This window comes from Zootoca vivipara, chromosome 16 (genome assembly GCF_963506605.1).
Source record: "Zootoca vivipara chromosome 16, rZooViv1.1, whole genome shotgun sequence".
Lineage (NCBI taxonomy): Eukaryota > Metazoa > Chordata > Lepidosauria > Squamata > Lacertidae > Zootoca > Zootoca vivipara.
This window is the reverse complement of record NC_083291.1, coordinates 28757373-28879268: the sequence shown is the minus strand read 5'-3', so window position 1 is coordinate 28879268 and position 121896 is coordinate 28757373. Positions and strand designations below refer to the sequence as shown.

The 121896-nt window shown below is 44.2% G+C and overlaps 7 protein-coding genes, 1 long non-coding RNA gene and 1 pseudogene across 8 annotated transcripts; 5 read left to right on the top strand and 4 right to left on the bottom strand.

The window, feature by feature from the left end:
- Positions 1-3191: 3191 nt before the first annotated feature.
- SPICE1 (spindle and centriole associated protein 1) lies at positions 3192-24469 on the top strand. The gene is made up of 17 exons (XM_035097306.2): positions 3192-3465; positions 5262-5309; positions 5881-6027; positions 7050-7152; positions 8123-8244; positions 9181-9269; positions 10146-10279; positions 10898-11029; positions 13510-13775; positions 15399-15530; positions 16170-16293; positions 18338-18532; positions 19434-19816; positions 20647-20839; positions 21056-21161; positions 22529-22616; positions 23435-24469. The coding sequence occupies exons 1-17, from the start codon at positions 3376-3378 to the stop codon at positions 23486-23488; spliced, it is 2406 nt and encodes an 801-aa protein (XP_034953197.2). The 5' UTR covers positions 3192-3375; the 3' UTR covers positions 23489-24469.
- A 2988-nt stretch (positions 24470-27457) lies between these two features.
- LOC118097530 (butyrophilin subfamily 2 member A2-like) lies at positions 27458-30129 on the bottom strand. The gene is made up of 3 exons (XM_035140452.2): positions 29859-30129; positions 28655-29062; positions 27458-27835 (listed from the first exon to the last, which is right to left on the bottom strand). The coding sequence occupies exons 1-3, from the start codon at positions 29917-29919 to the stop codon at positions 27546-27548; spliced, it is 759 nt and encodes a 252-aa protein (XP_034996343.2). The 5' UTR covers positions 29920-30129; the 3' UTR covers positions 27458-27545.
- A 1049-nt stretch (positions 30130-31178) lies between these two features.
- TRIM45 (tripartite motif containing 45) lies at positions 31179-47307 on the top strand. Its single transcript, XM_035097339.2, has 7 exons — positions 31179-31435; positions 33131-33621; positions 35356-36089; positions 38480-38609; positions 41443-41557; positions 43634-43760; positions 44981-47307. The coding sequence occupies exons 2-7, from the start codon at positions 33131-33133 to the stop codon at positions 45130-45132; spliced, it is 1749 nt and encodes a 582-aa protein (XP_034953230.1). The 5' UTR covers positions 31179-31435; the 3' UTR covers positions 45133-47307.
- On the bottom strand, positions 36501-36950 carry LOC118075393 (large ribosomal subunit protein uL15-like; annotated as a pseudogene).
- Positions 47308-60244: 12937 nt separating the features above from the next.
- On the top strand, positions 60245-68084 carry LOC118075388 (cystatin-B). The gene is made up of 3 exons (XM_035097335.2): positions 60245-60426; positions 63939-64040; positions 67324-68084. Exons 1-3 carry the CDS (start codon positions 60358-60360, stop codon positions 67450-67452), a joined length of 300 nt encoding a protein of 99 aa, XP_034953226.1. The 5' UTR covers positions 60245-60357; the 3' UTR covers positions 67453-68084.
- Positions 64062-65965, top strand: LOC132591280 (uncharacterized). Its single transcript, XR_009556894.1, has 3 exons — positions 64062-64457; positions 64701-64939; positions 65284-65965. It is a non-coding gene; the product is annotated as an uncharacterized LOC132591280 (long non-coding RNA).
- Positions 68085-81461: 13377 nt separating the features above from the next.
- Positions 81462-84527, bottom strand: LOC118075447 (cystatin-A1). The gene is made up of 3 exons (XM_035097425.2): positions 84301-84527; positions 83212-83313; positions 81462-81696 (listed from the first exon to the last, which is right to left on the bottom strand). Exons 1-3 carry the CDS (start codon positions 84364-84366, stop codon positions 81568-81570), a joined length of 297 nt encoding a protein of 98 aa, XP_034953316.2. The 5' UTR covers positions 84367-84527; the 3' UTR covers positions 81462-81567.
- A 5195-nt stretch (positions 84528-89722) lies between these two features.
- Positions 89723-100871, bottom strand: MIX23 (mitochondrial matrix import factor 23). Its single transcript, XM_035141094.2, has 5 exons — positions 100792-100871; positions 97379-97504; positions 95462-95608; positions 94439-94498; positions 89723-91400 (listed from the first exon to the last, which is right to left on the bottom strand). The coding sequence occupies exons 1-5, from the start codon at positions 100840-100842 to the stop codon at positions 91350-91352; spliced, it is 435 nt and encodes a 144-aa protein (XP_034996985.2). The 5' UTR covers positions 100843-100871; the 3' UTR covers positions 89723-91349.
- A 7746-nt stretch (positions 100872-108617) lies between these two features.
- Positions 108618-118295, top strand: FAM162A (family with sequence similarity 162 member A). The gene is made up of 5 exons (XM_035141093.2): positions 108618-108771; positions 109464-109601; positions 111683-111785; positions 116437-116545; positions 117676-118295. The coding sequence occupies exons 1-5, from the start codon at positions 108744-108746 to the stop codon at positions 117769-117771; spliced, it is 474 nt and encodes a 157-aa protein (XP_034996984.1). The 5' UTR covers positions 108618-108743; the 3' UTR covers positions 117772-118295.
- Positions 118296-121896: the final 3601 nt, after the last annotated feature.

The window sequence follows — 121896 nt, the reverse complement described above, 5'->3', positions numbered from 1 at the left end:
GGTAAACAAAAGAGGTTTAAAGACTGTCTCAAGGCAAATCTTTAAAAATGTAGTATAAACACTGACAACTGGGAAACACTGGCCTGCGAGCGCTCCAGTTTGAGAACAGCCTTTAGAATATAATAGTAATTTATCTTAGAATAGAATAGTAATTTATTCGCCAAGTGCTTACATACTTGGAATTTGCTTTGGCTATTTTTACAATGTAAACGTACTTTATACAAAATACCTGTTAAATATCTGTGTGAGGATCGGAGTTTGCAGAACACTATTTAATGCAAAGAGGAGCCACTCCGACTACGCCTAGAGCTTTTGCCTTCTGTCCCTATAGTGACTTCAGAACAGGTTGAGGTGGTTGTTGGTGCCTCTGGCGCCGAGTGAATTGCTCTAGTACAGGGGTGTCAAACTCAAATTCATCGGGGGCCGCATCAGCAGTTTGGTCACCCTCAAAGGGCCGGTTGTATCCGTAGGACTATGTGTCCACTCTTTATTATCATAAATTATTGTCACTGCATTCAATTATTACTGTTTTTTGTAATAATGTAAGTAATAACTAGCTCTGAAAGCAGAAACATAGTCAGAATAATGGCAAGTAGATAGTTAAATGTACAATTATTGTACAATTTATTGAAAAATGATTTTTGGTAACTGCACTGGGTGGTGGAGGCTCGCTAGGGTTTCATGCAGGACCTTTGCAGAGCTACTAGTACCTGGAGATGCTGGGGTCCTTCTGCATGCAGGACAGATGTTCTGCCAGTGAGCCACCACCCTTCACCAAAGGGACTGGCTGAGGTTGACTCACTGGAGCTGCTCTCCTGGCTCCAGGGTTTAAGGGCCAGAAGTATAAAGCAGCATCCTATGTTTCTGAGGAGAGGGAGAGGGAGGGGAGGGGAGGGAGGGAGGAAGGAAGGAAGGAAGAAAAGAGGGAGTGGGAGGGAGAGGGGAAGGAAGGAAGGAAAGAGGGGAGAGAAAGAAGAGTGGGAAATATGGAAGGGAATAAAGAAGGAAAGAAAAAGAAAAAGGGAGAGAAGACGGAAAGGGAGAAAGAAGGAAGGAAGTAGAGGGAAAGAAAGAATAAGAATGAGGGAGAGGGAGAAAGATGGGAAGGACGGAAGGAAGAAAGGAAGGAAGTAAGGAAGGAAGAAAGGAAGAAAAGAGGGAGCAGGAGGGAGAGAGGAAGGAAAGAGGTGAGAGAAAGAAGAGTAGGAAAGAAGGAATAAAGAAGGAAAGAAAAAGAAAGAGGGAGAGAAGACAGAGATAAAGAAGGAAGGAAGGAGAGGGAAAGAAAGAATAAGAACGAGAGAGAGGAAAAAAGAAAGGGAAGGGGGGGGTCGCCGCCTTGATTCAGCGCCAGAAAAGAGCACGAAGGGACCCAGGGGCAAAAAGCATTTCCCGTGCAGCGTGAGGCAGCGGGTGTCCGTTTTAGGAGAAGTGCGTAAAGCCTCAGAGTTGCACGTTCGTGAGGCTGAGCCGCTGCTGAGCTCATGTTCATGAGGCTGAGCCGCGGCAGGAGGAGGAGGAGGTGAGGCAAGAGGAGGAGGAGGCGGCGGCTACCCGGGTCAGTGCCCGGCAGCGCCGTGCGGAGAGTCCCGAGCCTCTGGGATGCAGCAGTACTCTGTAGCACTTTGAATCCTCCTCCTCCTCCATGCGGCGCTGCTGGGTGCTTTGTCTGTGTTTCAGCAGCAGCAGCAGCCGTTTCCAGGCGCCGAACCATGGCAGGAGGAGGAGGATTCAAAGTGCTACAGAGCACTGCTGCGTCGCAGAGGCTCGGGACTCTCCGTGCAGCGTTGCCGGGCGCTGACCCGGCAAGCTGCCTCCTCCTTCTCCTGCTGTGGCTCGGGGCGCTCCACGCAGCGCTGCTCCGGCCGCCTTTCTACCCCCCCGGCCCCAGCTGTTTGTCGGCGCTTTGTCGGCGCGGCGCTTCAGCGGCAAGGTCCCGCTGCTGGGTCCCACTGGCTGGGGCACTCAGCGGGCCACATGACGAGGTCTGGCGGGCCGGATTTGGCCCCCGGGCCTTGTGTTTGACACCCGTGCTCTAGTAGTTGATAATGCTTGCCTTTGCTATAAAACTGATTCAGGTCGTTTGCCAATTTTTGACTCTCCAGAGCAGAAGAATATGTTCTCTTATATTAAGGAAAAGAAGATGTTCTCTTATATTCAGAAATGTTCTGTAAATTCTTCCAAAGAGTAGCCGAGACATGTTTGAGAATTGAGTCCGAATCATAGGTTCGTTTTGCCACTATAATCTATTTCGTCAGCGCGCTCCTAGCTTGGTTGTAAAAATTTCTGTCTCCTTTCCTCGAACCCTCCTCTTTAGCATATTGGAGTTTGCTTGAGTTTTCTTGATTAATAAGGTGCAGATTATTGTCAAGTGTGTGAAGATTTGAGAGGTATATAGATGGTAAAGCCGATCTCATTCCTCGCCTTTGTAGCTTAATCAAAGCGCTAGCACTTTTTTGACGTCGTATCCAGATCCTGCAAGGAGCTACAACCAAAGGTGTCATGGGCTTTGAAGAAACTCGATCTCAGGACGCAAGGGAGAAACGTGCTAAGAGGAAGGCATGCTTGGCAAATGCACACCGTGATCAATTCCCGCCTGGTAACCAATGCCCCCACTGTGGAAGGACCTGAGGATCCAGAATTGGCCTCCACAGTCACTTACAGATCCATTGTTAAAATTGTGTTTATGGAAGACAATCGTACTCGGCTACAAGTGATCGCCAAAGAAGAAGAAGAAGAAGTACTATACTATACTATAATGTTTAAACCGTTGACAGTCCTTGAATCGCCTCCCCACACTTGCCATCCTCTTCTGCCACATCAGTAGGGGCAGGCCACACCATATGAGAACCACTGCTTTAGCTGTTCTTATTTTTATCTGTAAGCCGCCTTGAGGCCCTGGCAGGAAAAAAGGCGGGGTAATAATAATAATAATAATAATAATAATAATAAAAATAATAAAAATAAAATTATTTCATTCGCCTATTTTGGGCAGGCGGGGGGAGCGGTTAGAGCGTGATTCCTTACAGCGGGATGCACTGCAGTTGTCGGGTGTGTTGCAAACTTTCAGGGCTCTCTCTTTAAGGAAAGAAGTCCGTCCTCGCCTTCGTTTCACGGCCGAAAACGGTCTCCACAGCGCCGCCTTCCAGCGAGAGCCGGGCGGGGGTTGCCGTGGCAACCGGCGCGAGGCCTGCTCTCCTCGACGCGACCCGCATAAATTTGTGCGAAGCGGCCGACGGTTCTTTCTCCGTCGCCCCGCAACGGAAGCGGAGCGTTTAGAGCGCCTTGCTCGGAGCCCCACACCTGTTCAAGCCATCGCCGCTTTACCGCTGCTTCGGGTGCCGCGGTTATAACTTGGGGGCTGCAGTTATTATTATGTCCCTGCTGAGGGCGAGTCGCTTGCCGGCATCCGGAGCCAAAAGGAAGCCTCCCAAGAAGGCGAGGAGGAAGAAGCAGGAATGGGACGTGAGTACGAGCGGGTGGGGAAAGCGAAGCTGTGAAAAACACGCGGAATAATAATAATAATAACAATAACCATTTTCCTTTTTAGTCGCAAGAGTTGTAGATCTGATTTGTAAAAGCATTCACGCTTTATAAATGCTTTATGACAGATTCCATTTGTTTTTTTAAAAAAGAAGAGTCAACCAAAAGCTTTACTTTTCTAGTTTATCACAACAGTTATTAACACTGGTCTTCAGCAAAGCAAATAATTTAATTAGACAGCGCCTGTATGACATCGAGCAACAGAATAATCTGGCCACAATAAGGAAATTTTATCCGTGGTTTGATTACTTTCCACCTAGTCGTCTTGACACGACCCAAAATACAGACGTGCTTTCACTTTCGCAAGTTTGAATATACCGCCTTCGGCTGTGCTTGAGAGTCGATTTCAAAAAAAAAATGCTCTGGAAAAAACGGTTATGTGCCTGTGGAGATGGCAGTATTGAGTCAGTGGCTCATGTGCTTCTGGCCTGCACTCTTTATAAAGATTTGAGGAGTGAGGTTATTACCCCTCTATTACTGTCCATGCCAGGTCGCTCTACCATTGCTACTGTGTCCTTTCTTTTAGCAAATCAAGATGATCAGGTGATAGCAAAAACTGCAAGGTTTTTAGTGGGGACAATTAGAATAATATCTATTATTTGATTATTGATGTAAACCCCCCAAATGTATTTTATATAGTTAAGTTTTTACCTCTATCTTCAGTATATTTTATTTTATTGCTATGGCTAGTGGCTGATGCAAATAAAGATTCTTCTGAGTTGGAGAAGAAGGCTGGTTTTGCCAAGCGAGTTTGGAATCAAAACCTGAAAGGAACCAAACCCAATAAAATTTAGTGTGTAAGCTTTTGACTTTACCAACACTACTATTCAGGCTGGATATATATAGAGAGGGGGGGAGCGCAATGCTTCCCAAACTCTTTTTGACCATGCCCCGCCTAAGTATCTCTAAATTCCTGATGCACCCACCCCAAGTGATATATAATTCTTATTATTCAAAAAGTGAACTCCTATTCATGTGAAGGAAGTCTAAAAGGCCATTAACTTGGTGTAACTCATTCTCGAATGGCTCCCCTTAAAAATCAGATTGCCCCCCATGGGGGTGGGCCCCTACATTGGGAACCACGGGGGGCAGGAGGGGGGGGAAGAAGGTATTAGCGGTGTAAAAGCTGCTGTTTGTGGAAGCCTCCTTTGTGGTCATGCAGGAATTGCTGCCCCAAAGGGATACGGAGAGATTTGCGAGGTGTGGAAGATCTCAGGTGGTACACTACTTCATGGTTTTTTTGTTAGCCTCCCTCCTCTATGGAGGAATGGAGGAATTAATTCTGGAACTTTATAAAACCATTTTAAAAAATGTTTACTTGGAAATATTGAGCTATTATTTCCTTTGGTGTATGTGCACAGGCATAATATTGCAGTAGTGCCATACTCAGTTTTCTTCTTCTTTCAGTAGTGCAGTTCTTCTTGTCAGTAGCTTACTCGCTTGGCAAAAGATTCCTGCATTGCAGGGGCTTGGATTAGATGACCCTCATGGTCCCTTCCAACTCTTATGATTATAAGACTTTGCTCAACTGAGGAGGCCGCTGTGCTCATTCCACTGTATTGTATAGCCCTGCCCTCTAGGTTCTTGAGTGTGCTAAAATGGGGTGGGATGATTATAACTGACTTATCTGTAGATAGAATAACTTGGTGAACATATGTTATTAATTTGATGTACTTGGTTTCATGTTCTAACCTTACATTTGGTATGCTTTGTTGCAGAACACTGTTCATGATCTCACTGTGCATCGTGCAACTCCTGAAGATCTCGTAAGCTGGAAATTTGTCTTTCTTGACATACTAGGGAGGCACTTAGGGAGGGTTGTCTTAAGACATAAAATTAGACATGTAAACCACAGACTTGCTCTTTTTAATTCAGGATGTGTCGCAGTCATGTATAATGTGGAGGCTGGGGTCCAGTGCTGGATTTTGGATGAAGAGAAAATTGACTATGGAGAGGGGTTACAAACTGTAATGATGGAAGTGCAAAGGCTGTGTGCAGTTAGCATCCTGTATCCCTATATGCTCCCTTCTGCTGCTGATAGTGTAGGTCTCCACTACATTTTAGGGCTTCTCCATTGGCCATCCCTTACCCATCCCTTCCATGTTTCTCTGTTGCTTGTTCTTCTCTCTCTCTCTGACACGCTCACAGTCCATTGGAAAGCTTGTATTAGGTGAACCATCCCCAAGTGTTTAGCTTGTGCTTTTGTAACTGATGTCTAGTTTTGCCCAGTGTATAGAAGTGTAAAGATAGAAAGCCTTCTAGTTGTTTTGTACGGTCACTATCATCTCCTTCATTTGTTCCTTGGCTTTGGTTTAAGGAAAATCTCTTCCTTTCCAGGTACGACGCCATGAGATGCACAAGTCAAAGAACAAAGGCATTGTACACTTTGAACTGCAAGAAAAAGCACTGAAGAGCAAATGGAAGAAGCAGAGACCAAGAGTTCCAGAATCTCTGGAAAAAAAGAAACTGGCCTTGATGAGAGAGGTAAGAAATGGTTGTAGAGTTTCCTTGTGGCTGATATAGTAAGCTAGTCATCAGCTGTGGTTCAACTAGGGGCGGGGGAAGAGAGCTATCTGCATGGTGGCATGCAGAGTTCTTTCATCCCAACTACTTGAGATCCAGCTTACTTTTCATGTTTGCTGCTGTGCAAGGCTTCCTGGTGAACTAGTCGTTCATTATGTGTCTGGAGTTCTCTAATCTGGAGAGGGCACACTCAGCCTCATAGTGTGCTTCAACCTTGTAAAGTGAATAAGATCACAAAAGTATGTTTATGCTGGTTAAAAGGGAGTCGGAAGCCACATCCTCTGCGACCAGGCTGCTGGGTTTTTTTAAACCCTTCTACCAGGTGTCCTTGTAGAAAGGGGATGGAATGATCCATAATTTTTCCACCAGCCCAGTGAATTTGTTTGTTTGTTCATAAGATCTCAGAGCAGGTTACAACAATACAATTATACTTTTATAAAACCAAGTAAAGCAAGTAAAATAGTTTCAGACAAAAACAGAACAGTATAGATTAAACAAAACCTGGATCCCTTTTTAAAAATTGGTGCTACATTGGCTACTTCCCAGCCTTCAGAAGATCTTATGGACAAGTTATATATTTTTGTTATCATTTTGTTAGCTATAATGTCTTCATTAAGGCGGTCATAAAATATCACTTTCAAAGAAGCATTTAGTATTTTAGACAATGCTGTACAAATAAGCCTAAGATGAGTGCTAAAGAGTGACTGCCATAGCCTGCCTTGGTCATGCCTCAAAATAAGGAATTTCAAATAATATTTGCCACATGTAGATGTATTTTTAAATGTGTTACTTATTGAATTAATCATGCCCATCTATTGGTCCTAATAAAAGGTAGCATTTCATGGATGATATAGGCAGCAGTATTAATAATTTATATGATTAATAGTGGCATGTAACCTGTTTTGAAGAGTGGGTAGGGCATGTGAAAGGAAAGAGAAGTATGATGTATAAAATGTGTGTGTTCTGTGCTTTCATTTTTTTAGATTCTTTCTGATCAGTACCAGTTACAGGAAGTCCTGGAGAGATCTGATCAGGCCATGGCTGTGGTGAAGGATCTATTTGGAGATGCCCCTCGCAGGCATTTAGGTGAAGTTTTAATGAGTGAGATATAGTTTTGTTTAGCAGACCCAAGGAAACCCAAAATGAAAGCTGTTTACTGGAAATGATAGCTTCATGTTTCCTAGTGTGATAATAACATAGAAATATGTTCTTTGACGACAGCCACAACCATGCCTCCAAATTTTCCTTGTAGCATACAGGCAACCCCCCATTTACGGGTGTTCACATCTATATATGCATTGTGCCAACCCCAGAAGTAACCTGGAAATGTCATAAAATATGTCGCTAAAAGGGTCGGTCGGGGCTGACTGGGGTGTTTGCAGGCTTTTTCAATTACACACAATTTTACAGAAGTGCTTGATGATCCGGAAACCAAGCCCTGCGCAAATCGGGGCTTGCCTGTATAAGCAAGTGATCTATTTAAAATGAATTCTGTTGGTTTTCTAAGAGAGTGATAGCTGGGTCTTGATTAGTGCTCCAGAGAGTTACACAGTGTAAATTGCCAGTGTGGAAACCATATTTTCTCCCTTTGCATCTACAGATGTTTCACCTACAGCAGCATATGCACGTCCATCCCAGCACTTAAGTGCAAGTAATGGAAATGTATAGCCAATATTTATTTGGCCTGATAAATTCCACCACATACAGTCCTTTCCTCTGCATTTGTTACTCAGTTGGCAAACTATGAGCTGTATCACATTTCCTATGAGGAAAGGGTACAGGTTTATAAAGTGAGACATATATTGTGGAGTAAGTGGATAAAATACCCTTCTCTCTCTTTCTGGCCCACAGAAGTGTATCGTGCAATAAAAACTGTTTAAGAGCTTATGGTGCCACACAATGTTCTATTGTTTTTCTACAACAAACTAACGGTATCTAGAATATAAGATAGTGTCTCCATGGAAGGCAACAAAGGATTGCAACGTTTATGCGGTAGGCTCAACATCTAATCTTGGGCCTAATGAATGGAAGTCTTTATTTCTTTTCTACCCTCTAGGTTTCCCAAATGTGACTGTGGCTCCTGATTATGATGTAGAATCCTCTCAAGGTCCCATCGTACAAAAATGTGATCCCCCCACACAGCTCTCTCTTCTTAGTGATTCTGTCATGGATCCACAGGTGGTGTATTTTCCATGTAAACTTTGTCACTAAATAAATAGAATAGGCCAAGGAATGTGTCTTTCGCATTTGATACATAGACATGCCTTTGCAAATTATACCAGTGTTAGTCATTCTGTGGTGTGAAATGAAATGGCAAGCACATGCTAGTTAAGAGAAGATGTCTGCAGTAGAATTGTTGAGGATAAGTCTGGTGTAAACTTTCACAGATCAGGGGTAGGCTGGGTGGCGTGGGGCGCCGGGTCGGCAGGGGGGCGCTGCACGCTGCGCCCGCCCACCAGCCGTGGGAAGAAGCGGGGCGGGGGCACCGGCGCGATCCGCGCACCACGGCGCCCGACCCGCTTAAGACGGCCCTGTCACAGATCCATAGTTGCAGCAGTGACTCTTAAGACATAACAGAAGAGGCACTTGAAATAACTCTTAAGACTGCAATCGTTTGCATATTTATGTGGGATTAAGTACCATTGAACTTAGTGGGATTTACTTCTGAGTAGACATGCATAGGGTTGTGCTGCAAATACAAAATTGAATGCAGAAAAAAACGTTTGTACTTGTTTTATTTTAGCAAATTACTTACTGACAGTAGTGGGTACAAATAATGTTTATTGAAACCTGAACACTTCAGTTTTGACTTTAATGAAATCAAGGCAACATAGATTGAAAGCAATAGTGTGTTTGCACTAGTTGTTTTAAAATGCTGTAGCATTACAGTAAGTTTTCCTTTTCCACTTCTGGGCAATTGGGAATTGTCTTTCTGTCCTCTGTTGGTGTGAAATTAAATTTCTTGGGACACAAAACTCTGTGTTTCCTCTAGCTGGGCTTGCAGCAGTTGTGATTTCTGGCTATTGGCTCGTTGTGTTTTGTCAGCCTATGAAATATGCCAGTTTAAATTTCTCCCATGCAAATGTTTGAGATGTTATATCTGTATCCTGAAAGGCTCTCAATGAAGAAAATTATTTGATGTGCAAGACAAACAGTGAGAATGATACGTATTTGAGCTTCAGATCTGACACTGATACAGAGAGGTAAGTGTGTATCTCTTGTCTACCTTCATAGTTTTCTATACCCGGCATAAGCACAAATAGTTTATTGCTTGATACATGATCTACTAATCCACCTGTTCAGCTCTGCTATTATCTCTCATGTATATGATCTTCTAAATGTTGCTATAATGCTTAAATAAAATCAAACTTTTTCTTTTTAAAATTTATATTAAAAACAATATCACAATAAACCAGAACAAGATATAGTACATATCCTTTACATATTTGTAACATCACTGGGAGATATCATTTAAATATCCAGATACAGGCATGTAACAATGAAGGTTAAGCTAAGACACACTGTGGCTATAAATATTTCCAAAATGTCTTCTTAAACTTAGACAATATTATATTAGCATCTTGTCTAGTTAAAAATGTTGTGAAAGGCCTCCATATTGCTATGAAGTTATCATGACTTGCAGCTCCTTTGAGGACTCTACTTTGCTTCCCAGCTACCACAATAAACCACATTTTGCCTGCCAGCGTTAAATTGTAAATGGTGATGAGTGAAGGCAGTGCTGGGCTATTTCTATTCATGGTGCTGCTAGCAAAAATATAATCAACTCTTTATAAAAGAGCTCTTGTATGGCTTCTGGAATCACTGCAGAAAGGGCTAGTGCTGGATTTATTACAATCATTTTTTCCCACCATAGCTGATATTTACCAAAATACACTTTGTCAAAATAAGTATAGTATGCGGCACTGTTAGCTATCTAGCTCTAAGGTAGGAATGATGCTGTAAACTAAGTACAGCGTAGGATACCAGTCCATAGTGGCTAAAATAATGTTTCTGTTACGGGCATGGCGATAGAATTGTAATCTTCCTAAAGTTGTTCTGCACCTCTGCTCTTCACTTAGGATGCTTCACCTTCCGAAAGACGGAAACTCTGTGGCCGGTGGCCAGCAAGAGGTTTCTAAGCAACAAATATCATCACAGGAAGTATATGTGCTTTCAACCCCAACAACAAATGTTCAGCCATTGGGATCCACAGGTTCGTTTTACTCTCTTTTTAAACAACAAACCAGTCAGAAATGAAACAGTAGATGCTGTGTCTTCCTGTAAGGAAGCATGGGGAACCTGCAGCCCTCCAGACATCACACACCATCATCTCCTCTTAGCCCCAGCCAGCATGGCCACGGATGATGGGAAATGTAGTTCAGCAATATCTGGAGGATCACAAGTTCCCCACCTTGCTGTAGGCCATGGGTGGAGAACAGCAGGCTCAGGAGCCAGATGTGGCCTCTAGATCTCTCTGCCTGGCCCTCAGGCCACAGCCAACGCTGGCCTTGTTCCATGCCCTCCTTATCCTGGCTGAAATGTAGCCAAGAGTCTTGGCTGGATGGAGGAATGAAGGAGGTGTTGGTGCATAGAAAGCACTTTGCATAGATGGAACGTAGCCTAGTGTAGAAAGGTAAAAGTCCCATTCATTTCTCTGCTCACTTTTGCCCCTGGCCTCATCCGTCACTGGCATACAGTCCCCGGAAATTTCCCCATGAGTAAATGCAGCCCTCAGACTGAAAAAGGTTCCCCAACCCTTCTGTAGGGGAAGGTATGTTTTAGATTATTTTAGACTAATTAAAACACTGCATGCTTTTTAAAATTCATTTAGCCCTTAATGCTACTAATGTAGTCAAGAAAGTCCACTCAAAACTTCGGTATGAAGAGCAGACTCCGGATGCCACATACATTGTGCAGCAAGTACTGAATGCCAATGTAAGGAAGCAAAAGCAAACCACAAAAGGTATGTCTTAGTGTACCTTTTCTCGCATATATTTCTCAGTCTCTGTTCGGTTGCAGCCTCCCTTGTGCCCATCTGTGGAACAATTTGTCTTTTGGAAGCAGTGAATTAACCTTTTTAAAATGAGAGTTTACTAAATATACGCAGTGTGAAGATTATGTGAAACAATCTGCACCCTTGGAAAATAATAATTCCTATGTATAATGTGTATGTATATAGCACTCGTATCCAAGATGTGTTTTTACACCTAGAGCAGTGGTTCCCAACAGGTGGTCCGGGGACCCCCAGGGGTCCGCGAGCTATGCCAGAGGGGTCCTCAAGATGCTATTAGATGCCAAGCCTCTGGCCCGGCGGAACTGCCGCCGGCGGTGCGCGGGCGCCAAGCGACCCCGGTGGATCAACCGGGGAGCCGCTGAAGGCCCCCCCGGCGACCCCACCGGACCGAGGCAGAGTGCGCCTGGCCGGAGACTCGGCGGAACCCCTGGGCCTAGAGGCCCGAAACCGCTTTCCAGGTCGCGGACCCCGCGGCGATCGCGTGGGCGTCGGAAACGTCCAGCGGAGCAAGTGAGGAGCTGCTGAGGCACCCCGCAGGCCCGCCGGGCCGAAGCCGAGGGCGCCCGGCCGACGGCCGAGCGGAGCTCCGTGGCCCGAGACCTCCCACCGCGCAATGATCCTGGGGGGCCTGCCTCGCGACTGCAGTTGCCATCACCCCTAGCTGCCCAAGAGGGGGAAGGAGCCCCCCCCCAAGCGAAGGCCCCCAATCCCGCAGCTCCTGCGCGCCACACGGGGAGCCTCGTGGGGACCCGAAGAACAAAGGCCGCACCGAACCTGCTGGCGCTGCTACCGCCGCAAATACAGCCACCCCCAGAGGAGGAGAAAAGAAGAGGGGACGACAGGGAAGAGAGGGCCCCACCACCATCCTCAACCCAGGTGAAAGGGTAGAAACCTCCCCCCCTCCAGAGGGAAACCCCCCGACCCCCAGACGGCCATCACACCGCCGCCACCACAGCCACCACCACACCAACGCCCCCCAAGAAGGATAAAGAAAAGAGGAAAACAACTGAAAAATAAATAAAACCACTTTTTAATTTTAGGATTAGGAATTAATGGGGGTCCTTGTCACAATAGCGGCTCGATGAGGGGTCCTCGAGAAAATTTTGTTGGGAACCCCTGACCTAGAGGGTGCTGCTATCTCCAGGAAAGGAGCCAACAAGTCCCTCATTTCTTGTGAATTGCTGCTAGCCTTCTATTGCTCTTTAATCTAGTTTGGAGTTTAATCTAGTTTATGTATAATACTGTTCTGTGAATTTCATAAATATGCCAGAGAGAATTACAAAAGCAGTAAAAGAAAGAGTTTAGATTCAATAAGAAAATAAGTGCTGCATACATTCCAGCATATTACCCAAAATTATTTTTTCTCCTTCACATCCCCCCACCCCACAATGCTCCCCCATCCATGGCCTAACTATATAAGTTTTATTTTGTGCTGTTTTGCAGGTATCTGCAGTAAGGTAATAGTTCAGCATTCACAATTGGATCACCTTGTTGGTCTGGCTCTTACTATTTTGTAATTAGTATACCCTTGAAAATCTTTTCTGAGCAGATTTGTTCTTGGAGCTTCCTTTAATTTAGAATGTGTGGGATATACACTGTGTGTGAACCAGACATTGGAAATAATAATAATAATAATAATAATAATAATAATAATAATAATAATAGATAAAACATCAAACATTAAAAACTTTCCAAAACAGGGCTGCCTTCAGATGTCTTCTAAAAGTCAGATAGTTGCTTATTTCCTTGACTTCTGATGGGAGGGCGTTCCACAGGGCGGGCGCCACCATCGAGAAGGCCCTCTGCCTGGTTTCCTGTAGCTTCACTTCTCGCAGTGAGGAATCGCCAGAAGGCCCTTGGAGCTGGACCTCAGTGTCTGGGCTGATCTATGGGGGTGGAGACGCTCCTTCAGGTCTACTGGGCCGAGGCCGTTTAGGGCTTTAAAGGTCAGCACCAACACTTTGAATTGTACTTGGAAACGTACTGGGAGCCAATGTAGGTCTTTCAGGACCGATGTTATATGGTGTCAGCAGCCACTCCCAGTGCCCAATCTAGCTGCCACGTTCTGGATTAGTTGTAGTTTCCGGGTCACCTTCAATGGTAGCTTCACATAGAACACATTGCTGTAGTCCAATCGGGAGATAACTAGAGCATGCACCACTCTGACGAGACAGTCCATCAGCAGGTAAGGTCTCAAGACATATACATATGAACATGCATATAATTGCTGTCTAAAGCTTGAGTTGTTGTGCAAGGATTTAAAATTTCTAAACCTTCATCAAACTTTAGCAAAGTGGTGGGAACCTTTGTAAGCACCTTAATTCCCTTCAGCTAAAGCCCCCCACCCTCGCTTTCATTTGTGTCAGAGCACTCTGTTTAAGTGCTAACTTCTGCATTGCTATGGACAACATGCTTCCTTATCTTCTCAGTGAAGAAGAAGCAAAGTGTACAGACCCCAGAAGCACAGAAGAGGAGTAACTTGAGCATTGCTGCAGCTTCCCTTGACCTCCCCATTGGCAACAAACCCAGCCTAGAGGTCTTGAACCAAATGGTGCACGATATGGAGAATGAAATGGAAGAATATGAGAGATGGATGGGCCATGAAGTCCAGCAAGCCCACAGTAGCCAAGGTCTCTCTGGATTTACCCGCTCGCTAGTGAATGCTCTATGTCGGGTGCTGCGCTATTTGAAGGAGGTGGGAAGATACTGCAAACTGCTGCTTGTAGCCACTGTAATATTTTGAGCAATGTTGACTGTGCTTTTTCAGTATTTTGGTGCTGTTTGTTTTAGGTTGTTTCCCATTGATTTCAAAGAAAGTAGTATTTGGTTTGGATTTATGTCCATTCTATTGCACCAGCCTCAGAACAGCTATTTTGAATATATAGTCAGATGATTGATGAACAAATGTAAACTTTTATATATATATAAAAACCACACGAACTCTCGTATACCTCTCCCTCTAATAGTGAACTCATGTGGTGGATGCCAAAGCAGGGCCACTGAGAAACGAGAGGGAGTGGCGAGCTAAAACCTTTAAAAACCATAAACTTAAGACCCCTGTTAGAATTGAGTATGGTCACTAGCAAAGTAATATTGAGTGTTAATTGGAAAATAGGTACTAATGGGGTTGAACTATCATGACTTGGCTGCCTGGATTAAATCCTTTAAAATAACATGTTGCCATATGGAAAGTTACATTACATAATTTTGTGGCAAGTTCCATTTGCGTATTTATAGTAGTGTTTCCAAAATTCCAGTTCAAGGTGCCAGTTACTGGTTTTATGCCCCTCAAAGGTTTAGGCCCAGCTGTCCATCTTGGGGAACACCATGCATCATTCCTTTTTCTTTAGGCCCATATATTATGGAATGACACCTCACTTTGTTAACTCAAGGAATATTTGAACTGTGGCCACCGTGTTATGGTATGCTCTTCAAAGGAGACTCACCAGTTACTGCGGTGTGCTGTGCTTTGCCAGGTACAATTGCTGCCTTTTGATACATTTAATAATTATAATTGTTTTATGGGTGTTAGGTTGGATTTAGTAGGTCAGACTTTATGTTTAAATTGCTAGTGTTGTACTGCTGCATTGTTTTTCTTGTTGCAAAAAAGCATATGGGGATTATACCTGAATTTATTATTATTTGAAAACATTTATTCTTTGAGTGGGAGGGAGGAAAAGGCACACCATGATCCCTGCATTCCATCAATTTACCTGGGATGAAAGTATATTTAGGATGAGCCAAACTTCATTACTGATGACATAGAGGCCCTCATTCTGATAATCCGCAAGCATAGTTGGGGAAAATTGAGGGTGTCTCTGTACAGAGGATGTTATTCAATGCCACTCAGATTACACCCATATGTATGATTAATTGTATGATTAATTTAGGTTCATTGATTTTAATTGGTCTACCCTCAGTAGGACTTACCATAGTTGAATACCACCCGCTGTATTTAATCCTGGTTAATGCCGCAAAGGCAAAGCAAACAACACCAATACAACCTCTGCCTTATAATTAAAGCTGGTAATAAGATCAGTTTCTGATCTATGTCCTGCAAGGAGAAGCTGCATTGAACATTCAGCTGGTGTAACATACTGTACATCCTTTTCCTACTCCCCACCCCCACCCTTTATGCCCTAGTATTTTGGCTTCGGCTTCGAAGGTGCAGGAGGGAAAGCTTCGCCTTTCACTTTGAAGTCTGACCTTCATTCAAATGCTGCTGAACCTTGATAACTCATGCTTTCACAACGAATACTTCAGCTGTCACTTTATGGTGTCTGATTCCTCCCTCTCCCTCTTTCCCTGTCCCCAAAAGACTGAGACAAGGCTACGTCAAGAAAAGCTGAACAGGCAGCAACTTGAAGGAGAGCTAAGTGAACATAGGGCCCTCATTGATGCTCTAACTGCTGAAGTCCTCCTGGCGAGAGAAGAAAATATTGCTATGCAGGTACTACCCAGAATCACTGTTAAGCTATGTAACCTAGGCATGCAATCGGAATTTAATGCCAGCATATATTCCCTTCGCTTGGTGATGTGATGTATTTCCAGACACAATACTTTGAATGCATTGGCAGAGCAGCAAGGGGCTAAATCTTAGTAGCTTAACTTTCACCATGGTTTTCTGAGCAAGAGATGGACTTGTATCCCTTGTCATCTTATCTCTATGGGGATTCAAGTCTGTATCCCCATGACACATTTGCTGTGTTCTCCTTGTTCTCACCTAGTATTGTTGCTTCCGTTGTGAGGGCATATCTGACCTTTTGGTTCCAACTTCAGAATTCATGTGATAAACACTTTAATAGCACTCAGTTATTATTTATGTTATATATCTATTGCATTAGTACCGTAGCTGTCAGGTTTACCCTTTTCTCACGAGGAAGCCTATTCAGCATAAGGGAATTTCCCTTTAAAAAAGGGAGAACTTGACAGCTATGATTAGTACAGTAGAGAGCAAATATGTGCTAATGGAACTACCAGGGGTGAGGGCAAATGCTTGGAAATAACCCATTATGCTTCATGTTTGCCTGTTGCAAGTGAAGCAGAATGGTGATTTTGGTGCATTTCTTGCTCCCTTTTTGTCTTCTAGAATAAGTTTCAGCACTACACGGTGGTAACAGAGGAACAACTGATTTCACTCACACGTGCATTTAAAGGGCTTCCCATTACAGATTCTGGAGAACTTTCAGTCAGGAGTCCAGAGGCAGCTCAAGGTAAAAGTCTTCACCAGGGAAACCTCAATAATCGGAGTGACACGACAGATTCAAAACTTAGAGTTTTAACTACAGCTGGACTGCTGCATGATAGCTGTCTGATTTATTCTGGTGGTGACTGGTTCTGAATGTGTAGATACCTACACATTGTGTTAATTGTGGTTTTTAAGGCATTTGCCCAATACAGTGGAACCTTGATTCTCAAACTTAATCCGTTCCAGAAGTCCCTTCGACTCCCAAAAGTGTTCAAAAACCAAGACCTCAAGCGGAAGCTGTGTCAGATGTTCAGCTTCTGAAAAATGTTCGAAAACCAGAACACTTCCAGGTTTTTGGCATTCGGGAGCCGATTTGTTCATCAACTAAGCCATTCACGAACCAAGGTTTGACTGTACTATCAAACATGGAAGAGGAAATAGCTGTTAAGGTCCCCATTCCAACACTGCACTGCTTTCCCACTGAAATCCTTCCAGTTGGTCTCTGAAGGTGATACTTGAAGTCAACAGCAATTCTGGGGGAAATGGCAGTCACTGTCCATTTTTCCTTTAAAATGAAAAGCACCAAGCACATTTTTTAAAAGCATAGTTAACATAACATTTAGTTGGCCCTAAACTTCACTGTTAGATTTGATTAACTGTTGCATTTAAGTGTTTCAGGTTTTCCTCTGTCTAAAGGGTTCTGTAATTTCCTATTGCTTAGAATGTGGTTTGGTTGTTTTCTCACAAAATATCAGAGGAGCAGTAGTTATCTCTGCAGCTATGAGAAACTAGGCTAGTGGTTGCCCATTGAGGGATGTAGGATGAGGGTGATGAACCAAACCCTGCATGTGCGACTCTATGGGGTCTTTCTCAAAATTCCATTAAACCTTATCTTAGTTAATACATTTTCATAACAATGACATGTTTTCTCTTTTATCCTTAATTTACTTACATTGTACTGGATTATCATTTTGAGCATCTAAAACAGGAGTTGCCAATCTTTTTGAGCTTATGGGCACATTTGTAAGCCAGAAAAATGGTTGGGGCAGCATGTACACACTATATAACTACAACCACATGCACTCATGGCAACCACAAACAGGACCCTCCCCTGCCAGCAGTTATATTTGAAAAAAACGTTGTTTTTGCAAGCCAAATATGGGAGGCTGGGGGAGGGAGCTCATCTTTCTGAAGAGTGCATCTAGGGAGGCAAGAATTGACCACCTGCAATATCCAGGAAAAACGCACTCCTACCCCCAACCACCACAATAAGACTTGAAAGGAGCTTCTATTTGACCTAATGTAAGGTTTCTTTTAAAAGCCTAACTGCAATGGGAGAGGACCTATTCTTTGGGGTTGCAACTGGGGAAGTAATGGTTAATACTTACGCCCTTGCTGCAATTAGGCTTGAATAAAGATTTCTAATAGCACCAGCTACCGGTAGGGAGAAATATGGTACTCCCCAGTTGCAGTCCCCCATCACTACCCTCCCTGTTGTCATTAAGGTTTAAATAAGCTTTCTATTGTAGCCAACACAAGAACTTTTTCAAACCTAATTGCAGAATGGGTGTGTATGTGTGCACAGCTGAAGAGGGAAGAGGTACCTCTCCTCCAGCTGTAGCCCTCTCTGAAATCGTCCCCCTGCTGCAATTAGCTTATTTCAAGCTTAGTTTTGGAGGAGGCTGCAAGCACTGGGGAAGGTGGCTGCAGGCACTTGTATGTTCATGGGTACTGTGTTGGTAACCCACGATAAAGGGGTTCAGCAGCTTATGGTAAGCAACCCCCCTCCCAGCAAAATAAGCTCTGGCTCTTCTCTTGAGATAAGAGCTATGGACATTTCTCCTAAATATCTCGCCCTGTGGTCAGCATGATTTTAGAGATAAGACTACCCCCTTTGTGGGAGGGCAGTTTTTGGCAGGAGCAAATATTCAGCTACCGCTACCAAGAGTGCCCCCAAAGTATAGTTTGCCTCACAGCAGGTATTAGACAGGAATATTTTGGGTAGCATGTATTAGTTGCTGCATTGTTGTTTCTAATATAATACATTGTCCTCTTTATTCTGTTGTCAGAAAAATGCCTCTCAAACTACGTTGGGCCAAAGAGAAATACACAAGTTGATATTCTCAATAAAACCCCAGCATTGCCAAATCCTTTGGATAAAACGCATCCAACCCCAACTTTACCAGCTTGTTTATTCCAACCAGCTGTTTTGTTATCTCCACCACAACAGAAGAGTAGTCAGGCATTGCCTCTTCTTCAGAATGGTAAGAGGGTCATTTTGACTGCATGACAGCTTCCTGACTTTTGTTTCCGTAATCAACCCACCCTCAGTCACATTGTAGACAAGTCCTTTTATGTCTTCTAATCTAGCGTAGTATCTAGTCCTAAAAACATTGGTGACTGTGGCTATTGTTCAGTTATACAATGTCAGGTCTTTGGTCTCATGCCTAGGAAACACAATCTGAATTTATAGCAGGACACTCCTTGCTTTAAACCAGCAAGCAGTTGCGACACCTTGTACTTTTCCTTTTTCTCAGCTGGTTGGAGGCATCTTGTTAAATTTTGCCACCTTGAGGACAAGATAGTGCTTCCCCTGGGAGCCCCATTGCTTAAGATGGATCTACTTCGAAGAAAACTAAGGGCCATCAGAGTTGTGGAAGAAGTGATTAATATCATACCATATATATTAATATATATTCTCCCCAGTCAGAAAATCGTCACAGCACAGATCTAATGAAACAGTACCAGATATTTAGGCAAGATTGCTTTTAAATTGCAGGGCACAAGCATTTGAGTTTCACCTCACTTGAAGGTCAACTCTGTAGGTGAACATTTCCAGGTAATAATCTGTGATCTTGAATATAAAATAAATGCACCTCCTGAAGTCTAAAAAGCCTCTAAGCCCATGGCATTGACATTAGATTGCTTTGAACATTTTGAACTGCTTCATTTAGACTTGGGAGCAGGTATGTTTCTTTTGTATTCAGATATCCATCCTTGAGTGTTAAATTAAAAAATGAGAACTGACGCTCCAATTGGCATTATAACCAGCCTTCGCCTCTCTTTGGAACAAAGCCTTTTCACTCCCATTTTTTTATTAGTCTAGGAATAGGATTTAATATAGTCATACAGATTTATTTGGTCTCCTGTGTTGTCTTTCCCTAGATTCCACTGGGAGAGAATCAGAAGGAGAGCAAAAGTCCTCTCCGTCGAACAAGCCACTGACGGTGGAAGAGGATGGCAGTTCATTCACCCAGAAAGGTGCTGGTCCTTTGCAGAGTTCTGTACCGTCAGATGGCCAGCCATTAGTAAGCGCCTTCTCTGCAGTGCCAAGCCAAAGCTCTGACTGCTTTTCAGAGAGGCCTAATTCTGATGTGACCATGATGCTTACCCAGACTGATGATCTGCAGGGACAAATAGCTGAGCTAACACTCCAGAACACTGTCCTTAAAGCTCAGCTGAGCAAATTCAGGCATTGCCCTCAGGAGGCATGGGATATTTTGCAGCAGCCATTTTCGGTGCAGAATGGATCAGTGCTAGAGGGGCAGGTAAGAATGTAAGAGAGAGTTGGATCGTGACATTCTCAATAAACATTGATACTTTGAGATTATGCTTTGTGACTTGTGGAAAGGGAAGCATGGGTGTGTATGCGCATATACACACACTTGTCAACTTTGTAAGAATTACAGTCATCAACCATCCGTTCATGGCATTTGTGTGCCTGTGGGGCATCTTATTGGTGACCCATGTACTGAGTAGCCACTGAGCCTCTTGGGCTTGCCAATCAGAAGGTTGGCAGTTCGAATCCCTGTGATAGGGTGAGCTCCCGTTGCTCTGTCCCAGCTCATGCCTACTTAGCAGTTCGAAAGCATGCCAGTGCAAGTAGATAGGTACCACTGTGGCAGGAAGGTAAACGGTGTTTCTGTGTGCTCTGGTTTCCATCACCAGAAGCGGTTTCGTCATACTGGCCACATGACCTGGAAAGCTGTGGACTATCGCCGGCTCCCTCGGCCTGAAAGCAAGATGAGCACCGGAACCCCATAGTTACCTTTGACTGGACTTACCTTCCAGAGGTCCTTTACCTTTTTACCTTTTACCAAGTTTTCTGAAGCCTAAATAGTTATAGAATCATACGACTGGATGGGCTGTTGGACCTCATCTGGTCCAACCCCCAGCTCAGCGCAGGGTCTTGAATGCAGGGTTTGCAAGCATCCCTAACAGATCGCCATCCATCCTCTGCTTAAATACCTCTTGCAAAGGAAAGCTCACCACCACCTCAAGGCAGTTCTGCCACTATTGAATGGCTCTTATCAATAAAGTTTATCTTAATGAAAAGTATGAAAATGACTTTTAACTACCCTCTTGAATACTCGTTTAGGGACATGGTGATGCCATAAGCAGCTTGAAAGAATTACCAAGGAGCTTGGATGAACGAATAGCTGAACTGAACCGCCAGAGTGCAGAAGCACGCAGCAAACTGGTGCAGCTGACCAATCAGCAAACATTACCGACATTTGTCTCTGTGTCTCCGCCAGTTTCACCAATTCCATCACCACCTGTAAATTTGCTTGGTATGTTACTCACTATTTAAAAGCTTTTCTTACATCAGTGTTGGCAATATGGGTTGGTGTACTCTGATGATGGCAGCTGTCTTCACTTGACAATCTTTTTTCTTTTTTTGAAAACATTCTATCTGTTTCTCTGTTTAGTAATTGCTTGATGTGGTTCCTCGTTACTAGAACACCTGAACACCTAATAATTCACTAATCAGATACTGTCTTTTCTAGAAAACAGAAAGAGAAGAACAATTGAGGTGTCTGTTCCAGTTGCAGAAATTCTGGATAGTTCTAAAGAAAATAGTCCTTCTCCTGCCAGTGGAACCAGTACAAAGAGGTCAGCTGCTTAGCTGTTCTATTTTTACAGGCAGGGAAGGGGAGCAGGATCTTGACAGCAGGCTAGATCCTGAGCTCTTTTGCCCTTCTGTATGAAGTGAGGTTTACCCCAAACTGACTCGTGGGCCATTCTCAGCAGCCTGGATCTAATTGGGTCCACAGGCCAGATGTTCTCCACCCCATGCTAACTTAGAGTCTGAAGACGTGGCTGTGATTTCCAGTGAATCGTTACAGATTTTGGCTCTAGAAACAGAAGGTGTCTAGCAGACAGCTTTCTTCACTTGAAATGCCTTGCTAAGCAAATACAGTCGTACCTCAGAAGTCAAACGCCTTGTGAGTCAAACATTTTGGCTCCTGAATGCCACAAACCTGGAAGTGAGTGTTCTGCTTTGCGAATGTTCTTTGGAACCTGAATGGCCTATGTGGGTTCCTGCAGCCAATCGGAAGCCGCGCCTTGGTTTCCAAATATTTTGGAAGTTGACCGAGGTACGACTGTACCTGGTTTTTCTCTCAAATAATATCTGCATCCTAATTCTGTTACACATATAATGGAAAGTCAAATGTACATTAGAGCCTTGTTGAGGCACATCAGAGGTCTGATGTGTTTCCATTAGCAGTCATCTATGGACTCAGATGGTTAAATATAAATGTATATTTCCATTCCTTTCTTACCTGTTTAGGTCTTACTTGATTTAGCTATCCAATTCCATCAGCGTGCATGCCTTTTTACTGAGTGACAGAGCAGCAGGCAGGTAATACACAGGCTTAGTTAAAACATGCACACACACACACACACACACACACACACAGAAAGAAAGGGAAAGTTATGGGGATGACCCAGCCTCTGTTTTCCCTAATTTTAGTCAATTCATGGGCCCCACTGGAGCCTTCTATAAAAAGTGCCTGAGGGACCAGCCACCAAAGTAAGGAGGGCATAACCCTTTCTGACCCTCCTACAATTCAGACACTTATATCAAATTGTTTCTGAAACTGAATGACTAAATCATCTACATCCTGGTTGTTGTTGTTGTTGTTGTTGTTGTTGTTGTTATGATGATAATTATAACTGACATGGCCAAACATGGCCCTCCAGATGTTTTGGGACTACAATTCCCATCATCCCTGACCACTAGTCCTTTTAGCTAAGGATGGTGGGAGCTGTAGTCCCAAAACATCTGGAGGGCCAAGTTTGGCCGTGCCTGTTAGCAGCACCCGCACTCTATAAGAGTTAAATTTAAGAGAAGACCATCTCTGCCTACATGTTTATAATATAAAGATACAAGGCAATTAAGAAACACGACAGTGCACTCAGAACCTGTAATTCTATACACTTCGTGTTTCCTAGCTCTCTATTATTTATGCCTACAGATCTGCAGATGTGTCTAGCCAGGTGTGCTTACCACTAAATACCTCACTGGGAAATGTACAGTTGACTTATGACAGTCATAGAATAAAGGTAAGTCATTTTTAGACAGCCATACTTCCACCTTTTGGCAATGTTCAGGGTGAGTGTCAAGCCTTAGATAGTCTAAACAATCATATAAACAAGGAATATTTGGTGTTATGTTGGAGGAGATGCCAGGAAACCAGAACTTATGTTCACATGTGGTGGGGGTATAAATATGTACAGGGTTTTTTGGCAAAGGGTGTTTAAGGAGAAAACATAAATCACTGCGTTAAAACTGACTGAAAGTCCAGAGGTAGTATTGTTATCAATTTACAATGAGGTGGAAGGTTTGCAGGCTAGGAAGGACTTGCTCACAAGTTTATTGACAGCTGCACGAGTTATTATGGCTAGGAAGTGGAAGGGGCAAGCAGAATATAAAATGGAAGAATGGTATAAAGAGGTGTGGGAGATATAGCTATTAATGATAGATTAAGATGTGCTATTAAGGCAAGATGGGGAATATGCAGGAGAAATTATTTTGAGGAGCTATGGAAGGTATTTGTAGAATTTGTACAGTTAAAAGGGAAGGGGGTCAAACCATCGCAAGAGGTGCTGAAATTTTGGGAGGTTGGATAGTTACAATTGAATGATCTCGGGGATGGGGTACACATTTTTATTTATGTATTATTACTTTGTTAAAATTATAAATAAATAAATAATACTCAATAATAGAAAAAGATAGTCAAAACAGAGCCCCAAGATTGCAGAAATAAAATACTTTTTTGAAGGGGAGAACTGAAGAGGGGGTAAGGAATTAACTAACTGACAGTGTTAGTTAATTCCAAGGAATGTAACACTTCACTTTTTCTCTCTCTCCATTCCTGTAGCCTAAAAAGCAAGGAGAAGATGGCTGGTTTGCCTTGTCAACACATATTGGTTAGCCCCAAGCCCAGATGTTGTTTTAAGTGTGTTTTAACCATTATAAAGTTCTAGAACAGGGGTGGTAACTCGTGAACCTCCAGATGTTGCATTGGCCATGACAGGAGTTGGGACGTTTGGGGGCCGCCCCTGTTCTAGAGCCTTTTCTGCCAGGCCATGGACAAGGTCAGTCCTGCTGGTTATGCTGAGGTCTTTCCACATCTGTGGCTATGTACATCTCGTCCATATTACAGTTGAACATGTTCTTGGACTTGTGTCATGGGTGCAGTCCGGAGTACGGTAGGCACTTGAAACAAGCACAGTGTTGCAAAGGCAGCTATGTGCAGCAGAATTGTGTGGACAACTGCTCGTGTCGTTCCTTTGGCGTGAACCACACAAGGATGGAGTTGCTCACATAGACAACTTGCTGTGCGGCTGCCTCCATGCTATTGTGTTTCCACATTGCTGGCCTCAGCATCCATTGGAAACCAGGGTGGCTCCAGGATTTGTCCCTTGTTCTTTGATACTCATATCTGAAACATTTGGTGTTGTATGAAAGAGGAAATTGTAATTGATGTATGCAGTTAATATAAGAACATTGAGGTAATGTTTTAATCCTGTTAATGCTGCTGAGCAAATACTTTCTGGAACTTAAGCATTTTTTAAATGGTTGCAATAGTGATAGGCTTTATATCACATAAAGCAAATCCCTGGACTGGAATGTATAACTTTTGGGGTCTAGTTAATTGTTTACTGTGCCCATACCTGTCTTCATTTGCCGGGCAAATTTATCCTGGCATTAAGTCTTATAGTCCATGTGCCGCTATTAAGAATTCGCCTTTGCAAAACCACAGAAGGCAGCTATTTCCTGTTCCATGCAGTGTCTTAAATTTCCCCCCAAAAAAGTGGTGCTGTTACTACTGGCTCTGCAGAAGAAATACAAGCGTAGTATTTGTCTGTTCCATTACTGCAGTGGGAAAATGTATTAAAGTTATTTTGAAGGATAGGATTTTACTGTGTTACTTTACATTTATATTTTGCTCTTCTGGTGCAAATACAACAAAAATCTGTCAGAATAAAACTGTACTGTATTTAGCAACTGACAAAAGACACTGAGGGGAAGGGACCAGTTGTACTTCATGGAACAAGGTGTTCTAATCTAGGTGCAGCCACTGAGGAGACCTCTCTCATCCCACTCAAACCTCCTTCCACCCTAGGTGGGATGCAGAAAAGGGACTCTCCTGATCTTTGGGAGCAGAATATACGGAAGGAATGGCCATGTGAGTACTGTCCTCCTTCCATCAATAGGTATTCGTCCCTTGGTTCCCAACAGCTTGGGGTGCCTTTATGTTACTATCATTTCAGAGAGCTGATCTGAGAAGGTATGCCAGCACAACTGTAGCTGAACAAACCTGAAACAAAAAATAAGCACGTGAATCTGAAAGTTTGACAGGTTCATTCGTGAATGGAAAAATCTGCCGTTGGGCAACATCGGAAGTTCCAATCAGGACCCGCAATAATTTAATAGCTGAGCTTGAAGAATTATCCTGTCAGAGATGCTCAGATTTCATAGCAGGCTGCTAAAAGTAACAACTGTATTGAAACATGATTTCCATTCTTCAAGTATATTAATAAGGAGGTGAGCATATTTCAGGCGCACAAGCTTCTTCTCTGGAAGATCTTCTGCAACTGAAGCTCTTAATAACTTTCACATGTGTAGTGGAGATAGATGTGTTACACCTTACCTTGTTGCAGGAAGACATATATATATATATAATTCTTTTTTCTCAATTGTTGGAAGATTTACTCTGATTAAAATTCAATAAAAAACTATATTTTACAAATGGTACGTATGTATAAAAGACAGAATTCTTTCCTGTGCTTCATTCACTTTATTGTTCAGAGGTTTTGAAGGCTCTTTCTGTGCCTAAGAATATATAATGTGAACTTGGCCATCTCATGTGATTTGTTGCCCTGTTTGAAGTATGCATGTCGAGAAGCAGCATGAAAACAGCCGAATTTCCATAGACATTTTTACTGTCCTATTGTCTAGTCTAGTTTTCCTCTTCTTTCTGCTGCATCCGAGAACTGTACAAAGCTGAAGAATTCATCTGCTGAAAGCAGTAAGGGCTTCTCTTTGCAAATAGCTTGAGACCAGCTGCTAACCTTCTAATAGTGATTGTACATATTATGGTATTTCCTCTCTGGAAAAAAAAGAGAGAAAAAAGAAGTGTTGTGCAAGCTATCCCTCAAATGGTGCAATCCTATCTATCTATCTATCTATCTATGCAGAAGCAAGTCCCATTGAGTTCATTGGGGCTTACTCCCAAGTAAGTGAATATCAAATTGTAGCCAGCATTAGATTTTGACTACTCCACCCACTCTCACATAATTAATTCATACTACAGGCAAGCAGATACAAATAAACTGTAAAGGACTGTAATGTAGGCAATTTCTGATTAACTTGGGTGTCCCAAAAGCACATTTCTCATACGGGAATATGACAGTCGGTTGTGCTCCAGCCTAGGATAGGCTGCATCAGTAGCAACTATCATAATTAAACAACTCTCCTTACTGCTGACATCTTTCTTTTTGTGAAAGAGATGGGAAGAAAGATTGGACACATTGTAAATTTAAGTGGGTTGGGGTCAAAAATTAATCCGTTTTTGAAAAGGCTGAAATAGTAGCTTGTGTCAGGCAGGACAAACACCGTATAATCATGCATAAGTTTATTTATGTATTTTAAAGCATTGTTACTTTAAAGATGCATTTTAGGCATTCTTACTGGAAACTGAATCCCAATGAATTCAATAAAATCACCTTCTAAATATAGGTTTATAATTTAGTGCTAATCTGCATTAAAGAAAGAGAGGGCAATTTTGTGCCTTGATATTTTTGGCATCCTTACATCTTTTAGGCAAGTAAGAGGGAAATGTAGTAGGCTGTTGCTTCTGATTTATCAACAGCCTCATGGGCATAGCCAGGGGGGGCAGGGAGGGGCAGCTGCCCCCCCCCCCGAATCAATAAAAATTAAAAATACATAGCAAACAGGTTCTGCCCCCCCCCCAAATTCTGGCTATACCCATGAACAGCCTCTTAATAATGATTACCGGTATATATGGATGTTCTTCTGCACTACTGGAGAACTAGATTATAATTTACCTGTTAAGTGCCCAATAATTTGATAGGCAAGCACTCTCCTCTTCCATGGGAAGATGTGTGACCAGAGGGACACTCACACAGAGCTGGTCTGTATTAGAGAAGTGCTTCCCTCTTGTCCTGCTCTATCCCTCAAAATGCAGACAATTTACTGAAGGGCTCTAGTCCCTGCATGTTCCTGAAAGGAAGAGTATAATGCAAGAAAGGAATGCTGTACTGCAAGCAAACTGAGTTTTAAGGATCTGAGTATTCGGGTAGAAGGTGTTCGCTAACACGATCCAGAAGGAATGCTGGCATGCATTAAGAAGCGCAATATAAAGGAAACCCAAAAGAAATTTGTATTCTGACAAGTATGTCAATAATAATAATAATAATTATTATTATTATTTATTAATACCCTGCCCATCTGGCTGGGTTTCCCCAGCCACTCGTGAGTGGCTCCCATCATCATCATCAAAGTAGTAATAAAGTTCCCTAAACAGTGCTGCCTTCAGATGTCTTCTAAAAGTCAGATAGTTGTTTATTTCCTTGACATCTGATGGGAGGGCGTTCCACAGGGCAGGCGCCACTACCAAGAAGGCCCTCTGCCTGGTTCCCTGTAGCTTCACTTATCGCAGTGAGGGAACCGCCAGAAGGCCTCCTCGGTGGTGGCACCTGCCTTGTGGAACGCCCTCCCATCAGATGTCAAGGAAATAAACAACTATCTGACTTTCCGAATACATCTGAAGGCAGCCCTGTCAAACCTGCTCAGAGTATGAAGCCCAGGGTCTCCTCTTATCCTGCACCTTTCCCATTACACCAAGAGGCCTTCAATTTGTCCTTGAGAGGGCAGGTATGAAAGGAGCATGTCCTCTCTTGACCACAGGTCTGATGTCATGTTGCATCAGACCTTCAAGATCCAAGGGGAGAGCAGCAGAAACACTAACTTGGGACTTTGTGGATGGATCGAACAGGCCTGTTGAGCACGTCGTCTTCTTCAATATGGCAAGTGTAGATCTCATGGAGCAATACAGGGTAGTTCAAGACAGATACCACCCTGTGGGACCCATCCTGCTTCTCTTCCAGGATGTCTGATGTGGCGTAGCTGGAAATGTCCTCTTCCTTTCGGTTCCGCCAAGTTACCTTTGGCATGTGATACCAGCCTGCGGAGATGCACTTGGCCACAAGTGTATCGTTGACGGTGCTGAACTGCACCTGTGGCTCTTCAGCATCTAATTGTTATGGAAGGAAAAACAAAACAATTAGTGGCTTAGCTAATTGCAGCTTTGTTAATAATTGCTTTGGGGTCTCTGAAGAAAGAGGCAATTTTGGAAAGAAAAAATCTTGTTAGAATGACTATTTCCTTAAGATTAACGTACAGAAAGACCAGAGTAAGTTTTTCTAAGACAGCTCCATGACCCTACCCTAATCTTAAATACCAAGTTTCTGAAGGAGAAAAATAAGAGAACTTAACACGAGTCTAGACTGTGGGAGGGGATAAATTGTAAGTGTTTTTATTCAGGCATTTGCCATTTTGTAAAACTCTTCCTGAAATTGCCTCATTCACTCTTATGGCCCATTTCTACTCAGCATTTATATTCACGATCTTATCTTTTACTCTGTCCATTTTCACTTCTGCTTCTCTGAAACTTGACTATATCCCCTTGTTCTTTTGTGGATGGCCAGGGTTGTATGGTTTTTTTTTGGGGGGGTGACCTATCCCCAATTCATCCCATTTTATCCCTTACTCTTCCCAATCCACATTCATCTCATTCTTTTGTCCTCTTTCCTCACACAGCCACCCAACATACCACCATTGTAAAATATTTAAATGGTGGCTATACCCAGCCCTAGTGTGGCTGCTATTGCCTGTTTCCAAGGGATGGAGAAGTCTGCCAACCAAAGACCACTGTGTATTGCATTTCCTCAAACCTGGAGTCAGTCCTTAAGAGGGACTTTATGCAGCACTCTCTGTGATAATAGGGATATCAGACGTACACACATTCCTATTTTCACCTGTGCAATATTAAAGTGTATTTAAATGTTCTTACCTTGCACAAGGAGCTTCACTTTTCTTTGCCCCCTGCCCCTTGAATTGTGTGCCTTACATATGTATATCGCCTCATCAGAAAACTGTACTTGCTCCAACATGAGTGCCAGGCTGCCATCGGAGATCTCCTCCTCATCTACCCAGACTCTCCCCTCATATAGCGAATTCCGCTCCTCTAGCTGTTCCTGGTTGTTGCTAAAGCTGTATATCAGCTTTGGGTAAAACTGGTAAAAATCGTGCAGCCCGACAAAAAATTTGTAAAATTCTTTATCTTCCACTTCATGTTCTTCCTTAATATCTTCCCTCTCCCACGTAAATGACAAGCCATCTATGCCGTCCACAAAGGAGAACTGACAGGGAAGAGAAATATTGTCGAAGGGACGTACTTTGAATTCTGTCATTGCTGCATCTATGGAATGGAACAGTTAGTACTCTGCTAGCTCAACTGCTCTGCTGATGAAATCCATCCATCCATCCATCCATTGATTATCAATCAAGCCACTGGTTTCTTGATCAATCACCCACCTTTTGGGGTTGTTCTAAGTCCATCAACAGAACATATGAAGCATTCTGAATATTCAACACACACGAAAACACCCTATATGAATGCTGAATCTTGCTATTGTGCCTAGTCCTATAACTAAACCCTTGCCTTCCAAATTTAGCTCTCCTGCTTTCTGAACGGTGAACCAAAATAACATGCTGCCCATTTAACCAAACTCATTTTCCCACTTGGCACTAAAGCTTAGAATGAGTAACACATTGTTCTCCCAACATTTGTTCTCTTGCCTTCGTCGACTTAAATTACTAGAAGTTTTTTTTTAAGGGTGCAAGATGCTTTACATTCACTAGTATTTTAGCTAGTAGAATTGCGTTGAGATTGTTTTAAAAAAATCTTTCTTCTTTATTTAAAAACATATTTGGAGGATGCTGCAGTCTTGTCAAAGTTCCATGCTTGGGCAGATATATTTCTTGGTGTGTGTAGCAATTGTGGTTAAGTGAGATTCATTAAAAAAAAAATTTTTAGGTAAATACTTAAATGGCAAAAGGCCAGAAACTGTTATAACCCCAGAAAGACACTTGCAGCTCTCAAAAGCTTGAAAGTGCATACATGTGAAGTTTCAACCCCTCTCCAAAAGGGAACATTTCATTCCACACTGACCACAAACATACCACTTGCCTTCCTGACATTTTGAGCCACTTACCAACATGATACATAAGCAACGTGAGCAGGAAGGGATAGATGAGGGTCAAAAGGGAAGCCATCCTTCCACAAAGTGAGAGGTGCAGAGCTTTGGATCAGACTTCCTGCCCCCTTCCAAGCTCCAGGGCTCCACGCAGGTGGGTGCCACCTCCTGCCACCGAAGAACGACTTCTCAGCAAGCAACTGCTCCTAACAACCGCATCACTGAGCTTCTTTGCCTCTGTGCTCATCCAACACCATGTGTCTTAATTCCAGGAGGAGAAGTAATGAGCTTACACATCACAGGAGCAGAACTCAAATGGAGGGGGTTGTTGTTGTTTTTCCCCTATTTCAGTTCATGCACGTTCTTACATTGATTACTTTGGTCTAGCTCTGTCGGCCTTTAAAACTGGTAAGGAGTGGTGTCTCCCTGGTCGAGGGCTTTCCTGCCCATTTGTCCTGAAAAGTGTTCGTAAGCACATGGTTTCAATGCAAATAAACTATTAGGTATGCTGTGGGTGACCATCTTCCTGGTCAGTTGGCAACAATATGTTAACTTTGCCCTGTGGTGCAAGCAGACATAAGGAAGATAGGTAAAGGTGCCCCTGACCATTAGGTCCCGACTCTGGGGTTGCGGCACTCATCTCGCTCTACAGGCCGAGGGAGCCGGCGTTTGTCCGCAGACAGCTTGCCGGCGTACAGCTTCCAGGTCATGTGGCCAGCATGACTAAGCCGCTTCTGGCGAACCAGAGCAGCACACGGAAACACCATTTACCTTCCCGCCGGAGCGGTCCCTATTTATCTACTTGCACTTTGACTTGCTTTCGAACTGCTAAGTGGACAGGAGCTGGGACCGAACAAAGGGAGCTCACCCCATTGCAGGGATTTGAACCTCCGACCTTCTGATCAGCAAGCCCTGGACTCTGATCAGCAAGCCCTGTGAAACGCCCTCCCATCAGATGTGAAGGAAATAAACAACTACCTTTTAGAAGACATCTGAAGGCAACCCTTTTCAGGGAAGTTTTTAATGTTTGGTCTTTTATCGTGTTTTTAATATCCTGTTGGAAGCCATCCAGAGTGGCTGGGGAGGCCTGGCCAGATGGGCGGAGTATTATTATTATTATTATTATTATTATTATTATTATTATTATTATTATTATTGATTAGGCTACCAAAATTAGGTTCCAGCCGTTCAGCCTTGCTTCGCCCACCCAGTCTTTGTGTAACCTGATGCGCCCCACCAGAGAACTGCTGGCGACGGGCCTTCTCGCCCTTATCCCTCCGCTAAATCCGAGCCCCCGCCCCAGTTTTCCTACCCAGCCAGCCATGTGTTTCGTCGCTGGCGCCGCCACCCGCTCCCACATTCTCCAGAGATCTCTAGAGATCCCCAGATCGGCGGCGGCGCCGCGTTGCCAAGGCGCGCCTTGCCGTGCGTAAAGCAGGGCGCAGCTGCTCCAGCCCAGCGCGCTCCGTGTGTAACCAAGTGAACGGTTTCTCTTTCTAGAGGAGGGAAGCAAGGAAAGAAGGGAAGGAAAGGAAAGGAAAACGGGCAGCTGACGGGCCTGAAACCTCTCTGAGAAGCCCACGCCACTTTTCGAGGTAAGTCGGGAACGGAGGGTGGAGGAGGAACAGCTCTCTAGGGTGGGAGCGAAGCGGAGAGAAACTCCGCCTCGAGAATCTGTTCCTGCCACTTGGCGACACCCAAGAAATGGGGAACGAAGCTCGTTTACGGGCGAGGGAGAAGTGAAATGCCACTCTATTTCGGGCGGAGAGGAGGGGAGCCAAAGGCGAGCGAGGGGAACGGGCTGATTCGCTCCAGCCGGGAGAGGGCAGGGCACTGAGTTTGTGGAGGCAGGGCCGGGCCTGCGTTTCATCGGTTTAGGTGGTCGGCCCTCGCTGACTTTGTCCAGGGTCAGGATGGAATGGAGTCCTCGCTCTGTGCCCTCGGGTCTTCTGCAATTGAAAGGACAAATCACAATTAGAGACAGGGCCGGGGAAATTCTGCTCTGTACGCTTATGAAATGGTTAAAATAAAGCGAAGACAACGTTTTGTGGCTTCTTAAGGGCAGTATGTCATGAGCATTCGCGGGCTAGAGCCCATTCTAAGTGAGAGACAATTTGGCCAACTCATGGCTTTCCCTCTGCAGCTCCCTAAAACAGTAACTGGGCAGTATGGGGTGGGGATAAGAGACTCGATCCCTTCTGACTCCCAGTGGTGTAACCAAAGCTCTTGTGACATAAGGGGGCATTCAGTTTTGTTCAATGGGGTCTTCAGATTTGCAGAATTATTATAACACACACACACACCCTGACATACACCCAGCTTTATTCTGAACACAAATACATCAATTTGAACTTAATACAGCAAGAACATTTCTGGAGCGGTTCAAATACTGTTAGAGAGTTATAGAATCTGCTGTTGCTGTAGAGACCGATATGGGAGGGACATGTTTTGTTGCAGCTGGGGCAGATGCAACATGGCATTTCTCTCTGTGTGCTTCTCCCAAGCACTCATTCCTCCTCTGGTCACTGCTGTGGATATACTGTACAATCTGACTATCTGCCTCCAGGCACTGAGGTTGTCTGCAAGGGATTTCCATACAGCAGGTTTGATGTCGCCAGCCTTCATGTGACATTTGCAGACATCTTTGTGTAACAAGAATTGGTCTGCCATCAGGCCTGGTGCCTGAAGCCAGCTTTTTTCATGAATATTTTGGGTGAAGCATACTTTGCTGTAAATAGAGTGGAATAACTTGGGACTTTGAGGGCTTCTTCCTTTTGTAGGGTGGGGGAATACTTTATTTGTATTTCCTCCTCCTGTTTTTAAAGAGCAATAATGATTTTCTGATCATATTGTGTATTAATTCCTATTATTATAGGAATACAGTGGTACCTCGGGTTAAGAACTTAATTCGTTCTGGAGGTCCGTTCTTAACCTGAAAGTGTTCTTAACCTGAGGTACCACTTTAGTTAATGGGGCCTCCCGCTCCCGCCACACGATTTCTGTTCTCATCCTGAAGCAAAGTTCTTTACCTGAGGTACTATTTCTGGGTTAGTGGAGTCTGTAACCTGAAGCATCTGTAACCTGAAGTGTCTGTAACCCGAGGTACCACTGTATTGGATTGTTGTTTTTTATTTTTATCATCTATTTTGTGGTTTTATATCTTGTTTTTATTCTGTGAACCGCCCTGAGACCCCCAGGTATAAGGTGGTATATAAATTCAATTAATAATAATAATAATAATAATGGTTGTTGTTACCATATTAAAAAGTTATTGTTCTTTGTTTTTCCAGATGTCTAACACTCAGGGGTTACAAGAGGAGATGACTAGCGTGCAGAAAGCCCTTCCTGAGGCAAAGGAATGTTCTAGAAGCAAGTGCCCACTTTGCGCTCAGCTCTTCTCTGCCCCTAAAATACTGCCTTGTTTACACACCTTCTGCACAGCTTGCCTGGAGCTATTGGAGCCCTTTTCAGATCTGGGCTTGCCAGGTGAAGACTCAGACTCTAGTTCAGAAGGCCCTTGTCTCCAGAGCTTCCGGCAGCCGCAGCCACCATCGCCGCTGCTCAGCATCCTCTGTCCTGTCTGTGATGCTGAGGTGGATTTGCCACCAGGAGGGATCAAAGACCTGACCACCGATCACATGGCTCGGAAAGAGGTGCTGTTGGAGACCTTGCAGGGCGAAGGCCTTGGCTTAGCATGTGACCTCTGCATGGATGGAGAAGCTGTGAAGCACTGCCAGGCCTGCCGGGTCTGCCTTTGCCAGTTTTGCTGCCAAGCTCACAAGTACGTGCCCTGCCCAGCATAGCTGCCAAGTACCCCGTTTTCCCCGGGAAACCCCCATTTTTACTTACCTTTTCCCAGTGGTCCCCCGTATCACTTTGTCTCCTGTTTTTCTCCGTTATTTTCTCCTGCCGGCGGCCATTTTTTTCCCTGATTTGCCCTTCTATGGGCACAAAAAATGGCCGCCGCCGGCTTCAAAAGTCGCATCTACGCATGACCGGAAGTGCATAGGCGTGCCTTCCGGTGTCACACGGCTGCCGGTCCCGGATTCTGCAGTCCGGGACTTGGAAGGTAAGCTGCCCAGACAGTGCTATAGAGTCACCCTACATAATTTTGTGGTACCTTCCTGCATTTTATGCCCATTTTACAATCACATTGAATAACATGAAGGAGACTTGGACAGCCCCCCCCCCCACACTTTTATCCTTTAAACTGAACAACAGAATTAGAAGGCAGTGAAAAGGCTACAGAAGTGGGGTAGAGGCTCCTGGCCCTTTGCTCCCTGCCATTTTGCTACTTCAGCTGCTTTCCCACCTGCAGGTAAAATGATACAGTATCCTTTATTTCTTTTATACTGCAGATGCAGTTTAGGGCTATAAAGGTTAGCACCAACACTTTGAATTGTGCTCAGAAATGTACTGAGAGCCAATGTAGGTCTTTCAGGACCAGTGGGCCCAGCGGCCACTCCCAGTCACCTGTCTGGCAATCGCATTCTGGATTAGTTGTAGTTCGCAAGTCACCTTCAAAGATAGTCCCATGTAGAGCGTGTTGCAGTTGTCCAAGCAGGAGATAACTAGAGCATGCACCACTCTGGCGAGACAGTCTGCAGGCAGGTAGGGTCTCAGCCTGCATACCAGATGGAGCTGGTAGGCAGCTGCCCTGGACACAGAACTGACCTGCGGCTCCATGGAGAGCTGTGAGTCCCAGGCTGTGCACCTGGTCCTTCAGGGGAACAGTTACTCCATTCAGGACCAGGGAGTCCTCCACACCTGCCCACCCCCTGCCCCCCCAAACAGTAATCAGTACAATGGTACCTCAGTTTACAAACACAATTGGTTCTGGACGTCTGTACTTAACCTGAAGCGTACTTAACCTGAAGCGAACTTTCCCATTGAAAGTAATGGAAAGTGGATTAATCAATTCCAGATAGTCCGTGGAGTACTTAAACTGAAGCGTACTTAACCTGAAGCAAACTTTCCCATTGAAAGTAATGGAAAGTGGATTAATCCGTTCCAGATGGGTCTGTGGAGTACTTAAACTGAAAATACTCAAACCGAGGTGTACTTAAACCAAGGTACAGTGGAACCTAGGTTTATGAACACCTCAGTTTACGAATTTTCGGTTTACGAACGTCCCGGACCCATCTGGAACGGATTAATTCACTTTCCATTACTTTCAATGGGAAAGTTCGCTTCAGTTTATGAACAGACTTCCGGAACCAATTACACCCATGCTTTGGGTTAAGTACGCTTCAGGTTGAGTACTCCGTGGACCGTCTGGAACAGATTAATCCACTTTCCATTACTTTCAATGGGAAAGTTCGCTTCAGTTTATGAACGCTTCAGTTTATGAACAGACTTCCGGAACCAATTGTGTTCATAAACCGAGGTACCACTGTATGACTGTAATCAGGATTACTGTTCCCAGTGTGTGAATAGGAATGGTTTTTCTTGTGCCTTGCGGATGTTGTTTTCTGGTGATGCATAGACGGCTGAACTTTACACCTTACACTTCTAGGAGGCAGAAGAAAACCGCTTCCCACCCTGTTGTGGAGCTGCAGGACTTGAAGGGCTACACCCACATTGAGAAGCCCATCCAGTGCCTTTTGCACCCTTCAGAGGAGCTGACGCTCTTCTGTGAGCAGTGCGACATGTCTGTGTGCCAGGAGTGTGTGGTGGGTAAACACCGGCTGCATCCCTACAATTTCACCAGCAACGTTATCCATAAGCACGGAGACGCCATTCGGGAGCTCTTGAAGATCACTCAGCTGAACATGAGAACTCTGGAAGGCGCGCTCAGCCGTATTGAAGAGGTGGGCAGCGCCCTTAGCAGCCACGTAGAAGGCGTGGCTCGAGAGATCTGCGCTTTTGCAGATGGGTACGTGAAAGCCGTCGAAGAGCACCGAGACCGGCTGCTCAAGTCTCTGAATGAGCTGAAGGTGCAAAAGGAGAGCCTGCTGCATTTGCAGAAAGCCCAGCTGCTCCAGCTGTTCCTGGATATGCAGACAGGAGTGGAGTTTACCGAGCACCTGCTCACCAACGGCTCAGACGTTGAGATCCTCCTTACCAAAGGGGTGGTGGAGAACCGGCTGAGCAAGCTAACCAACATGGACTGCAATACCCACCCTGTTGCAGACGACAGAATCCACTTCTCTCCTCAAAAGAAGGCCGGCGTATACCATGGCTATGAAATCTTTGGGGCCGTTCTCAACAAAGCAGCTCATCCAGCCAAGTGTGTCCTTCAAGGAGCAGGTAAGGAGATGGCTTGTAGCAGCATAAAAACATCGTTAGAGCCTTTTTCAAAATTTTATTTATAATTTTCAGGTTTATACATTTCAATAATTTTACAGCCATTTTAACATTTCAAAACTTGACTTCCTTCCACCTCTTTCTGCAGTTCCTCAAATTTATTGTAAATACCTCCTGCATATCCAAATTAACTTAATCTGTTCATTTATTCATCTACTTTATAAATATATACTCTGATGAAACGGCAGGTTATTACAATAATTCTGCCAATGTTTCTGCCAATCTGTTTACAATTTATCTGTAAACATTCAATAAACCATTTCCATTCTTTTATAAAAAGTTTGCTTTATGAAAAAAAGTTGTTGGTTTTAGCTGAAATAATGTTTATTTAAATCCAAGCACATAGAAAAGTGCTTATGCTACAAGCACACAAGCTCCACCAACTTTTTATTTTTTCTTCTGCTGGAGAACTTTGCTTTTACAATTACTGTACAGGCTGTTTGGGCAGTTTGCCCTTGCCTAGGACTTTATAATAACCTGAGTGCACAACGTCAATTACAGGTGATAATCCGGCCTGATTTTTTGGCATACTTGAGCCTTGTCTGCCCACTAACTAGTGTCCACAGTTTATCCAGGTTGACTGTTGGACAGAAGTGCTGTTTTCCCCCCCAAATGGTAATTCCACCTCATACCAACCTTTCCAAAATAACCGGGATGGTATTCATCAAAGTTAATTCTGTGGTGGCGCAGGCCTCCAGCATTACCACGTCCTCCAGGATACTTTCTATGCTTACCAATACGACCATGGCTGTGGCTGACATGACCTTGCAGTTTCCTGGTCTTCCTCAGTCTTGAAGGCATCTTGCCAGCTCCCAGAAGGAAAGGCAAAAAGTTTGTTTAAAAAAAAAGAACATAGGAAGAGCGTGCTGGATCAGGCAAATGGCCCCTCTAATCCAGCATCCTGTTCTCACAGGGGCCAAACAGTTGCCTGTGGGAAACCGGCAAGCAGGATTTGAACACAAGAGCAGTCTCTCGTCCTGTGGCTTCCAGAAATTGGTGTGCAGAAGCATTGCTGCCTCCAGTTGTGGAGGCAGAGCACAGCCATCGTGGCTAGTAGCCATCAGTAGCCAATCCATGAATTTGTCTTATCTTCTTTTAAAGAGATCCTAGTTGGTGGCTATCCCTGCCACTGTAGGGAGGCTGTTAACCTGAGAATGTCGTCCTTTTTTAAATAATATTTTTTTTTAGTTTTCAATTACAACAATCAAATAATAGCTTCATTATAACAGGATGGCCAAATTATAATACAATTAATAATACCCACCATTGAGATGCCAAATTATACAATTTAGGTGGCCCCCCGCATGCTAGAATTAATGAATCATAGAATCATAGAGTTGGAAGAGACCACAAGGGCCATCCAGTCCAACCCCCTGCCAAGCAGGAAACACCATCAAAGCATTCTTGACATGTGCCTGTCAAGCCTCTGCTTAAAGACCTCCAAAGAAGGAGACTCCACCGCACTCCTTGGTAGCAAATTCCACTGCCGAACAGCTCTTACTGTCAGGAAGTTCTTCCTAATGTTTAGGTGGAATCTTCTTTCTTGTAGTTTGAATCCATTGCTCCATGTCCGCTTCTCTGGAGCAGCAGAAAACAACCTTTCACCCTCTTCTATATGACATCCTTTTAGATATTTGAACATGGCTATCATATCACCCCTTAACCTTCTCTTCTCCAGGCTAAACATACCCAGCTCCCTAAGCCGTTCCTCATAAGGCATCGTTTCCAGGCCTTTGACCATTTGGGTTGCCCTCCTCTGGACACGTTCCAGTTTGTCAGTATCCTTCTTGAACTAATGGTTTGATGATTTTCTTTATTTCTGTGTTCCAAGATCTTATCAATTTCAATCACGCTCCAGTCCAAATCCCAACCCCTTATATCGCAGCTGCAGTTTTAATGACTTCCATTCGTATTGACACATTGAATGATTTCTACGCTTACAGCGGAAGCATTCAAACTCTCATTCCTGTGTGTGGCAATTATTCTGTCCATAGTGTTTCTTCTTGTCCTTGTGATATATTATATCTATCTTTTGTCAGTTGTTGCTGTTCTCCAGCATGCCTTGGGTGGTGCTAGTGTCCCCTTGTTGTTTCAGAAGATCTCTCACCTGAGAATGTCTTTACACGTCTGTTTAAATGCAGCATTGGAGCTCCGTGGCAGAGCACATGTTTTGCATGCACAGAACAGCACCTGAAGTTCAGTCCCCAGGTACATCATCTTGGGTAGAAGCTTGCCGGAAGCCTTGGACAGTAGTGAGGAAGAAAGGGCAGAGTCATTTAAGGGAGGACGACTCTTCGCATTTTCTTCCCAATTGCTCTGCTCTGCTTTTTCAGATCTCGGCAGCACTCATCAGAACAAGCCTGCCGGCTTCACTCTGGTCTGCAAGGACGCTTCCGATGAGCCGATGGACAGAGGAGGGGAGCCCGTCCAGGTGTCCATTTTCCATAAAGACAGGAAGGATTGGTTGGTAGCTATTCTGCAAAGTGTTGTCCGCTTCGGTCTGTTTCACGTTTCCTTTTAAGAGTCCCTCCACAGGTACGTTCATGAGCACGAAAAGGGTAAGGAGGTGAATTGCCAGAATCAGAACGTTGGCGGAAGAATCGTACCCGAGAGCACAGGTGAAGGGATGCATGCAGATTTGCGGCAGCCTGCATTAATTTAGGAGTATACGGGCATTTGAATAGTGAATAAACAGGAAGACATGAGCATCAGCCAATGAGGAGCGACTTGCATCTGGTGGTTGCAGCAGCCATTTCCAGGTCAAGATATTCAGCTGCATAGTGGCAACTGGAACACCTGAAAACTAGAAATGTTTAGGGCATAGCTGCCAAGTTATCCCTTTTTTTAAGGGATTTTCCCTTATGCTCAATAGGCTTCCTCGCGAGAAAAGGGAAAACTTGGCAGCTATGGTTTAGGGGTACTCTCATTTCCCTACTCATATTGAAATACTGCCCCTCAATGAGGCCAAACTCAGATTCACAAAATGTTTAGGGGTATGCGCCCCCCTGCGTTCTCCCAGAAAAAAACCCACTGCCTTTGCCCCATCTTAGCCTCTCTTGCCTATTTTATTTTACTTTAAATATGTTGTAAACTGCCTCAAGATAATGGTTAGTAGTAGTAGTAATAATAATAAGTTATTTATACCCCACCCATCTGGCTGGGTTTCCCCAGCCACTCTGGGCGGCTTCCAACAAAAATTAAAAATACATTAAATAAGTAGGAAAGGCATAAAGACTCCAAATTAATATATACAGTGGTACCTCTACTTACGAATAACTCTACTTAGGAATGTTTCTACTTACGAATGGAGCTCCATCCGCCATCTTTGATGTGGTTTAGATAGGATTTTTTCTACTTACGAATTTTTAGATAGGGTTGATTCTACTTACGAATTTTTTCTCCCAATGCATTCCTATGGGATTCGACTTACAATTTTTTTTGACTTACAAATGTGCCTTCGGAACGCATTAAATTCGTAAGTAGAGGTACCACTGTATTAGGCATTTTCCTTCTGTCTTTCCAAAAGGAATCCTTTGCTGGTGGGAGGCATGCTTGTGCTCCTTCTATGAGTCATCATCTGATAGTACGTAGCTGTTCATGTGAGTAAACCAGTCGTAGGTATTGGCATTGATTGAGGTAAGCTGGCTGTGATGAACAGCTCCCTGAGTCTCAAAGAGCTGGATGACACCTTTAAAATTGGATTAATTTAGCAAGTCCAGTTTCTGATGGAAACACTCCATTGTGAGACTTATTGATTTAAGGCTTTCATCAATTCAATGTATTTCTAATACATCTTTCAACCAAAGTATCCAAATCGGTCCATCAGACCTTTTAGTACAACAAGAAGACATTATAAAGTTTTTTCAGAGCACTGTGGCCCAAATACCAAAAAGTTCCCATATATTCAGAAGTATAATGTATTCCTATTGTATTTAAAAACTCATAAGGTTATATCAAATTTGGAGTTGCTTTATACTTTATTCTTCAATCTATTAATTCCCAAGCATGTCATGCCTTTGATGAGCTGGATTCTAAATGTGCTTAACATTCCAGTAGGGTAATTCATTGCAGATATGCAAAAAGAAAACTTGTTGTTTCACAGCTTATTCAAAGCTGGTTTCTGAGTTCAGGTTTACAGAGCAGTGTTTTTGTGTCTAAGGAATTTGCAGTCATTTAAAGAAGGAATCTTGTGCTTTGACATGCATAGAGAAGCAACAATAAGTACCCCTTTGTCCAAACTAACACGTGGTGCCAAATTCCTGTAAATCAGTATTAGGGACTGGGGACTTGGTTAAAATATTCACCCAGGGCAGATAGGAAAGGAGCACTGAATCCTTTCCTTGTACAGTGGTACCTTGGTTCTCAAATGCTTTGGTACACAAACACCGAAAACCTAGAAGTAAGTGTTCTGGTTTTCGAATGTTTTTTGGAAGCTGAACGTCCAATGCGGCTGTCAGCTATTGTTTCCAGGGCACTGGCACCAATCAGAAGCTGGGCCTTGGTTTTTGAACATTTCAGAAGTCAAACGGACTTCCGGAATGGATTACGTCTGGCGCTTTTGTTTTTGCCATTGATTTTGCGTTTTTGTTTTTGTGACTGTGTGGATAATAATGTTTACCATCTACAATACTGTCTTATTTAATTTATAGTACAGTAAATTGATTACTGCTTTCATTTTATGGATCAATGGTCTCATTAGATAATAAAATTCATGTTAAATTGTTGTTTTAGGGGCTGTTTTCAAAAATCTGTTTTGCATTCCTTTCTATGGGAAAGTGCACCTTGGTTTTGGAACACTTTGGTTTTGGAATGGACTTACAGAACAGATTAAGTTTGAGAACCAAGGTACCACTGTAGTGTTGTTGTTTTTCCTCATCCAAAACTGCCTTTCCTCAACTGGTTTTCTCATGGAATTGACTGCTTCTTTATCTTGAAGAAAACAGGTGTGGAGATTTGTCTAGTGATGGGAATAATGTTCCCCAGTCACCAGTAGTATACTTCAAATCCAGTCTTCATTTCTGCTTTACAGCAATGACCTGATTCTGACACACAGGTCTACCACCATCACATCCAGATTGACTCTTCAGGTCCTGAAGTTGGAAAGAAGTTCACCCGTGGTTCAAAAATACCAGTTGTGGGATATCCTCGATTCTATTAAGCAACTCACTACTTGAGACCTCTTAAAATAATCACCAACTTCATCAGTCACTGGGTCAAAGTCTCTATACAGTACAAACTTCTTCTTATTTTTGCATGCCAAGCAATTATTTTTCTTTCCTTACTGTCTTAAATCCAGCGTCATCAAGGCCAGCGTAAGTGACAACCAAGATGGGACATACCATATTTCTTACATCCCTGAGGAACCGGGCAAGTACAAGGTCTGCGTCTTTGTCAGAGGTCAACATGTACAGGTACTGTATTTTTTCACTCCATAGGGCGCACCTGACCATAGGACACACCTAGTTTTTAGAGTAGGAAAACAAGAAAAAAATATTTCGCTTTCTTGAATTGTCCTAGGCATAGCAGCCAACTCCTAGAGGCCTAGGTGCCTTTGCCACCCCCACCCCCCCATTAAATATTTGAGGAAGCTTCTTTTGCAAAGGGGGAAAGCTCCATTTTTTTGAGGATCAGCTCAAAGTTGCTGAGCTTACCTTGCAAAGGGGAAAAATCCTGTTTTTATGGGGTTCAACTCACAGTTCTGCAGCTTCTCTAGGAAGGGAAAGGGACCCATTTCTACAGTTTCCAGACAGATAATCTAATCAGCCAGTCACATGTCACTGGGGAAACAAGCAGCCTGCCTCTGCAGACAACAATTGAGGCCTGGGCAAGGGGCCTGGGCGGGGCCGGGAAGGGAGCTAGGTCCCTGATCTCTTGCAATCAGCTGCTGAGCGGGTCCTTTCAACACTCTCTTTCCCCCTTCTTAAAAAAAAAAGCACAATCTGCCTTTAGCCCCTGGGCAGTTCGGCTCCAGGGACCACGCATTCACTCCATAAGACACACAGACATTTCCTCTTACTTTTTAGGAGGAAAAAAGTGCATCTTATGGAGCGAAAAATACGGTAACACTTCTGCTAGCTTTTGTGGCTGTGGCTGATTTTGGGGAGTCAACCAAAAATGGGCAGACCCGTGGCAAGAGCAGGAATGGAGAGGTAGGAGAGAGGAGTTAGGATTGGAGCTTAAGGCACTTCTGAACTCAGTGCTTGCCCAGGGATGGGAATGGCTGAGGGGGCTTCTCAGAGCCTCAGTTGGCTTGAGCTTCAAGCTATCAAAGGGGGGGCTCGAGGCACTTCTTCCTCAAACCTGGCTTTGATAGTCACTGCCTTAGATGAATCCCTTGGACTTTAGGGGGACAGAACATGTTGCCTCCATTTTCATTGGTTTAAGGGCTTTGGAAACATCTAAAGGCATATCGCCTTTCGTTGTCGTGAAGAAAGTATACATGGGGAAAGTGTTGACAAGTTTGATTGTCAGAGAACCACAACAACATGAGTGGGCCCAGAGGGTACATACCCACTCTTTGACACAACTCATCAGCATAATTTATACAAACACTTTAATAAATACATAGAAAGTGTGGTTGTGTACAAAGGACTATGACCCTGCAGGCATTACACACATATACAGTGGAACCTCGGTTTTTGAGTGACTCGGAAGCTGAATGTTCCAGTTTTCGAACGCCGAAAACCTAGAAGTAATTGCTTCCGTTTTCGAACAGCTTCCGAGGCACATTTCTCAATTGAGTTTGCTGACCGCCCATTGCGCCTCAGTTGTTGAACGTTTCAGAAGTAGAATGGTCTTGTTGTGGATCCAGAATTGTGGCCTCCACGGTCACTTACGGACCCCTTGTTAAAATTGTGTTCATGGAAGACAATCTTACTCGGCTACGAGTGATCGCGGAAGAAGAAGAAGAAGAAGAAGAAGAAGAAGAAGAAGAAGAAGAAGAAGAAGAAGAAGAAGAAGAAGAAGAAGAAGAAGAAGAAGAAGAAGAAGAAGAAGAAGAAGAAGAAGAAGAGGGTGGTCTTCCAGAACAGATTACGTTCGACAACCAAGGTTCCACTGTATTTAAGATTGGTAAATATTACTTAAGGCAGAGGGCCTTCTCAGTAGCGGCATCCATCCTGTGGAACGCCCTCCTGTCAGATGTCAAGGAAATAAACAGCTATCTGACTTTTAGAAGACATCTGAAGGCAGCCCTGTATAGGGAAGTTTGTGTTTTAATTTGTACTGTGTTTTAATTTGTTGGAAGCCACCCAGAGTGGCTGGGGCAAACCCAGTCAGATGGGTGGCATAATAATAATAATAGTAATAATAATAGTTGCTGCTGCTGCTGTTGTTATACTGTTTTAGAAAATGGTTGCTAGTCCTTTCCCCCACTCAGAGTAAGTGTAAGGCTTGTAATAACACCTCCTGCTGCTACAACCTTTGATGTCATATTATCCTTTAGTATGACATGCAAATCTGTCCCTTTCACAACTTGCTCTCTGCAGGGCTCCCCCTTCACCATGATTGTAAAGAAGAAGTTCCGCCCACACCGAGGCGTCTTCCACTGCTGCACGTTCTGCTCTAGTGGGGGGCAGAAGGCTGCTCAGTGCGCTTGTGCAGGAGTCATGCCTGGTAAGTCACTGCTTCCCCATAAGCTACTGGGTCATGCACAGTTGTAATGTTATCTCTCTCTCCAGGGAACTTTTAATGGTCTACAGCAGTGTTTCCCAACTTTTTTTTGGACATGCCCCACCTAAGCATCTCTAAAATTCTGGTGCCCTCCCCCCCGCAATAATATATAATTCTTACTATTCAAAAAGTGAACTCCTATTCGCATGGAGGACGCTTGAAAGGCCATTAACTGTTAATAACTCATTCTCGAATTCCCAGCCTTAAAAATCAAATTGCCCCACGTTGAGGACCATGGGTCTTCAAAAATGGGGCTCATTCGATTTGTACAGCCATCAGGCTTTTCAGATTGTGGAAATTAAAATGATCATGCAGACAAAGGATATATAATTGATTTCAATTCATCCGTCTTGTCCGAGAATAGCTTTTGCCTTCCATCTACAAGCTTGGGTGTCTGTTTTACAATGATGGTGGCTGGAATCTTTCATCTGTGCTATTACACTTATGGCCATTTTGCTGGAGATGTTTTTGCATCCTGAGAGTTGTGTAGGGAGGTGGCTAACAGGCTGAGGTGCAACTCAGGAATCCCTGATTCAAGTGTCACTGCTGCTTTCAACCTCTTTTTTTGTTTCCTGCTTTACCTTCATCTGTGTACAAGGTTGAATATAGTCTTATCTCCTCTGCTTATAAATGACCTGAAGTCAGTGGTTCTCAAACTTTTTCCTCTGGGTCACATTTTCTGAATAAATTTTTTCTCACACCACAGCAAGTGTTTTATTGGTAAGAAATACATTGAGGGAGCAGGGGAGATAAACAACTCCAAGCAGTGCCTGGCTTGTAATATAGAGCACAACAACTTTATGGGACACCCAGAAAGTAAAAACAACACAGCTGAATAAGAACTTGTATCATTCCCAAAATATAATTATAAACAATCCTCTTGCTATGTACCTAAGCATGTAGACAAGCTCAGTGAGAAGTGTGAGCTTGCTTTTGCTGGGTAATCTCATTTATATTATGTCTCGTTTGAGACAAACAAATTCTCATCTCCTCACCAACAGAAAGAAGCCTTTCTCTTTTCTAATTGTTCCTGAATCTTCCTGCCACACTTGCCAGTGCAGCACTCCACACCTTTTGAGAACCACTGCCCAAAGTGCAGGAAATAGCAAGTTTCCTTGGATAGCATTTCTAACCAGTAAAACAGTTTCTTTTCCGATGGACAGGTGGCTATCAGGGCTGTGGTCACGGACACAAGGGCCACCCTGGTGCTCCTCACTGGTCCTGCTGTGGCAGCGTAGCTGAAGCCTCCGAGTGCTCCATTGTGCCGTCTGGTGAGACCTTGGGAAGGAGCCCACTTAGGACTGTGGTGCTCTAAAAGGGGCTTCTGGCAAGGCGTCAAGGCTTCAGCCCGCAAGGAGTTACTCAGCAGCACTAGCTGCCAGAGAATTTCCTGGATTGAGAAGATGAGACATGTCAAAATAAAAAAAGTGCCTTCTATCCCACCTTTGCACTGTTTGTGAGAATTTGTGTGTGTGTGTGTGTGTGTGTGTGTGTGTGTGTGTGTGTGATTGGGGCAAGCTCTGGGAATTGTATTACTGAAAAAAGTAGCTCAGTTGCTGGAACTATGCCAGGAAGTGCAATATCCAGTAAAAGGTTTGTATGTTTTCAAAAGCATCATTACACCCAAGGTCAAATTTGATGCGTGCCGAACCCTTTCGGAAACAGGAACATAAGTTCTCCTGGGGAGATCTTTGACCTCCCTCAGCCCACATAAACATGCATAAGGCCCAATCTGGCAGGAAAATTTCTTTCTCCAGGGCAGGGCAGGCAAAGGCTTAGGCCAAAATTGATGAGGTTATGGTACATTAATGCAGTTCTGTACACTTTTAAAACTCTGCAAATATCAGCTATGAGGATGATAAACACAGGCTGTGGTGCAAAGGGGCATCTTTCTCCCATGCCATTTCCTGGGATGAATACCAAGGGTTTCCCTCCTTCCTTGTCTGCATCTTAGCCTACACTATACAACGTCATATTTTCTGCACTGTGCTTTAACAGGTTGGAAACCCTGCTCCAAATTAGTGCCTCCCCAACTGCCCATCCTTGTTTTATTTCGAGGCCATCCAGAGTTCTCCCTTGTGAGAGGGAGTCCCAGCTGAGAAGCCCCCCCCCCTTTGCTCTATAATTGAATGCATCTGACTCCAAATGGTGTGCTTATTGGTAAGCTTTTCAGACTAGGTATTTCCCTACACTCACAAAATGTTCTGGGTATGAAGGAAGTTGCCTCCATGAGATCTAGGTTGCTCACGGAAGAGAGTTTGGGGAACAAAGAATGGTTGACCATGGTGTGGGAAGGGGAACCCAAGGCAACCAGAGATTTTAACCACAGGGTGAAAACATGATTTAGGTTTTCCCTCAACCCCACTTCAGCTAAAATTCAGGACGCAACCCTTAAGATAATTTTTCAGTGGCAGTCAAACTTACATCATAGAACAACATTGAAATTGTGCTTCCCGTCCAAAGAGGAATGGCAAACCAAGCTGATGGACTATGCTGAAATGGCAAAACTAACTGGAAAACTCAGGAACCAAGAAGACAAAAAAAATAAGAAAGAATGGGAATTTTTTAATAATTTATTTAGGAGGCCACTGTAAGCAGACAAAAACAGTAGGATTTTAATAACACTTGTAACAAGTACTATGCAGAATATGGACAGATTTAAAATTTGGATAATGAAATAATATACCGTTGAAAACATTGAGAATCAGACCCAAGGAGGGGATGGAGGGAAGTCTAGAAATTCAGAGAAATCTCTAAATGTTGATATTTATTTGGTATTGTTATAGCTCTCTACACTTGCAGAATCAAATAAAGATTATTTTCAAATAAATAAAATTGTGCTGCATGGTGGATCAGACATGATAAACTGCTGTTCTTGAGCGCCCAAGGCAGCATAGCAGGAAAGCTTGGCAAAACTGAACCAGTTTGAAAAAGTTTATACCTGCTTTTCCAGCTCATGTCACTCCAGTCCTCTGGTTTCCCACATTAATCTCTGGTGGGATCTGCTGCATCAGCATAAGTATCAGGAATGAGAAGCAACTGCTGTCCTTTCCAGCTGTGCCCCAGATTGCAGCCAGATTTGCTTTGCTCCATAGAATTCAATGGAGTCCACTGAGATCCAAGCCAGCCCTTCTTCCCATAGCCTTTCCCTTATTTTCCTGTACAGGTCATGTTCCTGTAGTTTGTAATCCATGAGATTTGGGTGGATTACTAATTCATTTCCATTGTATTTCCAGAATGTATTAATTTGGAAAGAAAACACTCGTTTCCCATCAAAGCCCTGAAGTGACCCCATGTCAAAAATAAAGACATTTGCACACACTGTATTAATGCTGCAAGGGACTTTTTGATGTGTTCTTATGACCAACAGGTGGTTGAAGGAGCGAGCCGCATTCCAGTGAGTGAGCCTGTCCCTGGCTATAATACTGGTGTTAGTCCTCTCACTGGTCAGAGCGGAAGCAGCTAATGGGCAGAAGGATTAGGAGAGGGAGGCTGGGGAAGATGAAACAGGTTTAAAAAGGCAACTGAAACCAGTTTAGGTTAGATTATTTTTCAAAACTATTGGGTTTTTGTTTAGTTTTTTAGAGTAAATGAAGGGATTTCACTCTGCTGAAATTCATCATTTACAACTTTTAAAAGGGACATAGGCCATTTTCACCTGTGATCTCTGCTGTAATTGATTTCAAATACTGCACACATATATCTTAATCAGGTATTTGTTCCTAAAAAGTGTTAGGAGAGGCATTAAATTTTGAATTAAAAGTAAACTGAAGGAAAATAGAAGATCAAAGAAGACTTAACCCTAATAACACAGGGACAGTAAATTTGAGAAAGTGCTTCCCCAAAAAGAGTTTAGCAAAGCCATATTTAAACTGAAAACTCAGAAAAATACCAAGATGGAGAATTTAAAGAGAATCAAGAATATTAAAAATACTGAACTGGAAAAGCCAAGAGAAAAAAGCCAAGATAAATGAAGGAATGTGAAGCGGGGGAACAAGTTTTATTTACCTATCAAACTAATTAGTCTTTGGATAAAAAGGAGCACATTAAAGGGTACATGGATATGAAGTCTTCTTAAAGTAGGGGAAAAATAGAAGGGTTTTGTTTTAAAAGGCAGGGTTTTTTGTTACTGAAGCGAGAGATGTGCATGTGGGGGAGAAAAAGCAAAGAAGACAGGGAGAGGACAAAACTTTCCTTCTAATTTAATATGTTGACTCAGGTTGCCTAGGAAGGAGAGAAAGACCAGTAAGTTAAAAAAAACTTGCTGAAAAGGCGAAAGAAGCATTTGGAGGATGAATCTGTTGATGGCGACTGGAGAGTGACTGCTCAGGGACATGACAAGTCCAGGATCCTGTGGAAAAATGCTTTCTATGAGGGAAGTTACTGAGAGAGTGGAGTGGCCACAGTGGTGGATTAGGAACTGGGAGACTAGAGTTCAAATCCCCACACTGCCATGAAACTCTCTCTCTCTCAGCCTAACCTTCCTCACAGGGTTGTTGTGAGGATCAAATGAGAAAGCAGACTAGAACATCAACTCCACCAAGCCTCTCCAGCAGAACCTGCAAGATTACGAAAAGATATGGGTATTGGAGCTCAAAAGGTAACTATGGAACAGGCCAGGCAAAGTGATCCCTGATGCATAACGTGGATCTCTGGTGGTAATAACCAAGGTTTTTGGGCTTTATTTGATTTTTGCCAAGCATCTTTTAGGAACAGCTATTTAGCACATAGCTCAGGCAACACAAACTGTTGACTTTATACAAACAAAAATATACAAACTTCTCACTTTGAAGCGACCATCACAGATGAAGAAAGGTAGCTGTCAAGTACTCTTGTATTTTTGGAGGCAATGACAGGTTCAGATACCTCACAAGTAAGCCCTAAACGCTACATCACAATGAGAGCAGCAATACAGTTGTATACATTATGCCTGAAGGACTCACTAGGTGAGTATCCCTTGCTTGGCTGGGAAGAAAATTTCTCTTGTGTTCCTTCTGCAACTCTTTGTGCTAAGACTCTTTCAGGTTGTGGTGACTGAGTTGTCAGAAGAGGTCCTATTATGCGTCACCACAATGAGGCTCACCTGCAGGTAGGAGAGCACTTCTTTTGTTCTAGCTTAGGCATCCCCAGACTTCGGCCCTCCAGATGTTTTGGACTACAATTCCCATCTTCCCCGACCACTGGTCCTGTTAGCTAGGGATCATGGGAGTTGTAGGCCAAAACATCTGGAGGGCCGCAGTTTGGGGATGCCTGTTCTAGCTCTTCTTTCCTTCAGGCTTCCCAGAGATAAAGGTAAAGGGACCCCTGACCATTAGGTCGAGTCACAAACGACTCTGGGGTTGCAGCGCTCATCTTGCTTTACTGGCCGAGGGAGCCAGCGTACAGCTTCCCAGAGTTAAGAGACTTTAAATTTTAAATTAAACGGAAACCAAAGGAAAATAGAAGATCTAAGCAAATTTATATGGGAGGGGGGGAAAGCTAGAATTCAATTTAGGTTACTTACTGACATTAAGGAAAGAGGGGGGTGGGGGTCCCAGATTTAAAGATCTATTACGCTGCGGCAGGCTTATGCTGGGTTAAGGACTGGATAAAATTGGAAAATAAAGAAATTTTGGATTTGGAAGGGTTTAGAAATTTAGCAAGCTGGCATTCATATTTATTAAATGAAAAGAAAGGAAACCTAAAAGAATTTTCAGATCACGTTTTTTAAAAAGCATTATTAAAGATTTGGACGGATTATAAACACCTGTTGGAACCGAAAACGCCTTGGTGGACATCACCTTTGGAGATGACGGCCTTAAGTAGCAGAACTTATGATAAGAAATGGCTAACATATCAGGAATTATTAATAAAGGAAAATGGGAAACTAATTTGAAACCGTATCACGAAATCAAGGATAAGTGCTCGAGCTGGCTGCAATATCATCAGATGCAGAGTCTATTGAGTAAACATAGGGAAATTGGCTTCATAGATAACAAATCTAAATTACAGGAGATATTATTAGATAATGAAAGTAAATTATTAGCAAAATTATATAATCATTTGTTAGAGTGGGAGTTGAAGGACGAAGAAGTGAAATGTACAATGATAAGATGGGCACAAGATCTAGGAAGACCGATATACAGAACGCAATGGGACAAATTGTGGAGGGAAGGCTTGAAATTTACAGCCTGTACAAATATAAAAGAGAACATGATGAAGATAATATATAGGTGGCATTTTACACCGGAAAAGATAGCCAAAATTTATAAAACCAATTCGAAAGAATGTTGGAAATGCAAAGAGAAATTAGGAAATTATTACCATTGCTGGTGGCAGTGTGATAAAATATATGTATTTTGGAATAATGTGTATGAAAAGTTAAAAAAGATTCTTAAGTTTACATTTGAAAAAAAAACCCAGAAATACTGCTATTAAGTATGGTGCCAGATAACTTCCCTAATGATAGAAAAAATATATTACTATATGCATGCGCAGCAGCTCGCCTTCTTATAGCAAAGAATTGGAAAGGAGAGAAAGTACCAACAATTGGCGAATGGCAAGAAAAATTAGTGGAATTCATGAACTTGGCAAAGATGACAGCAGCAATTAGAAATATCCCGATACAAAAAAGCAAGGCAGAATGGAAATATGTTGAAGAGTATTTAAAAAAAGAAAAGATAAATACAAATTTGGTGATATGCTTCGATTAAAATACATACAGGATGAACAACAAACGGATAGTAAATAGAGGAAAGGTCAATTGAGCAGATAATGTGGGGACAGAGATAAAGCAGGATATGGAGGAACAGACAAAGGGAAGTGATGTTCAAACAATAGGAAATGCTCTTTTTTATCTGTATTATATTTCTATGTCTATGTATGTGTTGTTTTTATCCGGTATGTATGTGTACACATATCTCATATGCGTATGCATGGATATGGGCATATGTATATATATATATATATGTGCTATATTCCTTTTTTCTTTTTTTTCTTTTTCTTTTCCTTTTTTCTCTCTTTCTTTTCCCTTTTCCTTTCTGTCTCCTTTTTCTTTTCTCTCTCTTTCTCTTCTCTTTCTTCTACTTTATTGATCTGGAGTTGCTGTTCTGGTTTTTTTTTTTGCGTAATTCTGAGGTGTGATTTATGATTTATGATTTATGATTTTGTTTTGTAACTGATATATAATTTATGATTTATGATTTCTGTTTTGTAATTATAAAATACGAAATAAAGGCTTTTTAAAAATTAAAAAAAGGAAAATAGAAGATCAAAGAAGACTTAATCCTAATAACACAGGGACAGTAAATGGTAGACTGATGGTGGACCTTAAGAAAGTCCCTCCCCCCCCAAAAAAAAAGTTTAGCCAAGCAAAATTTAAACTGCAAGCTCAAAAATAATAATAATACCAAGATGGAGATGTTAAAGAGAATCAAGAAATACTTAACTGGAAAAGCCAAGAGAAAATGAAGCTAAATGAAGGAATGTGAAGAGGGGGGGAATCAAGTTTTATTTACCTTTCAAACTAATTAGTCTTCCGATGAAAAGAAGGAGCACATGGATATGAAGTCTGTTTAAAGCCAATAGAAAATGAGTAGGGAAAATAGAAGGCATTTCTTTTAAAAGGCAACTAGAGAAGTCATGTCATGAAGAGAAAGTTGGGGTTTTTTGTTGCTGCAGCTAGAAATGTGCATGCATGCAGGCGGGGGGGGGGGGAGAGAAGACAAGGAGAAGACAAAACCGTTCCTTCTAATTTCATGTTGGCTCAAGTTGCCTCGGAAGGAGACAAAGACCGGAAAGTTAAAAACTTGCTGAAAAGGCGAATAAAGCATTTGGAGGATGAACCTGCTGATGGCAACTGGAGAGTGACTGCTCAGGGACATGGCAAGTCCAGGATCCTGTGGAAAAATGCTTTCTCTGAGGGAAGTTCCTGAGAGAGTGGAGTGGCCAGAGTGGTGGATTAGGAACTGGGAGACTAGAATTTAAATCCTCACTCGGCCATGAAACGATCTTTCTCTCAGTCTAACCTACCTCACAGGGTTGTTGTGAGGATCAAATGAGGAAGCAGACTAGAATATCAACTCCACTTTCCAGCAGAACTTGCAAGATTACAAAAAGATATGGGAAATGGAGTTCAAAAGGTAACTATGGAACAAGCCAGACAAAATTATCCCTGATGTGTAACGCCTGATGCGATTACTCTGGTGGTTTTTGGATTTTATTTTATTTTTGCCAAGCATCTTCTAGGAACAGCTATTTAGCACATAGCTCAGGCAACACAAAGCGTTGACTTTATACAAACAAAAATATACAAACTTCTCACTTTGAAGCGACCATCACAGATGAAGGAAGGTAGCTGTCAAGTACTCTTGTACCGTATTTTTAGAGGCGATGACAGGCTCAGATACCTCACATGTAAACATTAAACGCTACACCACAATGAGAGCAGCAATATAGTTGTATACGTTGTGCCTGAAGGACACCTAGGTGAGTATCCCTTGCTTGGCTGGGAATAAAATTTCTCTTGTGTTCCTTCTGCAACTCTTTGTGCTAAGACTTTTTCAGGTTGCAGTGACTGAGTTGTCAGAAGAGGCCCTATTCTGTCTCACCACAATGAGGCTCACCTGCTGGTGGGAGAACACTTCTTCTTTTGTTCCAACTCTTCTTTCCTTCAGGCTTCCCAGAGATAAGAGACATTAAATTTTAAATTAAAAGGAAACTGAAGGAAAATAGAAGATCAAAGAAGACTTAATCCTAATAACACAGGGACAGCAAATTGTAGACCGATGGTGGACCTTGAGAAAGTCACCCCCCCCCCCGAAAAAAAGTTTAGCCAAGCAAAATTTAAAGTGAAAACTCAGAAAAATACCAAGATGGAGATGTTAAAGAGAATCAAGTAAATTAAAAATACTTAACTGGAAAAGCCAAGAGAAAATTAAGCTAAATGAAGGAATGTGAAGGGGGGGAATCAAGGGGGGGGAAATAAAGTTTTATTTACCATTCAAACTAATTACGGTAGTCTTCGGATGAAAAGTAGGAGCACATGGATATGAAGTCTGCTTAAAACAGAGGGAAAATGAGTAGGGAAAATAGAAGGCATTTCTTTTTAAAGGCAACTAGAGAAGTCATGTCATGAAGAGAAAGTTGGGTTTTTTTGTTGTTGAAGCTAGAAATGTGCAAAAAAATGTGCAAAAGAAAGAAGACAAGGAGAGGACAAAACCATTCCTTCTAATTTCAAGTTGGCTCAGGTTGCCTCAGAAGAAGACAAAGACGCGGCAAGATAAAACTTGCTGAAAAGGCGAATAAAGCATTTGGAGGATGAACCTGTTGATGGCAACTGGAGAGTGATTGCTCAGGGACATGGCAAGTCCAGGATCCTGTGGAAAAATGCTTTCTCTGAGGGAAGTTCCTGAGAGAGTGGAGTGGCCAGAGTGGTGGATTAGGAACTGGGAGACTAGAGTTCAAATCCCCACACTGCCATGAAACTCTCTCTCTCTCTCTCAGCCTAACCTTCCTCACAGGGTTGTTGTGAGGATCAAATGAGGAAACAGACTAGAACATCAACTCCACAAAGCCTTTCCAGCAGAACCAGCAAGATTACAGAAAGATATGGGAAATGGAGCTCAAAAGGTAACTATGGAACAGGCCAGGCAAAATGATCCCTGATACGTAACGTGGATCTCTGGTGGTAATAACCACGGTTTTTGGATTTTATTTTATCTTTGCCAAGCATCTTCTAGGAACAGCTATTTAGCACATAGCTCAGACAACACAAAACATTGACTTCATACAAACAAAAATTTACAAACTTCTCACTTTGAAGTGACCATTCCAGCTGAAGGAAGATGACAGGCTCAGATACCTCACAAGTAAACCTAAAATGCTACATCACAATGATAGCAGCAATATACAGTATGCCTGAAGTACACCTACAGTAGGTGAGTATCCCTTGCTTGGCTAGGAAGAAAATTTCTCGTGTTCCTTCTGCAACTCTTTGTGCTAAGACTCTTTCAGGTTGCGGTGACTGAGTTGTCAGAAGAGGCCCTATTCTGCGTCACCACAATGAGGCTCACCTGCAGGTAGGAGAACACTTCTTCTTTTGTTCGAGCTCCACTTTCCTTTAGGCAGGGCCGTCTTGAGCAGATCGCGCGCCCTGGTGCTGAGGGGCGGAGATCGCTCCGCCGCCCGCCCCGCCCTCGTAGGGCGCAATTGGTTTCCGCGCGGCTTCGCCGTGCGGCGCCCTCCTTGCCAGGCCGGCGCCCAGCTTACCAGCCCCACGCCATGGTGCACTGCGCCACCGGGGGTCTACGAAGAGCCGGCCCTGCCTTTAGGTTTCACAGAGTTCACTGTACCAGAAGTGAGAGTCACCTGCATTTGTCCTGTGCTGCTTTAGGTAAGTCCACATTCCACCACTCAGTGGTCTTTTTTAAAGGCAATGTTTTTTTGTATTGGTCTCTAATTTTCCCCATTTTCTTTTGTTCTCTTTACAGGTCTCCTCAAAGAGCTCTTCTTTACATCTTAAGGGTTTTTTTTTCCTGAGAGAACATTTGCAGAATGTTCTCTCAGGTTTTGCTTTTCCCCTTGTTGCATTGCTCAAAAAAAAGCAAAAGACACTGGCGGTCGGCGCTCCTGGTTCCCAGGAATGGGGTTCAAATCCCTACGGTGTCCTCGCTAACTTCCAATGCAACCATCATGCCCCTCTATTTTTCCCTATGTCCCTCACTTCCCAAAGTTTTAGCATGGAAGGTTTTTTGGTAGTGATTTCAGTGAATAAGCTTGGTTCTGAACCCTGCCAAGGCATCTAAGGACCTCTTCAAGCAACCTTTGCACTGTTCCTGCTGCTCTAAAGATGCTCCCCTGGTGCATCACCGGCGTCTGTCTTGATAGGCTGGATCATGTGGGTGCTTCCTATCCTAGCATCTCAGGTATGTATGTATGTATGTATGTATGTATGTATGTATGTATGTCTGAATGTATTTTATTTCTATACCGCTTTACATTTTTAAGAAAAATCTCAAAGCGGTTTACATAATATTGAAACATCAATAAAACAATCTGAAGAAAGTCAAATATAGATTCAAAGCAACAGAACTAACAGAAGACTGAAATATTATCTTAAAGATTTCAAAATAAAACATTACAAAGCAGGTCAACCACAGAATGCATATTTAACACAAAGTTAACAACAAAAACACCCAAACATTAAACAAAAAACACACATTGCTAACTGAAGTCAAATATCAAACAGTATAATTAACAAGAGAATACAATATTATCATAAGCATGGCCCGGCTGTTTGGCAGGCACACAAATATGGGGCAAAAGAATCCAATTGTTAGGGTTTGTTGTCAGGCATAGCGATGTCCCTCTGGTTTCCTCAGGAACCACTTTAGTAGAGCTGGGTGAGCGTGGGTCCCACCCCCTGGGCCAGGTGGAAAGGGAGGGGCCTTCAGGACTCACAGCTGGGCGAAGTCCCTCTGGTCTCACTACATCCCTAGTACTTTTTTAAAGAGAGTCTAATTTCACATCTTCGTTTGTTTAGGAAACAACGCTTGGACTACTGCAACACGCTCTACGTGGGGCTACCTTTGAAAGTGACCCGGAAACTACAACTAATTCAGAATGTGGCAGCTAGCCTGGTGACTGGGAGCGGCCACCGAGATCACATAACACCGGTCTTGAAATGCCTACATTGGCTCCCGGTACGTTTCCGAGCACAATTCAACCGTTAAAGCCCTAAACGGCCTTGGCCCAGCGTGCCTGAAGGAGCATCTCCACCTCCATCATTCTACCTGGACACTGAGGGCCTTCTGGTGGTTCCCTCACTGCGAGAAGCAAAGTAACAGGGAACCAGGCAGAGGGCCTTCTCGGTAGTGGCTCACGTTCTGTGGAACACCCTCCCATCAGATGTCAAAGAAATAAATAACTATCCGACATTTAGAAGACATCTGAAGGCAGCCCTGTTTAGGGAAGTTTTTAATGTTTGATATAAGTAATTATTATTTATTATCACACAAAAATACAAAAAATGCAGCTTATTTAAATTATGTGGAAAATGGACAAGGTCTCTGACAGAGCAACTGGTACCACATGCACACATCAGCAGAACAAGCAGGGCAAAGAAAGGGTGGTCAGTGTCCTCCTTTGGAGACTTGTGTCCATTTGAAGGGCTATCAGAAGCAAGGGCGTACCCACCACGGGGCAAGTTAGGGCAGCTGCCCTACTCTAGAAGCAGGGCTGGTGGGCAGAGGCGGAGCACAGCCCGGCGTAGCGCGAGTTCGCCATTCCCGCCGCGCCGCGCCGCGCCGCACCCTCCCTCCAGCTCCCCGGCGCGCCCTCTGGCAAGGCCAAGCGCGGCGGGAAACCAGAGAGCGCGGCGGGCGGGAACGCTGAACTCGCGCTCCGCTGGGCTGGGCTCCGCCTCCGCCCACCAGCCCTGCTTCTAGGGAGGGGCGGAGGCGCGGAGGAGGCAGCCACAAGCTCGCGCTCCCCACGCGCCTCTGGAGCTTCGTGCTGGGCGGGGGAGCCTGGGGCCGCCTCCTTGAAAGAGCTGTGAGGCACGGAGGAGGCAGGCACAAGCTTGCGTTCCCTGTGCACCTCTGGAGCTTCGTGCCGGGCGCGGGAGCCTGGGGCCGCCTCCTTGAAAGAGCTGCGAGGCGTGGAGGCAGGCACAAGCTCGCGCTCCCCGTGCGCCTCTGGAGCTTCGTGCCGGGCGCGGGAGCCTGGGGCCGCCTCCTTGAAAGCGCTGGGAGGCGCAGAGGAGGCAGGCACAAGCTCACGCTCCCTGCGCCTCTGGAGCTTCGTGCTGGGCGCGGGATCCTGGGGCCGCCTCCTTGAAACAGCTTGGAGGCGCGGAGGAGGCAGCCACAAGCTTGCGCTTCCCGCACGCCTCTGGAGCTTCGTGCCGGGAGCGGGAGCCTGGGGCCGCCTCCTCGGAAGAACTGGGAGGCGCAGGCCACGTAGCCCCGCCCACATTCCCACTGTGGCCCCTCCCCTCCCGCCCCTTGCCCCCCCCTAATTTTGATCCTGGGTACGCCCCTGATCAGAAGGCTAGGATAAGGACAGGTGGCAGGATAAGGACAGGTGGCAGTTCCCTACATGATGTCCTCTATTTGAATGGCTATCCATTCCAAATCTGGTTTAAAAGTAAAGGAGGAAAGCAGAGGCCCTGAAACTGCCCATCAGCAGCCAGCACTTTGGCAAGACTGAGCACACACAGAGAGAGGGGGGGGGGTCCTGGTCTTCCCCACTACAGTGTGATGTATTGTAAAGGTAAAGGTAAAGGGACCCCTGACCATTAGGTCCAGTCGTGACCGACTCTGGGGTTGCGCGCTCATCTCGCATTATTGGCCGAGGGAGCCGACGTATAGCTTCCAGGTCATGTAGCCAGCATGACAAAGCCGCTTCTGGCAAACCAGAGCAGAACACGGAAATGCCGTTTACCTTCCCGCTGTAGCGGTTCCTATTTATCTACCTTGCATTTTGATATGCTTTCGAACTGCTAGGTTGGCAGGAGCTGGGACCAAGCAACGGGAGCTCACCCCGTCACAGGGATTCGAACCGCCGACCTTCTGATCAGCAAGCCCTAGGCTCAGTGGTTTAACCACAGCGCCACCTGGGTCCCTTGTGATGTATTGTATTCCTCTATAAAAAGCATAGGGTGATATCTAACATTAGTCATACTCAACAGTAAAATAATGCATCCAGCTAATTCATACTCGGACTCACCGAAACCAATGGGTCTACTCTGTATGACTCAGTAGGGTAGCAATCATTTTTAAATGTGCATCTATATAGAGCATTTGCAAATTAGTCTACTCTTTCTTTTTTTAAAAAAAAGCCATGTGTCAGTGCCCACTATAAGCAAAGAGGCTAATTTCTGCAATTCGGAGAATCTAGGGAAGCAGTTGTAGTAAGTGCTATTCTTCAGTCTGTGTCAGAGACTGGCTGGACGATGAGGAGTGGGGGGGGGGGCACCAGGCGGGGAACCCCCAAGGGAGATTGCATAGGAAGAAGGCTCAGAGCCTGGGGATTGGGGGGGCAGTGGGGGGGGCAGAGGGAGAAAATTGGGAGGAGGAACTGGATGCTGAAGGAATAATAATAATAATAATAATAATAATAATAATATTTATACCCTGCCCATCTGGCTGGGTTTCCTAAAGTTTAGTGAGAAGAACCTGCGGAAGGGAGAAGTTCAGACTCCAAGGCTGAAGCAGAGGAAGGGCGTAAAGAGACTGCTGAGGAATCCAGAGAGTCTCCCTCTCCTGGTGCGACAAGCTCCCCTCCAGCCTTGTCTCCAAGAACGCACAGAATAATGAGGAGAGTGGAACAGAGGCCAAAAATGTTCAGATGCTGTTTGAAACTGCTTGGGAGAAGAGGAGCCTTAGAAGGAAGGAACTGTCAGTCCTCGTGACAACTGCTCCGCTGGGGCAAGACCTACTGGGAAGTGTTGCTGAATTGTATGTTCATTTCCTTGAATAAAATGTTGACTGAGCACTGACAACTGGCTTTGCTTCTTCATACTGACCTGCATCTGACTCCAGCCCTGGCAGCCTGGCCCTTTGTTTTTTCCCCTGATCATGAGTGCAGTTTGACCCTAGCTCTGCTTAGAAGGAAGTCCCAGTGATCTGTAGGGTTACCAGACTCAATAGAGGATAGGACTTCTGTGCCTTTAATTGCCCTGCTCTCTTTTGAGTCTGGAAACCTTAAAGGGAAACTAGCAGATCCTTGCTCCTACCCTTTGTTTGTGCTAAACAAAGGGTCTGCTAGTTTCTCTATAAGGTTTCCAGACTCAAAAGAAAGCAGGGCAATTAAAGGCACAGAGGTCCTGTCCTCTATCTATTGAGTCTGGCAACCCTAGTGATCTGGCCAGTGTGCTTTGGGGGTACAGCTATAACACAGTGGTGGAGTGCATGTGTTATATGGAGGAGGTCATAGATCTGGCATTTCCAGATAAGGCTGCTTGGGAAAATCCTTAGGGAGACACTGTTAGTCATTGATACAAAGCCAAATGGGAGCACTGGCCTAATTCAGTTATAAGGCAGCTTTCTTTTTTCCTATGTTTAGGGTTGCAGCCATGAAGCTCAACCACAAATGAATTTGGTGGGGCTTCCTCCCAAGGAAGCATACACAAGATGGCAGCTTTAGGCTTGAAGTCTAGGATAACCACAATGGCTTAATTCATAGAATCATATAATTGCACAGTTGGAAGGGGCCCGGGGGTCATCTAGTCCAACCCCCTGCGATGCAGGAATCTCAACTAAAACATCCATGACAGGTGGCCATCCAACATCTGCTTCAAAATCTCCAAGGAAGAAGACTCCACACCACCCTCCAAAAGAGTCTGTTCCACTGCCCAACAGCTCTTACTGTCAGAAAGTTCTTCCTTATACTTAGTCAGAAAGGCCTCTATAGGCACATACATGCATTGTTGGCAACTGATGCCACACAGCATGGCATTACCCTGGTCCTCTAAGTAAGTTGATTTGAGAACAACAAAAAACAAGACATACAAACATGCTTGCTCCTGGCTTATTTTTACTAACTGCAGTCAATCCAGAAATCTCGAGTGTGGATGTCACAGGAAACTGTGGTTAAGTTTACCCATTTGCTGCACATGCAAACAAAAAAAAATTACACATAACACGTCATGCAAACATCTCAAGCAAAACCTTTTCATTGCAGTCACGTTATATGTAGTTAGGATACCAAGCTAGACAAGTCAAGTGTGGTCTTATCTGGAATAGATAAACCTTTCCTGCAATTTAAGGGGCGTTTTGTAGGGTGGGTTTTTATTTTATTTTGCTTAAAATGAGAATCCAAGCAAACTTCAGTTCAACTCCCAAAATTTAATAGCGGACTACACTACAGGGCGCTTGTACGCCACTCTGTCAGTCCAACTGCCAACCTGCAATGTATCAACAGCGGGCAAGTAGCTGTGTTGACTTGTTCTGTACCGTACTTGTTTAGCCGCACATTCCAGAGCCACAATAGGATAACAACACCGGATCCCATTACTTGGTCACTGTCGACCCCGCCCTTCACCTAGTTTGCAACATTAACCGCCGGCAACACACTGCAAGGTTTTGTAAGCCGCGCACGCACCCCTTGGCTGCATTTGTTTTTTAACTAGCCGGACCGTTTAACAATAAATGCAATAAATAATCGACACCAATCGAGGTCTGGGTTGGGCGGAGCATCTCCGGGAATGCGTGGAGGGAACTCCAGTCCTTGCAATGCAAAGCCCGGTCACATTTTGAAACGAAATCTGATTCCTGGCTTTCTTCGCGGATTTCTCTGCGTGTGTCTCTCGCGCCTACTGCAGGATCTTTTGGGTTGGAAAAAGAAAATGGCTTCTGCAGTGCTGAACCTGAGAAATCCTCTCTCCCATCCTGCGCTGCGTCACCCTCCCCCTTTCCTCCTTTCTAAGCCTCCCTCTCTCCGCCTGCCCAGCTGCATCATTTGACCAGCTGACAGAGAGGCAACCAGTTACGAAGGTCGCCTTTGCGCACCGAAGTTTCGTTTTTACGCGGAAGGCGCTGCTGCTGCTGCTTCCCCAAGGATGAAGGTGTGCGGAGGGACCAGCGAGGCCAAGGCAGCCACTGCGGAGACGCAGCAAATCGCCCAGGAAGTAAGGAAAGGGTCCTCCTTGCAGTTTTACGCAGCTGGAGAAATCTCTGGAGGTGGACTAGTGGCTGGCTGGGTGGATGGGTAGGTGGGGAAGATAAAAGCGCAGCCTGGAGAGAGTTTCTCCTTTCTCCTCCTCCAGTGGCGCTTGCTCATCGGCTTCCCAACATCTGGAATGAAAGGCGAGACACTCCGTTCTCAGCTTCCTCCCTTGACACACGGCCTCATGAGGACTAGCCACACCCTTCGCCCACATAAGTTCTGTAGTCGTCGCCATGTTAGTCCGGGTGCCAAAGAGAGGTCAACCTGGAAATGTTGATGTGTGCAGAACAACGTACAGTATTTGTTGTTTTCATACCTGTTTTATTGATGCTCAGGTGCCTTTCATGTCACTCCAAGGTTTATTCTAATGCTAGGCGCATTTTGCGCAATTTCCCCAAAACGAAAAGTTGTGCATTGTGAAGTAAGTTTTTGTGCACTTGGGCATATGGGGTTTAATTAAGGGGCTGGATAGATTTTAGAAAAGAGATGGATGAGAAAAGGGAGGAAGCACTTCGGAGAGGTGCATTGGTTTTTTAAAAGTACCTAAACCAGCCCCTCCCCCCAATTTTCGGGGACTACTGCTTTAACCTATGGAGTCTTCCTTATCCAAAGCAAAAGACGGTGTTGAAATTGGTTACTTATTTGTCCTTCCCAGGACATTTGAAGTGGAATTAAGTAAGTAGCCTCAGTAAGGATAGGACTATATGAACCTGCATCCCAAAATAAGTTTGGGCTCCCCCAAATGATAGATCAACAGGAGAGCATTCACCACAATATGCGTAACTTTTTTAAAAATGGGGTTTTTAATTAACATAAAAAATACAAACAAAACATGATCAAAGTTACAAAATACAGGAGCAGCACAGAGGTTGTGTTTTCCAAATAAGCAGAGAGCAAACAATGTAGAAAAAATAAAAACAGCAAAACGCATAATCAAAGCCAAATTTCATGATTTGGGGAGGCAGGGCAGTGTTTTGTATATGCAAATTTGATAAATAAGAAATGAATTCCCACCAAAAGGTGCAGAAATGCTTTGGGTCTTCCTTTCCCTTAGAAAAAAGCGTCCAAATAAGAAGTTAGTTTCTTAGATTGGAAACTTGCCGTTTGATCACCCCACATTAAAAATAGCAAGGAGGGCGTTTTCCATGAGTCAGCCTTGCACAGCATTTGACTCAGTGCTTCGTTGTGGTTGAAGTGTACCAATCTCAAAGTGAACTTTCCCCAAGTAATGGAGATATATAGCAATGGGGTAGCTCAAGGCTTATTTCAGGGGCACAGGAGGATTTCTGGTTCCTTACTGGGGGCTGCTCATTCAGCTCTGTTTTGAACCAGCATCACCCTCATCAACAAAAGAAAATAAGAATTTGTGCATTTTAAACCGTTCTTTTAGATCCTGTGACCCACCCCCCTGGAATTGCTCAGTAACTTTGGAACTGTGATGTTTCAGCATGTTCCTCTTTCACTTCCTCTATCCCTCCCTGTAGTTGCGTATTTTCCATTCTCAGTTACTTGGAACTATCTGGGACATTTCATCGGAGGCCACTCATAACTATGATCCACAGGGCTCAGCTTTTCTGCTAGGTCTTCTGCTGGTCTAGAGCAGTTGCCCAGTCTCATTGACGAATGAACAGCAGAGGATGCACTGTGTGATGTCTGCATGGTTTATATTTCTTGAGTAATGCAGATATTCTGCTTCTGGTGCCTAATCTCATAATTTAAGATTTTAATATAATGTGGAACCTGACTCAGGAATTAAACTGTTTCCTCTGACCCTAATTCCTGCTCTCGTGTGTTCTTTCTCGCTCATATAATCTCTGCACAAGGGCTGGGAGATGCAGTTGGCCACTTCTTATTTGCCTTGCTTCTGCACCTTCATCTGACGTGGAAGAAAATGAGCAAGCAAAGCTCTTCATACCACTTCATTCGTATGTGGAACGCCCTCCCACCAGATGTCAAAGAGAAAAACTACAGCCATACCTCAGGATACGTCTGCTGCGGGTTGCATCTTTTCAGGTTACGGACGTGCCGAACCCGAAAGTCCCGGAACGGGTTACTTCCGTGTTTGGCGTGTCCGTGACCTGCGCGCATGCGCAGAAGTGCCGCATTGCGTCACACACGTGCGCAGATGCGGAACTTCATGTTGCAGCCTTTTCATGTTGCGAACGGGCCGCCGGAACGGATCCCGTTCGCAACCTGAGGTACCGCTGTACCAGACTTTTTAGAAGACATCTGAAGGCAGCCCTGTTTAGGGAAGCTTTTAATGTTTGATAGATTGTTGTATTTTAATATTCTGTTGGAAGTTGTTGTTGTCAGCAGAATAGCTGCATGTCTGATTGCTCATTCCTGTCTATGACAACTTGTTTTCTAATCCCCTTTGCTGAGGTTATCAGGCTCTCAGTTTTGCCTGCTCTGTACTTCATTCACATTTGTTGCACGTCATCTTACGATCTGGTGTGTATGAACTGCCTTTTTCAAAAAGTACTCTGTGTGAAGTCAGGTTGTGCCATATGAAAGCTCTGCCTCTGTCAAGAGAGGACTGCCTGTGCATGGACAGTGCTGGACAGGGACTAATGAGGTCTGAAATGGTTCCCAATTTGGCCCTCAAATTGCTCCCCACAAACAATCGTGTGCGGCAAGTATGGAGGTGGAGCTCCCGATTGTTCCTTTGCAAGCGGGACTCCCTGTTGGTGCTGATCAGCTGATAGATGTTGACAGGACCCCCCACTGGGGTTGGCTTTGCTAGGGAGCAGTGTTAGAAACTGAGATATGAAAGCTAGGAGCTAAATGGCACCTTAAACCTAAGTTATGGGCGCAACAACAGAATGTCTAGGCACATTTTTTAAATAACAAGAATACAAAGCTGAAAATGAATGAACTGTGGCTAAAATATTATGTGTGTTGTTCACATGGTCTACTATTGGGACGTGTAAATTGTGTGATTTACACACGATCTACCTGTTTGACATCTGCTGCCCAACCCCCCTAATATTTTTAAGAGGGTCTCTTCCCCACTCTTCAAAGAGTAGCTAGAAGCGGGGAGGCAGAAAAAGGTCCTCCTTTCCTTCCACTCTGTAATTTTAATCTGAAATCTTAGGTGCAGTACTGCACCCAGAGCTCAGAAACTGCTCGCGCTGATTAAATTCCCCGTCGCAAAATGCGCCTTGAACAAAGGGAGTTTCAAAAACTGCTAGGGAGTTTCCTAATGCTGGGTGGGTGGTGATGGGGTTTGCTGTATTTCAGCTAGGATTCTATTTTCCACATTATATTATAGGACATCTAAAGCTGGGGGGGCAGTTTCCATGGGGATACTGTCTTGAGCAGTACCCCCATGGGGAGCAGAACCTTCCCAGCTCTCGGTTCTTCTTTCACCTCCAGGCACAAATGGCAGAGATTTTGCAGGCTTCACAGTATTTTCAACAGCAAACAAAATCTAATTCCTCCTCCCCACCCCCACACCTTTTTCTGTTCCCAAAGGTGAAAGGACGAGTGGAAGAGAAAGAAGGAAGAAGTTTTGAAGTCTTTGACGCAGTTGAGTTTAAGACGCAGATAGTTGCTGGAATAAACTACTTCATCAAGGTACCGTATATGCCTGCTGTTTTTGTTGTAGAGCTCTTGTGGCTAGCGAGTCAAATGCAGTATATCTGCCAATCTCCATTATATCAAAAAGAGAGAGCAACATGTGACCATATGATATGCGATCGTGCAATATCAACTAACTCTTTATAATATAAACAGGGCAGAAAAATGAATATATAAAATGTAAACAACTCATGAAGATACCCTTCATAAATAATAAAGCAGGATTCAATAGAGTCTCTGAAAGTCTCTGCTGGTCATAAATCAAGATATAATAGCAAAAAGTCAGTCGTCGAAAATTAAGTAGAGAGATGAATAATATAGCGTTCCAACGATGCTGAAGTGGTTGATACACTGTCAAGATGTACAGTGTTTCCGGATATTTTCCACTGTTTCGTAATTACTTCTTCAGCACAGGTAGCTGTGTTGGTCTGAGTCGAAGCAAAATAAAAAAATTCCTTCAGTAGCACCTTAAAGACCAACTAAGTTTATATTTTGGTATGAGCTTTCGTGTGCATGCACACTTCTTCAGAAACACTTCTGTTTCTAGTGTATCTGGAGAAGTGTGCATGCACACAAAAGCTCATACCAAAATATAAACTTAGTTGGTCTTTAAGGTGCTACTGAAGGAATTTTTTTTATTTTGCTTCTTCAGCACAGTAATGGGTAGTAGAAATATTTCCATGGACTGCAAAAAATGAATGAAACAATATGCCTAGTATATGTACTAAACAAAAGAAGCTGGGATACAAAATAATGCAATGCAAATACAAAAATAAAATGGACACATACCCCATCTATCATGAGAATAAATGCATACTTAGGAACAGTGCTCATAATTCAGTGTAGTCACTGCTAAAACACTGGAAGCTAACGAAAAGCTATAAAGCTGTCTCCAGGTGGTGCTGTGGGTTAAACCACTGAGCCTAGGGCTTGCTGATCAGAAGGTCCGCGGTTCGAATCCCTGTGACGGGGTGAGCTCCCGTTGCTTGGTCCCAGCTCCTGCCAACCTAGCAGTTCAAAAGCACGTCAAAATGCAAGTAGATAAATAGGAACCACTACAGCGGGAAGGTAAACAGCGTTTCCATGTGCTGCTCTGGTTTGCCAGAAGCGGTTTTGTCATGCTGGCCACATGATCTGGAAGCTATACGCCGGCTCCCTCGGCCAATAACGCGAGATGAGCACCGCAACCCCAGAGTCGGTCACGACTGGACCTAATGGTCAGGGGTCCCTTTACCTTTAGGTGGTGCTAGTAACAGCAAAATGAAATAAAATTTAAAGGTACAGAGCTGGGAAACGCCCAAAGCTGAGGTGTCAGATAAAGCAATTCAAATCCAATTCAGAATTTTGCCCCCCTGGATATATGGTTTTAAACATAAAAATGAAACGGGACTCTTGCTGTCGTAACTGTTTCTCATAATCTTTTCTAATGCTGATGGGCTTCTGATTCGCCCACAGTACCGTAAATAACAAGTCTGTATCTGAATGGTTATGAGAGAGAAAATGTTCTACAAGGGGTGCCTCCCTGTTGGCTGGGTGTCAGGTACTGGGCAGAGGAGGAATGGTGGAGACCGCCTCCCCAGCATGACCCTTCCAGAGAAGAAGACAGTTCAGAATTACAACGGTGGTTTGCGGGAATTCACAGCTCAGAGGCAGATGAGCAGAAAAGTTGGGAATCGTGGGAGAGCCCAGAACAACACCCGGCTGACCCATTGTCATTGGAAAGCATTCCAGACCCTCCATCTCCCAGAACCCGGGGAGCCTTAAAAGTAGGAGAGCAAGGAGCTCAAAGACAGAGGACATGTAGCAGCACCTGTAGAAGTGATGAATGAGGAAGTGGGAGAGAAGGGGGTGGAGATTCACTCGGGACAACAACATTATTCAAGAGGCTGAGTTCTATAGCCTCTCTCTGTAAAGATTGAAATAAAAAAGGATGGTAATAAACTTTTCCTTGTCTTTATACTTTCCTGGGCAACCAGCCAGGAGCTGCTGACAGCATCCTGACACTGTGCTACTTCAAACTGTAGGTGGGGCCCACAAGATTTCATGTTTCCGCACATGTAAGGGTATTAAGGGGCTGGAATTTTTCTCTTGCCTTCTCCCCCAGCATACTGCTTTTAAATGTGGAGAGAAATTGCTTTGGCTGGTGGTACTAGCGTGAAAGAGAGTTCAGTCATTTGATTCCTCTCCCCACCCCACCGTCTGAACTGTTACATCTGCTACAGAAATTTATTGCTTCAATGAGAATTAGGCCCCATTTACCAAATCTTGGTTTTCATTCCATCAATAACAGCAGTAATGCATCTGTGCTGATATTGCAGTTTGCACTCGTCAAGCAATCATTTACGTTGGTGCGGCTGAAGCCTCAGAGAAGTGAGGGATTGGATGATTTCCCTGAGAAATGTTAGGGAGAGGTATCATTTAGGACAGAGTACGCTAAAGAGGAGCTCCTGGAATTTGTTTGGCGTCACAAATATATGAAAAGCAATCCTTCCATAGGAAAGAAGCTTGAGTCCTCCCCCCTTCCCAACTACAGTGGTACCTTGGTTCTCAAACTTAACCCATTCGCGAAGTTCGTTCCAAAACCAAAACCAAGGTGCACTTTCCCATAGAAAGGAATGCAAAATGGATTAATCCATTCCAGACTTTTAAAAACAACCCCTCAAACAGCAATTTAATATGAATTTTACTATCTAACGAGACCATTGATCCATAAAATGAAAGCAGTAATCTATGTACTGTACTATAAAATAAAGAAGACAGCATTGTAGATGATAAAAATTAAAATTAATTGTTTTTCTTACCTCACTGATGATAGTCATTGTTTGGATGGAGGGCTTTCATTCATTTCCGCAGTCACACAATCAATCAGTAGCTGAACTGGGTTCCACACAGTCACAAAAACAAATTAACCGAAAAAGCCTCCAAAACAAAAACGCAAAATAAATAGCAAAAACAAAAGCGCCAAACTTAATCCGTTCCGGAAGTCCATTTGACTTCCGAAATGTTCGAAAACCAAGGCACAGCTTCTGTTGGTGCAGGCACCCCAGAAACAATAGCCAACAGCTGCATCGGATGTTTGGCTTCCAAAAAAAAAATCAAAAACCGGAACACTTATTTCCGGGTTTTCAGCATTTGGGAACCAAGGCGTTTGAGAACCAAGGTACCACTGTACAACTATAATGAAGCAAGACGAGCGCTGATGCCTAAGCTGTATAGGATGACATTTCCTCACATGCCTTCACTTCACACAATTTACAGGCCCCCTTTTCTTTCTTTCCAGGTCCACATTGGCAATGACGAGTTCCTTCACCTGAGAGTGTACAAGCGCCTCCCTCATGAAAACAAGCCACTGGAGCTCACCAGTTACCAAAGCAAGAAAGCAAAGCACGATGAACTGGCTTACTTCTAAGCGGTTCTGCATAAGCCTTTCTCCCTCTACAGTTTTTTTACTAAGTTGAAAACCGGTGTTTATTTTGCCAAATCCAAATGATCTTTCTTTCTTTCTTAAAAAAATAGTATGGTGCTTTAAAATTGTAGTAATGTAGCCATGCTTTGATCATATTAATTTCTGTGGCATACAAGTATTTATGTGTTACTTGTGTGTAAACTGTAAGCGCATAGATCAAGGACTGGGACTGTGCTTTTTACCTTACGCTATCACCTCCCTCCCACACACACACACATGTGTATAGCAACATGTTGTATGAGCAGAAAGCCTCATTCATGACACTTGACTAATCAGGTGTCCCAGTTGTGGAGACCCCCTGCTCATGAGCAGAAGCGCACATATTATTGGGCTTTCTGCTCACACAACCATGGCCATGTGGTTACTAAAAAGAAAAAAAGAAGGGAAGAAAGAAATTGAGTGGGGCTAAAACCAGGTCCCAATCCTCTCTCTGTACGCTTATGCCTGACATGTGAGTAATGCCTGAATAGGACTACATAGTCATTATGTACACAAGAATTAATCTGATGTGCATTTATTTTTGTATACCACTACTTTGGATCCTTCTCAATAAATGAAGTTGCTTGCTTAAAAAATGTTACTTTACTGCTGTTCCTGATTGAAACAGGACTTTTTGATTATGTGTGTGTGTGCAAGAGGAAGTTTTGTACAGTCATATCTCATGTTACATCCGCTGCGGGTTACGTCTTTTCAGGTTACGGACACGCCGAACCCGGAAGTCCCGGAACGAGTTACTTCTGGGTTCGGCGTGTGTGCATGACGCGGCGCTTCAGGATGCAGCCTTTTCATGTTGCGAACGGGCCTCCAGAACGGATCCCGTTCGCAACCAGAGGTACCACTGTACCTCATTTCAGCAATGAGGTATATTATGCAGGATTTAGAGCACACCTGGACAAATCCTTGGGGAGAGCTAAATATGCAGTCTGTTGGATGGAGGTGGAAAAAGATAGTAGTAGTAGTAATAATAATAATAATAATTTATACCTGGCCCATCTGGCTGGGTTTCCCCAGCCACTCTGGGCGGCTCCCAACATAATTAATGATAATAAAAATTAAAAGCAATAAAACATCAGACATTAAAAACTTTCCTAAACAGGGCTGCCTTCATATGTCTTCTAAAAGTAGATATCAAATCAAATATGTTTATTCGGCTGTACGCCCATCATAAAACACAACACAACAAAACAAATCAAATAAAAACCACAGACTCATACAAACCACAGATAATATAACACAATTCACAGCTCACGAGGACAAATATTAACAATTCAAAGAACATATCTTGAAGGTTTAAGATTAAGATTAAAAATTTAGCCGCCTAACTAAAATCAATATCTGATGTCATTAAAAAAAAAAATTCTTATAACTATCAATAATCAGCTAACATTCCATTCCGTCTCTTGTACGAGAGGACGGCTGTTAGGAATTTAGCAACCTGTAGAGTGATATAAGGGTCCACATCTTGAAGAACCCAGGCTAGCTGAAGGTCAACTGGATTATCAGCCATAGGCTGGATTATGGAGTTTAATATACTAGCACGAGCCGAACTGTACATAGGGCAGATAAACATAACATGGTGTAAAGATTCAGTTGATTTCATTTCGCAAGCACACATTGAAGAGACTTGGCCCTTAGTAAATCTATGTCTCAGCACATTAGTTGGAAAAACATTGAACCTAGCTTTAAGGAAGGCATATCGATGAGACGCGGCCGTAAGCGTTGTTAAGTAGGATGGAGTACGGTAAATAGGGGTTATGCCGATATTTAACGGTGAGCAGACTCCCCCGCCAGCTAGACAATTTTGGTATAGCTCCGCATCATCCAACTGTTAGGTTAGAGCCGATAACTAATGAGGCTCAGCTGTCGGACTTGGCTGATAGCCCGGAACTGGAAGGGAGGCTTGCTTTGATAAAGGAACTGGCTGGGAGGGGTGAGCAAATGGCAGAAATAACTCAAACCTCAGAAGAGAGTTTGTCCGAGTCTGTTCCTAGTTCTTTAAAGTTACAGGAACGTAGGAGGGGAGGGTTACAGGATAAGAGGAAATGGCAATTACAGAGAGAGAGGCAGAGGGCGTTGTTCGAGCGTAGGAATAAAAGGAGGTGGACTCACGCTAGAGAGCTAGATGAGTCATCATCTGATTAACTAGTGGTCTTGAGCAGGAAGTTGCAGTCTTTCTTGTGGTTACTTGCCTTTGTTTTGTCTATTTGGAATAAAACTCACTATTTACACACAGACTGTGTGCTAGCCATTGCTGTTGCTTACAGCATGACTCATCTAACTTGCTGCTGAAGGGGAAGCATGTGGATTTAAGCAAGAATGGAAGAAAAGGGGAAGCAGCAACCGGCTGGGGATTTATCAGTCGGCGCAACAGCAATGGAGATGAAGTTAGAAGATAATACTGAAGCTCTCTGGGCAGAGAACCAAGAGTTGAAGGCAAGATTAGCACGGCTGGAAGGAGTGACCTCAGAACAAGCAAGACAACTCTCTGACTTATCTGGCAGGCAAGTGGCAAAGAATTTTGTTCCCCTTCCCCCACGTTTTAGTGGGAGCGGTGCAGAGTATGATTCATTTCGGGCTTCCTGCTTGTATTATTTAAGGCTTAAGGGAGAAGAATACAGAGATGATGATGCCAGAGTGGCCCTGGTGGTGGGGCTTTTGGAAGGGAAGGCGCGGCAGTGTATTGCCCCTTACCTAATGTCTAATGACCGAGTGCTCACCAACTTATCAGCCTTCTTGAAGCTTCTGGATAGCATGTTCAGGAATCCTGCACAAGAAGCAGAGTGGGAACAGGAGTTCTTGAGCCTTAAGCAAGGAAAGGGAACTGTAGCACAGTTCTGGTCCTCTTTTGTGAGACTTGCTAGACAACTAGGCTGGGAAGGAAAGGCCTTGGTTGGATTGTTTAAGGCGGGACTCAGTGAAGAGATTCGGGTGGAGTTGGCAAAAAATCCTGGGTTGAAGACCTTGGAAGAGGTGGCACAAGTCGCCTTGCAACTAGACCTGAGGTTCCAATCGCTGGACAGGTTGCGTAGGGGCCAAGGAAGGTCAGAGAGCCGCAGGACATTTGTGCCCTTAGAGCTGCCGGATTCACGAAGGGTGGAGGAAGAAGCACCCATGCAACGTAGTTCTATCAGAAGGGGTACAACACCTAGTATTACACACGCTGAGAGAGAGAGAAGGTGGAGAGATCGGTTGTGCCTTATCTGCGGCTCCCCCAATCACATGGCTCGTCAGTGTACTGTAGGAAGAAACCGAGGTGCGCTGTCTGGCACAAATGTAACAACACCTGGAGAGGGCATAGTGGAGCAGTCGGGAAACGAGATGACCCAGCCCGTTCTGGAGGCCTCGGGTTGGGGGAAAAGAGACCCAAAGGGCTTCCACCTGGACCGATCTTACCAGTAATTACAGCATTCGCAATGCTACGACTCCCAGATGGAAGGGGCGAGCGTGTGGAAGTTCTTATTGATTCTGGAGCCTCGACTGATTTTATAGACATGGACTTGGTGAGCAGGTTGGGAATAGAGACACAGTCATTGGAAGAACCTTTAGAAGTTAGAACAATTGATGGTAGAGTGTTGCTGTCTGGCTGTGTGTCAGAGGCCACAATGCCAATTGGTCTAGAACTGCCGGGACACCGAGAGGTCATTGCATTCCATATCACCAGGTTGAACTCCTACCCCGTGGTTTTGGGGATGAGTTGGCTATCCCGTCATGATCCGATGATCTCCTGGGGCCAGAGATCGATGACCTTTTCGTCAGTGTATTGCCGACTACATTGTTTGGGAATCAGGGCGGAGAAGAATGGTGAGGCCAATGGTACGCCAGACTGTGGTCCGCTCACTGGGGAAGAGAGACAAATACCCCCACAGTATAAGTCTTTTAGAGACGTATTCTGCGAGAAGGAGGCAGATCGGTTACCACCGCATCGCCAGTACGATTGCAAAATAGATCTGGTGCCAGGGGCTGAGATACCCGCCAGCCGTATCTACGCTATGTCAGAAGTGGAGTTGGCAGAACTGAGGGAGTTCCTGCGAAAAAATTTGGAACGGGGTTTCATACGGCCTACCAAGACTCCGGGAGGAGCTCCAATTTTCTTTGTGGATAAGAAGAACACTTCTGAGAAAAGACTTGTAGTTGATTACAGGAAGATCAACCAGCGCATGATTCCCAGTCGTTACCCGTTGCCACGAATTGGGGATTTGCTGGAAAGATTACGGTCGGCTAAAATTTTTACAAAACTGGACTTGAGGGGGGCATATAATTTGATACGAGTAAGAGAGGGAGATGAATGGAAGACGGCCTTTAACACCAGGTACGGCACATTTGAATATCTTGTCATGCCGTTTGGACTACAGTCGGGCACGGCCACCTTTCAGGCATTTATTAATTACGTGTTGTCCGACTTGTTGGATCGTTCGGTCCTTGCTTATTTAGATGACCTATTAATCTACTCGGAGAGTCTGGAAGAACACGTACAACATGTGAAGGAAGTGTTAGAGCGTCTAAGAGAACATCGATTGTACGCTAAGTTGGAGAAATGCCACTTTCACGTAACAGAAGTGGAGTTCTTAGGCTATAGAATCACCCCAGAGGGGGTGCACATGGATCCAGCAAAGGTTCAGGCAGTAGTGTCATGGCAAAGACCCAAGACTCGAAAAGATGTACAAAGATTCTTGGGGTTTGCCAATTACTATCGGAAGTTTATACCAAGGTACTCAGGCCTTACAGCACCGATAACAGATTGTTTGAAAGGCAAAAAGGCGTTTAAATGGACTGAGGAAGCCCAAAGGGCGTTTGAGAGACTTAAGAACTTGTTTGTGGAGGAAAGATACTTGGCTCATCCAGACCCGTACAAGCCGATGGTCGTGGAAACCGATGCTTCGGACAAAGCCATTGGGGCGGTGCTTCTCCAGGAAGATGACAAAGGGGAACTGAGACCATGTGCCTTTCACTCAAGGAAATTAAACTCGTCAGAACAAAATTATACTATATGGGAGAGAGAGTTGTTGGCAATAAAGGATGCTCTACAAACTTGGCGGCATTTCTTGGAAGGGGCGCAGCATCAGGTGGAGGTACGCACTGATCATAAAAACCTAGAGTACTGGCAGACGGCTCGTCAATTGAACCAACGACAGATTAGGTGGGCGCAATTCTTTGCCAGGTTCAATTTCCGGATTAAGTATGTGTCTAGTGCTCAGAACCAGCGGGCGGACGCATTGTCCCGAAAACCGGAGTATTCCGAAATAGAGACCGGGTTAGAACGGAGATTGATCCTGAGCCCCGAACAACTGCAGCTAGCAACAATGACGGCATTAGAACGGTCAGACTTTCTCCAACAAACGCAGAAGGATGGGTTCGCTCAAGAGAAGAGGAAGGCAATACGTAAGGGGGAAGTCCAAGGGAAGGAGTTTACTGAGAGAGGAGGGCTGCTGTACAAGGGGGAAGCTCTCTATGTGCCAGAGGGAGAGCTTCGTGCGAGGGTGCTGAGACAATGCCATGACAGTCCAACAGCAGGACATTTTGGGCAGTGGAAGACGGAACGTCTGGTATCAAGGGATTTTTGGTGGCCACGGATGCAGGAGGAGGTCAAGGAGTATGTCCGGGCATGTGAAGTGTGCCAACGGTCCAAAAGACCTCGCGAAACACCAGCCGGGCTACTTCAACCACTGCCCACACCACAAGCACCGTGGGAAGGCATTGCTATGGACTTTATCACTGATTTGCCCGAGTCGCAGAAACAGACAGTGGTTTGGGTGGTAGTAGATCTGTTCTCCAAGATGGCACACTTTGTTCCTTGCAAGAAATTACCGTCGGCACAGGAGACCGCGCAACTCTTCATAGAACATGTGTTCAAATTGCATGGATTGCCGCAGAAGATTGTGTCTGATAGGGGAACGCAGTTTACCTCCCAGTTTTGGAGGAGACTGATGCAATTGCTGAAGGTGGAGGTGTGCCTCTCATCGGCTCGGCATCCTCAGACAAACGGAGAGGCCGAACGGACGAACGCGACGTTGCAACAGTACCTACGTTGTTACGTGAATTATCAACAGGATGACTGGGTTGGGAAACTAGCGTTGGCTGAGTTTGCTTATAATAATGCTGTGCATGCTTCTACACAGCAGACGCCATTTTTTGCCTGCCATGGGCGACATCCACGGGTGTTTCCAGGTCAGGGAGATGGACTGGCAGTGCCTGCAGCTGAACAGTTCGCAGAAGAAATGGAAGCGTTGCACAGTATTCTGCGAGAACAGCTAGAAAAAGCGAAGGCTCTGTATAAGGCAGAAGCTGATAAACACCGGCAAGTGGGCAAGGAGATAAGGGTAGGGGACCAAGTTTGGCTATCCACTAAAGATTGGCCGAGCAAGGGACGTTGTAAGAAGTTACTGCCGCAACGGGTAGGGCCATTCGAAGTGTTGGAACAAATAAATCCTGTTTCATATAAGTTACGTTTACCGACTTCAATGAAGATGTATCCGGTGTTCCATCGGTCACTCTTATCGCCAGTAACGCCAAGACACCGGTATCAGAAGAGGAAGGAGCCACCACCTTTGCCCATCTGGGTGGAGGGTGAACCGGAATATGAAGTGGTTCAGCTATTGGACTCTCGTAGAAGGGGCAGGGGGGTACAGTATTTGGTGGCTTGGAAAGGGTACGGACCAGAGGAGAACTCATGGGTGAATGCGAGTGATATACATGCATCTAGGCTGCAGAGAGAGTTTCACCATAGGTACCCTAATAAACCCAAACCCCGGGGTTGGGTAGAGGAGCAGGCAGAACAGGCAGACTGGGAAGCTGAAGTGAATGGTGGGTTTGAAGAGGAGGAAGAAGTAGAAGAGTCGCAACCGGGTTGCAGTTATTGGGGAAGTGAAGAGGGAGAATGGTGGGAGGTATCTCATAACGCCCCAAGTAAGGAAGTGCGGAGGCGGGAGGAAGGAGAGGAGGCCCCTAGAGGGGGGGATGATGTTAGGTTAGAGCCGATAACTAATGAGGCTCAGCTGTCGGACTTGGCTGATAGCCCGGAACTGGAAGGGAGGCTTGCTTTGATAAAGGAACTGGCTGGGAGGGGTGAGCAAATGGCAGAAATAACTCAAACCTCAGAAGAGAGTTTGTCCGAGTCTGTTCCTAGTTCTTTAAAGTTACAGGAACGTAGGAGGGGAGGGTTACAGGATAAGAGGAAATGGCAATTACAGAGAGAGAGGCAGAGGGCGTTGTTCGAGCGTAGGAATAAAAGGAGGTGGACTCACGCTAGAGAGCTAGATGAGTCATCATCTGATTAACTAGTGGTCTTGAGCAGGAAGTTGCAGTCTTTCTTGTGGTTACTTGCCTTTGTTTTGTCTATTTGGAATAAAACTCACTATTTACACACAGACTGTGTGCTAGCCATTGCTGTTGCTTACACCAACCTTTGGTTTATACACCTTTTTGCTGCATTTAAATCCAGTTTGAGCAATTCAGAGGGAGAGATCTCATAGGACAACAATTTGGCATGGATTTTTCCGGTCCACAAATTTGTGAAGTCATCCCGCCACATGCATTGAATAAGATAGTGGTTCGGGAGTTTATGCCATAAGGATATCCAGTAAATCAAAACTCGCCTCCATAAGACTAACTCAACTGAAGGGATCTTCATTTCTAAACGAATAGCAGCATTACTTACGCATGTTGGTAATTTTAAGAGTCGACGTAAGAATTGGCTTTGAAGCGACTCTAAAGGTGAGAGATTTGCAAAAGCAGCCCATAAAGGGGCAGCATAGGCCATTGTAGCCAACACTTTAATGCTATACACTTTCAAGGCCGCAGGGATGAATAGGGCCCCCTCAGAAAAGAAAAAACGGAGGAGGGAGTGCGATAGGGCTTTTGTCTTGTTTTGAAGGTATTCAACATGCGCTTTCCACCCTAAATTATACTGAAAATAAATTCCTAAATATTTAAATTTATGTACTTGTTCGATTTTCGTACCCTCCAGTTTCCATGAATAAAGTTTACGACTCCTTGAAAATATCAGTACTTTGGACTTGGTGTGGTTGATAGACAGATGATTAAGAGAGCAATAAGTTGCAAAAATCTTTAGTGCCCTCCTTAAACCCACTCTGGAGTAAGAGAGTAGCACCGCATCATCTGCATAGAGAAGTAATGGACAACGATAATCAGCTATTCGAGGGGCATGGATAAATTTTTGTGAGTCAGCTAATGGGTTCCTCATATCACTGATAAATAAGTTAAAAAGAAGTGGCGCTAAGATACAGCCCTGGCGTACTCCCTTATTTACTGGCACTGGGTTTGTTAGGTCGCCAGCAGGGGTTAATCTCACCCTGGCCACAGACCCGGCATGAAGTTGGGAGATAAGCCACAGAAGTCTTCTATCTATACCCCAACGGGCAAGTTTATCCCATAGTAATTTCCTTGGGATACTATCAAACGCAGCTTTCAAATCTATGAAAGCTGCGCAAAGTTGGCCCCGTCGAGGTGACGAGTATTTCCGGGCTAAGTGATGAAGAATAATTGCCTGATCTGTTGTGGAACGGTTTAATCTAAATCCAGCTTGCTCGTGCTTAATCAGGTCAGCCTCAACTGACCACTTCATCAACCTTGCGAGCAAAAAACGGGCATATATTTTCCCAATGGATGATAGCAGACTAATATTCCGGTAGTTCCCTGGGTCACCGGGGGGGCCTTTTTTATAGATAGGAATTATAATGGCCTCCTTCCATGTTTCTGGTATTGAGCCCATGGCATTTATGGCGTCGAAGGTTTTAGCTAAAATCCCTGCCCACCATGCAGAGTGTAGCTTTATAGCCTCAACAGGGACCAAATCCGACCCGGGAGCCTTACCAGTTTTCAGCTCAGCTATCAATTCTAAGATTTCAGCAGGGTCGGTGTTGGGCCAGACAGGAAGGGGATTAGAGGAAGGTCTCCAGTGAGTGGTCGGAGCTTCTGCCACTGAGAAATATTTTCTCAGGAACTGCTCCCACGTAGGGGCCGGGATCACCGTTAGGGGATAATTCCTCGTTCTTCCCTTTATTAAAGACCAAAATTTCCGGGAGTTATGAGATTTTGAGGCAGTAATTATAGTCTGCCAACGATTTAGTTGCCATTCCCTTTTGGCCGATTTCTGGGCCTGTTTGTATGCTTTTTTAGCCAGGGGATAAGATGGAGGTAAGGCAGGAGCACCGGAGAGTTTATAGTCATTATATATTGTGTGTAGATGGAGTCTGGCTTGTTTGCAAGAGGAGTTGAACCAAGGGGCGCCAAATTTAAAATAATGGTTTTTAACTCCATAGGCTGGAGAAGTAAAAAAGCGAGTTAAAACTACTATCAGGCAAGAAAAAAACCTCATACACTTAATTGGATCATGCGGGGCTATTCCTACGTCTGGCTGGTCGCCAGGAAACTTTTCTCGGATAAAATCCCTATATCTATGGGCAAGGGCAGGGGACCATTTAATCCCCTTTATTTTAGTAGTCGACTCCTCAATCACCGGGATTGGGTGGGAACGGTCGAGCAACTGCCAGTCAACACATAACTTGGTTGACAGGGGAAGATGGTCACTAAATTGAGCATTGTCAATTTTAAAAGAGGTGACATTCAAAAATAGATCCTGGGAGACCAATACATAGTCAAGGACACTGTTTGATTTTAACCCTAGATGGGTAAATTCTCCTGGAATATCTGGAGGACATCTACCATTTAATATAATTAAATTTAGGCGTAAAGTCATCTGATAAAGCATCACTCCAGCCTTATTGACTTTTACATCCTTTGATATTCTAGTGGGGATATATACTGGATCGTATGTTTGAGTGCCGGGGTCGACCCACCATTTAGACTTTATAAGAGCCTCCCGATTTGAAGCTATCCGAGCGTTAAAATCGCCTCCAATAAGGGAAGGGACATTTGGAAACTTAAGATAGCAGGAAAGTAAAAAATCCTCTAGGGATTCCCATCTAGAAGTCAGATCAGCTGCTAACCCTCCCGGGGGGAAATATACATTTGTAACCAATAAGGAGAAGTTTTCACCAGAGATCAGTCCAGTAATAGCATAAGGCGGTAATGCATGCACTAGTGAAAGTTTAGCCCGAAGTTTAAGAGAGATACCAATTGTAAGGCCACCTTTAGGGCGGCCACCACTCGCTGACGGGCTAGCAGGCAGACATATAGACTCAAAGCCATTTATCTCAATTTCCTCCTCCACCCAGGTTTCTTGTAATAATATGATAAGAAAGGAATTAATATATTTTTGGAATTCTGGATCTAATATTTTACTTTTCCATCCAGCAATGTTCCAACTTAATATTGTAGGCTGGGGATTCCTCTCTCTTCTGAGTAACTGTCATTCAGAAGGTTGGTTCAACTTTAATACTGGAAGAGGGGAGCCACTAAAAAAATCAGTTATTTTCCTCTGATGAAAAATCCCTCGCAAAAGCTGAATGGGAGGATTTGCAAAGTTATCTGACTGTTGAACTTGGCCACTCATACCTCTAGGAGTAGGACCTTGGGCAGGGGAGGTCCCCTTTTCCAGAGAGGTTTGGTGGGCCACCAAATGCGATCCAACTATCTCGTCAGACGTTTGGTCTCTCTGTGGCCTGCTACTGGTCTTTTGGACTACTTGATTTATGTGGCCTGTTGGGTCTTCGATCAGTTCCGTCTCTGGTCTTGCTGTTGAATCCATAATACTCCGCAATGAGGGATGAGGCTGGGAGAGTGAGCTGTTTGGGAAAGTTAGCAAAGGCACCTCTTCTCTTGTTTGGTCAGTGCTATAAGAAGGTTCCAGGTCGGGCATCGATGAATGTGTAGAAGGGGATTTTACCTGTTGTGATATGTCATGAGTGCTTTCTTCAGGAATATTTTTCGAGGGTGAGTCTTGTAAATCTATTAAGAGCACGGCGGGTTGTTCTGCTTGGACGGAAGGGCCAGTAGTTACTACTTGGGGTTGTATCTTATCCTCCATTACCGACATACATTTAGCATTTGATATTTCGAGTTCCATATGATCTGATTCTTCTAGGATGTCATGTTCGCTATATGTGGGTGTTCTTGTGCTGAGCTTCCTAATAAGTTGGAGTTTAAGCGATTCCAGCCTATTAATAATTTCTTTTTGTTCCACCGCTGGTAAATCTGCAAAGGAGGCAATGAGTTCGATCTCTTCTGGAGGTGTCAGGCCACTTACCAGATGGTCATTGTTCTTTTTCAGAGGAGTGGAGGCCACATAACTCTTCTCCTGAGGTAGAACACCTACTCTGTCATCCACTAGTGGATCAGGATTAGCAGATTTTGAGACCTCTTTGGTTATTGCCTCCAACAATAGGGGTTTAGGCGTAGGGTCTATGAAGGCTCTCGTTGGTGTTATCCCACAGCGAGACAAAAATGCTTTCCTTCGTAATATGATAGAGGGAATTCTTGTAGATTGAAACGCAAGCAGGACTCTCTGGGATTTGTGGTGATGGGCAAGGGGGAGGACTGCACAAAGGTCAATTTGTGCTGCCTCAATATTTAAAAGCACCTTCAGGAGTTCCTTAGCACCGCCCAGAGTTCTCCATCTTGGGTCCCCATTTTGTATAGTTAGGCTCACTTGCCTTGGTTTTAGAATCAAGGATTGATGACCTAATTGAAGGTTAAGGTTGTATTTAGATTTGTCAGTACATTTGTTATTTAAGGACAAACTCCTCGTCGCCTTTCTCTCTTCAAGGGACTTAACGCCGGCTGACGATAGTGTAGTAGTAACTAGCTTTTGTTGAAGACTGTGCAGCTGGGAGGAAAGATCATCTATTCTTTTGAATATACAGTGCAAGGTTTTAATTATTAAATGTAACTGTTCAAATGTCATATGATTGGCTGCGTCAACGACCAATTCCTCCTTCTGAAGAGAGACTACACTTTTGCTGTTGGCCACATCGCTTGTTATTTGTGGCATAAATTGCTCTTCGTCTTTAAGTACTGGCGTGTGATCAATCAGGGGGTTGAAGCGGTTCTGAGTTTCTACCGTGTAGGAACATTCCAGTAGATTACTCCCTTCTTTAAAGTGACATGATTCAACCCTTGTTTGCTTTGATCTTGGAAAGGAAGAGGGAACTGTCTCCTCGGAATCTCTAAGACGTTTCCCATATCCCATAATTCAGATTATCAAGAAGAGGGGGGATAAACTCAGGTAATAAATATTTCCTTCGAGGCTACCAGCACTTGCATTGAGGATATGTTTCACTGCCTGTTCGTATGAAAGTCGGCGTCTTCACCTTCACCCCCACAGCCCGGCAATTTAGTTCTTTGGGGGGACTAAGCGTACCTTATCCAAGCCAGAACCAAGTCTCCACAGCAATGTATTAATCCAAGTTTTTAGCCAGTAGAGAAAACAGCAAGTCATTCACAGCAACAGGCTTCATCAGGCATCCGTTGTTGCAGTAGGACAGATTGAGCAGTAAAACAATAAAACAATAAACTAAAACAATAAACTAAAACCAAGGAGAAGCGATGAGGTAGTAAAACAGCCAGTAAAACGTTAAAACTGTGAGTTTAAAATAACGAAGTGGCTAAAAACTACTTAAAAGCTTAATTGAAAGCAGGAGAGTCTGACCAGGCTGCTGTCTCCGTCGCCATCTTGAAAGGAAGCATCTAAAAGTAGATAGTTGTTTATTTCTTTGACATCTGATGGGAGGACACCACTACCAAGAAGGCCCTCTGCCTGGTTCCATGTAACCTCACTTCTCGCAATGAGGGAACCTCCAGAAGGCCCTTGGCGCTGGACTTCAGTGTCCAGGAGGAATGATGGGGGTGGAGACGCTCCTTCAGGCCCGAATGAGCTCTTGAGCAAGCAGGTCTGGCATGGATTTTCTGATAACAGCATACCTCCCCAAGAGCTCCTCTGCTTTGCTTCGGGTGGTGGGAAGCTAGAAGGGACTGCATTCTGGTAACAGATAGAGTGAAGGAGCCGCAACAGACACACTGGGAGCCAGATGTAAATGAGATCAACCAAAGGCCTGTTTAAAAAGGAACCTTTTTGCCTGGCCTCTAAAGGTGTGCAATGAAGGCGCCAGGTGAACTTCCCTGGGGAGAGAATTCCACAAAAGGGGAGCCACTGCATTTAAGGCCCGTTCTTGTGTTGCCACCCTCCAGACCTCTCAAGGAGGCACACAAAGAAGGGCCTCAGAAGATCATATCAGGCTTAGGGCAGGTTCATATGGAGAGAGGTGATCCTTGAGGTATTGTGGTCCTGACATGTTTATATTAGGTTATTGACCTTTTTTGAGGAGATCATGGGTAAAAATTCCCCCAAAGAGGACGTTATGGGGGCAGGCTTCTGGCTAGGGGGGAAATGTCTTCTGTGATGGGGACAGAATCTCAGTTAATTGAAAATTTTTAATGCTTTTCAATAATTTTTGAGGATATAGAGGGGCAGCTGCCTGCCGCCTCCTCTTGCCTATATCCATGTGGACTGTAGGATGTGGTAGCACAGATTCAAATGAGGCTGTGTTATGCGTTCTGCAGGTTTCAGATTGTAGTTATGGCTGTTTACAAAGATCACAATGGTTGTTCCTTCATATCTGAGAATACCAGGTCTGTCTTCCACAAAGTAATTGAAAGAGAAGCTTCTTCCTTGTATGCATTTCCTTGAAAAAAACAACAACCAACTGAATGCCTTGTTTGGGTGAAGCAGGAAAAAGTGGGCAATCCTTTTTTAAAAAAATTTGGATGTTCTAAGACAAATGTTATGTGGGTCCCGTGAGTGTGAGGTAAATGCAGTTTAGTAGTTGCCTCTACAATCATATCCCTAAATTCTGGAGAGATAAATTATGAAATTGTGTCTCTACCTGCTATCGTTTGCCTTGTTTTCCAGGAAGCCTGTAAGTGCACAAAGTATATTACTATTCATTTTCTAACCCTGTGTCTTACTAGTGGAAAAGGAGTACGAGGAATAAACGTTGCTATTACACACAATACAATGCAGAATCACAACCTAAAACTTCCCAAACGAGATGTTTTATTTGTAGCTGATTTTGACATGTCAGTCTGCATCCTGTATTTGTTTTTTAAAAAAACACAAGACGGCAGCAAAAGGGGTACTTCTCATTAGAAGTAGTTCAGTGGATCACTTGCCGTCTTCCCAGCCTGGTAAGCGGTCAAAGAAGGTACTTCGTTCTTGTGAGGAAGGGGCTGGAATACACGCAAGTGTAAATATTCACCCTGGCCAACATCGACCTGTAGAGAAGAGAGAATGAGCCAGGGTGAAAATGTTCGATGTTAATTACTACCCGATTTCACATTAACAATCCTAAAATGTGACCCTCCAGCTACTGTTGGACTCCCAATTCCTAGCAGCCCCAGCCAAGACAGTTCAATGTTTGGGGAGATTATAAAAGGAGGTGGCCGGCAGAATCACAAATTAGCTACTCCTGTGAGAAGCTTTTAGTCGAGGGAGGGGGGGATGATTGGAACTTAAGGCAAAAGTAGCTTGCATAAAAAGAATTGTGTTAAACAGGAAATGCACATTGCTTACAGACCCATCGACTGGACAATCTACTGGCCGGCTTCGCACAGTGAGAGGGACAACTTTTTCAGGGGTTTACTGTAGTAACCAAATGAAAAGGTGGAAGGACTAGGTAAAAAAAAAAAAGGACCCCTGGACGGTTAAGTCCAGTCAAAGGCGACTATGGGCTTGTGGTGCTCATCTCACTTTCAGGCCGCGGGAGCCGGCATTTGTCCACAGACAGCTTTGCGGGTCATGTCGCCAGCATGACTAAACTGCTTATGGCGCAATGGAACACAGTGACAGAAGCCATAGCACACGGAAACGCCGTTTACCTTCCCGCCATAGCAGCACCTATTTATCTACTTGCACTGGGATGCTTTCGAACTGCTAGGTTGGCAAGAGCTGGGATAGAGCAACAGGAGCTCACTCTGTTGCAGGGATTCGAACCTCCGACCTTCTGATCAGCAAGCCAATAGGCTCAGGGGTTTAGACCACAGCGCCACCTGTGTCTAACCCAACAGACAGCACCAGAGTACAGCCTTTCTCATTTTGAAGGACGAGTGAACGTCCATCTCTAAAGGCAAGCCAGTCTATTTTTAAAGTGATGCAAGAGCTTCCTGATGAAGTGGTTTTAAATGGCAAAGGTATTCAGTAATTAATACTTCAAAGCAAATATATACAGTCATACCTGGAGCTACAGACAAGAAAGAAGATTCCACCTAAACATTAGGAAGAACTTCCTGACAGTAAGAGCTGTTCAACAGTGCAACTTGCTGCCAAGGAGTGTGGTGGAGTCTCCTTCTTTGGAGGTCTTTAAGCGGAGGCTTGACAGCCATCTGTCAGGAATGCTTTGATGGTGTTTCCTGCTTGGCAGGGGGTTGGACTGGATGGCCCTTGTGGTCTCTTCCAACTCTATGATTCTACAGACTCTTCAGGTTGTGTGTTTTTGGGTTGTGTACCGCGCCAAACCCGAAAGTACCGGAACGGGTTACTTCTGGGTTTTGGCGCTCATGCATGTGCAGAAGTGTCGAATTGTGACCCGCGCATGTGCAGACGCAGCGCTGCGGGTTGCGAACGCTGCGGGTTGCAAATGTGCCTCCCGCACAGATTACGTTTGCAACCCGAGCGTCCACAGTATATGGTTTGATTGAGCTTCAATAAAAACTAATTTTAAACATGTAGACTTTTTAGAATAGAGAGTTCATTAATAAAATTCCCGATCATTTCTCAGTTGGAGCACTGACCTTAATGAAATAGTTTGTTCCAGCAACCACCTGTGTTTTGTACTCAACAGCAGTGAAAGCAGTGTAAACCTTGTTTTCCTTCTGTTCTATCTGAGATTTCATCTGAAATTAAAAATAAGAAGAGTTGTCATGCTTGGACAGCAAAGAACTGAACAAAAGCCATAGGAAAAGGTGGGCATTTGCATTGCTCGTTACTCATTTTATGTTTGAGAAATTTTGCAAACCCCCAATCCATTTGGGACAAGTACAGAAACAGCCGCTGTTTCAAGACAAGTTCTGATCTCAGGCCACGGGTGGACACTCATGGCTGCCCTTCCCAGAGAAGCCAAACCTGCTTGACTACAAGAGAGCCGCATTTTTGTACGCAACCAAACACTTCTTCAGATAGAAGTTTTTAGGAAGAAGAAATGCAGTAACAATGGCACAAAAGGCTATATGACATTGCGGTCAAAATGCATGGACTGACTCAACACATTTGGCCATACCTAACAACTCTGAAAATATTAACATGTTCCCCTAGAACAAATAGCATTCTTTCAAAAGAAAGCTACAAAATCTCGTGGCATCTGCAGTAAGTTTTTGTAGGCTAGAGTCGAAAAACAACAACACCTTATTTGTGCCACAAGCGGTTTGTAAGCCTGGTGTCACAAAAACCTATTCCATAATAACCTCTGAGGTGCCACAAGACTCTTTGCCACAGCGCCTATGGATTTTCATTTCATTTTATTTACAAAATGAAGGGAATCTGAAATCATGAGACTATCAGCATTGATATTCGTTTTCCAAATTTGGTCCCTGTGTGGATGACACAAGGTAGCAGGACAGGAGAGCAAAGAGTATGTGTATCCCCATCACCATTAGTTAGAATAGCCCATTGTCACTGGCTCCACCAAAGTTTGAGTCAAGGGAGATTATTGATTCTGAAATAACACATGCAATATGTGGCCAGATAAACAGGTATTCTTATTTCACAATTGAATGACAGCTACTAAATAAGGTGCATTTTCCACACTGGTTTAATTTATATACAAATATAAATTTGCCAATGACATTCTTGTATATATTGTCTTAATGGGCTTATTTACTTACCTTGTCAGCCAGCTGCTGAACATCTGGAGTAGAAGGACTGGCATCTGTTAAGCCTCCAGCCATCATGGTGGCAAGTCAAACTTGAAGGTGCTGAGAAGTCTCTACAGGCAGATCAGCAGCAACTACGGTATGATCCAATAGTTTAGCTGGGCGTATTATATACTCTAACCGTGTCACATGACTTTTATGTAAATGAATTTGAAGAGTCATCACCTGAGAATAAAAAGAAAGAGGTAGACTTCTGTTACAATGGGTTGTTACAGTATGGGGAAATACAAATTTAACATGATTTATCTCCCTGAACATGCAGAAGATAAGATTTCAACAGAACACAATCTAGTTTTTGTTTTGTGAGAGTTGAGGAGGGGTCAGGAATCTTCCTGACTCACCAGCAGCTTAACTTCTTGAGTAATGGACACATGACTGACTTTTGTTATTTGGAACAGCACCTTTTCTTGAGTTGCTCAACCCACAGTCATATTGCTTGTTTCCTTGGTCCAAGGCCAAATGAGAAGGGAGGGCAGGATGCATGAAAAAGCTCAAAGGTCTATGAATTAAAACCAGTCTTCCTAAACCTGGTGCCCCTCCTGATAAGACTACAACTCCCATCATCCCTGAACACTGGTCACACTGGTTGGGGCTAATCCAAAACTTTTGGAGGGCACCAGGCTGGGAAAGGAGGGTTTAAGTCTATGTAAATAGCAACTGCAGGAGGACCTGGCATGTGAGGAGGTTCCATATTTCCTGTGAAAACCATTCCCTCCCCACCCACCCTGCTATTTGCTATGGGAGGGGAAATAACATACTAACAAAGGGCCTTCTCGGTAGTGGCGCCCTCCCTGTGGAACGCCCTCCCATCAGATGTCAAGGAAATAAACAACTATCTGCCTTTTAGAAGACATCTGAAGGCAGCCCTAATTAGGGAAGTTTGTAATGTCTGATCTTTTATTGTGTTTTTATTGTTCTGTTGGAGCCGCCCAGAGTGGGCAGGGTATAAGTAAAATATAATAATAATAATAATAATAATAATAATAATAATAATAATAATAATAATATCAACAACAACAGTTTTTTCTGTATCAGTGCCCCCTTGGTATCAGCCTGGCAAATTACAATAGCTGACCTGGTCGATGTAGCCTAAGAGCTAAAATTAGGTCCATGGAAACCCACTACATCTCAGACTTTTGAAGTTAGGTATTGGGAGCTGAACTCACTGGCTTTATATGTGAAGTTTCAGTGTTGCCCTGGATATGGATCAAGGGGCAGTTGTTACACATTTTATGTCCTATGAAACAAATGGCTATGGAATGTGAAGAGCTGGCATGTGTTTCTGTTACCCTACAGAAAACCCTAAATTGAGATGACCAGTCTTTTATTTAGAAATACTTAAAACCTCTTGCAACATGAGGAAATGTGGGGCGGCATGTGGCAATTTAAAAACTAAGTGATTTCTCAGCACAATCAGATGCTGGTTACCTACATCTGATGAAGTGGGCTATCCTTCAATAATTTTAGTAGTCTTCATGGTGCCACAAGAATAAGGCTGAAATCCTGTACATAGGTGAGTCCCTGTGTACATAGATTAGGACTGCACTGCGCATGTAAATAAACTATCCTCTTTGTGTTTACTGAGAGGCAAGGCTAAAACTTCTACATTGCGAAAGATTCAAGCACATTGGTTACCATTTCGCAATACCACATATAATTAAGTTTTTTCTTTGTCTGTGTGGTTTTTTTTAAAATCAGACTTCAAGCAAATTTAATAGTATACGAAGAGTAACGATTGGGCATTATGTAAACAAGCAATTCTGAGTGGAATCTATACATCAATGACATTAAGCACTGCATGAGAGCCCACGCCGTAGGAAGACAAGCACTGAGACAAGAACTGTGAGGGGGAGACTCCATCAGGCAAGGCCTCTTTCCACCTGCCTTGCCTCGCCCCCTCCAGCCCTGGGACTCCTCATAAGGAAGCTGTGCCTGGAGGAAGAACTGTGTGGGGAGAGACTCCATCGGGCAAGGCCTCTTTCCACCTGCCTGCCTCACCCTCCAGTCTCTATTGTTCAATTTGTATGGTATTGTTTTATGCATTGTGGCTTGCTGTTTTATTGATTATTGTTTTGAAATTATTTATTGTAAATGTTAAGAGTGGGTTTCTGTTTAATTTTCATATGCTGATATACTATTGTAATGATTGCTGAACGTTACATTATTTGATTGCTTATTTTAAAGCTATGTTTTATTATCATATTTTTGTATTGCATTAGATTGTTATAAGGTTGTTTTGTATTTCATTAGATTCTGTTTCTTCAGCTTGTAAACCGCTTTGAGTATTGTATGATAGAAAGGCGGTATACAAATTAAAAGTGATGATGATGATGATCATTAAAAGGAACTAGGCACAACCTGCCAATTGAACTGTAAAACAAGTTTTTTGGGCCTAGAATCACAGGGTTTTTCATTTATGTTTACATTTTCTCTCCAAGGAACTAAGGATGGCACCCTCCCGTCCCATTTTATCTGCACAACCAGCCTGTAAGGAAAGTTCAGCTGAAAGAATGACTGGCCTAAAGATAACCCAGGGAGTTGTGGCTGCATGGAATTTTGGCCCTGGATCTCCTTAGTTATTTTCTTATATTTTATCACTATGCCACCCTGGGTTTCCTGAAGTGAGACTGCAGAGTACTTAGTCCAGCTCCACCTGAATTTTGAAAAAGGTAGATGTTATAGCTTCCAACCAGTTACTCTCTTAACTTCAGTTTTTCTATACATAGACGGAAATGGGGGGTGCTACTAAGATATATTTGCATGCCGCTCTTAGCCATCAATAGCTTTTGTCACCTTGGTCAAAATCAGTGTTTCTCAGTCTTGGGTCTCCAGCTGTTTTTGGACTACAACTCACATCATCCCTAAGCTAGCAGGACCAGTGGTCAGGGATGATGGGAATTGTAGTCCAGTACAGTCATACCTCATGTTGCATCCACTTCAGGTTGCGTCTTTTCATCTTGCGAATGCGGCATGCGCGAAAATACTCTATTGCATTTCGCGCATGCGCAGAAACACCGCTCCGGTTGTGGACTTTTTGGGGTGTGAATGGCACCCTAGAACGGATTGTGTCCGCAACCAGAGGAACCACTGTATTTAGACCAGTGTTTCTCAAACTTGGGTCTCCAATTGTTATTGTAGACCCAAGTTTGGGAAACACTGGTCTAAATAATCGAACTGAGGGAAAGTTGGGTAGTTTGTTCTAGCTTGGACTAGGGAAGCGACAGCACTCAGGGAGGTAACTTGGGGGACAGGAAAGTCAGCTTCCCTTTTTGGTGCTCTTCTATTGGGAAAGTTAGACCCCACCCTCATGCTTTTATGACTCAATGAGGCAAGCACATGATTAACCAACATGGGTGTTCTTGTCACATCTTGTCTGGCCCCAAGGTCATTCCACACAGAAAAACCCAGGACTAGTGCATAGTTTTAAAATAAAAAAACCCCTCAATGCTGATAAAAGCTAAGCAACTTTTAGGTATTAAGGAAGTGAAAGGGGGGGGGGTTGAAAGTGTCAGTAGGGCCACACATTTTGCTTTGCCCCCACCCCCGGACATTAAATAAGTCTTTTACACTTAAATCTCCCAAAATACTGACAGCTCTCAAAACTTGGATATTTTCGCCAGGTTGCTTGTAATAGGGTTCTGCAACAGGAAATTTTGTATTTTCCCATTTGATGGAACATAAATTATCAAAGGTGACCTTTCCTAACTGTAAATGCAAGTTTAAAAAATGAAATCCACACTTGAGTTTTCTCCTTTTTCAAAATAGGTAAAATATAAAAGCACCCCTGTGATGTTTTGCAATATGTGTATTTTAAAAAAAAACATAAACAGGGCTGCCAAGAATTAAGAGAAAGCAGCACCAGTTATCGACATTAAATCCCATTGTTAGAGGTTTTATTTTCCCTCTCACTTTGGATTCCCAGCAGCCACAACAGAATTACTGTCTTTTCAGCTAAAATAAAAAAAATCCTTCAGTAGCACCTTAAAGACCAACTAAGTTTTTATTTTGGTATGAGCTTTCGTGTGCATGCACACTTCTTCAGATACAGTGAAATAGGAGTCCCCAGGCACTTATGTAGAGAAGGGGTGGGGAGGGGGTGGGGATGGGGATGGGGAGGGGAGGGGGGATCACTCAGAAGGGTGGTGGAAGTGGGTGATTGACTGACTGATAGCTGTTGATGACCGAAAAACGACTGCAAATGGTTTTGCATGAAAAAGCAAGGGTTGAGATGGCTGAAGATCGCTTATCATGTATAATGAGATAAGAATCCGATATCTCTGTTCAAACCAGGTCCCTCCATGGTTTTGAGCTTGGTGATAAGTTGTAAATAAGTTGTCTTTTCAGCTGTTTTGCACATGAAAATGCAGAAAGTGAGGAACCATAAAATAAGTAAAGACCCCCAAAATAAAACTCTTCAGCTTAGGAAATCAAGTCCATCAGTCTGGAGGCTATGCAGACAACCAAGCAATTTCATAGCTTGTCAAAAGAAAAAGACAAGACGACCACACGGCTCACTCGCAACGTATCACATTACATGAAACTGGGGAAAATGGGAAGGCTCCAGTTTTGTGCTCATTCAGAATGGGAGCCCGCCAACATGTTATCAAGAGGGCATACTCTATAACCCCCACCTGGGTACTTTCCTCTGCATTTCAGCTGTGTGGAGGTGAAAACAGGGTCTCAGAATGATCTACTCGGCAATGATAGTCCCCAGGGCTAATGCAATTACCACTGCATGAGGCATTGCAGTTGAAATATACAGCACCTCCATGTGACTTATTAACATATGCACAAATGTGGGTTAAACAATTTGTCCTTGTGAGTTGTGAATTGTGTTATATTATCTGTGGTTTGTACAAGTCTGCGGTTTTTATTTGATTTGTTGTGTTGTGTTTTATGATGGGCGTAAAGCTGAATAAACATCTTTACTATTTACTGTGTTAAACAAAATTGCTTTGGCTGAAGCAATCCTAACCTTATGATCTCTGAATACTCATATATTCACATAACATCATCATTCTAGTGGGCCAAGTAAATAAAAGCTTGCACAATTTTCAAATCCAAGTCTATGTTTGGAAACGAAGTACTGTTTAAATAAAGGGATGCAGACTTTGCACAGGGCCTAAGCGCACCTGCTTGGATGTGTGGGATCTGCTTCTATTGTCTGTCTTAGCACATTAGAAACAGGTTCCATTCATCATCTGGAATGTACAGCATTCCCTGAAAGGGTATGTATTATTCAATTCTTCTTTATTTTTTTAAAAAATCTGTTTGTACACTCCTTCCTTTCCTTTTGTTTCAGTTTAGAGCATTACTTGCTGGAAATTCAGAGGGACGGTGAGGTGTGTGGCAGGCCATCCCAAGATCCAGAAAACCCTTTTTACAGGAAATCCTATCCTCATATGCTAAAAATATAATTGGTCTTAATTAAAATAATTACAATCCAACCTCTAATTCCTGATAAAAGGAATTTTTAATAATGAATTAATCATTATAATGGGATGTTAAAAAATGGAATCTGAAGCAGCAGTGTCTTGTCAGAGTTTCTATACACAGGTGGGTTTAGGAAATTGAGTCATCACACAGTGAGAGGCTTGTATTGCGACTCTGGAATGTTGGTAATTATGGCAGGATTTTATTTTATTTTTTTGCTTTCTATACACCTTGATGGCTTTTGAAATGAAATGAAATATCTACACACTTTGTAGAGTGTAACCATGTGTTCTGTGTGCTTTTCAGAGCCAATTTCCCTCACACTGGAATCTCATGACGAGAGTAAGGCAATCTGTTGGTCTCCTAAAACAAGCCAATTAGAAAATATTTGTGCTTTACAATAAGGCTAAGCTTTTGGAAAATTGTCAGCAAAACTGCATAGAGCTTCAAAATTTATACATTTAAAATAGCATTAAAGAATTGTATTCAAAATTATATGATAGAACTATTGGAAAGCCTGTCATGTTGTCCAGATGTCGAGCAGTGTAAATTTCCTTTATTTGAATATCAGACAGTTACATCTAACAAATGCATATTCTCTCAAGTTCAATTTAACACGCACACACAGCTTTCTCTCTCCCACGAATTAGAAGTGACTCTTCTCGAACTTGTATCAACAGGACTTAATTTCAAGAAACTCAGTTGACATATTGGCGGGGGGGGGGGGAGGAATTTGCTATTGCTGTCAAGAGTTACACACAGGTGAGTAATTATGCTGTGTAACTCCCTGGTATGTCACTTATAAAGAGAGACTTATAGTTAACATGATATGAAGTGAATTTACCTATAGGTCTGTCCACATTGGCATGTCATCCATGAAACTGATGAGAGGCATTCAGTATTTGCTTCATGTAGCAAATTCATGAGTTTAATATCTTTCACTCTCAAATTATTTCAGCATCCAAGCCAAAAAGATATAGATGTCAACATCCACACTCCAAAAGGGTCCAGTATAAAGCAATACACAACTGGCACAATTGGATATGTCCACAGGTTAAATTGACTACATCACCAGTCAAAATAGGATTTGTTTACAGAATGCTACATGTAGTTAAAAGGTAAATTCCCAGTTTGCATCAAGTATTACCTATTAACTTCCTGTTTTATCACAACAGCAATCTGTTAAGACCTATGCCAATTTTAGAACTAGGCCAGATGATACAGCCCAAATTTAGCCATCCTATAAACCAAAATAAAAAGGTGAAACTTTCTGGTCCAAGGAGAGATAGAGACATTATTCTCTCATCCTGTCTAAAGGATACTTGTAGATCTGGAAATGCTGAAGTTAAAATGCTGGCATCACATTCCATCTGGTTTTTTTCTTTATTAAAAAAACTTCTTTTCATACAAAATAGCAGTTGATTTATCTTAATTAGCAAAATGATTCACTGGGTTGAACCCCACAGATCTGATCCCCCCCCAAAGGTCCCAAGCAGCTTGTTCCATGTTTCTTCTCTTATTTGCATGATTGAAGTTCACTTTCAGGGGAAGACATCCCCTCCTTTGCATCACTGACTCTTCGGAGGCTTATAATGAGTTCTGCAGCGTTCATTAAATACCTAAGACACCAAGACAGAGGGATTGGTTCTTGAAATAAATATTGTTAATACAAGTAAGGGTGCAATGAATGTTCAAAACACCTAATCTGCTGGCTAGCAAATTGCTGGGGAAACCCAGCCAGATGGGCCGGGTATAAATATATTATTATTATTATTACAGTGGTACCTCTACTTACAAATTTAATGCGTTCCGAACACACATTCTTACCGGTAAGTCGAAAAAAATTGTAAGTCGAATCCCATAGGAATGCATTGGGAGAAAAAATTCGTAAGTCGAAGCAACCCTATCTAAAAATTGGTACGTAGAAAAAATCCTATCTAAACCTCATCCAAGATGGCGGACAGAGCTCTGTTCGTAAGTAGAAACATTCGTAAGTAGAGTTATTCATAAGTAGAGGTACCACTGTATTAAAAAAGGTAAAGGTAAAGGGGCCCCTGACCATCAGGTCCAGTCGTGTCCGACTCTGGGGCTGCAGCGCGCATCTCGCTCTATAGGCGAGGGAGCCAACGTTTGTCCGCGGACAGCTTCCGGGTCATGTGGCCAGCATGACAAAGCTGCTTCTGGTGTACCAGAGCAGCGCACAGAAATGCCGTTTACCTTCCCGCCGGAGCGGTCCCTATTTATCTACTTGCACTTTGATGTGCTTTCGAACTGCTAGGTGGGCAGGAGCTGGGACCGAGCAACGGGAGCTCACCCCGTTGCAGGGATTTGAACCGCCGACCTTCTGATCAGCAAGTCCTAGACTCTGTGGTTTAACACACAGCGCCACCTGCGTCCTTTATTATTATTATTATTATTATTATTATTATTATTATTATTACAACTACAGTAATCGCAACTCAATGGGAAACAGCCCAAATCTTAAACTAGACGCTTGATACTCTGGAATATAGCTCTAATCGAGAAAATCATGCATAATTTGAGATTTTGACAAGGGCAGGAACCGCCAAACATTTTTATATGATCTGGCAGTCTTTTAGGACGCATACAGCAGAACTATCGTTCTCAAGACAATCCTCGTCACAAGCCTGCCAAATCTGGAACTATGCTTGGCGATCTGATAAAGCTGATAGTCTTTACTTGGACTGATAGTCTTTACTTGGACTTTGTTATTTTAACTCATGTGTGTCTATTTTATAGTTTTGTTTTTCATCTTTAAATTTTTGACTGGTGTTATATTTTTAATCTCTGTTTTATATGCATTCTAAAATTATATAATACAAATAAAACTTTACCCCCCAAAATAAAGGATTAATTACAGTATGCATATGCTGCCAACAGATTTATCCATACATAATAGGTGTTTTATTTTTTGTTACATTTTTATTGTTTTCATCTATTTTGTGTCCATCTTAGATACCTAGGCTATTTGTTTTATTTCAGACATGTCCAACAAGTAGATCGTGATCTACCAGTAGATCACTGGAAGATCATTGGCTCTCCCCAAAGAAGCTGAACAACTGTGGCTCCCCTAAAAAAAAGCTCAACATTTTACCTCCTCCCTGAAAAAACTCAACAACTTTGACCCAAACCCCCCAAAATGGGCCTTCCGCCTTCCTAAAAAGAGCTAAACAACTTTGACCTGAACTCCAAAAAAGGGGGTAGATCATTGCCAGTTTTTAACTCAGTGAGTAAATCGTAGTCTCTTGGGAGTCGGCCACCCCTGTTTAGAGCAGTGTTTCCTAAAGTGGGCAATATCGCCCCATGGGGGGGGGGGCTGCTACGATCCAGGGGGGCGGTAGTAGCCTCGGCTGCCATTGGGTATTGAATAAAAATAGAGGGCAGTAAAAGTATAAAGAAAGAAGAAAAATTTGAAAAACCATTCATACAGGCTTCATCTGTTGTGCAATGATGCTTACCACCAGGTTGGGCGCCCCTGTGGCACAGTAACAATGCCTCACCTGGATCTGGAGCAAGGGGTTTTCCCTGGTGTCAGGGACTGGACTGAGGAGGAATGGTGGGAGTCTCCCCCCCCATTGTCCTGAACCTTCCCAAGGGCAGGAGGACAGTATTGGTTTAGAACAGTGGTCTGCAAAAGGGCATAGTCCAGAGGGGGAAATCTGGGAAATACTGGGTGAGGAAACACCGAGAGACAGCTGGCAGATTTCCCCCTTTGCCTAAGACTAGACGGGCTTTTGAGAATGATAGAAAAGAGAGCGCAGTGACAATAAGATCAGATTACCTGGCATAGGAGTGACATAGATTAATGGGGACGGAGCGGGTGAACCTTTACTGAGAGCAACACCATTTCTAAAGAGAGATTCATTCCTTTGTCTCTCACTGTGGTTATTAAAGAAACTAACTGGTTAGAACGCTCCTTTTGTTTGATCTGCTTATTTACTGCCACCGGAGGAGGGATCTGATTCCCTGAAGCCTGACACCCGGGCTTGGGTAAACCCTTTTCAGGTCCACTCAAGCCCAGTAAGTGAATTTCAGCTTGCTTGCCTATTTAGCCAATGGCAGGTGGGCTGAGGTGCTGGACCTGCCCCTGGGGTGGATCAGACTGAGTCGGCAGGCTTCACTCTGCTCCGCCCCATCGGTTTTTAATCCTGGGGCCTACTCCACTTCGCAGAGCCAAACATTAATAAACTGTTTTTTTAATGTTATTCTTAATTTTTATTTTAATATTACCTTTCGTTATCTTAGTTTTCTGTGTGTAGTGTGAATGATACAATGGTTGATTTTTATAAATAATTTTATAATGTCAAGCTTCTTATTTACAACAACTTTCTTTACTATGTTGTAGGACATAGGTAGAAATACAGATACATAAAAGAACCAAATTTGTCACTGCATCTTTCTGTTCGTTTGCTTAAGAAGGTAGATTTGCAGAATGCGCTGAATATATATTATTTTTCTGAAAAGGGAGCAGTAGGCCAAACAAGTTTGATAACCTCTTATTCAGAGCATTTCTACTCCACTCCTTATTTTAACTTAGCCTGCATCATCACACTTCCTCTCATCACAGTCTTAATGTGTTGCATCAAACAAATATTCACACAGGGAACCTAAATCTCAAGTCAAGAGGATGCCATACCTTCCAGCTTCTATCATTTACCACTTCTTCAACGCTCAACTCTGACTGCATTAATCTCAACTGTGGGAGAAAGGAAAGAAGATAAGTACTCTCTGCACTAGGAGCTTGACAAGATGGATGGGTTCCTATCAGCAGCAGACTGACCATGATCACATTCTTTATCATCCAACGAAACCATGTAGAAGCTGAAACATTTATTTGTGTAAATAAAAACATTATGACAAACACTAAAGATCCCTGAACATTAACTAGTAGCGGTTTTTTTTGAAGTCCAGACCCTACCATCTAGCAAAGCGAACCTTTCCATGCAAATATGTGAATTTAATATAGGTATTGGGAGCTTGGCCTTAAATAGATATTAGCACATTTCACTGGTGGAAGGGAAATAATTTTTTCCTGTCCAAGAGACCACAAAGCAGAGATGGGGAACCTTTTTCGGACGGAGGGGCAGGTTCCCTTGCATTTGTACAGTAGGCCGTTTTCTGCACAGTCTCGCACACACCCTCTATTCTCCATCCATGATAATGCAAGAAACGTCATCAGGGTTCAAGGGGATATTCTAGCCAGGCAAAACACTTACAAATACAGTAGTACCTCGGTTTGCGACTGCAATCCGTTCTGCGGCGGCAGTCACCCACCGAAGCGGTTGCTCCCTGAAGGCGCACTTTTGTGCGCGAGCTGCGCAGATCGCGTCTGCACATCCGACGCCGCAGAACCCGGATGTAAACACTTCCGGGTCTGCGGCAGTCGCTCGCCGAAGCGGCCGCAAACACAGGTAGGTGTAAACTGAGGTTTGACTGTAGTGCAAAGCAAGGCTGGTGAGGGGTGCAGCCTGGGGAGAAAGGATGTGACTGGTGGAGGTGGAGAGGGGCCAGGGAAATGTTCCAAGGGCCAGACAGAAAGGCCTATGTTCAGTAAGCGAGAACTGCATATACTATCTTTTTTCCGCTTGCGATTATGAATTGTACACTATTTTTCATATAATAATAACAAGGAAATAAGTCTTAAAACTCTTCCACTCACCTTTGTCTGCTCTTTCCTGAGCCTTTTTAACAATGTCATGTCCTCCAAAGATTTCCTCCTCTCTTCCTGCAAAGATTCTACTACACTGGAAGCTTGGGCAATACAGGTTTTGATTATTCTCTCTCTACTTTCATGAGCCTGTGCCAGCTAAATAAATAGTGAAAAGAAAAGAGTCAGCTATCCAATCACCTGTTAAAGCAAGGAATAAATTGAATGATTTTTGTACAGAATGTAAATCTTTCAACGTGCATGCAATGGATGTTCCACAAGATCATTTTACTCCCAACCAGCTTTCTCACCTTCCTACTCACAAATGCAGCCAGAAAACCTACAGCTCACCCAGTAACAGTGCAGTCAGTGATACTCTACAGCAGGCATCCCCAAACTTCGGCCCTCCAGATGTTTTGGACTACAATTCCCATTTTCCCCGAACACTGGTCCTGTTAGCTAGGGATCATGGGAGTTGTAGGCCAAAACATCTGGAGGGCCACAGTTTGGGGATGCCTGCCCTAGAGGTTATGCAGAAATTTAAAGAGAAGGTTTCTGCTACAGCAGAAAGCAAGGAGAAAGTCTGTCAATTTAGATACTGGAGAGAAATCCTCATTGCTTGAGAATAATACAGCTTTAATGACCTGGTTCCACTCCTGTTCACTTTCTGTGAAATGGTAAGTGGAGGGGAGAGTGGCAACATACAGTTCTCATATTTAAATGTTGTACATGAGATACAGTACATTCAAAACTACCTTTCCAACTTTTAATGTACCCTGAAGCTCCAAGAGCTCCTTAGGCTGCTTCTCCATAGTAGATTATATCTACTTCCCACCTTTTTACATGTCAGACAATGAATTATTACTGGTGCAACCAGCAGGATATAGACTCAACTTTTATTGTATAACCTTGTTAAGAGCATTGCTAAAAGGAGTAAATAAGCAAGTGAGGAGCGAGCCTCTGAACCCATAACATAATGCTATTTAAAATGACAGAAAGCCAATTTAAGATATTTCAATTTAATTTACTTAAAATACAGAAAGCTGTTTAAGAGGCTGTCTTAGATATGTACCACAAGTGGGGTGGGGACAGATTCATTTTCATAAGGCCCAGATCATTGAGAACATTGGTACTGACTCGCCTGAGACTGACAGGAGCATTGAAAGATATTGACAGTATTTTGAGGAAGGGGCCAGTGTGAGTGAGAGGCAGTTACAAGAATCATTCTTGGAGGAAGTGAGGCCATGGAGAGGGAGAGGGAGAGAGGGGGAGAGGGGGAGAGGGGGAGAGAGAGAGAGAACACAGAAAGGTAAAACTTTTTAGTTTTTATTATTATTAAATATTATTCTATTCTACTGTTCCATGGGACTCCCACTGGTGTCCTGTCCAGGGGAATGATAGTTCCAATTTGCTTAACTTCTAAAACATTCACTATGCCAGACTTTCCAGATTTATGGTTAACTATTATTAACTTGTCATGGGGATTATTGATTACAAGTGAAGCTTGAAATAAAATGTTGCAGCATAGGTTTCCACGTTCCAGTCAGCCATGCTCTTTTTCAGAATAGTCCATTTTCCCCATCCTCCTTCTCCCCTGTCCCCCAAACGTCACTCAGAATTTTGTGCCCACTGAGCATGCTCATTCCTTATTAATCTGTTTTGCACGTTCCTCCTATCTCTAAGGGTTTACCCCCACAAAAAATTTTTTTGTACTTCTGTTTATTATTCAACTTTAAAATAATTTATAACTATCCCTGCCTGAACCTACCTCTTGACAGTGACAAAAGCAGTAACAATGCCCTTACAGAGAATGAAGTAGTTAAACATACTCACTATGTAGCATGGCATTAATGAGTGGCATGCCTATTACCACTTTTTATGAGTTAAAAACCAAATCACAAATAATAGAACGGTAACAAATCCATTTACCGACTGATGAAGTTCTTTACACGTTTTGCTAGCATCAACTTTTCCTACAAAAGAAGCTGTTGGGATAGTAGTGTTTAACTCATGGACTATTCTGTCATCAATGGTTCTCATCACCCTGATCAACTCCTGCAGAAGAAAGACAGACAAGTTGATGACTCTAAGGCTTGAGTGAAAAAGAAAAGAAAAAGAAAAGAAAAATGTTCTATAAAGATGTGTTGCCGTTTAGTCGTGTCCAACTCTTCATTACCCCATGACCAGAGCACACCAGGCACTCCTATCTTTCACTGCCTCCCGCAGTTTGGTCAAACTCATGTTGGTAGCTTCAAGAACACTGTCCAACCATCTATAAAGATGTACTACTATTTAAATCTTTAGGTTTGAAATATTCCGAATTACTACAGACTAACCCAAACTGGAAGGACAGATCCTGAAGCTGAGGCTCCAATACTTTGGGCACCTCATGAGAAGAGAAGACTCCCTGGAAAAAACCCTGATGTTGGGAAAGATTGAGGGCACTAGGAGAAGGGGACGACAGAGGACGAGATGGTTGGACAGTGTTCTCGAAGTTACCAACATGAGTCTGACCAAACTGTGGGAGGCAGTGGAAGACAGGAGTGCCTGGCGTGCTCTGGTCCATGGGGTAACAAAGAGTTGGGCACGACTAAACGACTAAACAACAACATTACAGTTCCTTCCATCGGCTTCAACTGGTAGTCCAGCTGCATTCCTATCTGGACAGGGATAATCTTGTTGTCTAAACAGTACTTTGGAAATCTCAAAGTTGGACTACTGCAATGCATTATACATTGGGCTGCCTTTGAAGACACTTCCAAGAAATTGCAGCTGGTACAGAATTTAGTGGCTAGATTGTTAAGTGGGGCAGGACAGTCTTAAAATATGACAATGATGCGCTGGCTACCCACTTCAATTCAAAGTACTGGTTTTGACCCATAAAGCCTTATCCTGCTCAGTACCTGAAGGCTCCTCACCACATGAACTGACTTGGATCCTGCACTGATCATCTGAGGTCTTTCTTCATGCGTCTCCTCCATAGAAGGTTGGCAACATGAGATGTGGCCTTTTCAGTGGTGGCACCCCACTTGTGCAATGCTATCCCCAGGAAGGCACACCTGATGTGCCAGGCAAATACTTTTCACTTTACCTAGTATTTGGCCCTTAATTTGAAGGGTGGTACTGTGGCCTCTTTTAGTAGGATGAGATCAGAAAATCCTGATCTGTTTTTCAATTTTTATTGAATGCTTTGAATTGAATTTTAACATAAGTTGCTTTGGGTCACATTGTGAGAAAAGGAAAAAACCCTTAGAGTAATAAACAAATGCTGAATTAGTTGAACAATGTTTTATTCCATCTTTTGCCAATATTTCATAAATCCATTCGCAGGAGGGGGCATTTTCATATACTCTTTTGACATTTTCATTCTCATTTACTTTGTTATTTGCTTTCTTTTCCCACTGGCAAACAGTGGCCATTGATACAAATTTTCCAGGCTTTAACAAGCAGTAAACACAAAATCATAGAAGCATAGAGTCGGAAGGGACCATGAGGGTCATCTAGTCCAATTTAATTAATAATTTAATGAATTAATGAATTGTTAAAATTTAATAATTACAATAGTAATAATAGTAATAACCACCTGCAAATGCAGGGATCTTCTGCCCATTTTTTTAAAACAATTGGGGGTTCTCCACTCCCCTATGTTTTTAGCTATTATTTTATCCAAGTCCTGTTAGTGGGAAAAAGGCAGAAGAATGTGTGTGTGTGTGTGTGTGTGTGTGTGTGTGTGTAGTATGCATAAATGCAGTCAACTCCCTGTTTGTGTGCATTCAACACACACGGGACTACAGATGTATGTGCTGTTTTTGGCACCAGAAGGGGGCAGGATGGGGCTTATGTGCATCCTCCTGATGTGAGAGGTGCCTCAGAACACAACCCCCACACAAATGGGGAGTTGTCTGTACATAAGAGCAATCTCTTATGTGCGCACTTTGTAGTAACAGCAACAGCACCAGCACCACCAATGTATGTGTTGGCATCCGTCTGGAGGGAGAATGGAAGAGGTTGTGTGGGGATAAAATCAAACCACTGGACAGTTACAGTTGCCGAGTCTAAGGGTGGAAGCCTGGGCAGTGTGCATGGAGGTCCTGGGCCGCCCAGGCTGGTGCCTCTGTGGTCCAAAGGGAAGCGAAGCGCAATTCAAAGTGTTGGTGCTGACCTTTAAAGCCCTCCAACGGCCTCGGCCCAGTATACCTGAAGGAGCGTCTCTCCACCTCCTTCATTCAGCCTGGACACTGAGGTTCATCTCCGAGGCCCTTCTGGCAGTTCCAGAAGTGAGGTTACAGGGAACCAGGCAGAGGGCCTAGTCGGTAGTGGCGCCCTCCCTCCCTTCAGATGTCAAGGAAATAAACAACTACAGTGGAACCTCAGGTTAAGAACTTAATTCGTTCTGGAGGTCCGTTCTTAACCTGCAACTGTTCTTAACCTGAGGTACCACTTTAGCTAATGGGGCCTCCTGCTGCCGCCGCCGTGGCACGATTTCTGTTCTCATCCTGAAGCAAAGTTCTTAACTTGAGGTACTATTTCTGGGTTAGCGGAGTCTGTAACCTGAAGCGTCTGTAACCTGAGGTACCACTGTATCTGACTTTTAGAAGATATCTGAAGGCAGCCCTGTTTAGGGAAGATTTTATTTTTTTGATGTTTTATTGCTTATTATTATTATAATTATTCAGTTGGAAGCTGCCCAGAGTGGCTGGAGAAATAAATATAAATTATTATGATCATTACATTTGGCACCACCCTGGCTGCAGGAGTTGCCTGAAGGAGGTGTACAAGGCGCCATCTAGCCGTCTGAAGAGACTCCACTCCGGATTTGTGTAGGGTTTTTGACTCCTTAGCCTTTCTTCTTCTTCTTCTGCCCGCCAAGGCAACGGAGGTTTAGGATCAGGGATTGTCCCATCTCTAGGCGGGCCACCTTTCCAGTTTGTGACGAGCCCCGCCTGCCCCTCAGAGCAGCACGTGCAGAAACTGCCGGAGTCTCCAACTCTCCCCGAGTCAAATGACCCGAGCTGTTTAAGACCCAACTTCCAAGCCGCGGCTCAGAGCCCCCACCCAGTTTCCTCCTGTGTGTGTGGAAAGCGGCCCCCTCAGAGGCCGCGGGAGCTGGGCGACCCTCGCTGCCCTTGCCGCCACCTCGGCCGGAGGAAGAGGGCGAGCGCCGTCCCGCGGAACGTGGAAGGGGGGCGCTGCCGCCGGGCTGAATGGCGAGCCGGTTCTTCGGTTCCCCTCAGGCATAGGAAAGCGGAGGCAGAGGCCTCTCCGGTCGTAACGGCAGAGCCGGGCCTCCCGCTCCGACAAGGCACCCCGCCCCCCCCTCTCCGCGCCGCCACTTCTCCTACCTGGAACTCGGCGTACTCCTCACAGTTGAGGAAAGAGCTGGGCGCCGCCATGTTGGAGAGGCCGGAGAACCTCGAGGGCAGCCAATCAGGAGGCGCAACGCAAAAACGGCCACGCCTACCTCTCGGGCCTTGAATCAGGAGAGAACGTCCTTTCTGTCGCGCGGCTGCTTTTTCCCACAAGGGTTTGTCGGGAGGCGCGCAGCGTGGCTTTCGCGGCATTGTCGGGTTCGTTTCCCCGAGGGTCATCTAGTCCATCCTCCGGCCATGCTGTATAGATTTACGTGCCGGGTTTACGTATAAGCTAAACAAGCTATAGCTTAGGGCCCCACACACTTGGGGGGCCCCAAAAAATTAAAGGGAAAAAATAACTAGATGTACATTTCCAAAATACAAGATAAAAAACAATTAAAATAAAACCTACATACAGCGACAGTGGCAAATAGATACCTATTAGGTCCATAAATTGCCATATAGCATATATTCTATATATATGAATATATGTAGACCCATCTACTGCCATTGTTAAGTTTGCTGATGACACCACCATAATGGGTTTAATTACAGGCAGTAACGAATCTGCATACAGGGGGGAGGTTCAAAAGGTATCCACATGGTGTTCTGAGAACAATCTGCACCTAAACATTGGCAAAGCAAAGGAGATGGTGTTGGACTTTTGGAGGAAGAGAGGGGAGCTAGCCCCATTGTATATCGGGGAGGGGGGCTGTGTGGAGAGAGTCTCTTCATTCAAATACCTGGGAGTCCATCTTAGTGAAGACCTAACTTGGAAGGTCAACACAGCCCAGGTAGTTAGGAAGGCCCAACAGAGACTTCATTTCCTAAGGGTCTTGAGCAAGAGCAAAGTTGGACAGCATCGGTCCACGATAGAAAGTGTTCTCTCATACTGCATTACGGTGTGGTATGCTGGTTTGACAGCCATGGACAGAGAGTCCCTACCGAGGGTGGTGAGGACACCACAGGATATCGTGGACTGTCCCCTGAGTCCGCTAGATGTCATCACAAGAGACTGCTGCCTCAGAAGAGCAAGGAACCTTCTCAGGGATGACGCACACCCCGGCCAGCACCTTTTTAATCTCCTGCCCTCGGGCAGGAGATATAGAAACATGAAAAGCCGCACCAACAGGTTGAATAATCGTTTCTACCCATGGGCCGTGAGGCTGCTGAACGTGGTAGTACAACAGCACACAGAGTGACATGGACTAAGACAGGGGTCCCCAAACTACGGCCCCCGGGCCGGATGCGGCCCAATCGGCCTTCCAATCCGGCCCGCGACGACCCCCGCCGCCCGCTGCCGCCGCCCGCTCTCACGGCGCGCGGCGCAGCGGCGATCTAAAAAATCGCCAAAAAATCGCCGAAAATCCTTTGTGCGCATGCGTATGGGCCTCTCCTGACCCGGAAGAGGTCATTTCTGGTGCACTTCCGGGTCAGGGGAGGCCCATACGCATGCGCACAAGCGATTCTCGGTGATTTTTTTCCCGCACGGGCGCGTGTGCGCATGCGCACGGGCGCGCACTCCCCCGCCCTCCGGCCCGCTGCGCGCGCACTCCCCTGCCCTCCGGCCCACCGCGCGGTCGGCGCGGCGGGCACCGGCCCGCCGCACGGTAAGTCTGGGGACCCCTGGACTAAGAGATTGTGGGGGGAAGGGGGGGGCTCGTTTAATCTCACTGTAAGCAAGTGGTACAGTGACAATAAGGTATTTCTATTTCTGTTCAACACAAAAAAAACAGTGACAAAGGACAGCTGGACATATAAAGGGCCCCATTACCTTGAGTAGATTAGGGCCTCATCAAACCTAAATCCGGCCCTGGCCATGCAGGAATCTCGACGAGGTCATCCATGGCAGAATCACAGAATTGTCAAGTTGGAAGGGGTCCCTGCGACGAACCCCCTCGCCAACGTTGCCAATAGATTATGAGACGAAAGGGTACAGGGGAAAAGCAACCCCCACTCAATTCCTTACGCCTTGAAATAAACCCCTCAATTCTGGGATTCTCAGTAAAGAGAGTCTAATTCCAGCCTTCGTGGCCTGATCTCACAAACACTCAGGGCTATTTGAATGAACAACCTCTTGCTTACAGAACAGGGACTCCCTCAACTCAGATCCCCACTGTATCAGTCTGCCATATCACCCTGGCAAACTTGTGGCACTCTAGGTTTTCACCATACTGTACTGCCCTTCCTGTGTGACTCTAGGACACAAACTATCCCCTTTTCCTTAGGTAAGTTTTACCCTTTTCTGAGTCTCCACCTCGGTGAGTTTTAATACACTGCTGGAAATAACCAAGATGATACCCTTTGGCACAAAAAGAAGATGAACTTTATTTACTTGAGAACATAGTTTTTTCTTTTCTTAACGATGCATAAGTTTACAAGCTTAGTTACAGTTATACATTAACTCTGTCAGACTTTAACTTCAACTTATCCTAAGCCTAACCTAAACCACCACTATCCTGGCCCCACAACCTCCTTCTTCCCTCTTCGTCAACACACTCCCCCTCTTCCAACTGCCAAAACGGTTGTTTCCTCCTTTTTAAGCAGGCATCGGGCACCGTCCAGCCTCCTAAAGATGCGCTGTCAGTTAAAATGGAAGTGGATTAACTCTTTATAACCCAGGGTGTAATAAATCTTCCATCCTGGGGCTAATCCGTTACAATCCCCACCCCGAGGGTCATCTAGTCCAACCCCCAGCAATGCAGGAATCTCAATGAGGCTATCCATGGCAGAATCACAGAATTGTAGAGTTGGTGTCAGAGCTGCTGGTGCTGGTGCTGCTGGAACAATGAGTCGGGTTCATAGAATCTACACGCAAAACACAACATGTACAATCCAGCACACAATGAAAATAATGCATGGAATTCACTAGTTTAAAGGGTTGGTTTCGTAGAATGTTAGGGTTGGAAGGGAACTGTGAGGCATTTATTCAAAATTGCCACCCATTCTCTTTTTTATTTTCCTGGGGTTTTTTGTGAGAACATTCCTGGATTGTTAAGAATTGGCAAGCACCTAGGGATAAGGTTTTTGCAACACAATGCTTTGCATGCATTTCTAATTTCATGTTTTTCATAAATGGTCAAGAGCGTGCCCAAGGCAGTGCATAGGAGAGTCAACAATCAAAAGAAGTTAAATACAGGAGGCAGCTAGGCCAGAGAAATTATCAACAGGAATATGTACTGGAAGAACCAAGAAAGAAAGTGATTCACTAACTGAGGCATGAAGACCTGGCATGGAGACTGAGAGAGAGTGAGGGGAGGCAATATAGAACATCAGCAAATAGAAGCAGTGTTGTACAGAATGCACTTCAACAGGTAGAAAAGTAGTGGGATGGGAAATGAAAATTCCTTTCATTTATAAAACTAGATGTGAAGGATAAGGCTTCTAGCCTGAACTTCTTGATGCACTCCTTTTCTAAGTGTGGAATTTTTGTTGTTGTTTAGAATAGTATTTACCCATCTTACGAGTAGTCTAAAGTTGCACAACCCTGACCGAAATTTACCTCCTTGGTGAGAACTAGGGCCAAGGGCTGGAAGCAAAGAAGTGGCATGTATGGGGTGGCTGCTTTGATCCTGTTTTGCTAGAAATAACCAAGAGTAGTATTTTCTAGTTCTCCCTGATTTGTGTGAGAGAGAGTAGTGAGAGTTGAAAAGCAGAGTTGGTTGGCATGTCTCTCAGGTCCAGATTCTGGCCCAGTGGCCATTCATTTTTAAGGCATTTAAGGTGCAACAAAACTCTTTGGGGTTTTGGGTTTGGTTTTTTGCTGCAACAGACTAACTCATGGTTACCCCTCTTGGAATCTAAACTTTTGAAAATGTGATATATACCTATAGGCTGCAGTGGAGCAGGTCATTCTATTATCTCAGCACTCTGCCACCATTCACCTGTATGCATAGATCAGGTTTTACTTTTGGTTAATTCAGCCTCAAATAATGCAGCTGCATGTACAACAAGTTGTGTATTCTTAAGCAAGTGCCAGCTGTTCATCCCCAGAGACAGAAGACTTGAGCAAGGCAGATTGAGTTTATTATGTTTTTTAAAATTATTTATCCAACACCATAATTCTTGCAGCTGCTTATAGAAAAGAAACAAAAGAATAAATTTATAAACAATAAAAAACCGTGTCAGCGAACAACATCCCCACCCCCAGCAATCAGCAGCCAAGAGGTCTAGTGATATCTCAGAGGGCATTCCTGGTGAGAAAACAGCAGCAGGCTCCAGTAGACAGGGCTGGATTATCTGGATTGTAGTCAACTAATTTTAGTTAAAGTAGACCCATTTAAATTAATGACCTCGACTGACTTAGGTCCATTAATGTCAATGAGCAACAGGTAACATCCTTTGTACTGTTGTGGAAGCAATACAAGGCCAACAGTTCACTGATCCAATTAATGTCGCTGGTTTTCTCCCAGTGCTGATTTTGATTAGTTCCCGCAAATCTTACAAGATATGGACACCCCACAGATACAAAGATAATGTATACATGGTGGAATATTAAGTTTGCAGAAATATTTTTCAGTATGATCTGCAACCTTTTACCTCAACTCCTTCCCCCTGTGGCAACTGTGTTGTTTCAAGGCTTTCCTGGACTCTGGTCAAAGGTCTCATACATTGTTTCTCCTCCCCTTCACATGATCCTACCAAATGACCTCAACCCAGACTGCTCTGCCTTCATTTTAGTTATTTATGCAGTTACATAATAGTTTTATACAGGGCATAAAACCCTGTAGGCTTTTCTCCCTTTGTCCACAAGCAGAGAAAAAGATTAGCACTGCAGATATCCATTCAAATTTGTTCATCACTTTAGAGCCAGCCTAGGCTGGGAGGGAGAAAAAGCAGGTGGAGTAGGCCCCATTGAATTCAACAGGACTTGTTTCTGAGGAGACATGCCCGGGCCCATGTGGCTGCCTTTGGGTGGTATTCAGCTGCATTTAACTCAGTTTAAATTAATGTATTTAATGAACACAAGCAAGTTAGGTCCATAAAATTCACGGAGTCTATTCTGAGCGAATGTTTGGGCTTATCCAGATTTCATTTTGCACTTTCCAGGCACAGGTCTGGGCTTTAAAACTCCCTGCCCCCCAAAAAAAACCCTGCTCCTTGGTACTACTATGGGTTGCATTAAACTAAATCTTATTCAAGTCTGTTGAAATGAATGAACTGAAATAACAATGTCTATTACCGTAACTTCTGTACTCTAAGACTAGCATTGAATATCACCCTATGTAATGGTGGGTGAAGATGGGGTGTCACACACAAATATACATACAACCACACCATTGATATATGTGTTTAGCCACTTGGGCTTGCCAATCAGAAGGTTGGCGGTTCGAATCCCCACGATGGGGTGAGCTTCTGTTGCTTGATCCCAGCTCCTGTCAATCTAGCAGTTCGAAAGCACGCCAAAAAAAGTGCAAGTAGATAAATAGGTACCACTCTGGTGGGAAGATAAACGGTGTTTCCACGCGCTGCTTTGGTTTTGGTATTCAGTTGTGCCAGAAGTGGCTTAGTCATGCTGGCCACATGACCTGGAAAAACTGTCTGCGGACAAATGCTGGTTCCGTCAGCCTGTAAAGTGAGATGAGCGCCACAACCCCAGTGTCATCTGCGACTGGACTTAACTGTCAGGGGTCCTTTACTTTACTTCTCCCAAATATGCCCCCCCCCCGCCTGCATTTAGGGAGCAGCTGTCCAAAACTAACAAAGTGAATTTCAATAGGGGCAAATGTGAGGTTCTACACTTAGGCAGGAAGAACAAGCTGCACAGATATAAGATGGGGGTCACTTGGCCTGCCAAGTAGTACACGTGAAAAGGATCTAGGGGTCTTAGTAGACTATAAGCTGAACGTGAGTCAACAGTGTGTTGCAGCATCAAAACAAGCAAATGCTAGGCTGTATCAACAGAAGTATAGTGTCCCCCAATCAAGGGAAGTAATGGTACAGTACCACTCTATTCTGCCCAGATCAAACCACATCTGAAATAATGTGTCCAAATCTGGACACCACAACTTAAGAATGATATTGACCAGCTGGAATGTGTGCAGAGGAGGGCAACCAAGATGATCAAGGGTCTGGAAACCAAGTCTTATGATGAACGGTCAAAGGAGCTGGGTATGTTTAGCTTGGTAAAGAGAAGACTGAGAGGATATTGCTATCTTCAAACACCTAAATGGGCTTGCCATATGGAAGATGGAGCAAGCTAGTTTTCTCCTGCTCCAGAGGGTAGGACTCGAATCAATGACTTTAAGTTACAAGGAGATTCCGACAACACATCAGGGATAACTTTTTTTAAAAAAAATTAAATCATTTTTATTTAATTTTACAAACATAAATTTATAACAACCTCTTCCCCCATCCCCTCCATGGGTCCTAGTGTCAACGTTTTCAACTGCATACAATATTATATCATAATCTATATTTTGTATCTGTCCATATTGTCCATAGTATTTGTTACATTACAAGTGACATCAAAATCCTGCTCAGGGCCGTCTTAAGCAGATCTGGCGCGACGGATCCCTCCGGCGCCCCCGCCCCGGCCCGTTTCCCAGCGCGGTGGACAGGCGGGCGCCCTGGCACCTCGCGCCACCCAGCCTGGCTGTAGGGTGGCCCTGATCCTGCTAATGTTTTCATCTGCTTGCAGGGGTCTCCAAAGTAAATTATATATTTTTTCCATTCTTTCTTATGCTTTTTGTCTTCTTGGTCCCTGAGCTTTCCAGTCAGTTTTGCCACTTTGGCACTGTCTAACGGCATGGTTTGCCATTCCACTCTGATAGGGACTCTTTCATCATTCCATCTCTGGGCTAATATCATCTGTGCTGCTGTTGTTGCATACATGAAGAGTCTTTTCTGTTCCTTTGGGATATTGGTACCTACAATTCCTAATAATAATGTTATTTTTATTTCAGTTGATACCTGTTATTAGCGGTACAGGACACTTCAAGGAATGGCAAAAAAACCACATCAGGAATACCTTTCTGATAGTCAGAGCCATGGGTGGTGCCAGGATTTTTGTTGGGGGGGGGGGGGGGAGGCGGGTTTTTTTGCTGGGGGTGGGAAGAAACTGTGTTTGCTATGTATTTTTATTGATTGGGGGGGCAGGTGCCCTTCCCTGTGTCCCCCCCCTTACTACGCCCATGGTCAGAGTTGTTTGATCATGGAACAGGCTCCATCAGAAGGTGGTGGACTCTCTTTTCCATGGAGGTTTTTAAGCGGAGGTTGAATGGCTATTTGTCAGCACTGATGCTTGCTTGCTTGATTTATATATTTATTTATTTATTTATTTATTTACTTACCTACCTACCTACCTACCTACCTTTATCCAGGGCATAGCTGTCAAGTCCTCTCTTTTTTTAAGGGAAATTCCCTTATGCTGAATAGGCTTCCTCGCGAGAAAAGGGAAAACTTGACAGCTATGATCCGGGGGTTTCAGGGCGGGTCACAGAATAAAAGCAAGATATAAAACCACAAAATACCTAACACAGTAAAAATAAAAAACAACAACAACCCAATAGCCCCCGCCCCATGCTTTAGTTGAGATCCCTGCATTACAGGGGGTTGGTCTGGATGACCCACGGGAACCCTTCCAATTCCGCGACTCCGTACGACTCGCGGGCCGCCGACCCGGAGACCAGCTTTCTCCTACTCGCGAGTAAAGCCCGGCAGCTGGGCGCCGAGGGAGGAGGGCCCGTCGGCGGCCGACCAGGAGCCTCTTCCCCCCCCCCCCCCAGCCAGCCTCCAAGAAGCCGGGAGGCGCGTCCTCACCGCGGCCCGGCCTATGAGGCAAGCGACATCCATAACTCCTCCTCCTGCTGCTGCTGCCCAGCTCATGCTTCTGACCTTCCCCTCTGAGGCGCGTTTCGTAAGAAGGGAGCCCGGGACTCCGTGGGGTTGGGCGGCGGGGAGAGGAGGGGGAAGACGCGGCGGCGCGTTCTTTCCGCGGGGCCATGTCGGGGCCTGCAGCTGCCGCCGCCGGTGAGTGCCTCTGCTCTGCTGCGCCGGGCTGGGCCTAGTCAGGGACCCGCTCCAATTCGCGCCTTCTCAGCCGCAGGTCGCCCTTGTCCGACCTCGGAGGGGTTGGCGGCGGGGCCTGCAAGCCGGAACCTGGGGTGGGATAAACCGAAAGCGAAGGGCTGGCTAGCACCTGGGAAGACCCGGGTTCAGGTCGTGAAGCTCGCCTGGGTGACCTTGGGGTCAGCCACTGCCTCTCAGCCTCACCGACCTACCTCGCAGGGTTGTTGTGGGGACTAAAGGAGGAAACTATGTACACCACACACCTTGAGTTCCTTGCAGAAAAAAGGTGGGGATATAAATGCAAAGTGTTCTGGGCATAACATACTCAAGGGCAGGCTTTGGGTAACAGGGCACCCTGGGTGAGCACAAAATTTGGCACCCCACCCCTAAAAAAAGTCATGTTCTTACTACTGCTTTGTGCATCCTCAGCTTGGTGCCTGGTGCGGGAGAACTGCCTGCACCATCTTGAATCCGGTGCTGTCATACTTATACCAGCACATCTTGCAGCATTCAGTGGCGCTTCCTCTCTTAAATTCACTATTTTGCTCAAGGACCTGAAGCCGAGAGTAGGGTCTTCTGCATTGTCTTACGTTTCTCTCTTTATGCTGCAACTTTTTCTAACATGTCACCTTTCTCCCCCCCCCTCCTCCCAGGCATAGTTGTTAGGATTTTGGACAAACGTATTCCTTCTGCTCTGCGTGCAAGTGGAGGACCATGTCGGTTCGTGAACAGGAGGATGTGCAGCAAAACCCAAGCAGAGAATGTGCAGAAGCCAAAACCCCCGGCTTCAGGTAAACCAGAATTATCTTCATGCTTAATTGGTAATATGGGTTTTCATGGAATCTGCTCCCCAAGTAAGCGTGTGTAGGGTAGTAGCCTTACCCTTTGTGTAAATAACGGCTTTTTGATGACCCATCATTGACTACTATGTACAAATTCATTTCTTTCTTTTCTGCCATGTTTGGTAGTGCTGGAAAGAGCTGGGCATATAACTATAGGTTGCAGCAGCATGCCTGGAAATCCAACATGTGTATTTGCATGTGTCTGCCTCTGGTACTGATTGGGCAACATGGCCCGCCCCCAGTAGTTTTATATGCATGCTCCAAATCAGATTCCTTTTTCCAGTATCTGAAAGAATGGGTGCATATCCACAAGTGTGCATGTAGCCCATTAACACTGAAGGAAAAGGTATAGTGCAATGGGAAATAGTTGTTGACTGGAAATTAGGACAGTGAATGAACAGCATGCATCCTCTGTATTGAGGATCTTATTTTCTTCGTTAAATTTGTGCAATTTAAAAATGAGGAAGTAGATCCATATACATTGTATGCAATGTGTGTGCTAGCTTTACCTTCATGTGTCTTGCTGTTTGATTTCCTTTCCATATGAACTTTTGACTAACCTTCCTTTCTATGGCTATGTTTGCTTAACTATGTATGCTACCATATTTTGCAAGCCAAAGTCCATATGTGAGACTTGCTGTAATCTGGCCTTGTCTGTCTAAAGGGTTTTGGTGACTAAGGCAACAATCCTAACCCAATTTCCCTGGGAGTAAGCCCATTTCTGAGTTGACAGGCAGCCACTAAGGCAGGCATCCCCAAACTTGGCCCTCCAGATGTTTTGGGACTATAATTCCCATCATCCCTGACCACTGGTCCTGTTAGCTAGGGTTGATAGGAATTGTAGTCCCAAAACTTCTGGAGGGCCGAGTTTGGGGATGCCTGCACTAAGGACTTGGAAGTGGTTGATCATTCGTAAATAAAGGTGTCTTTGTGTCGGAAGGTGGATAGCTTGAAGATACTTCAGCCCATATTTTCTGAACTTGTTAGTGTCTAGAAGCATTAAATACTTTAATCTCCAGTTGCACCTTTGCCAGTCCCACTGTTTAGCATTTGGGACCAGCTTTCCCCCCACTACTCACTTTTTTTTGGTACAGTAGATAGACACTCATGAATAGGGAATGTGGCATGATTGTTGTGTTCTAACATACTGGTTGGTATGAGCTGAAGAATGTTCACCTTCTTATCTGCAGTCTGAAATGCAGATAGTTTGCTACTGGTATTTTAAGCTTCTATACCCCCATGGTCAAGACTCTTTAATTCTTTAATCATTCAGAAGTGGCACAGTGTGCGAAATGTTTTATCTAAATGCAAAAAAAAACCTATAGGGCTCAAAGCCATAGTTCGTAGGGTCAGGGCTAGCAATAAGTGGAGCTAGCCTACGTACATACAGGACATACATGACACACATACCCTTGCAGAGGAGACAGATGCCATCCTTCTATCTCCCCTGCACACAGCTGAGCAGCAGGGAAGAGGGTGTTTCAGAGTCCTAGCACTTCCTACGCTGCTGACTTGTTTTCCGATCAGCAGAGTGGGGAGAGATTGTATAATCCCAGCCCATATCTCTCCTCTGCCACTGCTAAGATGATCAGGAATAGCTGAGCAGTGGATAAAAGGGGACAGTTTCAAGGTGCTTCAGGTACCTTGAGGTGGCAGCTCCTAATGAAACCAAGTTCCCATGCCCCTCTCTTTTCCCAGCAGGAAAGGTAAGGGACAAGATAAGAAAACTAGGCTGAAGCTAGCTGGATTGGCTTTTGTATTGGTCACTGAGAAAGTGAATCTACTTCCTCTTCAGCCAGTACAGAGCTGATCAGGCTGGTGAACCAATGACAGAGTGCTCTGCTTTGCCACCCTGATTTGTGGAGCAGGGACGCTGAGGAGAGTCGAGCAGTGACAGATGAAGGCCTGAGGGAGCCAGAGGTTCCCCATACCTCAGTAAGATCGAAATCAAGTTCGCAATCCCGATTCCACCTTTTGGATAATGTGTTTGGTTCTCAAGTGCTGCATTTTCTCTCCCATTCTTTCTACAGCAAGTTTCAAAGTTCCAGGACACAAGCCCACTGACTGGGACAAGAAGTTGTTGCTATGGACGGGCCGTTTCAAGAAAGCAGAAGATATACCTGAAACAGTGTCGTAAGTTTGAGTTTCGCGAACCAAGCATTAAAAAAACTGCTCCAGTAATTATTTCATCTCCACCACCCATTTTTTTAAATCAGTGAAATGCAGATAGCTATTACAGCAAGATGTTCAAATTATCATTGGCTGCGTTCACACACAACACAAGAAGTCATGGCTTGTTTTAACTATGTATTGTTCAACAAACCATAGGTTGTCTTATAGGCAGGAAAGCAGGCCGCAGCTTGTGTCTTCAGCTTGTTTTCCAGCTACTCTTGCCTCGCACATCTGTAGCTTGGTGAAGGATAGGGTAACTATACAGACTGTGGCGAAGCAAGACTGTTTGGTTTGAACCTAACGCTAAATAGTGGATCTTGTAAGTTAACAACAAATATTGGCTTCGCATTATGGTTTGTTGCTAGAAAACAGACCTTGGTTAGTTTGGGTTGGGTATGGATGTTCAAACAAGCCATACTCTGGGAAAGCAAACCACGACTTAGCATTAAGCACAAACCAGGCTAAAATTGCCATTTGCATAATTCTGATTGTAATTTGTGGTAATATATAATAATAATAATTAATAATAATAATAATAATTTATTTATACTCCACCCATCTGGCCGGGTCTCCCCAGCCACTCTCCTCCAACAAAATATTAAAATACAATGGTCTGTTAAAACATTAAAAGCTTCCCTAAACAGGGCTGCCTTCAGATGTCTTCTAAAAGTCTGGTAGATGTTTTTCTCTTTGACATCTGGTGGGAGGGTGTCCCACAGGGCAGGTGCCACTATTGAGAAGGCCCTCTGCCTGGTTCCCTGTAACTTGGCTTCTCGCAGCAAGGGAACTGCCAGAAGGCCCTCGGCACTGGACCTCAGTGTCCAGGCAGAACGATGGGGGTGGAGACACTCCTTCAGGTATACTGGACCGAGGCCATAATATTCAGAGAATCCAGAATATTTTATAAAAGACGAGAGATCACGTGGATTAGGAGGTGTAGTGTGGCTTGATTACATTTTAATCACATCACAAGTAGTCATGTGCAAGCTAGGCTCTGACTAAGGGTTCTGAAATTCTACTTGGAGACAGGCAGGCAAAGAAGGATCAACTTGTGTGTTGTCTACCTCTGCTTATTTCTTTGTCTTTCCCTCCGCCAATGTCTAGAAAACCAGTTTGTTAAGCAGGGATGAACAGAGGCAGCCTATTTTTCCCCTGTGCATCATGTGATGAGCATAAGGTGTAGGCTGCTTTTTAGACCTGAGCCCCTTGAACACTGTCCATCTTGGGGTTCTGAGCTTTCAGTAGATACGGGCTGGATAAAATTGCTGTTCATCTGACCTGTATCAAAGCCTTTTCCAGCCTTATTAAGACTATGTTAGTTTTACATGGAGAAGCAGTGAAGCATTTCAGAGAGCTTCACCTTCCTGTGCTGCTTTGGTCTGTGTGCTATTTGACTAAGTGTCTCAAGAAAATCCTATCAACAACGAATATTATTGGGCTTGCAGAGTGCTTTTGTAGCTTCCTATCATATGTTCATTGTAGTACCGTGTTTCTCCCTTTTTAAGACACCGTCTTATAACTTTTTTTCCTCAAAAAAACACACAGTGTCTTATTTTCAGGGGATGTCTTTTTTTTAAAAAAAAATTATTGCTGTTTTTATTACAGTACTTGTATAATACAGTATTACAACTTGTGGCGGGCTGGACCGTGTGTGTGCGCACACACACACATACACATACGCCCATGCCTTCCCTCCCTCCCCGCGTTCAGATGGAGCAGGCTGGGCTGGGGAGGGGGCACCCCGTCGACACTGGGTCTCAGCTTGCGCTGAGGGGCCGCAGCCACCCTGTCAGGAAGGGCCCCTATCCCGGGGTGTCCATGACCGTGCTGCTAATGTGCCACCGCCAAGCAGCACAGAGGAGTCCTCCTCCTCCTTCTCTTACTGCTCCTTCTCCCTCCTCGCAGGCTCTCTGCTCCGCGGCGCTGCTGGGCTCTCCAAGCGTTCTGCACTGCAGCAGCCGCCGGTTCTGGGCTGCGGAGAGAGCAGGCAGGGCGAGCACGCGCAACCTGCGGGAATTGATGCGCTCCCGTCTGCAGCGCGTGCAAATGGCCCGGTAGGTCGGGTCTCCACACAAGGCGCCTTCGCCGCCTTTGCTGCAGGCTTCCCGCCGGGGCCGCCTGCAAAGCGCCGCACCAAGGCTCCCCGGGAGAAGGCGTGCAGGGGCTGAAGCCAGAGGCAGCGGGGGGCATATTCCGGCCCCGGTGATGTCAGGCCTCCCCATGGGACCGGGAACGGGACTGGGGGGGGGGAATCTCGCTCAGCTTCGTCACTCTCCCGGACAGCAGCAGCAGCGAGAGGAGTGCACGCTCGTCTCTGGCGTCACGGCCTCAAGCGCAGGCTGGGGAAGAGGAGGCGAAGGAGGCGCGCTCAGTGCGGTGGGGGCTGAGGCATGGTGGAGTGCCCCGAGCCTCTGGGAGCCGGCAGGAGGAGGAGGAGGCTTGCCGGGTCGTCATCCAGCAGCACGCGCAGAGCACCCCGAGCCTCCGGCAGCCAGCAGCAACAACAACAATCCCAGAGGCTCGGGGCGCTCCACGCACGCTGCTGGGTGACGACCCGGCAAGCCTCCTCCTCCTCCTGCCGGCTCCCAGAGGCTCGGGGCACTCCACCATGCCTCAACCCCCACTGAGCGCGCCTCCTTCGCCTCCTCTTCCCCAGCCTGCGCTCGAGGCCACGGTGCATGCAGCCGCCTGCTGCCCAGCCTTTTTGTTCTCCTAACCCCTCCGTCTTGCCTACCTCGAGCCTCACATTGTTCGCCTCTTCGCCCGCAACTCCCTCCAGAGACGCGGAAAGCTGCTTCGCGCAGCGGCATCCGCCGAAAAGCAGTGTGACTCTCGCGCCCCCTCTCCTTCCCCCCCCTCAGGAGTCCAGCGCAAGGTCCGGCACTGAGCTCTGCCTGCGGGGGCCCCGGAGGATCCGCGCACACCCTTGCCTCCCCCTCGGTGGCCCTGTTCGGCGGCAGCCCACGCCGCTTGCCAGACATCCCTCTTCGCTGTGACTTCTTTCTCTGCTTCTCCTCCTCTTGCCAGCGTGCTGGGTCCCACTGGCTGGCTGGGGCACTCAGCGGTCTCGCTCCGCGGAGTATGGCTTATTTTCGGGGTATGGCTTATATTTCCTAAACGCTTAAAATCCTGCTATGGCTTATATTATGACTACGTCTAAAAATAGGGGAAACACGGTAGTAGTCACCCAGTGTGAAAAATAGTATCATAGGGCCTCTGCAAGGCTCATAAAGGGATACAGACACTCAAAGCTTGCTTGCTGCTTGTTTTCAGCTGTGTCGAAGAGCAAAGCAATCAGCAGCAGCTGCCAGAAGCAACTGAATTTAACTGCGATTACATTATCAGTTCTGTTTCCAGAAGTTACTGTCATGCATGTTACTGATTCCACCAATTAACTACTCCCAACTGCACACTCTTAATGAATCTGTAGAAACAGGCACAACAACAGATTCGGGGAGAATAGATCATAGCTGCCAAGTTATCCCTTTTTTTTAAGGGATTTTCCCTTATGCTGAATAGGCTTCCTCACGAGAAAAGGGAAAACTTGGCAGCTATGGAATAGATTGCACGGAGCTTCCCAGGCTTTTGTGTTAGCTCTTTCTTGATACAGTTCTGGCCCAAGAATTATTTTGCAGGTGGGCTTTTAGTGTTGAGTGCTTAAAAAGCTGCAAAGCAGATTTTGTGGGAACCCTGTTAGGTTTATAGTGAGGGTGCTGAAGCACTAACCCAAACATTCTGAGATTTTGTCAGCTGTTTGCTTATTATCTTATTGAACATTTTTTCACACTGTTAACAGAGGTGATGACTACATGTTGGCTTGGAAAGGCAACATTAGAGAGGTTTCCTCTCATAGGTTCTTTCCAGCATTGACTTAATGGTGGTAGCAAGTTCCACAGTTTAACTATGTGCTGTGTGAAGAGGTTTGGCCAAAATAATTACCGTCCAGCTTCATTGGATGACCCTGGGCTGTAGATTTCGGTGCCAGAAATCACGTTTGGACATATGCAGACACCGAAAATCGCATTTGCGCAGACGCAATCCGGCCCACGGAGCCATCTCCATGGGAGTGGACTGGCCCAGGCGAGGTAAACCTTGCCGGCCCCTGCTCTAGGGGTTATGTAGTGCCCCAGAATGGTGCAATAATGGGCCTTGCCTTATGGCTTAGCAGCCTTTAACTAGATTCTTCCTTTGATTTCCCCCTATTAACAAGATGGGCAAGGCAGTGGAAGCAGCTATGGCTTGACAATGCTAATCCATGATGATGGTAATATAATAATAATAATAATAATAATAATAATAATAATAATAATACCAACATACTTGGTATTCAAGTACTAACATACTTGGAATTTTGCTTCGGCTAAATTGCAATGTAAACGTACCTTAAACAAACACTTTCCCACATACAATACAATAGCACAGCAAAGGAACCCCACCCATAACTGGTTTCCCCTTCCGCTACACAACTACGAATTTAACAATTTGATGGCACAAGGGAAAGAAACTGTTCCTGTGCCTAGCCGTTTTTGTGTATACGAGTCCTGTAGCGATGTCCAGATGGAAGTAAATCAAACAGATGATGATTTAATTAATGATAATTCATTCTTTAAAGGTTTGAGATGGTTGATGCAGCGAGGAACAAGATGCGTGTGAAGATCAGCTACTTAATGATTGCCTTGACAATCATGGGCTGCATAACGATGGTCATTCTGGGGAAGCGGGTGAGTACAAAAGGTTGGCAATAGCGTGGGGGGGGGGGGGAGAGCTAATGGACCAGCCTAACCTCTCTCAGGAACAGCAATTAAATTGTGATAATACTGCAGCAGGGAAAATGTGGGTGGTTGTATTCTTAATAAAGTCAATGGAAGGATAAACTATAGTCTACCTAAGAGATTGGGGTTGGAGGGGAGAGGAAGAAAGAGGGAATTAGAATTAAAGTCAGGGTAGGATAGACATGAGAATGGGAATTTTCCCCAAATGCGGAATCCAGTGCATTATCAACAGTTTATGTCAATAGCTCTGTGGGAGATTGTTTAGTTTAAAAAAATATATATACTGTAATGTTAGCTGGAAACTGCAGTCAAGGAGAGGGACTGAAATGGCCCCCCACTGGCAGACAGGATTATAGCATCATGTTTGGCATCCCCATTTCTTGATGCTTATTCTTTTCTGCCTTTTCTTGATAGCTCTGCTATTATCTGTTAGGCTCTTAAGGTGAGCAGGAGAGAAGATATATGGGGGCTCTTCGTCCTGTTATCATTACTTGTTTCTTGAAATAAAGAAATTAACCTGTTTGACATAGAACCAAACAGTATGGGTTCAAGTCTTGTAGTTCTTGAAGTAGTGCAGTGTTCCGTTGAGTGGTCATGTAATAAAAGTCCTGGAGTCTAAAAAGGCCTTTCAATTCTTCTTACAGCAAACTTCCTTACTGGGTTACATTCCAGGAATCACGCCTAAAGCCAAAATCATGTATAGTAAAAAACCCATTGAGTTCAATGATGGGGGTGTGATTGCCAGGAATTCTGTCCCCCATTTTTCTACTTTATTTTTAATTGCCACATGTGAAAAGCTGAATACATGCAAGTTAAATGGACGTGAATTGCAGGTGTATTGTATTTTCTAATTCTGTATTCACTGTAGATTAGTGGATGATTTAAAAAGGGGGATGAGGGTTGCTTGTGACGAATTTCTCTGGAGCTCGTTATTAGTTTCCCATAATTCTGGTTTAGCGACCGAGAAATGTGCAGCTGCAGTGTCCATTGGTTTGTCGGCATTTCTGTGTTCTAACCGAAAATCTGCCCGATATGGTTACTTTTCTTGCATGCTTCTGTGGTCTCTTCTTCTGCTGCAGGCTGTTGGGAGGCATGAATCTCTGACAAGCCAGAACCTGGAGAAAAAAGCTCGCTGGAGAGAGGAGGCCGCTCAGAGTGTCTCTGCCAAACCGTAGTCAAGTGGAAGGGCAATACTTCAGAAGGCACGAGATGTATTGTTACCTTTTAATTATAGAGGAGGAGGAGGGGCTTGAGGGGGATGCATATTAATTAGTTAAGGGTTGCTTTCGAGCTTAAATAAAATTATTTTGTGGTAATCCTATGAAGATTTCATATTTTGCTAGTATCCAATAACTATTCAGTTTCAAAGAAAGCTAAATACACTATCCAATTCCGTTCAGTTCCCTGTTACTGTATGTATGAAAATATTCATTGCACATTCTGTATTGGTCGATAGGCTTGTTGAAGCAAGGTATTGAATTCACCTTGAGTGAATACATAGGGTTTTTTAAAATATATATAGCACAAGTATCTTAATGGTGTGTGATCTAACACTTTGAAACAGCAGTAATAGAATGTAGATGCTACCGCTTGCTCTCATATCATCTACCAGCTGTGAATGTTTTTGGATGCTAATATCTAATTCTGGTTTTCTGTTCTGTTGATATCATCCTAAAACTTTTGTTGCTAAACTTCATAATCTCTGGCATCTTCATTATTTCAGGATATAACTGGCATATGTGATTCAGCTCCAGTGCAGAACAAGTGCTCAGAACACAGACCTCATACATTGAAGTTGACAGGGTGCCTAATTCAAAAGCTTGATAAACACAGGGAAGCTCGGAGGTCAGAAAGTCTGGCTATGCATGAATAGACAAGTCTTTGCCCTGAGGATCATGCACTCTGAATCCAACACAGAGGATAGCACTAAAAGGAGATACAATTCAGGACTTCAATCCTATACCCATTTACATGGGTGTGATACCCCAATGGCTTCAAGGAAGTGTTAACAATTTTGAGGATAAAATGGTGGTATGTGGAACCCACAGGAAAATTGGCAAGGGTCCTTGGAACACTTTCCTAACACTACTCTCTGGGATTAGTTGCTGATGTAGGAACAGAAACACTGTAAAAGTGTGTTCCTGGTACCTAGCCTTCTCCTTAAAACTGGCATCAAAAGCTGCAGAAAATTACTTACAGTCATACCTTGGTTCTTGAACGTAATTGGTTCCAGAATTCGGTTCAACTTCCAAAAACGTTGGAAAACCAAGGTGTGGCTTCCGACTGGCTGCAGGAGCTTCCTGCACTCAATTGGAAGCAGCATTGGACGTTCAGCTTCCAAAAGACGTTCACAAACTGGAACACTCACTTCCGGGGTTGCGGCGTTTGGGAGCCAAAACGTATGAGTACCAAGGCGTTCGAGAACCAAGGTACGACTGTACTCAAAGTCACTCTTCCCAAGCGTTATTCAATCTGAATAAGGCAAATTCCAAAAAGCAGACTTAGACCCACACTGAAATGGGCCTACATCAGCATCACCCACGATTGCCTCCAGTTGCTCTGCCATTACCCTCTTGACTAATAATGGGGCATTTGCAACTTGTCACTGTCACTAACCATCGGGTCCAGGTTTGACTTCTTTAAGAAATGGGTGCACTGATGCCTCTCTCTAAGAGCAGAGGAGTCCACAAAGCAATGCTAGGCATGGCAAGACACGACATAAGATGCCACAGCCGTAGCATCACGATCATTCCAAAGACAAGTGTCTTCATCCTCAAAAGTGCTGCCCGAACATGTCAAAGTGGGACTTGGATAGATCCAGTAGCATGGCCTCCAGGGTCAGCAGCGGCCATATGGCTACTTGATGCAATGGAGGCAGCGCAGTATGACTTTGCAATGCTCACCACCACCTGGTAGGTGCAATTATGCACTCAAATGAGTGTTCATTATACCAGTTTAGGTAAATAATCTCATGTAGGTAAGAAACAGCTACAGCGAAGATGTAGCGCAAACCACTCTTTTCAGTTTGGGTCTACTTAGCCTTGCCACTGTGCATAGGTAAAGGTAAAGGTACCCCTGACCATTAGGTCCAGTCGCGGACAACTGGGGTTGCGGCGCTCATCTCACTCTATAGGCCGAGGGAGCCGGCGTTTGTCCACAGACAGCTTCCGGGTCATGTGGCTAGCATGACTACGTAAGCTGCTTCTGGCGAACCAGAGCAGTGCATGGAAACACTGTTTACCTTCCCACCAGAGCGGTACCTATTTATCTACTTGCACTTGACGTACTTTTGAACTGCTAGGTGGGCAGGAGCTGGGACCAAATAACAGGAGCTCACCCTGTCGCAGGGATTCGAACCGCCAACCTTCTGTTCAGCAAGCCCTAGGCTCTGTGGTTTAGACCACAGCGCCACCCATGTCCCTTGCCACAGTGCATACTAGTGCTCAAATTACAGAGGCTTTCTGTTGTTGAAAAGTTGTGATATTGTTGCATGGCCAATAATGATTTGGCAAAAATAGAGAAGGGAGCCCTCACCCATCTTTTCCCCATAAAGCATTGTCATAGAAGCACACACAAGAAAATTCCACTTATGCCTCATGCAGACAACGTGATCCTTACTCCATTTTCCCAATGATTATTATTGTTATTAGCATTTGTTTGCTGTTTTATGCAAAAAAAGGGGTATCTCAAAGCAACTTAAAATGATAAAATAGAAACAGGTAAAATTAATTAGAAACCACATTGAGAAAAGAAACATAAAACACGAAGATTCTTAAAGGGGCTCACCCAACACCACAAATGTACTCCCGCCCCCATCATAGGCTAAAATGGCACACAAAGGTTTCCCCTGAAGTGTGGGAAGTATCCAGATACTTTATGAAATATTAATTGTGCATTGTAGAAATGTTTTTTTTATTGTGCATTTTTGGTCTCGTTTTATCTTGCACATTGCCCTGATGGCTTGTGATTTATAAATAATCCGAATCACTAATTTATAAATATGTAAAATAAAAACCTTTCAATAAAAACTTAACCAACCTAGATAGTGATGACACCAAGCATGAGATTACTTGCCAAATTTGAAACTTCAATGGCCTGGTTTACACAACAATCTAAGCCAAACCATGGCTTAGCACAAACATGCTGGCTTCCAGGGAGAAGATTGTGGCTGCTTTGTCCCTACCTAGTAGTTTTGCTGCTGCCCCACCCTTCAGATTTGCCGTGGTTTGGCTTAGCCTGTCATCTGAACCTGGGCTTATGTTTTAGCTCCTCTGGACAAACAAAAATCAAGCTCATAGGGATTACTTAAGCTATATTATTTGGGGAACTTTTCATTTCGAATTACAATGGTAAATTTTTATCATTTGCTATTCTGAAAATGCATATGAAGGTATTGAATCCTCAGGGAGCAGAGACTTGCCCTTCAAAGCATTTGATCTGACACTGTCAAATTTGCCTTAGCCTCTATGGAGCACTGAGCAGATTTTGATCACGTTGTGATACTGGTCACCTTACTACATTAAGGCATAATATTAACCCTCCTGCCCCGCTTCTAGTATTTATCACATATTAGGTGTGGTGTGAACCAATTTCTTTTTGTTTCCTTGAAAAATGGCACCTGGATAAATAGTTTCATTCAAATTCAGGTATTTTGGGCTACATGTATACCAAATTACTACCCAAAGCACAGGGCTAAATGTACATATTTCAAAATAAGTATCTTTAAATAATACATTCCTCCCCCTAACTTTTGTGGCCTGCCCCTCAGTAAACAGGAAGTAATCCTCTCATGCTATTATTATACATCCTATAGCTTTGGGAAATGATTTATAGATTATGGTATGGACCTTAAATGCTTCGTTTAATCAAATCACATTTGAACGAGGGTGCCATCTCCCTTAAACCCAATATTCAACAATGGGGGTCTCTCTGCCAGAGTCATTCAATGCACCAACTCTGGGCTAGTAGGGACAGAAGGCACAATCTCTGCCAGGTTCATATCCATTTCCTTCCTGCCCTTGACCCCCCCCCCAGCAAAAAATGCAGTGTTCTGCTTGTCCAGGTCAGCAGCAGGTCAACACCAAAATAATATTTATGTGTTAGTGCAAGCCTTCAAGTGTGGTTTGACACTTCGACTTATTGTCCAGAACTTTTATGCAGCCAGCTTCATCTCACAGAGTCGACCCAACTTCCACATACCTGCAGTCTCTCGACTTTGGATTGTACAGGATATTCTGATCTGCATATGTACATCACCACACCAGCTAACAGAAAGAAGTACCACATTAGCCCTACTTTTA

Coding starts and splice junctions, on each gene's coding strand:
- LOC118097530 (XM_035140452.2), bottom strand. CDS start 29,919: ATGGCTTCCCTTTTGACCCTCATCTATCCCTTCCTGCTCACGTTGCTT. Junction 29,063..29,858: donor GTTGCTTATGTATCATGTTG/GTAAGTGGCTCA, acceptor TCCATTCCATAG/ATGCAGCAATGACAGAATTC. Junction 27,836..28,654: donor AGTGAAGCTCCTTGTGCAAG/GTAAGAACATTT, acceptor CATAACAATTAG/ATGCTGAAGAGCCACAGGTG.
- LOC118075447 (XM_035097425.2), bottom strand. CDS start 84,366: ATGATGGCTGGAGGCTTAACAGATGCCAGTCCTTCTACTCCAGATGTT. Junction 83,314..84,300: donor TTCAGCAGCTGGCTGACAAG/GTAAGTAAATAA, acceptor TTTTAATTTCAG/ATGAAATCTCAGATAGAACA. Junction 81,697..83,211: donor GAACAAACTATTTCATTAAG/GTCAGTGCTCCA, acceptor TCTTCTCTACAG/GTCGATGTTGGCCAGGGTGA.
- FAM162A (XM_035141093.2), top strand. CDS start 108,744: ATGTCGGGGCCTGCAGCTGCCGCCGCCG. Junction 109,602..111,682: donor GCCAAAACCCCCGGCTTCAG/GTAAACCAGAAT, acceptor TTCTTTCTACAG/CAAGTTTCAAAGTTCCAGGA. Junction 116,546..117,675: donor TGGTCATTCTGGGGAAGCGG/GTGAGTACAAAA, acceptor CTTCTGCTGCAG/GCTGTTGGGAGGCATGAATC.
- MIX23 (XM_035141094.2), bottom strand. CDS start 100,842: ATGGCGGCGCCCAGCTCTTTCCTCAACTGTGAGGAGTACGCCGAGTTC. Junction 94,499..95,461: donor TCAGGAAAGAGCAGACAAAG/GTGAGTGGAAGA, acceptor TTTCTCCCACAG/TTGAGATTAATGCAGTCAGA. Junction 91,401..94,438: donor TAAATGATAGAAGCTGGAAG/GTATGGCATCCT, acceptor TTGGTGTCTTAG/GTATTTAATGAACGCTGCAG.
- LOC118075388 (XM_035097335.2), top strand. CDS start 60,358: ATGAAGGTGTGCGGAGGGACCAGCGAGGCCAAGGCAGCCACTGCGGAG. Junction 60,427..63,938: donor CGCAGCAAATCGCCCAGGAA/GTAAGGAAAGGG, acceptor CTGTTCCCAAAG/GTGAAAGGACGAGTGGAAGA. Junction 64,041..67,323: donor GAATAAACTACTTCATCAAG/GTACCGTATATG, acceptor CTTTCTTTCCAG/GTCCACATTGGCAATGACGA.
- TRIM45 (XM_035097339.2), top strand. CDS start 33,131: ATGTCTAACACTCAGGGGTTACAAGAGGAGATGACTAGCGTGCAGAAA. Junction 41,558..43,633: donor TCAGAGGTCAACATGTACAG/GTACTGTATTTT, acceptor TGCTCTCTGCAG/GGCTCCCCCTTCACCATGAT. Junction 43,761..44,980: donor TTGTGCAGGAGTCATGCCTG/GTAAGTCACTGC, acceptor TCCGATGGACAG/GTGGCTATCAGGGCTGTGGT.
- SPICE1 (XM_035097306.2), top strand. CDS start 3,376: ATGTCCCTGCTGAGGGCGAGTCGCTTGCCGGCATCCGGAGCCAAAAGG. Junction 18,533..19,433: donor ATTGCCTCTTCTTCAGAATG/GTAAGAGGGTCA, acceptor GTCTTTCCCTAG/ATTCCACTGGGAGAGAATCA. Junction 20,840..21,055: donor ACCACCTGTAAATTTGCTTG/GTATGTTACTCA, acceptor TGTCTTTTCTAG/AAAACAGAAAGAGAAGAACA.